This window comes from Myripristis murdjan, chromosome 23 (genome assembly GCF_902150065.1).
Source record: "Myripristis murdjan chromosome 23, fMyrMur1.1, whole genome shotgun sequence".
Lineage (NCBI taxonomy): Eukaryota > Metazoa > Chordata > Actinopteri > Holocentriformes > Holocentridae > Myripristis > Myripristis murdjan.
Genome location: NC_044002.1, coordinates 4,890,725 through 5,034,903, shown reverse-complemented (window position 1 = coordinate 5,034,903; position 144,179 = coordinate 4,890,725). Strand labels below are relative to the sequence as shown.

General features: G+C 42.1%; 5 protein-coding genes across 19 annotated transcripts in view; 3 read left to right on the top strand and 2 right to left on the bottom strand.

Annotated features, from left to right (window-relative positions):
• The window catches only part of celf2 (cugbp, Elav-like family member 2), a 188,734-nt gene extending 171,559 nt beyond the window's left edge, over positions 1–17,175 (top strand). For 4 of the 11 annotated variants that reach the window (XM_030045558.1, XM_030045559.1, XM_030045554.1 and 1 more), the window contains 5 exons: positions 4,630–4,758; positions 7,626–7,805; positions 8,702–8,845; positions 10,158–10,330; positions 12,471–17,175. In XM_030045558.1, the coding sequence (XP_029901418.1) occupies positions 4,630–4,758; positions 7,626–7,805; positions 8,702–8,845; positions 10,158–10,285 (581 nt within the window). In that variant the 3' untranslated portion in view covers positions 10,286–10,330; positions 12,471–17,175. Of the gene's footprint in view, positions 1–1,704; positions 1,840–4,629; positions 4,759–7,625; positions 7,806–8,701; positions 8,846–10,157; positions 10,331–12,470 lie in introns of all 11 variants that reach the window. The other 7 variants (XM_030045560.1, XM_030045555.1, XM_030045564.1 and 4 more) reach the window with 4 other exon arrangements.
• Positions 17,176–27,924: 10,749 nt separating this feature from the next.
• usp6nl (USP6 N-terminal like) lies at positions 27,925–99,509 on the top strand. 2 transcript variants are annotated; one of them, XM_030045528.1, is made up of 15 exons: positions 27,925–28,112; positions 35,838–35,944; positions 71,138–71,211; positions 75,483–75,562; positions 78,519–78,558; positions 79,471–79,551; positions 84,768–84,875; positions 86,047–86,156; positions 87,488–87,536; positions 88,942–89,062; positions 90,667–90,761; positions 91,594–91,659; positions 92,485–92,584; positions 92,683–92,835; positions 96,520–99,509. In XM_030045528.1, exons 2-15 carry the CDS (start codon positions 35,941–35,943, stop codon positions 98,142–98,144), a joined length of 2,706 nt encoding a protein of 901 aa, XP_029901388.1. In that variant the 5' UTR covers positions 27,925–28,112; positions 35,838–35,940; the 3' UTR covers positions 98,145–99,509. The 2 variants fall into 2 exon arrangements, with proteins under 2 accessions (XP_029901388.1, XP_029901387.1); XM_030045527.1 differs by lacking the exons at positions 27,925–28,112; positions 35,838–35,944 and adding an exon at positions 62,875–63,075.
• A 1,867-nt stretch (positions 99,510–101,376) lies between these two features.
• On the bottom strand, positions 101,377–107,494 carry echdc3 (enoyl CoA hydratase domain containing 3). Its single transcript, XM_030045529.1, has 6 exons — positions 107,307–107,494; positions 106,311–106,432; positions 106,097–106,194; positions 105,386–105,586; positions 103,274–103,452; positions 101,377–102,522 (listed from the first exon to the last, which is right to left on the bottom strand). Exons 1-6 carry the CDS (start codon positions 107,438–107,440, stop codon positions 102,369–102,371), a joined length of 888 nt encoding a protein of 295 aa, XP_029901389.1. The 5' UTR covers positions 107,441–107,494; the 3' UTR covers positions 101,377–102,368.
• Positions 107,495–108,557: 1,063 nt separating this feature from the next.
• On the top strand, positions 108,558–116,952 carry proser2 (proline and serine rich 2). Its single transcript, XM_030045551.1, has 4 exons — positions 108,558–108,758; positions 109,935–110,151; positions 112,334–112,655; positions 113,607–116,952. Exons 2-4 carry the CDS (start codon positions 110,038–110,040, stop codon positions 115,091–115,093), a joined length of 1,923 nt encoding a protein of 640 aa, XP_029901411.1. The 5' UTR covers positions 108,558–108,758; positions 109,935–110,037; the 3' UTR covers positions 115,094–116,952.
• On the bottom strand, positions 112,030–143,091 carry upf2 (UPF2 regulator of nonsense mediated mRNA decay). Of its 4 annotated transcripts, XR_003927835.1 has the most exons (23): positions 142,946–143,091; positions 141,061–141,435; positions 139,343–140,122; positions 139,077–139,237; positions 138,536–138,727; positions 138,295–138,444; positions 137,579–137,682; positions 137,340–137,425; positions 136,249–136,357; positions 135,728–135,841; positions 135,467–135,583; positions 134,959–135,144; positions 134,030–134,233; positions 131,907–132,182; positions 131,006–131,189; positions 129,162–129,319; positions 128,325–128,429; positions 128,051–128,149; positions 125,721–125,894; positions 123,605–123,746; positions 123,211–123,331; positions 119,847–120,726; positions 112,030–112,055 (listed from the first exon to the last, which is right to left on the bottom strand). XR_003927835.1 is itself a non-coding variant. In XM_030045548.1 (22 exons), exons 2-22 carry the CDS (start codon positions 141,432–141,434, stop codon positions 120,717–120,719), a joined length of 3,846 nt encoding a protein of 1,281 aa, XP_029901408.1. In that variant the 5' UTR covers position 141,435; positions 142,946–143,091; the 3' UTR covers positions 119,317–120,716. The 4 variants fall into 4 exon arrangements, 3 of the variants coding, with proteins under 3 accessions (XP_029901408.1, XP_029901410.1, XP_029901409.1); XM_030045548.1 differs by lacking the exon at positions 112,030–112,055 and having other exon boundaries at positions 119,317–120,726; XM_030045550.1 differs by lacking the exon at positions 112,030–112,055 and having other exon boundaries at positions 119,317–120,723.
• Positions 143,092–144,179: the final 1,088 nt, after the last annotated feature.

The following is a 144,179-nucleotide window of genomic DNA, read 5'->3' as shown; positions in this document are numbered from 1 at the left end:
TTAGGTTGTGGACTCAAAGCATTCACCATGGTGTAAACAAGATGGACTCCTCTTTATGGTGTCTTGTTTGTGCGACGTTGTGCGTCCCTTTCTGTGTGTGTGCGTGTGTGTGTGCGTGTGTGTGTGTGTGTGTGTGTGTGTATTCTCATGGTACTGTATATACATTCAGATTGTATATACGACACATACCCCGCATTGACAAAGTGTTCACCCTCTCTTAACCTTAGCTTCCTAATATTTGAACATGTTCATAAGTCAAATATAGGCTCTCTTTGCCTAGACGTGCTCATTACACAAAACAAGTTCTGCTCTGATGAATGATTCTGTCTGCTGTATGAGGGATTATGCCGACGCCTCATAAAGTGCACACTCACACACATGCACACACACACACAAAAACACACCCACACATGGAGTGAGGTGAAAGGTTGAGTTGTATTCACAGAAGGTGTTTTATAGTCCTTGCTGAACCATCATTTAGATGTTGGCATGCAGTCATTAATAATGCCTAAGTACAGACCTGTATGCTAATGCAACCAATCAAATTGCCTATAGAGAAATAAAAGAGCGAGCTCAGGCTGTCTTACAGGTGTCCTGTAGTTATTCCACAGGAGGGCTGCTGAATGGCATCAGGCAGTTCTCAACCAAGTGCCATTGTGACCCAACAGTTTATATTGCTATATAGCTAATTAGCTTACCCAAATAGCTAGAGGCTAGTATGGCTAGTTTGAAACTTGAACATTCATCTAAGCTATGTACTATTTATGCTAAGATCCTGTTTACCTCTGGTTTTAGCATTTCGGGTGATCGGGTCACAAGTGGACTGTGCTAAACACAAATGTATACAAACGCAAAGACACATCATCATCCGGTCACCCAAACTATTTGGTCATAGATGATGTGGGACAAATTTGATCACATATCATTTGTAGAGTAAACATTAAAGCATCCTCAACAAGGCTGTAGTGAATGAAGCGACATAGGCAGTGACAGAATCTGGACATACGCCACTTTCAAGATGATGAAGACAGGTGTGAACAGTGATGTGTCTGAACTGTCCACTTGTGCAAAACCAAGTGTAAATAAGGTCTAACACACATCTACCCTGGATAAGTTAGTATGTTTAGACCTACATTTTTCAGGCAGTAGCAAGAGCTCTGGGTTTCCTAATATTAGCTCATTCCTCTCTTACCTCTTGCTTCCTTCACTGGGCTTCAATCTGGCATCACTTACTCCGAGAAGAAAATTAACTAAGTTTAACTCAACCAGTGATTTTATTTCTTCCCCCAAAGCAGCACTGCCTCCGAGAAATGCCTGTACAACTAAATTCCAATCCAACACTTGAGCAGCTGATTTTGCAGATTAGTTCTCCATCTCCTTTGAAGATGTGCAAATCAGTGAAATCAGCTGCTGTAGTGTTTGGTTGTAATGAAACCTGCGGACTCTTGAGTTATAATGGCACATGGTCAAGAACCACTGGTGTAAAGACAGAGCACCAAACACTACAAGGCTTATTTCCTGGCATTATTTCAGATGTAGATTACATTCACACCCACTCCATTGCTGATTCTGTTCACCTTTGGAAACTGGACAGCGAATCCGTGCTGTCCGCCCGCACAGTGTCCCAGTCCGACCAGTCGACCCAGCCACGTTCCAGCCTCGCTCCCCAGGTTTGACACCACCCTCTCTGGCTCCTCTCTCCAGGTATGAGTGCTCTGCAGTTGCAGAACCTGGCCACTTTAGCAGCGGCGGCGGCGGCGGCCCAAAACTCAGCCAGCCCCTCCACCGCAAACCCCTTGTCCTCCAGCGCCGCCTCCCTGGGAGCGCTGGCCAGCCCAGGTAACGCCGCAACGACTCAGGTTGGGGAGGGGGGAGGGTCCAACGCCGGGGGCCAGCGCCTGCCTACCCGTCCTCCGCTCTCCACAACCACCGTTATCGTCACCATAACCAGTGTTGTCGTCCTCGAAACCGGCATCGCCACCATCACTGAAATCCCCATTATCATCATCATCATCATGTACGAAACATCTTCACCGTCATCTTCATTGTTCTTATCTTCGTCCGTGTTGTTGACCTTCTTTCTGGCACATTTCCGTGGTGTGTGTGTCCACCGTCTCCGCTTGCTACCCCTCGGCGTCCCATTCGGGTGTGTCAGCCCTGCACCTCTTCATTGTAATGGAGGAAAACAAGTGTTGTTGCGCCACCTTCCTACGTCATCCTGTCTCTGAGCACCTCACTTCCTCACCATGTGACCCGACATGTCACCATTTTATACACACTTTTTATGTATGTGTTTTTGTGTGTGCGTGCATTAGCATGTATGTGTGTAAGTGTTTGCTGTCAGGCAACCAGATTTGTCTGGTTTTTATTTAAAGTGATCTGGCTCTTTGTTTGCGCCTCACCTCACCAGCCCCATAGAGGCCAGGAACCTTAGAGCAGCAGCCTTGTTTCCAGGTGGAGGGTGTTTGTTTGCACCGTTGTGTGTGTGTGTGTTGGTGTTTTGTCTGTGCAACGTGGCTGAGAGCTAGAAGACTGGCAGCATCAGCCAGGATGATGTCTGAACTCAGCGTAGGTTAAATAATGCCACCTTCAGATTCTCTCCTCCCTTTATTCTCGCAACGCTCTACCCCCCCACGCCTCACCCCCCCTTCCCCACCCCCCTCTTGTGTTCCTTCTCGTTGCCCTCGTCTTTTCCTGCTGCCCTCCTTTTGACAAGCTCCCTGTTTCTGCTCCGTCATTCTCCCCTTTCATGTCGTCTCGGCCTCGCTCCAGCAGCCGTGGTTTTGCTGTCTCTTTTGGAGCACACTCCCAACAGAGCATGAATATGAAAAGCTTTTCCTCCCGTAACGCTGACGCCGCTCCCATCCCACTTTTTGCTTCCACCAAGCTGCTTTGCACCGGCGTGAATGCCCGCTCTTGTCTCTTCTCGCTTCCTTTTCTCGCTCACTTTCTCCCCGCTCTCACCCTCTCTCACTCCCTCTCTCTTTCTGACTCTGAATGTCAGTCCAACCTTGAATAGTACACGCTCAGGTAGAGCTACTCAATGCTCAGTGTGAATGAGTGGCACTATATTGCATGTGTCAATGAAACTGACAACGTCATGCCAGTTTGATAAATATAGACAGTTCTGCATGGAGACAGGCCAGCTTTTTTGTTTTGCACCGAGTGCCGACATAATGCTCCCTTTATCACACCATTTCTTAATGTATTCAGTAGCAATCCTGCTTTGTTGGCATCGCTTTGATGAGATCAAGGGTAAAAGGAAATCATTTTGTTTAAAAATGGAACACGAATGCAAGCTTCACACCATACTGCACGTGATCTCACCCACCACTGACATAGCAGTTCATGCATTGCACACATTTCACATTGGAATCCTCTGGTATGTGCTCAGATGTATGTGTGTGTGAGTATGTGTCCACTTTGTGTCATATTCACTTTTTGTCAGTTTTTTTTTGTGTTTTGGTGTCAGTGCCAACACTGTATCCTGATTTTTAGACTGGTTGTGCATGATTAGAGGTAGCTGAACTAGAAGATGTACAGACTGTTTCACCATTTCAGACATTTCCAAAATGTTAATTGCATTTAAACGATCAGCACTAGGTCTTTCCTGCTTGCGCTCTTGCCCTCCTGCATATTTGTCTGCTTTGTTAGGTGGTCCTTTTTTTAATGCCACTCCAAAATCACCTTGGATGCAGCCATCTTCCAATTGACCTTCTTGTGTGAATGTGTGCCGCTCAAACCAACCATGCAGTACTCCTCTTTTTATCTGTGGCTGTGTTTTCGTCTGCACATAATTTCCATACATGAGATTTTTGTATGTAGAAGTATGGTTCCACAATGTGTGAAACTCATTAAAGGTGCTATTTGTATCATTTTGCACATCAATATGTCATTGTCAAATTAATTGTGATACATTGGTATAATTACCGTAAGCAAATGACACCATGATGAAGATGATTAGTAGCCATTCCACACCAGTAGTTTTGACAGTGGTAGCGTTTCTCAAAACTAAGACCACATTTCCCATAAACCCCTGTCACAAACTCTGCCACAAAGCAGATGCTGCAACTTGTCTCTCATCTCCCGGGGCCTCTTTACTTGAGAGGGTAAACATGACAGAAGTATTTTTTTTTTTTCATCAGCTCTTCTGTCTTTCCACTGTCTACCAAAACCCTGAGAGCTTTAGCTCAATGGAAGAACAGCGCCCTCTTCCTGTTTAGTGCAGTATAGCAATCATATCTTGCTTAGTGGCACACAATGTTAAATGCAGTGGAGAAGCTGCCAATCTTCATGACAATGGTCTCTATACGGTTACTATACGAATGTATTAAAATTGCTCAGGTGGTTTATTAATGAAGTGCTGCACATAGTTTATCACCTTTAAACACAAGGCTAGATCTCGGAGGAGGTTTGGTCCATACGTATGTAATTAAGACAAAACACCTCTTTTGCCTCCAGCATTGCAATGGCTGTCTTGACTTAGTCCTTGTTTAACATGTTCGCTTCCTTGTCTCCTACTCTCCCTCTCCACCTCTGTCCCTCTTCCTCCTTTTCCTTTCTTTTCACTGTCTTCGATCTACTGTGGTCCCAACCCCTCCCCTCCCTCCTGGCCCTTTCTTTCCCCAGCAGCGGGCACCACAGCCAGCTCCAACGCCGGTGCCATGAACTCTCTGACCTCTCTCGGCACCCTGCAGGGCCTGGCCGGCGCAACCGTGGGCCTGAACAACATAAATGCACTAGCAGGTAGCGTCAACAGTGAGTATTCACCCTGCCATCAGCCGCTCCACCCACCTCAACCTCCACCCATCCACACCATACAGCAGCATCACCTCTAGAGGCTGTGATCAGATGCAGAGAGATGGCACTGCTGCAGCGTAGCTACCCTCACCAAGGTAATCCTTAGGGTTCGGCCGATATGGGTTGGAGAACAATTGAAGCTCATGCTCATTGCTGAAATTTAGTGTCTTAAAATTTGAGATAGATAAATTACCGATTCAGTGTTTCCTCTAGATATTTTGTCCAAGGTTATTATAGTTTTGTATTTTTCATTTGTTTTTATTTTTATTTCATTTGACCTTTTGTTTTCAATTACAGTTTAGTTAATTAGTTTTAAAGCAGCTTTGCTAGTTTAGTTTTGTTTTCTTGAAAATGCAAAAAAAAAAATTGTTTATTTTAGTTAGTTATGAGCATTAACAGCTTTGTTTAGTCTCTGCGAGGTGGAAAAGCCGATGGTGTGACACTGAAACTGAGATTTGCCTGTATCCTGTCTAGTAATATTTAATACAGGACTAATATCAGCTCAATATATCAGAAAAACTGTACATCGGTCTAACTCTTGTAATCATGGCTATGCGGAGTAAAATTTTGATCGATCCTATGTGACAGGACTTTATCACTTTTGCCTACTTTATTTAGATACGACCAGCATAGCATAATTTGGCCATCTATTTTTTAGCAGATGTGTGTTGGTATTCTGGTCTGGTCAAGACAAGACACACAGACCTTAAACCTGCATCAAGCTCCGCCCCTGCTGTCATCTCTCTGTGCTTTTACCTGACAATAAAATCTCTAGCTTGTCCCCACACACTCTCTATGATGGCTGCCTCATCCATTGATCCTGCCATTGACCCATTCCTCCATCTGCTTCCTGGTTGTGTCCTGGGTTAGGCTTGCTGTAAGAGTGCTGGCGTGCCGTCCTGGCTGAGTCGGCGTGCTGCTGTCACCTCACCTGGTTGTCTCTTTGTGGGACCATGTTGTATTTGTACCATGTTGTGTTTTGTCATGTTATTATTGTGTTTTTTTGTGATTTGTACTTGGGTTATGTGATATAGATACAGACACCGATGCTGCCAATAGGCGGTATTTTGTGCCGATGTTCAATATCTTTAAATCTAACCATTTTGATGTAGAGCAAGATAATAACAATCGGTGAGTGTGGTGTTAATCAGTTGTAAAGCGAATTTGTAATCGAATAAACTACCTCATCTATCATATTAGAGGTGGACTGGAACATCCCTGGCTTTTAATGAAAGACCAGTATTGGCAAGCTAATGTAATGTTTTTGTCATGAGGTGCATTTTTTGACAGCCCATGGAAGACCACTGTGTTTTGCGGTGATTTCCCATCCACAACAGTTACACACGTTCCAAACCACATGTGTATTGTATAAACCACTGCGCACATGTGTTGCTCCACCAGTGACTGCCAAGCTATCTGGTCTGTGTCCTGCCTTTGACCTCCAGGGAAACGGGACTGGGATCTTAATCAGTGTTGTTATGACAGCAGAGATCCTGTTCTACCGGCCTTTTCCACCACATTATTCTCCTCTGACCTTTACCGCTCCTCCGTTAGAGTAGCTGTATCCGCTGTGTAAATCATACACACATATACTTACGCGCACGCAGCCACAGGAACACAGGGCACACACGCATGCACATCGTTCAGTGGGTCTTCTCGCATCGCATTTTGTCCCAGCTAACCCTTTTTCTCCTCGCCATTTCTCCCCTCCTCCTCCGTCCTCCCCACCCACCACCCTCATTTAAACACATCTAGGCCTTAATTGAATTGCAAAGGTCACCAGTGCAATTATTCCTGAATAAATGAGTGACCTATAATCCAGAGCTCTGTGGTGATAATTTATTTCGCTGTGTCTGACGGCGAGGCGACAGGACGCCGAGCCAATGTCAGACCCCCTCAGACAAGTTGCCCTCCGCCGTGCTATTAAGACATTACACTCAACTAATGAGTGTTACCGCGTCCACTCACTTTTTAAACCTGATCACCCCCCGCCCCACGCCACCCCAAATCTAGATGCTTCTGGCTTAAAAAGCAAGGCTGAATGAACTTCACGACTGACACAGCTCCCCTGATGCGCTGGTGAGATAATTCCTCCTGTGCGAAGCCGAATTGGCCGAGATGAAGCAGACGGCTGTTGAGTGACGCTGCTGAGAGCGTTGAAATGATGGGTTGGGCCGTGGAGAGCACTCATCGCTACAGAAAGTGCTGATTTTAAACTCTGCAAAGTACTTTAAAAGGCTTTGCTAGTGTGTCATAAAGCGGGGAGGGGCGCGGCCACAGTGATCATTGTAGAGTCTGATTCCTCCTTGTTGTTTTTCTGATGTTTCTCTCATGCATAGCCATAGCCAGTGTCTCAGGCTGCCTCGGTGTGTATGCAGTGTGCGTTTGTGTGGGCGTGCATGCATCACTGCGCGCATTTTTTTTTTTTTTGCGTGCAGTTGTGCACAGTTATGGCTGTCATCGGCTATGTTCATATTTTATGGTGTTTATACTAATATTCTGTGTGTCCTGTGCTGTGATGTTGTGGTGTGTTGTGTGCCTACAGCTGTACACAGAAAGTGTACACTGTCTGACATATGTGTGTAACTTACAGTACCGTCTGTGTGAGCGTCAGTGTGTGTGTGCATGTGTGTGTAACGTCTGGTACAAGTGCTGTATGTGTGTATGTTTCTGTGTGTGTGTGTATGTGTGTCTGTGTGTGTTTGTGAGCGTGACTGTGTGTATGTGTGGTTAAAAACACAACCTTCAGTGGGAGCGCTAATGAGTAAGTGCACTCTTCTTTCTTTATTGTTGGGTTTTATGTAAAGTTGCTCAAATGCTCTCAGGTATGGCGGCCCTTAATGGAGGCCTGGGCGGCGCGGGGCTTACCAACGGGACGGCGGGCACCATGGACGCGCTGACACAGGCTTACTCAGGGATCCAGCAGTATGCCGCCGCGGCGCTGCCCACCCTCTACAGCCAGTCCCTGCTGCAGCAGCAAGGGGCCGCCGGCAGCCAGAAAGAGGGTCAGTAGTCTGGGGATGTTTGGAGATCAGTGCTTTTAATAGGGTTTGCTGTGGATTAAATAGGTTTCTGAAGGCTGATGCCAGTATATTTTGGGTCAAGTTGTGGATAGTGTTAAATGTTTTTCACCATGTTTTCAGGGCAGAAAATTTCAGAACAGTATAAGCATTGAGTTTTTCCATGAGAATTTTGTTCTTGTTGGGTGCAGCACTGCAGCAGCCTCTCACATTTAGGCTAGGCTAATGATAATCATCATTACTTGGGTGGAGTCTGATTAAAGTGCTGCATCAGAGTCAGTTCAGGTTAAGGGTTTTCTAAGGACAGCACACTGTGCTATTACCTGCAGTATAATGCTTCCTCTGATACACTGTTGCTAAAGCTACGTGATTCGTGTCTTTAACTACGTGTGTGCATAATGGCTGCTTTGCATATCCTACATCCATTTGTAGTATTGGTTGTGCACTTCCTCAAAAATTAACACGATGCTCCAAATGGATGCAGAATACATGAGGCAGCAAATATATAGCTGGAGTTACGCAAAGTATGCAGCCATGAATGTGCAGAATTCTGTTCAAAATGCAGCCAGTTGTCTACATGAACATGAATGCATGGTATATCTCTGACTTAGAGGTGCACAATGAAAAATTGCCAAGGGTCAACTGCAATGAGGACCCTGTAGATTCAACTGACAAAACTGTGGAATAAGCACCTCAGTTGGTCCGATGATGAGAACCGTTAAGACTTCTCCATCAGCTTACTTATTATTCCATCATGTTTTCCACATTAAGATGAGTGTAAAAGACCCTCACTTTAATAAACCCTCAGCAATTTTTTGCATAGTGCACCCTTAAATGAGCACCCCGCTCATTCTGCACCCACACTGCATCTCTTTTCCCAGGTCCTGAAGGTGCCAACCTGTTCATCTACCACCTGCCCCAGGAGTTTGGAGACCAGGACATACTGCAGATGTTCATGCCTTTCGGAAACGTGGTCTCTGCCAAAGTCTTCATCGACAAACAGACAAACCTAAGCAAGTGTTTCGGTATGGCAACAGTAATGGCCTCTACTGTTTGCATGCTCTCAAAAATGGACACACAATTACTGGCAAATACACTGTTTGTCACCTGTCCTTTCTGTGACCTCTTTCCACCTGGCATTAACATGCATCCCAGGTGATCAGATTGTAACTGGATATATAATGAATGCCTCAAATACAGATGGATATGAACCAAAGATACATTCATGATCAGAGATGCATTAGACCACATTAACAACAACATATAAATGCAGTATGGCTCCAGTTCACATCGAGCAACTGTACAAACAGATTAGCACATGGATTAGCACATGTTGGAATAGTTAGATTTCTTATGTTTAATGACCCCATTTGTCATACTACTATTTATATTATTCACTAGCAATATTCAGCATTTTGTTATTAATGAGTCATTCATCTTTAGACATTAGTATAAATACCATAAATAAATACAATCATCACTGAGAAGATTGGCGGCTTCTACTGGCCTCTAAATTACTGAATGCCTTATTTGGCGGGGAATTTTATGCACAGCTTTATTGCATAAAAGAGGAAGAGGGCCCTGTTTTTCCAGAGCAAACAGAGCTAAAGCTCTCTGAATTTTGAACAATAGCAGATAAGGGGACATAGAGCTAGTTTGCAGGTTTATGGCGAATGTGGTCTTTACTTGAGAAACATGACCACTAACAAACACTGGCATGAGATACAGGATACAAATATTTTATGTCATGGTCTCATTTGTTTGTGTTAACTTTACCCACCACACACAATCAGTTTAACAAAGTTATGATATATGTTGATGTGTAAAAATCCCACATATAGCATCTTTAATGCCATACAGATAGCCCGTGTAAAGGACTATACCAGTGATTTTGAATTTACTACAGTTTACCCACATTTTACATGGCAACAAACCATTTTTCAAATCATGATTAACTTTTAATTTGATTTGATTAACGGGGACTATTTTCCGGCAGAGTATAAATTTTACTCCAGCCAGTTTAAAAAATAACCAACAAAACACAACAGTGCTGCTACTTTTAGGAAAACTAATGTGGACGATGGCATACTGGTGTGAAGACAGTTTGAAGTCTGGAATGAATGGAAACCAGTGGCTGGATAAAAGATAGGAAAAATAATATTGGAGTTTGAAAACTGCTTGCTTTGGGAAATGATAAGCAACAGTTATTGCACTAAACATGCAGAATCACTTGTATGGTCCTTTCGTTCCAAATGGAAAGAGGACCAGGATGCCACAGTAACCTCTCATCCCTTCATCCCCTTGTCTCTGCCCCCACCACGCCCCCTGACCCCGCAGGCTTCGTCAGCTACGACAATCCAGTGTCGGCACAGGCAGCCATCCAGGCCATGAACGGCTTCCAGATCGGCATGAAGCGGCTGAAGGTGCAGCTGAAGCGCTCCAAGAACGACAGCAAACCGTACTGATCTTAGCACTAGGGTCTATCTGCTCCCCATGTTAGCACTGCTAGGGTAAGTCCCCCAAAAAAACCGAGCCACGACCTCTTAACACAGGGACTGAGGGGGGTGGGGGGGTTGAAGGGAGGGAAGGGAGGGCTGTGGGAGGGAGGGGGAGACGACCTACAACCACCCTGAGGGAGACACACACACGCCTTGTTTTTGTTTTTGTTGTTTTTTTTTCTTCTTTTTTCAAGCTTTTTATGTTAGCTTTTAATTATTATTATTTATTACAATTTATGATTTATTTTTTTGACACACATGAACGCTTCCATTAACCGCCATTACTTTGTGCAATTTTTTTAAACGATGGAAGGAAGTAGCTATCTTAGGTAGCTTTTTTAAAAACGTTTTTAGTTGTGTAAAAGTTATTTAATTCTTTTTTTTTTTTCTACGGAATTATTTATACACTTTTTGAGGACTAGTTACAGTCGTCAGTCAGATCCGAGGTAAAGACAAGGAGCCATGATGAATTTTTCTTTTTATTATTATTATTATGATTATGATTTTTTTTTTTCTTTTTTGGTTTTTCCTCTCTCTCTTGAACCTGAGGCCTGGCGACGCAGTCTGTTAAGGGTTCATTTTCTGACACGCACATCAATATGCACATTTGACCTTTGACCTCCGCGGTGTTGGTTGCGGGCCGCCGCTGCTTCTCCGACCCCTCTATGCCTGCTGGCAACCCGGGAGCAAAGGCTGCAAAACATAGTGGCCTCTTACAATAGTCACCGGCAACATCAGCCTGCCGTACAGTTACACTCCACCAGAAGAGAAAAAACACACACTACACACACACAGACACAAACACACATACACACACACTCCAGCTACGTCTTATTATTTATGTGAGAAAAAAAAAAGTTTTTTATTTCTCAAAAGAAGAAAAAATAATTAGTTAATACTTTTCTGGGTCAGATCACATTGGTCTTTGTTGAAAGGGATATTACAGTATGTAGATCATTTTCAAAATAACATCCAGAATTTGATGAAGGCTATAATAACAATAAAAAAAAGAGTTTATGGGTAAAGGGGGTAACTGAAAATACTTGATGTTTGTTGAAAGATTTAAAAAAAAAATAATAATTCAAAGTACAGAAAGCCACAGGCCTGTAAATTTTATTTGTAAAAAAAGCAGTTCTATTTTTATACAACATTTTTACTGCCTCAGATTTAAAAAAAAAAAATAAAAAAAGGATTTTATTTATTGCCTATCGTTAAGTTATTGGACTCCTAAAGTATACAGCATCATTAAAGTAGACCCTTGTGGAGAAGTCTCGTGGAATTGGGTTCTCCGGTGTTTTTCATGTTATTTAGTGCAGAAACCACATTCACAACACACTCCGCTGTCATCCAACCCCCCCCCCCCCCTCCAGCCACATACACACACACACACACACACACACACACACACGCACACACACACACCTCCCCCCAGTTCACTTTCATTTATTCATCCATTCATCCGCTCCTGTGTGCTGTACGTCTGCACATCCGTCCCTCTCTCCATCCATCCATCTCTCTCTCTTTACCGCTCTCTCCCTCTCTCCATCCATAGTGGGACTTCTTCACCTGTCAAATTTCTACCTTTCCTCGCGTTTTTTGTTTTGAATGTTTTGTTTTGTTTTTTTGTTTGTTCGTATTCCCCCCACCCCTCCAAAAAAAAAAGATTAAAAAAAAAAGAAACAAACCCACCCCCCACGAAAACTATGAATAGTTTCTCCCAAATGACCACATCCATCTGGGATCTGATGGATATAGCTTTGGGTGCTTCTGTTTTACGTGTGTGTGTGTGTATGTATGTATGTGTGTGTGTTTGAGAGAGAGAGAGCGAGAGGGTGAGAGAGAGTGTTTGTATTTGTACTGTGTGTGTGTGTGTGTGCGCGCTGTTGCCTGTTAATGTAGATCTACAGTACAACATCATATTATCATTTTATATTACAAAAAAAATGAAAGCTAAAAAAAAAAAAAATTTGCCAGTTAAGCCAGTGAGTGCTGTTGCTGTTCTGATGGTTTGCATTGTTGTTGTTTGCTGTTGCTGTTGTTGTTTGTTTGTTGTTGTTTGTTGTTTCTCCTGATTTAAAATGCTGTAGTGGTGTGGTGCTCTGGCTCTCTGTGTGTAACTCTCTCCTCTCCCCTGTTTTCTTTCCCCCTATAGAACAACCCATCTCCATGCCTGTTAGTTCATCGTATGCCTAGCATGTCTCCGTGGCGTCCAAAAAAAAAAAAAACTTTCTAAAACACACACACACACAACAACAACAAAAAAAAAAACACCACACAAAAAAGTGTCATCGTCCCCCCCGTCATTGTTTTCTGATGTCTTTTTCCGAGCTCACCTGATCATAACCTGGTTCTCCTCCTCCTCCTCCTCCTCCTCCTCCTCCGCCTACTGACCTTTTGAACTTTGAACTTTAGCTTGACTTTTTTTGGACTTTTATTTTGTACATTTTGTTTTTTTTGTTTTTGTTGTTTTAATTTGTCTTTGCATGTGACCTCATTTTGGATCTGTTTTTTTTTTTTCCCGGGAGGGTTCAAGATGGGAGGGGAGGGAGGGCGGCGGGGGGGGGTTATGAGAGAATGAATCAATGTGAACAAGGTAAAGCTGCATTCATATGAAAAAAAAAGACTGAGAATTTTTATGGAAAAAAATATATATGTTCTTTTTGGAAGAAAAAAAAAAAAACTACCACCACCACCTGTGGCAAAGTGATTTCCATTCAATTTGTTTTGTTGCATTGTTTTTTTTTTTTTTCCTTGTTTCTTCTTCTTTACATTTTGGATTTGCTTTGTGTTTTCTTTTCTTCTTCATTTAAAGTAAACTTGAAAGTTCACCACAGGGATTGGCGTGCCGTCTTGCTTCTGGCGCCGCTTGAACCGTGTGAGGTGCCAGAAGCAGTCCACGCCAGTCCCTATGAAAAATAAGACTACTTCCAAACAGTTTTGAATAAAAACTGTCTGATCAATATTAGACTCTCTCAGAGCTCTCTAATGGTTTTTACATTTTTCAGGCAGTGTAAAGTTTTTTGATAAGGCCATTTTAAGTGGCTCTGTTTCTCATTAAAAGTCTATATATAGAACCACTTTTTTCTAGAGTAGTTTAAAGGTAACAAAAATAAAAAAAGACATTTGCCCTGTTTGGGGGGGAGAAATGCTACCTACTTGTGTCACCTTTTGCTGAACTGACTCACAGATAGACAATCCGTGGTTTAAATGCACATGATGAAATGACCTATATTTTCTACTGTTTAAATGTATAGAGGAAAAAAGAAAAAAAACTACGATACCTGTAACCCGCGTTAACGTCGGTGCTTCTCGTGAGTTTAGTTGTGGTTTCATCACAAGTCTAACGGTCTTAAATGTCTCATGTTTTTAAAGAGAAGACTAAAAAATCAGTTTACTTGAACAATAGACAAAGCCTTTCATATTACTATAATAGTTCCTTTGTTTTTGTTTTTGTTTTCCTTCTTCTTCTTTTCTTTCTTTTTTTAAGGAGTCCCTATTTGCTAAATTTCTTGTTGGTTAATTAGCTATATAAAATTCCTAAAAATATATATAAATATAAATATATCTATATATATAATATGTCAGCTTGTGAAGCATCAATGTCATTATTATTTTATTTCTCTCGTGGGAAACAATATTTAGATGTGTTTTGTTGTTCAGCAAAATGTCTTATAAAGAAAAAAAGACAAGATCAGTGGAGTTTAGTGCCAAATTCTGAAGGTACTTCCTGCCTAGCGCGTCAGTGTATTTCTTGTGAAATTATTTGATAACATGGGTATTTTATTATAAGTGTTTTGTATGGATCCCTCATATTTAAAATATAGATTTAAAAAAGAGTTTGTTAACTTGCTATTCTGTGGTCTTGTTGCCTGAAAATGTCATGTTTGCTTTTTTCTTTGTAAAGATGTAAAAAGTGCCCATGTGTCATATATATATCTATATACACGCACACACGGACACACACACACACACACACTCTCGTGCAGACCTCACAGTTTACTTTGTTGTTGTGTATGAGAGCCCCTGAGTGTGAAAGCCTCTACAGCAATTGTTCCTACCCGCAAGTGTGCACGCACACACACACATGCACACACACACACACACACACACACACGCACACACACACAAATCGCGCACTGATATTTTTAGCCATTGTACAGCCGTTTTCTCATCAAAGCCTTACCACAAATCTTTGCACTCCCGTTCTCTCTCTATCAGTCGCTCTCACACACACACAAACACACACCACACACACGCACGCGCACACATCAGGCTGCACTATGTATTGTTTTGATTGTTTTTGCCAGCGCGCTCACACACTATCCCCACTTTAATATTGAGTTGAGAGTCATACACAAAGCCTTATTTTCCCAAATCTTCTCAGCCCCTTTGTTGGGTTCAAAACATTTTGATTCATAGTCATTGTCTCAGACGGTAAGGATCATTATTTGTTGCGTTTGTGTATCATCTCAGATGAGTGCGCTTGCCTTTATGATGTAAGCACAGGGCAAGACATTCAACAACCAGGCCTCGATCTTTTGAGGAAAAGCACACACCGCCATGAAATAGTCAGAAGAAAGAGGCTGGACGGTCCAGAGCAACTTTTAGCCGTCTGATTTCGCTGCGCTTGCCTCTTCTGTCGCCCATTTCTCAGCGTATCCTTTGATGTTTTTCAGCGGTAACACTCATAACGTAGTAGTGTAATGGGCCAAAATCACGTTGAGATGCCAAAGTGTGTCGTTGACATTCTCATAGTCAGCCCGTTTACATGGCACAATGTTGTCAAGTCTATTAAACTGCCCCCGGCTACCCCTCCTTGAAAGCCTAGTTTACGGTCTGCAAAAAAAAAAAAAAAAAAAAAACATAAAAAGAAAAAAAAAAGAAGAAAAGGCAGCATTATTTTCTACAGAACCTCACCAGTCGCCTTAACCAGGGAGTACCAGTATTACAGGACTAGAAGATGTCGTCAGTCAGTGGTGTGTGCCAAGTCTAAGTTTATACTGTTAATCTTCCACGTGTCAAACTCTGGGTCCACCATTTCGGAGCAGAGAGGCCGAAATGGCCGCCGTCCTCGCAGCGGCAGAGGAGAAGAAGGAGCGAGACGCCCCGTGAAAGATGGCGCTCTCCAGCCGGCTCCTGTCTCCCAGGCCGGCCCGGCCGGGAGGGTTATTAGAAGCAGGGCTGTGTGGAGAGACGCCTTATTGGAATAGCAACAGGGGAAATAAAAACGCTATTGGTTGGAGAGAAGGGGTCACGTCTCCAGTCCACACAAGCAAAACAACAGCCAAGCCTGAAGGCAGTACAGCCTTCATTATCCTTTTTTCAAAGACCAAATCCAATACCAAACTTTTATCTGATCGCATGGAGGAGGCAAGCAGACTTTTACCTGAATGCAGTACAAGCATGTGTAGTGCCATAAACATAGCCATAACTACCTGTATGATCGCTGGTCAGGATGTCCCAGTCCAGTCAGTGTTATTAGACCTTTTTGTGTTTTTCTTGGTACGGTCACCAGTGTGTGCAGGTCGTCCGCCGCCACATCGTAACCACCGCAGTGTTAAAGCCTGAGGCTCGTCAGGAACTACGATTGCACAGAATGCACATTTCACCTCACCGTCACACACCCGTTTTTTTGTTTTCTTTTGTTTCGTTTTTTCCGTCGCAGATTCTAGCAGTGTATTTTGAAAGTCTTCACTTTACATCACGGCTGTTTCCTAACTGTTCCCAAAAAAAAAAAAAAAAAGTTGTACAATTGCCAAATCTCACCGGGTCGCACACAAGCCGGACGTTTTCGCGGCGCTGCACAGTCTAGTGTGAAGCATCTGTCTGTTTCCATGTCGAAGCACAAGAGGGTCGTAGAAACAGGAGTTTCTGTTGAGCGGCTCACCTCAGGGGCTGTCATCGCCGATGCTCGTTGTAATCTTTCTATCTATGTCACTGTTCACTTCTCTGTTCTCCTTCTTTCTTAATTATCTTAAGTGCTATTTATCGAACAATGAAATTTGAAAGGAAAAAAAACAACTTGTCGTTTCTTTGCATTATGGCTTATGTCAAGTTTTTTGAGGAAAAAAAATGTTTTGTGTGTTTTCTCTCTCTTTCCGTGCCGTAAAAAAGAGCTTGTCGTCTGTAGAAATAATTGACTTTTCTTTCTTTTTTTTCCCTTTTTTTTCCTTTTTTTTTTTTGTTTTGTTTCTTTGGATTCTTCAAGGATTTCAGTAGTTTCAAAGTTATTGTCTTGAGAGAAGCCAAAGTCAATGCATTTCAGTGGATCCTGTAAGCGTGATGTATGTTTGTTTGACAACACTTCGAAATCTGTCGTTGGATGGGATTTAAAAAGTACAAAAAATGCAGGCTTTCCTATTTCTACAACTGATTGTACTTATGCATTTTGTACCAGTGGAATTTTTTATACTGGAGATTAAAGGATACAACAAAAAAAAAATCTTAGAAAAAAAGCTGTCTGGCCTGGTGGTGTGGCCTGACCCTGACTGGTCCCCGAGTATGATTTCTAGCTGGCATCAAGGAAGTTGGCTTTTGATATAAGATTTTCTAGAAGATCTTTGGCTTTATTTCTTTAACTTCTTTTTCCTCACTTGAGTGTTGTTCTTTCTTTCGGCCTTTCTTTCCTTTCTTTCTTGATTTTCCCAAAACAGAGGGTAGGTGAGTGTCAGATCTTTCTTTTTGCTTTATAAATAGTTCTAGCAAGTTTGTCTATACAACAGCGGTAAGTTTCATTTGACTTCTGTATTGTGCCGTCTACACGATAAGACAATTATAGAAAAAGAAGGAATAGAAATATTTAGTCACCTTCAGTGGATTAATGTATTAGTTTAATAAAGAGATCAACTAATTAGAAATTTTTTGCTTTTAGCTGTTTAGATTTTTCCGGTTTCTCTGTCCTTCTCTGTGAACTAACTGTGTAGCTGAAGCAGTCAGAATTATTTTTGTAAACGTATGTTCTTGTGTGATGCAGTTTTTTGCTTCTGTCTCCTATATTAAACCATTTTTCCTAATACTTGTCTCTCTCTGTGTTGTTATGTTCCAGTGCCTGTCTGATGTTGTACTGTTTCACAACCCCTCCCCTTCTCTCTCTCTCTCTCTCTCTCTCTCTCCCTCTTCCTCTCTCTCCCTCTCTCGCTCTCCCTCTCTCTTTCATAGTCTCTCTCTCATTCTCTCTCTCTTGCTTTCCTCATGTTCGTTTTTGTTTTACCACATAGTAAAGTTGACTCCATCCCCAGTGACAACTCACTACGCTGTCCTCACTAAACATAGTAAATATACATCGAGGTGTGTGTATGTATATTACTGTGTAGCCCAAGCCGCCGCGTGACAGTCGAGAAATAAAACTCATCACCAGCTCCAAATGGCCAGACGGGATCCTGGGAGCCCTCGTGACTCCACTCTGAATCTCCCCGAACCAAAACAAAGAGAATATGAGCACATTAGCCGGGTTTCCATCCGACGGTTTTGTATGCAAATTGTGACGCATCGACTCTGAAAAGCTGAATGGAAAACAGCAACGATTACTACGACATTCATTTTCAGGGTATTAAAGACATTTTTTACGCTCGCTCGAGGCGGAAAAGATCTTTGGATAATAAGGAATGAGCAGTATGGATGCATTTGTTGACTCCATTGCAATGTAGGGCTGTTTGGCTATGAAATATCTGTCAAACATGAGCTCCTAGAAATATCATACGGGATACAGTACAGGATGTGTGGCCTCTGCAAAAGGTGCCATTGTTTTTTAGGTGCTTTTAGATATCACAAAATGCACATATGTCTTTGTGTTTTTGACTGAAAATAAAACTTGGCTCTAAAACTTGCTCTCAGACTTAGGCAGCCTATTTAATCACTGCAATCCAGCTGGTGCAAATAATTCGGTCTTCAGAGAGCGGAGATGGCTGGACTTGACCGAGGTGTGTAGAGCAAGGCATTGTGGTTATTTGAGTGTTCATGATTCTGTGACCCTAAAACTTAGAAGTAGGACGAAAATCTTGCAAACCAATAAAATAATATTTTTAGTGCAGTTCCAAAATGAAACGTGTTGTGAGGTTACGGAGCCATTCATTCAGCTCATTCCAAATTTCTTCAGCAGTTGGATGGAAACACAGCTATGGTGCTAAGGCTTTATGTTGTGATTGGCTGGTTTCAACAGAGGGCGGACCCTGATTAGGGAACGGCCGCTATTGGCCGGTGGGAGTGTTCCCTCATCAGGGGTTGGCCCGTCCCGTCCTGCGCTGTCCGCTGTCCTGGGCGAGGCCTGTCCACTGTATGTCCACTCTGTGTCCAATCCACTCCCGTACTGTCTCACCGTCACTACTGCATCCCCAGTGCAGAGAGAGAGGAAAGAGAAGTCAAAGTTCAAAGTCTCCACCTTCCATTCACAGATATCAAGTTGGGTTTTTCCAGACAGATCCTGTATACTGAGACTGAAACTGCTGAGAGATTCTATTGTTGTGCCAATATCCAATATCTTTAATCTAAAACAGAACATTTCATTTTCTTGCCATGAAATTCCTCAGTTAGCTGACATAGACTCTAGAAAACTGTGGTTCTTGGGCTCATTTAGATTCAACCAGTGAGATGATTTCTGCCTCTGAGAAATGTTTGTGGAACTAAAACTGCAGCCTTTAAGTACCATACCAGTGATTTGACATGTTTCATGTGATATCTGGAAAAGGTTCAAACTTCATGTTTCTGCTCTTTTTCCCAAGCAAGCAGTCATATTTTAGAACTCTAATATCATTTTCCCTCCTTTTATCCAGCCTTTGGTTTCCATTCATTCCACTATGATAAGAAAATGAACTTTCAGAGACTTCAGACTTTCTTCACATCAGTATTTCATCACTGTGATACAGTCGTCCACATTAGTTTTCCTAAAAGCAGCAGCACTGCTGTGTTTTGATGGTTTTTGAAGAAAATAGTCCCCAGGCAAATGTTTGCTTTACAGCCAATTATCAGCTCTGTGGTTTATGAATGGTGACGATATTGTTAGCCACAGAGGCAGAACATTATAAGGTGGCTGCTTCAACCAAACATTCAAATTTGAAAATCCAGGAATTTTGGTTATGGTGTTAAACATTTTCCTACCCCTGTAGGAAAATGTAGGGACTTGGTAGTGAATGGGCCAAAAATTCAAAATCACTGGTATGGTCCTTTATTATTACAATTTTTTTTATATATATAGGGAAGAATTTCATCAAATGGATTGTGATGACAACACTTACTGGCCAATATGTGATTTTTCATAAAATGGCAATATTGTTCTGATGAATTGGCAAACTGATGGCCTGACATTAACAGCATGTCCAGTTGCTTCAGTTTAAACCAGCTCTAATGAGCTATTTTGTCACAGAAAGGTTAGGGGCACATTGCTGTAACTTGCAATGCTCTGCAATTTCAAGCCATTTATTATTAACTTCAAACTACAAATACACACCGTCCATGTGACTGCACATTATGTGCTTTCTGGCACATTAAGGTGTGTTTTTTTCTCTTTCATCACTGCACCAGTCCACCAAGTCTATTATTAAATATTGATTGTGGGGTTAAGGCAGGGCATACAATAAACTGCCTTCAGTCTGTAGATCATACCTGTGGATGGATATTAGTACAGTGTTATTGTCAACATGTGGACAGTAAGTCAAGGAAACGGCTGCAGTGCAGGATTTTTCAACCAGAGAGTTTGTTTTGTTTTATTTTTGTTTTATTTATTTATTTCAGTTTTTAATCTCTTGGATTTGGTTGCTTCCCGCTAGTAAAAGCTGAAAGCGGCCAGGAAGTGAGGCGTCATAAGGCGGTGGAGTTTATAGGCTAGAAGCTGTTGTATTTTGGCAAAATTTGAAACAAACACAGACACACACATCTTCAGTATTAGGGGATGTTTTGAAGCAGACTCGTCTGTGTGAGAGGACCCAGACAGGTAGGTGTGTCATCATGGCTTCTGAGGAAGATGATCAACAAGGGCGCTTCAAAGTCCAAGGTGAGTTCACACGGTGAGACACAAAACCCTAAACAAGACACAAGGATTTAGCCAATGTGGCCAATTTTTGTATTTAAATCTGACGCCCTAATATTCAAAATACTTTTTCAGTATTTCCATGCCCAGAGAAAGACAAGAATTTTTCTCCCCGAACTCTACTCTTATTACGGTTGGAAAGCCTCTGAAACAGCATTTAGACAGAGACGCTAAAACTCCACTGAAACTCCAACTATTCAAATTGTTTTACGTGGATTAGCAGCCGGTGATCCACCTCTTCGACGGCAGCGCAAACTGCCTGTGAAGGAGGAATTAAATCACAAGAGGATGTGAAAAGAATGTAAAACCTCATAGCTGGGTTCACACAGAAACTTTTGTATATAAATTATGCATAAATTGGCTCAATATTTCGATCTAACCTTTAAGGGCACCGTGGAAGATTTTGTTCTGTTTCTTGGAGTTGAAAAGCCTCAAAGAGCCAACATAAAGCCAAACGACTGCATACAATGAATAACAAATGAATATATCCCACAATCAATACTGGAGTCTTTATGGTGAGTAGACAGCGGTGATATTGGATCAATAGATCAACACAAAAACACTGTTTGCGGATGGAAATCGAGGAGTCACAGTCAATGAAAGAACAATGTTGATGCTATTACCGTGCTGCAGCGTGGCGGCAGCGAGCAGGGCAGCGTCTGCTTTGCCGGGGCTTGGATGCACGGAAAATAAAGCAGATTAATATATTAAAGGAGAGATCAGCGGGCTATTTGCACTACCCTGTGAATTATGTGGAGATACAACAACACAAAGGCGCCTAAATCACCAAACCACAGAGCTAGTCTATTATTCACACCTTCAGAAGAGGCAGAAACAAGATACGCCAGAGGGGGAGAGCGCACACACACACACACACACACACACACACAGAGAGAGAGAGAGATGCACCAATCTTCAAGCCGTCAGATTCCCGATGGAAACAGGGAAGCTTCCTTCCTGAGACTAACTAGACGCCGCGCTCCTCGCTCGCCGAAACCACAGAGAAACCGAGGTGTGTGTGTGTGGGGGAGAGGTGGGAGGTTGTTGGAGATGGAGAACAGGAAATTGGTCAGATCAAAGGGAGAGGAAGAGAGGGAGAAAATAGTTTGATGGGGCTAATGAAGATTAATTGCCAAGAGAGGCAGATGCTCCCCAGCTCCCCCAGCCTCTCCCCAGCGCCAAACAGGAAGCCGCTCATCTCCATTCAAAAGGCCAGGACGGGATTTCCTCACCGAGGGGGTCAAGAACTAAATGGGCCTTAAAGGTGCAATAAGTATGCTTTTTATTTTCCCGTGGAAAGAAATAACCATAATGCACCCGTGGCAGTGGGTAGGAGGGCTGAGGAATAGCACTGACTCAATCACTTCACCAGATCTCTGGCTTTCAGAGCTCACTTTGCAAACCCTCTGCCTACTGGACCCAAACGCTAAACAACATATAATTATTATTATTCCAGTATTAAGCATGATGATACATTTCTTCCTCATGAGATCTGCTGCTAGTGTCACAACTCCCACTGTTTCCGGTTGGGTTTGATAAGCGTCATATACAGCGTAATGCCCCTTTAAAGGTGCACTGTGCAAAACTGCAGAGGGTCAGTTGAAGTGAGGACCCTTTAGACTCAGCAGACAAATTCCATGCCTATTTCATGGTTTTGCTCAGCTGAGTCTCAAAGGTCCTCACTTCAGTTGAACTTGCACAGTGCACCTTTCAACAGTGTGCCGTAGTATCCTATCATTTTTTTCATTCAGAATGCACAAACTTAACTAATAATGGAGTTTTTGTTTAATTTTAAAATGAAACTTAGAAATCTCATGGGCGAATTGGATGTTGTGGCTGCAAAATAATAATGAAAGTAGGATATAAATGAGAATGGTAAGAGAACCAAAAAAGGGGGTAACCTCTCCTGGACACAGCAGCGGTTTGGCAAAGCTTTGCTCAAACCCCAGAACTTTATTTTAAATCCTAGTGGAGATGCCAGTGTTTCCAAAGATACTAAATATGATAGTAAATTAGAGGGAAATGTGCATAAAATGATGCTCAAGACATGCTGCAGCCATAAAACAACGGCATCATGGCGCTGAATAATTCACTCGGTGTGATGTAGCCTCAGTGAAGCGTTTCAAACGGCAGATACAAAACATGTTTGTGACATTGTCGCATAATTTTGAAAAGAAAAAAAAATCTCTTTTCTCAACCATTTCAACATTAGGATGTGCTCAAATTGAAATTTATGAATGAAAAATAGAAAAAAGGCATGGGCTGCAGCATGAGGTGAGCACTAGACCCCGCTTACCTGCCGTCTTGTTTTTAAATTGAGAAAAGTAAGTTCATCGTAAGTAAGTAAAGTAAGTTCATTTCTCCCAACATAGAAGTTGGGAGAAAACATTCAAACAAATACAGAAAAAAATGAAGAAAAAAAATCCTTATGAGTGAATTTTATTATTTCAACAAGGTGATCCGCTTCCTCAGACAAATTTCACAAGAAGGCTGCAGCCACATACAAATTGCCGCGACCACTAAATGTTCCTTGTTTGTCTAGTTGAGCAAATATTTCCATGCTACAAAATATTTACATGTTGCTCTCACCAAATTAGAGTTTCGAATTGAGTTGAAGTACCACCTCATTACTTTTACCTAAGTATATCATTTGCATGTTTATGTTTTATATATGGCCGCTTGCACCACCATGAACATCTAAATTCAACTTTGAATTAGGAAGAAACTTTTTTTTTCACAAGGAAAACTCCCCTTTGAATTCACAATGCCACAGAGGGGAGAGAAAAGAAGACGCCTGAGAATGAAATTCTAAATAAAGACTCTCTTTGGTATGCAGGTAATTAAATTATAGTGTTGATCAAAGGAAGGCCTGGAGAGAGTTTTTTTTTCCTCTTCTTCACATTTTCCCACCATTTCTTATGCATTCCTTTGAAGAACTGCAGTGACTCATGCTCCTTTGTTAGACAAATTATTCATTGAATTGTTATGCTTATGCAATGCTGGAGCTTGCTGGCAGTCGATGAGAAAAAGCAAAATGATTTACAACATATACTGTACTTTATGTCTCGGCGTATGGGTTTCCATGGAGATTTAGATGATACAATGCTGCCATCTTGTGCCTATAGAGGGAAATAAAGCCTGATGCAATGCCTCCTGAGGCTGATGTATGGCTCATTAAAGCCAAGCACTTCCTGTACAGCCACTCGTATCAAAGTGACGCTCTGCTGATGCTGTGTTTGAACAGGGTGTCACCCATCAGAGGGTAATGCCTCTTTGTGCATGTGTGTGTGTGTGTGTGTGTGTGTGTGTGTTTGGGGTGGGGCGGCTGAGTTGACATCTGGTGTTGAATTGGAGATATAAAGCAACATCTGCCCCGGCTTTATCAAACTAATAACATCGTAATCGCATATGCAACACGTGTCCTTTCGCCCATCTATATCCTCGGAGGGCTTCTCCTCACAGTTTCGTCGGAGCAAAATGGCACGTAAGAAAAAAAGTGCACATTGTGTTTGTCTAAGTGTCACCGCGGTGTGTACTTCTGTTGAGCACTGTAGGTGGAACTGATTTAGAATTTGTCGCACACAGCTCCGCCGCAATCACCAGCCTAATAGACCATGAAATCAACAGTCGCAGCAGGGCGGAGGCAGAAATGTGTCCCTCTCATTGCCCCTGGAACAGCGTCACATGACACATTAGGATAACAAATAGGCCATAACGCCTGGCACTAACAAGGTAAGTGGTACAGGTCTGCACCACTGTCACATACAGGCCTATAAAACATATTACATCGCTGTCAACTGATTAGTCCCTCACTGTGATGCCTCTCCGCTGCCACTGAGCTATTCCAAGAACACGCTCACAACCAGAACCGGCTGTTCTCTGTAGTAAAGGCTTATTGATTTCTCAGGCCACGGCTCCATTGAAATTGGTTGTTTGTTTGAGTTCCGCAGTTTGCTCCTCCTCGGATTCATTTTCTCGTTCAGCGGGGCCGTGTGTCCTTGACAACTGACTGACATGCTCAACAAATGAACACAACAAGCAGCAAATGAATAAATCAATCGTTCACTTGGCTGGATGTGTGCTGAACTGTGGATCGACTCTTACCTTGTCGGCGGGGGGAGTGGAGGGCGATCCTGTGCCCTGCATTACCACAGGAAGCCACCGGACGAGGAGGGAGAGGAGAGTCCCCACCCCTCAGCTCAGTCTGAACTTCTTTTAAGTAGCAGGGGTAGACTTTATCACCTTTTACACCAGGATAATTCTTAATGAGTCACTTAGGAGGGGGTTAGGAAGGGAAGGAAAAGCATAAATTAAACGGTATTCTGAAAATAACACCACTGTATCACTGTGTGTGCAAATGTGCAAAGCAGATGGGAATATTTTCTAGTTACTACCCTGTTATGGATGGATAATGGATGTAGTGGAGTGTCAGCCTCCCTTAACTTACTAAATGTTATTTGACTGTTAGCCTCCTGCCACTGAGGTGGACTTCCCCCCAGCTAACAGCTGTAAAAAAATACCTGCCAGCACACAAGGTATTAAACCAGTAATTTGAAAAGATGTTCTTGGTTTTCTGATAAGCAGAGCTTGGTTTGTTGGATAAAAAGCATGCATGATGCAGTATTAAATTTGGGTTGAGTTACACTTAACTGTCATGTACAGGTACGTTTGATATAGCAACGCTTTCAGAAAAAGACAAGATTCCTAGTTGTAATTAGGAGTTGGATGTTAGTGTGAACATTATTAATTGGTGGGAAGTTGGTACTTGTGTACCATATGGCATGAGTAAAATAATATCACATATTTCAAAATAAATGAAGTGCCCCTTTAAATTCATTATATACATCATAGCATGGAATTAATGTGGTATATTAACACCCAAAAGTATAAATTAGCAGTTTTCTGAAAACATAATTGTTTTTTTTTTTTTATCCATGTTGGTGGTTGTTTGCATTATGAAGCTCAGTAACCAGAGGTTCAAGCTCACCTTGTGATTTGCCGCTGCATCTCTGCATGTTGCATGTGAGGGAGTCCCAGTCAGTAGTCTGCAGTCAATAATGTGGCCTAGCAGGGAGTCCACCACCTCCTCTCTATAAACAGTATGTTCTCTAAAGTAAATACTGCAGCCACGCTGCACCCAGCCCTCATTACACACTGCCAGTGTGTGTTTAAGGCTCCTCGTGGGCCCTCCTGCCTGCAGTAACACAGGTGAAACACACCGCTCAGCTGCAGCACATCCCACACGGTGTGCAGCACCTGGACTCCAACTGGGCTGCGAGGCATGTGCAGGTTTAACAAAGGCAGATTTAGACTTCCTAAGGCCTCTCTAAACAAAAATGTTTGTGTATATCTCATTGTATTACTCCTGTTCTGCACTATACTGAGAGTGTCACTTTTACTTTGGGCCCTAAGCACTTTTTTCCTGCAAATTTCTGTTTAGACCAGTTTTTTTTTTTTTTTTTTTTTCTCATGGACTTAGATGTGGAGGTTTTTCTGGTAGGGTGCAGGCGTTCCTCTTGTTTTCCTTTAATCTGAGAGTAGACATGCATGTGAGTCAAGCTTAAAGTGATCAGCTGGCAGTACAGTCATGTATTACAATACACAAAAATATAAATCCAACACTTATATCCAGTCCCATTAACATTTTTTGAATAAAACTGCACAATTCATCAGATTTGCATCAGTAAATTTGTCTTGCCTTTTTAGCTATGCTGTACTAAATGTCATTGAATATAAAGAATTAGTCATTATATTTGCATCAAAATGAAACTAAAAATAAACTTGGCATTACATGGTGAAAAACTGAAATCCCTAAGACATTTTAATACTATTTAAGACTTTTGATTTAGATGATTTAAGACTTTAAGTTATCTGAGCCCCGTTGACTAATTCTCTTATCCTGTTAATCTGTCCCACTTCACTGATTTGTTTTCATCTCCTCAACTTCGCAGTGTGTCTGAAAAGTCTGAAAGCATATAAATTAGTAACACCATATATTGGTTGCTGTGCTTGTTTTCCACACACACTGCACAGCAGAATGGTCTGACGTGGGTTTGTGGTCTGTTGTGGAGGTTGTGGGATCAAATCCTATTTTGATCAGCAGTTTTGATACCCGGTAAACCTTTTTGGATGCTGTTCCATCCCATCCTGTTGTGGTTGTGGAGCGGCACAGTGGTGTTTGTACTTCCTACACACACTGTCTGCCTACAGAGGTCAGCACCAACTTTTACAATCAGACTTTCAACATCACAGGTCGGTCTAAACTCAAAGATTAAGTGTAGTTGGTAATCGGTGTGTATGGTGTCATGTAGGAGATGAACTCAAGAAAACTGTGTGTGTGGTGTAATCCGTGTGTAATCCGTCATATCGGGTCTGATGCATTATGGTGTTATGTGTGTAAACAACAGTGATAATGGGTCCGTCTGTGGAGAGCTGACCGTGAAATGGACATGAAAGAGGAGTTGCCATGCATAAATCCTTGACACATTCCCAACAAAGCCTGTTTTTGTTGATGAAAACATGTCACTGAAGTTTCATTTTCCATCAGTGCAGAAATCCCTCAAATAGCTAACGGGCAGTCAAGCTTCAACATGTCTGCGAGGATATAAGTATCAGTGTTATCTGTAAATTAGCCTTCAGTATATGACATATATTTACAGGAAGGTAATGGGTGGTAAAACCACATAAAATACACTGTAGGCTGACAGAAATGTTTATGATATTAAATTAAGAGTATGCCTAGGCATAATGTTCAGTAGACTCAAACTGATGTAAGTTAATATGAAGACAGGGTTGTTTGATATTGGTTGGTGCTACTTAATTAACCCTTTTATTTATGATAGTCTTATAGATCTGTCAGGCTACAGCATGATTATCCCTTTGTACTTTTGTAAATTATTCTGTCTTTATGTGAGAATAAATACATGCATCTAAACCCACCTAACTTAGTTTTAACTCTTTTTTAATTTGAGGAATATAATATGTGTGCATATACACTCTCAGTGGCCACTTTATCAGCTCCACCTGTACAATCTAATACAATCCAGTCTAGCTGTTGAGCTATAAAATGTATTGTTGTGATGCCTGTAATGCTCAGGTTTTCTTTTTGTCACAGTAATAGAGGTGTTCATTCATTCATTTCTGTGTTTGGCATTGATCTCATAGTTAGTGCTGCTCTATTCTGCAAAACAAAAAATAAGAAACACCTCTCAATATAATGTAAACTACAATATAATGTAAACTATATATATATATATATATATATATATATATATGTGTGTGTGTGTGTGTGTGTGTGTGTGTGTGTGTGTGTGTGTGTGTGTGTGTGTGTGTTTTCTTTTAATAAAATTGATTTTTGTCTGTCTTACCTTGTTTGACCTGTGACAAGGATCTTTAAATGCGATTCTGAGAGTATAAAAGATTTTTTTTTTTTTTTTTTTTAACGTTATTAGTGGTTGTTTGAGTTATAATGATACTCCCCGCCACCTCAGTGACTAATAAACCGGTAGAACTGCCCCGGCTGACGAGCGGGCCTTTATTTGGGAGGAATGTCGCAACCTGGTGTGAGCTGCAGCATCCAGCCGGTGAGCTCAGATCAGCCCGGCGGGCGGCGCATTGCTACCTGGCTGGGATCCTGCAGGCTTTTCCAGCCGGAGTTTGAGAAGTGCTCTGGACTTCCTGGTACGGGACCATGGACATTTTCTGCTCCACTTTGGCCGGGCAAAACCCCGCAGCGATGTGATAGAGGCGGACGCGTCGAGTTGAGAGAGCAAGGTGAGTGTTAGTGAGTTTGCTGTCCGGCCGGCCCGCCGTGTTTTCAACATTAAACTTGTCGAGCTGCTGATATGCATCTGTCACAGGGGAGACGGTAGCGCTACTGCGGGCTGAATGACGCTGGGAACTGTGGCTTTTCAAAGTGAAGTGGAACACGGTGCCGGGGCTGTGTGGACTTTGCTACGGCTGTGAGTTAAAATGTTGGCCTTGTTTTGCGTTTGCCAACGAGGGAAACGAGGTTTTATTATTGTAAACTTTGTGCTTATTTGTATTCACCGAGGCCTACCTAGCCAAACCCACCAGCGTTAAGCTAGCCAAACTGCAACAATAGCACTTCCGGTTTCAGTGTATAAAATGAAAGCCTTTTGATAAACTCTAAGATTACGTTAAAGTGAAGATTCTCCACTAAATAAAAATGTTCTCCCCTATATAATGGACTTTTCACCTGTTTGCAAAGTGGCCATATAAAATAGAACAAATAGCACAACATAGCCTAATGGGTATTAATAAATTAAACATGGGGAAACGGAACTATAAACAGAAGTAAAGGATAAATTAAGGAAAATCTTTGCTTAAATCCAGTCTATTGAAATTAGTCCAAATGAGAGATGCCACTGATGTAGTCAAGTGGAGATTAATGGGCTCTTCCTAGCATACCATTATACAATATGTCACGATGGACAGATGCTTACAGAACTACCAGACAGCCTAGAAGGATGTCTAGTAATTATTAGCATGATGTACACTATCTCAAATAAGTCTATTTTATTCTAACTAAGAGATGAATTCTTCTTAAATGCCATTGACGGCGTTGTTCAATGTCAATCTTTTGTTTTGAAGGTGAACTCGCTCACCTTCCCGTCTTATTTGGGATAACTTCGGCTAACTTGACTCCGCCGAGCGACCCGATGGCCCCCAGCGGCGGAATCAACGTTGACGGAGCACCAATCAGTGTCTCCCATTGGCTGTCGGCTCCAGCTTTGAGGCCCCTGATTGGCCGTGACGCCCTGTCACTCAACTTGAACGCGCTCGGAGCTCGTTACATTGCTAATGGAAATGAATTAAGGCGCTGTGTGGTGTGAAACCGCAAAAAGGTGCAAACTGTGGATGTGAGTGAGGAATAAGGGATGGGTGCGCCCCGGTGCTTGTGTTTGACAGGTGTGGGTGCTGTGTGTGAGCTCCTGTGTCGCTGAGCGGCTGCACCGCACAGGGGATATAGAGTTACCTTTGCAGCAGTGAGTGTCCAAGCTGCGTCCAGCACACACAAGCCAGGAAAAAAACGGAAGTCAGGTGAACTCGCCTTCAGAACAAAATGTGAAACGTGTCAGTCTGGTATAAACAAAGCCTAATTCAGTATCTGGGTCAACACAACAATTCAGATATCATATCAAAATACTTAGAAGGGTTAGACAAAGCACTGAGTTTGCATTAATAGACAATAAATTTATTCCTAAACCACGGTTTACCAGTGCATGATATTTTCTGGTGGAAAAAATGAGGAAAGTTAAGACTTGAAAATACAGTTTCATACCTTCAACTACAAGTCCTCCAACCTTAGAAAGATGCTAACAATGTGATATAACTGAGCCCTAACCCACAGCATTGGCTATTGTAATGCAATGAGGGGTTTATTTTGAAATTTGTGGCAGGAAATCGTGATTTTAATTGTAATGTGCTTGACAGTGGTGTGTGTTTCAATCCCTCCTATCCCGCTTCAGGATAATGCGGCTTAAGGCATTCAAGGGGCTTTGCAGTTGGAAAACACAAGGCGTTTGTATCATGAGTGCCAATGTTGTCTAAAGGTAGTTGAAAGGCTCAAAATGTGTCAGAAGTTGACAGAAAACTATAATTGGAATTAAAAAGTGGCTGGCAGTTAGTGGGGAGGGAAATTGGGTAGCCATTAGGCAAACAACCACCTACACAGATTTAAAAAAAACAACTATATTTTATAGGATCAGTGTTTTTTCACCTTAAAATTCACACTCCAAATAAAAAGCTGAGTTTGGTGCCCTCCTCTAGCACCATGGTGGTCATGTTTCACCTCAGCTCACAGTGGAATGAGCAGCATGTCGGGATGTGTCAGGGTCAGACTATTTGCCTTATCAGCTTTTATTTGGAGCCATTGTGTCACTGCTGTGTTGCCAAGTTGCTTTTCTGGGATCGGCCCTCCCGTTTCAGCTCTGATGCGCTGTACAAATAGTAGGTCAGCCAACATCCCTGGAACAGACAGCGTCCTGTCACAATACTACCCCAACTACAACTACTAACAGTAATAATTAAAGTAATACTGAGCAACATCCCTGGAGCTGGGAGGGCTTCAGTGTCTAGCTGAAGGACACTTCAGGAGGATGGAGGCCTGCAGTCCCAGTAGCTGAAGGTCAGCTAGGGGTCTCCTCACTTGCCACCCTGGTGCTTTTACGCTATTTTCAACATTTGACCTTTTCCAGAACAATCTCATGTCAGCTTATTCATAGGTGGTACGCTGTGGCATTTTATAGAGAGCTGTTCAGTATGAGGCTACATGGCTACACGTGCACCTGTAGTGTTTGCACATCTCTAATCAGCAATTCCCTGCTGCCAAAACAAAGGTGAAGTTTTCTTTCCTTTTTTTTCTGAATATAAACCTTCAAGTAAGTTTTTTTTTTTTTTTTGAACCCCCATGCTTATATTTATGCTTTAAAGCTGCTAATAAGCTGCTGTTTTGCACTAGTATCCAATGTCTTTTAAATGTGATCATTTTCATGCCAAGAAAACATTCCCCAAGGTATGAATTTTCAATATTTCACCAGACTTGTATTCTTAGCACAGGGAAAAACAGCGTCAGACCACCGAATACCAGAACTCTCCACTAATTAAAGCATATTCACATGTATTAATGTGGAAGTTTGTTCAAATGTCTCATCAGATCTGATTTAATAAAATGCCAGTATGCCAGTCTAAGTACAATGCCTGACGGCCATAAGACAGAGAACCTTTAAAGACTGATCCAGAAAAGTGTGCCAGTGCTGGGTCGGAGGCTGCTGTGGATCTGTAGCATCCTGACAGGGAGGAAATGGAAAAGCCCCGCAGTAGTCGGGGTCAACAACCACAAATTAGTTCATCTTTTTTCTTCCATTCCCTCTCTATATCTCTTACGCCGTCCAAAAAGCCTCTCCAGAAACAAAGGGAGTGAGTCGATGTGTGTGTTTTCTTGTTGAAAGAGCAGTTTATTTGCCAAGATGCCCAGAGTCTCAGAGTAGAGGTGGCTTCTTTCAAAAGCAGGTTTTGGCTTACTGAAAGACTGTAGCGTAGCAACAGAGGCTTTATTATGTCTCTCTCCTTCTCACTGTGTCTCTCTCACACACATACAGAGTCCATAATATGAGGGTACTGAGCCTGACTGGATTCAGCTGCATACTTCTCCACCCTGTTGCTTTACGCAGCACCATTGTTTTTGCCCTTTCATACGTGACCTTAACTGTATTGCATTTTTCTCTACACACAGGCATACATGAGATATTTGCAGCTCCTTAAATAGTCTGACAAACTCTGAAATAAGTATAAAAAAGCATTAAAATGTCTTAAATCCGGTTACTAAAGCTGGTCTGTTTTTCCCCAGGTTATGACAGGCTTCTCTGTCCCCTGTTAGATAAATACAGAACTGGTTTAGTACCACACTGTGAATCCTGTCTGCTTTACAAAATACAGTTGGCCTTCATGCCCATTTATAATTTAAAAGCTTTCACTCGCTGTATTCAGTCATGGACTGGCTGGTTTTGTCGGCTGTGTTTCTTTTACTTTGGCTCTTAAATGGGTCTTCAAAGCATTTGCAGGTCTAAATAGGATTTAAAAAGTCTTCCATTTGGCTTTCTGAAACCTGCAGGTCCCCAGTACACGCAGGTCAGCTACAATCTGATAATGATTTCAGTAGAGCGCAGAAGTATTTGATTCACTTCGCAGACCACGCAGCCCACCCACATACCAGATGTAGTCCACTTACACACACACACACACACACACACACACACACACACACACACACACACACACACACACACAGAGGATTTTTGCATTCCCTCACTGCTGTCCAGGCATTGGCACAGAGCTGCTGGTGCCAGTCTCTATTGGCTGCTAATGCCCGCTGGCTCAGTCGACTGCTCTCTCTTTTAATGCCTGGCTTCAGAGCACACAGCACACCAGCTGCTGAGCCGCCCTTTGCTCTGCTCTGTGTGTGTGTGTGCGTGCGCGCGCGTGTGTGCATGTGTGCAAAACGAGAGAGCTACAGTGATCCTACATCCAGCGCAGCTCACACTCCTGTCCAACATACACACCAGTTTTTGACCAGCGTGGGTATTTTGAAGGCCAGTCCGACACAGATCTTCTTGGACCGCCACTGGCCTACATTTTATTCAAGCCTTTAATTTTGACTGTTCTCATGGAAAAGTCCGTGCACAGTCAGCACACTCTGTGGCACTTTGTCGAGGCGTATTTACTATGACCCTACAGTGTTAACACCATGAGAATATTTGCACATCCCTCACAGTAGTTGCCTAATGATTTTATGACACCAAAATAAAGCAGAATGTATGGCAGCCACGAGAGCTCAACACAGCACAGCACCACAAGGAAAATGCACATCGACAAAACACAGCCAATTAAGAAAGCATCTTTCAGTCAAATTCAGACAACACACCACCATACAGAAACGTGCAGTTTTTAGAAAACTTGCTGCAGTTTCACCAAACAACAACAGAAATGTTTTGCTTGATGCTGAATTGATTTATTTGCATGTGTTTTCTTGAGCAGCAGTGTGTTGCGCTCTCAGGGCCACTGTAACAATGTGTTTTTCATGAATGTATTTCTTTTAGGGCTTGACTGATGAGGTTTGTTTGAAGGTCGATACTAATATTTTTTAGAAGGAAGCAGTTGGGGGCTGATATTTGTGTGGTTAATGTTGGAAAAAAAAAAGAAAAAAATTGTTTCCAGTAAATTCAACAGGGCACCTGTCGCTTCTCCATACATTAGGACAGTGTCTGACAATCGACTCAACCCTGTATTTCAAACTTGCCTTTGTGTGACCCCAGACGTGGCTCGGCTCCTCTCTGGCAGTAAGACTGGCTGGCTGCGTGGTGTGCAGCCCTCTCAGTTTCAGTGTTGATTGGCTGGTGTCCCAGCTCAGGGCAGAGGTGGACATATGGCGGATCTAATCCCAGGTCACAGCCTTGAAGCTAAGACTCTACGCCCACACCCTACAGACGGGAGGTCTGCCCCTCCATCAAGCTGCCTCATGTCCACCATCTCTCTGAACTGGATAGAGGAGGAGTATGGCTGAGTTTTACATTTGTTACACAAAATCTTAGAGGTTAAAGCTGTGCTCGGTGAGATTTTTAGGTAAAATACATTTGTATGGGCTGCAGCAGAGAACAGTGAATTTAAACTGTGTATTTATGAAATCCTAGTGGCAGGTATGGTCAGTGGTAGGGAATTTTCTGTCCACAGGAAGTGATTGATCCAAATTATGGGGTGAAATCCAAAACACATTTTCCAAGTTAAGAAGTCCTTTTAAACTTTCAAAAATTCAATCAGTTAACCTCTTTTCTGCAGTTTGTTGTGTGACTACTGTTTGGCCTCGTGCAGCTTTAATCCGTGCAGTTTAAAACCCCCATGCACCTGTCAGTTTTATTAGAGGAAAGCAGAGGGTGGCTGTGTGAATTTTGTACACTTTGAAGGACATCACAACCTAGAAATCATGCAATTTAATGCTACTAAATTGTGCATGCCTACAACCTAAATTATTTCTTGTTATTGGCTGGCGGTGGTGGAGATATGGAGAAAAAAAAATCTCCTCACTCCAGGTCAGATCATCTTTCGTGAGTCTCTGCTGTTGAGGAGACTGCTGTGTGTTTTGCTCTTCCGATTTATTTGCTCACTTCTTGAGCATAAAGCTTTCCAACCAGTGCTCATATCAATAGCGTATTTTAATTTTGGCAAATAGAGTTACAGTGTTTAAGGCTATTTAGACGGGTGGATTTTTACATGACAGTCCTGCTTGGTGCAGCTTTGAAGCGTGCACCCTGCAGTCACTGTTGCTGCAGCTGTGTTTTCTGCTTTATTTGTTACCAAATTATCTAAATGTACATCTGAATTCAGTGATGATGACAATAATGACAGTAATGCTCAGACACCAGTATCCGCTGTCTTTTTGTTTGCACTCCTTGTTCAGTGAGAGTGAATCCCCTCACACTTTGCTGCTTCAGTGCTTGTTTGTCATCCCCTCGACTGGTTAAGCATTCTGCTGACCTGTGCTGGTTTCTGCTCTCCAGCGCAGTCCTGGAGGATATTGGATCCTCCAGCATCTGCAGTTGTTGTGCGCATGGCAACATGGGAGCACTTAATTTCTACACCACCTGCATCATTTCCCCCTTTGCCTCCTTTTCCGCCCCTCCTTTCCCTGCAAGCATCTGCAGAGTGATCAAATTACCCATTATTACCGCATACTACCCCAGCACCATCATCAGATTACTGTTATTTAGTACAGTGTCCGGGCCTCTATGGATAGACTGATGCACATGTGCACACACACGAGCACACACAATCAAGCCCGGTCACCCACTCTGCACCCTGCCATTTCAAGCCCAATGAAGACATTAATGACCGTGCCCCCATCTGTAATCAGCGCTGTGTAAGTGTGTGTGAGGGTGGCTGACTTTAAGCAGGGCTTCCTGTAGCGTGTTAGATGCGGTCAGTGAAGCAGCATAAGGGTGATTTGATCCTGTTTCTATCCATCTCCCTGATGCTTCAATGCATCTGTGGGCCCTGGTAGAAAATATATCAAGGCTGTTACTCTAACACAGGTCCTCCTAACCTTTTTCAAGCTGGACCCAAATGTAGAGGTACTGTTTGTCCAACCAATTATTTTGTGATGTAAAATAAAGTTAAGCTACTAAAGCATTTATATTCATAATTACAGTGAATTCTACATTTGCTCTATACTGGATTTGTGAAACATTGGCTTGCATTCAGTATGAGCAAATCAATAAAAATGTGTTATTATTTATTACCTTTCCAGGCAAAGAACAGGCTACAAAACGATAATCAAGATATTAATCATTCTACTTTCTGTGTGAAGCATGTTGTTTTTGGAGAGTGATCCTTATCATTTTTACTAACCACATCGGATGCTATGGTATTAAAAATTTCCCCATGTTGTCAGATAAGGCTGCAGATATTCACCAGTCGTCATTGCTTACACAGGGCACCATTGTCCGTGGTGCATTAGGGGCTCAATGAATATGGAAATTGTACCTTCATTGCATGATTTAACAATTTTCATCCTTTAAGACTGAGAGAAGTATGCATTGATGGGGCTCAGAGCACAGACAACCCTCCTGTCTCTACACTGGGACCCACCACAGTTTGAAAATCACTGTCATAAAAAACCCTACCTCTCCATCTGAAATTCCTCTCTGTTTCACAAACATATAATTCTATCCATCAAAACATCACTGTTTCAAACAAATGTCCTCAGATGATTCATAACTTGAATAGTAAACCATAATGTGCTTTGCGTGCATGCCAGCAATCATCAATCAATTTCAGAGTAGAGAGCAGTTATCTGTCTTTTCAACCAGCAGATATTTCATTTTGGAGTGATACTCTTCCTGCAGAATCCATCATGGCTTCTTGTTTGAAGTATTTTTGTAGATGCAGAAGTGACCCTGTGCTTTCATCTGGTTTCCCTCTCAGGTCATGAGTGCCTCTAGGAAAGACCCAGTGGAGAATAACCTCACCTGTCCAAAGCCCCGCCCTACCTGGGCCTCGCCCTGCCCCCCACCCCTGGCCTCCCACTATGAGTAAGTACCTGAGCAGATGCACACACACTGTTCATGCATATTCTCTAATCTTCACTGATTCAGGGAAAGTTGACTGAGCTGCATGTGTGTTTCAGCAGCACCTGTCTTCTCATTCTCAGAGTTGTGCACCTTGACACCTGGGAACTTCCCATTACAACTACTTCTTTAGCTTTAGCCACTGAGCAGCCTCACCCCAGCAGTTGTAGGGCTCCCCGCCTTGCTTAAGGGCACCTTGGTGACAGTTGTTTAAAGAGGACTATATAGTTTCAAACCAGTGAACTACCGGTCACAAACCCGCTCCTCTAACTTTACAGGAAACTGACAGCATGAACCAACAAACTGCCTTCCTTTTGCAAATGAACACTGTGACTGGTATTAAATATGCATTAGGCTGCTTTGCACCCTGCTGGTCCCAAATGGCAGAGTGGCTTAACAGTTTTTGAAAATTTGAAGGACTTCATTACCCCAAAGTCATTTAAGGTAGTGCCAGTGAACGTGTTCTGAGTTCAGCTGCTGTTGGTGTCTCCAGCTTTCTCTGCAAGTCATCACCATGATCAGGCCTTTTAGCAGGCTGGGCATAATGCATAATGGGAGTGGCGATGACAAATACTCCCTGTTAGGTCCTCTTGAGTTTCCTTGATCAAAGCTTCCTAGAAGGAGACTCCAAAGCAGCTTCATTTCCTTCCTACTGTAGTGGGACGGCTAGCAAGATGGCAACGTCAAAATCAGTGTCTGGGTTACAAGGGAAAGGAGCAGGTAGTGAAGGACAGTTTGAGACATTTTAAGGGTAACAGGACACCTTTTTTCCCAATGATTGTGAATTCATTATTTATTGAATTCATTTTCGTTATTGCTATCATTGGGGAAAGGCTGTAGAGAATGAGTGTAGGTCTGTTAGGTGATGATATTGCCATCCTAGGGGGAAAACATATCGCTAACGAGATGCACAATTTGTATTTCAATCAAGTTTTGATTTAAGGTTTGATGGTATATTAGTTTGGGAAAAAAAGGTTCAAACTACAGCATCTCAGTAGTGCAGGTTTTAGTGGAGCAATGGGAACAAGCCCAGTCTGCCTTATTTTGCCCTCACAGCCCCCCATTTTGCCTCACCCCACTGTGGAAGGAACATATGGCGCTGGGGAGAGAGTGCTGCAACCCTCACCACAGCATTCACTCATCAATCACACCGCAAAGCATGATGGGAAGGCGAATCTAGCGGGATGTGCACTCCATCAGCTCTGTGCGTGTGTGTGTGTGTGTGTGTGTGAGAGAGAGAGTGTATGTGCCACTATCTCTTCTGTATGCCTGTGCAGCTGTAATGGCATGGCCTCACATACCAGCTCCGGCAAGTCTGCAGTATATTGCGATGATGTGTGTTGTGTCTATGCATGTGTGCAACGTCAGCCACTAGAGAGGATTTCCAACACGGGGTGTGTCCCATGTCATGAAATACAAAGTATCAAAAGGCAAGAAACGTGCTCCCACTCTCTTCAGGTTTATTTGTTCTGCGATATCTGTCCTTATCCACGTTTTGCAGCTATAATTTCTCAGGCATTTCTTGTTTTCTTAGCCATTTAGCTCACTTTATAGCAAGATAAAGACTGAATGCACCGAACCAAAGGGGAGTCAGCATTTCCTCCTGACAGCGATGTTAACTCATTCTGTACAGTCATTTCTCTGTGCGGAGCTGTGAGGCTGTAGATGTGTATAGCGGGGGCTGGGACTGGGTTACCGGGGTAACCCAGTGCATGTGAGATGTTTACTGGAAGCCAATTGGATTAAGCAGATGCTGCTGAAGGGGTTTGCTGAGAGATTTAACCCGATTACTGCCTTTTCCTTTGCACCCTGTACCACCCGTACACAAACAGGTGTGTGTGTGTGTTTCTGTGTGTGTCTGTGTGTGGGGTTAGGTGGTTGATCTGATTGATTGTGAGTGATGAAAAAGGATGAAATTGTGATTGACGACCTGAGTGGTGTAACAGCAGGCAAAGCCCTCCAGTGGCTCGGTGGTTTATACCCCAACCACCACACGCCCTCTCACCAGCACCACTTACCAGGGCTTGGAAGAGAGAGAGTGTGTTTGTGTGTGTGTGTGTGTGTGTGTTTGTGAGTGTGAGAGATAGAGAGAGAGGGAGAAAGCTGTACTACATGTTCTGAACATTTTAATCCTGTCACCATGTGTCCCTGTTGTGTTGTGGTAACAGCATCACCCAAAGGCCTCAGTGCTTTGATACTAATAATAGTAATGATGATGATAACAATAATGTACAATAATGTAGGGCAAGTATAGGTGGTAATAACAATAGCAATAACAACAGTTGTAGTTGTAATAATGATGATGATGATGAGAATAATGATAATAGCATTAACTTTAACATTAATTGTCAGCATTTTATTTGTGAATTTATTTTAATTTATGAGAAATTTGATTTGTGTTGCATTTTTTAAAACTTGTGTATGTGCAAGTTGATAAAAATAGGCCTTAAGTAGACATTGGTAAAAGATGATACCGCCTCTGCCCTGTGACACCTCCAAACAAATGGAATGGCCCCAAAATAGACAGCTGGAGAATTCACCTGAGATGAACAAACTTGGTGGCGTTATTGTTGTCGTAATGTGACCTGAATGTGCTTTGTAAGCAGCCGGCGCTCTGGGAGAAGGCTTTTATGTGTTTCATTATTTATCTCAACCTTTGATAGACTCATTCTCTCGCCTGGAGACGGTTGACGATGTTGATATCCTGAGCTAATTATCTTAATTACCCCCCAACACACACGCACACACACACGTGCACGCACTCAGCACACACATTCATGCTGGCCCGGGGCTGGGCGGGGGGCTGGGTGGGGTTAGCTCCCCTTAACGAGTCTCTTAACGAGGATGGATGACTCATTCCAGATAGTCTTTTTACTGGAAAAAGAGGCAAGGGGATGGAGCGGGAGGGAAAAAGAGGAGATTGAAGGCTTGTCTTCACATTACCATGAATTAACTTTATTTGCTCCATTCTAATTTAATCCAGCCTCTCTGCGAGGTTCTCTATCCCAGTGGCTGTCAAAGTGAGGCCCAGGGACCCACAGGGGCCCTTGAGGGCATTCCAAAAGGATTACAACTGACCAGAAGAGTGAATCAAATTTTGGATCTCTACTTCTATTTTGGGTTCCACAGCATGAAAATGGCTGTCTAATCAAAATGTACCCAGCAGCGTTCCTCCTTTTTAATGGCAAATATTATTATCTGTGAACGGTTGAAGGTGTTTGTACAAATAGCAGTGCTTATTAAACCTGGTAATAATACGTTGCTGCTGTCTTCCCCTGTGACCCAGCACTGTGATGTGTAAACCAGACAGAAATGTCACAGATAGTGTACACAGCAGGGTGATAACAATGAGAAGAGGGGAGATGGATGACCGATAAGGAGGAGACGTTCAAGCGGTGTAACACTTTAGTGGTGTTGTATAAATAGCTGTATAAATGTTAAAGGAGGATAATAGCGCCACAAAGCAGAGGCAGGCCCAGACTTTGAGTCTCGTTTCACACCAGTAATTAAGTGTTTCACCTATAGGAAAAAAAACATGGGGCAGACATGTCATTAAAGGAACCTCCCCTATTAATGCAAATGTTGCAGTTCATTTCCTCCTGGTACTGCCATTGCTTAAGGGAAAGGTGGGGCGACTATGACTTCCATGCAGCTGCCATCATGTAATGTTATTTATCTTTTTTTTTTTTTTTTTTAATCACACACTTCATTTAACCTGATTTAATTTGATGTTACTTGTGTCCTCACTTTTGCATCATTTATACGTCTATAAAGTATGAATTGACATCACAAAGATTTAGGCCAGCCCTAAAAACGTTGGTAGCCTTTATTCTATAAATAATAAGGTGAGATAACTAAAGTTGTAGCCGTCAGTACACCCCTGAGAGCCCACTGTTTCTTTCTCTCTGATGCTGCCTTAAAGTGTCACAGTTTCTTTTCAGCTATACCTAAGTGGTTGAGATGTAATGTTAATGGAAGCGTCATCAACAGTTTGTGGAAAATGTAATGTATTTTAGTAGCATGTGTTACTGTTTGGGACTTTATGGAAATAATCATTACCATTCTGTGTTTCTGTTTTCACTTTTTGCTTACCTTTTTAGTTATCAAAAAAAATATCCTGCTACTTGTGATAAAAATTCAAAAAACATCAATTCCACTTCAGATGTGTATTTTCTCCTCTGCATTGCCAACACATTCTAAAATAAACCTGCCACCCCAAAACTAGCTTTGTCACAGGATCCACTTTGTTGCTTCTCTCCAGAGGCACTTAAATGTGCAACAGGTTGCCTTCACGACCTCTGCGCTCACAAGAAGGAGCTTATGACGAGCAGCAGTGTGCAAGCATGGGTATTTGACTTAAATCCTTTCACCTGCCTGTCCCCCATTTCCACACACACACACACACACACACACTCACCTCTTGCCATCCCTGTCAGAGGATGACTGATGTCACTTGGTAGCGTGCTGAGCACACAGTGGCTGGGAGTGGTGCTGGATAATTACCTTCTCTCCAAAGCCTCATCTGGCCTCCATCTGCTGGGCACTGACCAGGCGGGCAGCGGGCTGCATTAGCCTGGCCACACTGCACACACCACAGCTTCCACTTACTGTCCAGTAGCCTTACAACATCTGCTAATTTTTTAACCTTATTGTATTGAGGGGAGCTGAGCAACACCAGTTACACACATTTACTCAGTGAGCTGCCACTGTCTTCTGCTGCTCTCCTGCCACTGAACAGCTTCAGTGAAGAACTCGGTGTCTAAGTGCCTTGATACTGCAGCAGCAGTTGTTATGAGAAGGGGGAGCGTTCCGTATTCCCCAACATTTTCCTAGCTGATCAGCCGATCCAAACTGGTAAGTTTCCAGTTAAAACCTGAAGACAACCACCATCCCATTATGATGTTCAACACATAAGATAGATGACAGCTTATGCAGCCTGTCTGCCTGCAGTGTGTGTCATTAATCACCCGACACATGGCAGCTCCAGACGGCTCCTTCCCCCTCCAACAAAAGACTTTTTTTGCTGCCTTCAAGCTCCGAAGTCAGTTTCAAAGTTGTAAATTCAACAAAGTGAACATTTCTAACGCCATGCACATTTATGTCCCCCAAAACATCACATCTCAGCACTTTTAGTGTCATAGAAAAGTAGCATTTTCTCAATCCTGTTTACTGCTTTTTGCATCGCTCATCCCATAATTCTTTATGCCCACAATCCTCAAAGAGGGCTATTGCACACATCTTTGGTTCTGAAGTGATGATGACATGTCTTGGTGTGAACACATGCTCTTACTTCACACAGGCACCAGGTAGTTATAACGTATCTGTTTACCACAGAGAGAATGCAGGGCACCAACTGACTCCAGCCTAATTACGACTAAGACTGGTATTTGCTCTTAAAGCACCTGAGGGAAGAAAATGTTTTTGGTTTTGTTCTACTGGTTGAACAAGTGCCTGCCACACTTCCCCTACTTCAAGGTCTTGTCACCTTGTGCATGCTGTGAATTTGAACTTGAACTTAAAATAGAATAGCTCACAGGATTAAGATCAGGCCAGGTTTTATAGCAGGTGACATGCCGTTTTCATTAATGCTACTGCTACTACACCCAATGTCCCGCAGAAAGGAAATGAGACCGGGCTTGTCGCAGAGGGGGGTAAGCGACTCACCGTCTCTACTGTTACATTAGTTCAGGAGACATTATAAACACTGTAGCCTGTTTTCACTGCAGTGCCAAAAGGGTTATTACTGCTTTGATGTGTGGTCCCAAAATGCTACTTAAAGTGTAATTGTTACTACTTCCTTCTCTTTTGCTCTCACAGTTAAGGTTGTTTCAGTGGCTGCTTTATTGGCATGACATAGCGATGTCAAATTTCATAGCAGAAGCTGACAAAGAAATAACATGGAAGTATAACAATCAAAGAAGAAGTGGTTAGCTGTTTACAGTGGTATTCTTCATTCAGTATCACTTCCCACTTCCATTGAACCTGCACCATAGGTGTATACCGGTGACTTCAAATGGAACCGAGCAGCAACTGGTTGAAAATCTTAAGGACCCAGAAATCCTGAAAGGTGGCATAAACAGAAAACTGCGCGCAGCACACGCTTTATACCAAAAGTTGGGATATGACTTCTGAGATTTGATTTGGCACTTCCTGTATCTAAAGAAGTCCCTGTACTCCATCAGGCACCATCATTTCATTTTGGTAAATAGTGCAGCATCTCAGTTAGTGCAGATGAGACTCTCTTCTCTTTTGCAGGGCCACTTTGTGATTTAGCCTGATGGAGTGGGTGTACTTGTACATTAAAATCCTGCCTAGTGGAGCTGTAATAAGTGAGAGCAAACACATTTTGCAAAATCGTGCACGGCCAAATTAATATGAAATGTTTTGAGTCGTGGCAAGATTGTTGTACTTGGAAAGCAAGTTTTCAGTGCTCCAAGAAGTGAGATTGTGTCTCAGCCTCCGCTCCTTTATCTCTGTCTGACTTCCCCTCTTCTCTGTTTTCAGGGAATACTACTGTCTTCCTTCCTCTCTGTTGACCCTCTGCTCTCTCTCTTTCTCTTGCTCTCTCGCTCTCTCTTTCTCTCTCCACCATGCTCCCTCACACCTTTTCATTTCATTTCTTGCCAGAGTGTGTTCCCATGTCAATGGAGGGTTTGTAGCTCTCTCTCTCTCTGTGTGTGCGTGTGTGTGTATGATGTGATGCCAGTTGTGGGTTGGAATGCAGTTCTTCCACCTGCCCCCCTTCTATTCGCTGTCCTTTCCTGCAGTGGTGAATGATACTGGGTCTTCATATTTGTGGTGACAAGTCAGCTATGCGCATTTTCGTGTGTGTGTGTGTGTGTGTGTGTGTGTGTGTGTGTGTGTGTGGAGGGGGGTTACAGGAAGGAAGCCTTGCTGGAATATGATTACATCTCTCAGTAAACAGGGCGGCAGGAGGAAATGGATCTACAGACCCTCTCCTCAGGGCATCAGCCTGTACACACACACACACTGCAGCCGCCAGAGAGAAGATACACACAAAGATTTAGTGTGCAATATCATGTCTGTGAGACACACACACCTGAACTCGTTCTCACTGTCACACACCATGCATCATTTTTCCGTGTATGCCAGCCAGTCACTGTCATTCACCTCTGATACCATGCAGTTTGATTGATCACATATTTAAGATACTGTAGATCAATTTAGGAAGCTCTTGTTGTCCAGAGGCAGCCTGAATCAGTCGACTCTCATTCTCTCACTAACTGTATACAGATGTAAAAGTACCAATGGTGATATCACCACCACCAGTTTGTGTACAGTGTTTTAACATTCAGATTCAAAAGCAAAGATTTAAATAGAACAAAAGCTGCTCTATACTCAGTGTAGTATTCAGTGTGCAAATGTGTGAAGACGGAGTATTGAATATTATGTGGACCAGAGGTAATCACAGGTAATTAAAATGTTTTTGTATTGCAAAACAAGCACTGAAGCTTGCATAGCAATCTTTTCAGCCAATTTTGATAAATACTGTCATAGTACCACCCGCTGGGATGTTTTTGAGCAAGATAATTGCACAAGGTAAATTTGATACCCGCTCACGTTTATCGCAGATAGACACACACACACACGCACACAAAAGTTATGATGCTGCCCCATCATGAGCCTTTCATGGCCTCCCTGTATTTAGTTGCCATGGTGAGCCGAGCTGAGCTGCTGTATCTGGCTGTATCCCTCCCCTCCATTCTGTAAGTTCAGCTCATCAATACTTAATGTTTGGACTCCAGACAGATGGGATCGTGTTCTGTGCAGAGAGCAGCGATTAAGGATTAGAAGGGAACTTGTGGGTCATTGTATTTGGAGATGTGGGGCGACTTCACCCAGATTTCATCGTGACTTATTTGAAATTGCTTCCATCTCCATCAATGGACGAGCTCCCTTAACTTTGCCAGCCTTGTCACATTCAGCTAAAGAAAAAGCAGTGTGTTGATACAGATTAAATGTACACATACTGTGGGGTGCAAGTATGCGTTGCTGTTTTACTGAGGGGATTTTCAGGGTAAAGTCCAGTCAGGCATAATAATATGAAACCAGTTGGGAGCGACTATTGCTGTAGAGTGAGCACACAAACCTGCTAATAAACTGCATGATGTCATTGCAGTCTGATTTCAGATCGAGTGTTAATGACTAACAGCATATCTTATCAGCCCTCGAGAAACCATATTTGCGGCGCCAGATTCCACATGCTGCCGTGACCAATCAGCATTCAGCTCCCCAGTGACCATGGAGAAATCATACAAAGACCATCCAAACCCCTATGGTTGGTGACAAACAGCCCACCAGCCATCAACCAGTGATAAATGACACACACCCTATTGACCACTGTCAAGCAGGATACACCCGATCGACCGTGTGATGTATGAATGGCTGTGTGTGTGTGTGTGTGTGTGTGTGTGTGTGTGTGTGTGTGTGTGTGTGTGTGTGTGTGTGTGTGTGTGTGTGTGTGTGTGTGTGTGTGTGTGTGTGTGTGTGTGTGTGTGTGTGTGTGTGTGTGTGTGTGTGTGTGTGTGTGTGTGTGTGTGCAGGGAAGCCATGCTCGCATGGAGTATTGTGGGTAATATTTGTCATCTCCCACGCATGTGCTGCACAGTCGTAGATCTTCTACTGTCTGCCCACCCACCAACCTCTGCACCCCCCCCTTCTTCTGCTGCTGCTTTACCAGCTGTTGATTTTACTGTCGCCTTGTAAACAAGACCCAAGACACACACCCACACGCACTTTCACACACACCTAATTTCTGTTGAGGCTATTTCTCTCTCGCACTCTCTGAATCTCTCACCTCAGTGGTAAACATTCGGGCTTTGTGCTCTCTCAATTCCTGGAAGATCAGCTCATGCAGCCTTGGGCAGGGTTATCATGGTGGGACGCCTTGGTCTCACATTTAGCATTACACCAATATATTGGTTCACTGATATATCGCTGTCGACATTGACTATTTTTATTTATTTATTTATTTATTTATTCTTTATTTCATTCATTTATAAAAGAAAATAACAGTTTAATATAAATACAAACATTCCCAGATCTTGAATGAAAGGGAGCAAAAAGAAAAATAATAATAATTTTTAATAATTTTTTGTTAAGGCTGCGTTCATAAGCGTGAGCACCAGTTTGGTTTCAGTTTGTGTCTAATGATTTAAATCACAGGCCTTGCTTGGCGTAGTACTGTCATGGTACTGTGGTCATTTGGTTCGTACTGAATAAATTGGCAACTATAGGTCTTTGCTATGGTGATAAATCAGTAGGGCTGTAAAGTGTGTCACATTTGCTTGAAAACCGTGCAGATATGTTGTGCTGTGGTTGTAGCCTGAAAGCAGAAAAGATTAAAAGATATGTGAACCTTTGAACCTGTGCGCCCTGGTGTGTTACACAAACGCTCAGGCAACTGTCAGAAAATCAGCTGAAATCAGAGAGCAGTGACAATGTTAACATAACACTAGCAAATAGGAGAGGCACTGTGCTTCTCCTTCTCCTCTTCAACCATCCTGGTTTGTTAATTTTGACCGTTCTACCTTGTTCACGTTCTGTGGACTAAATGCTGTTTCCAAGGCTGCACAAAGTAGTTGTAACGGCCTACAAAAAGCCAAACTGTCCAAACTCTGGTCACCTGGCTGGGACCCAACCTTGCACCAGATGAGAGGGTAGCTGCAGGCCCAAATCTGAGTGGGGTATTAAACTGAACGCTGTGAAAGGGATGTTTAAAAGAGGTTAGAGGAAATGAGGCAAGCAAACAAGGAAAGGTGCCACTGGAAAGTTTTGGAGCACGCCATGTAAATAGCTGTGAAGGACACTGGAACTCTGGCTGAAGTTTGATTGGTGCAAAACCCTGCACACTTTGAGCAGGAAATGACACAGGGGGCAAACAGGAAGCGCGAGGGAGAGCGGCGGTGTTGTTCCAGTGTGTTTTCTTTCCCCTCCATTCCCATTCCCTCCCTCTCTGCGGCACGACGCCAGGCCAAGAGAGGCAGGGGAGAGGAAAGGGAGAGAGGAGGTCAAGCTGAGGATGGGAGCCAGGGAAACCCCCCTAGTGGCTCCATCCACAGAAACGAATCTGTTTTGAACAGTCCTCACCCTCCAAGAAATGCTGACTCAAAACTATGTGCTGCATTTCCCCCCTAAGAAAGGAGTGTTGAAGTGCGACTTGTACAGTGGGGTTTGACTAAGGAGTTTGAAGGCTGATACTGATATTTTTGGATTGAAGCTGTCAGGAGCTGATATTTTGTGCGCCAGAATTTTACTCTCATCAGAGTGGAGGAGCCTCTGAAACAGCATTTTTTTGTGACACTAAAACTCTACATTGAAACTAATTCCTTTAAGAGGGTTAGCAGCTCCTGAGAGCTGTGTAAGGCAGGCTTCACTGCAAGGTTTACAGACTGACACCTTGAAGAATAACAAAGTATTTGAAAGTGGATATCACTGACTTGTTAGTATTGGCCTCCAAAAATTAGGGCTACACATCAAACCTGTCAGAGACTGATTCAGTCAAGCCAGCCAAAGTGACAAATAGCAATGTGTGGTCTCAGACAGAGCAAGAGAAACCCACAAACACAGTGCCACCAATAGTGTTTCTATATCTATAGTATATCTACACTATATTACCAAAAGTATTCGCTCACCTGCCTTTACTCATACTATGAACTGAAGTGCCATCCCATTCCTAACCCATAGAGTTCAATATGATGTCGGTCCACCTTTTGCAGCTATTACAGCTTCAACTCTTCTGGGAAGACTGTCCACAAGGTTGAGGAGAGTGTTTATAGGAATTTTTGACCATTCTTCCAAAAGCGCATTGGTGAGGTCACACACTGATGTTGGTCGAGAAGGCCTGGCTCTCAGTCTCCGCTCTAATTCATCCCAAAGGTGTTCTATCAGGTTCAGGTCAGGACTCTGTGCAGGCCAGTCAAGTTCATCCACACCAGACTCTGTCATCCATGTCTTTATGGACCTTGCTTTGTGCACTGGTGCACAGTCATGTTGGAAGAGGAAGGGGCCCGCTCCAAACTGTTCCCACAAGGTTGGGAGCATGGAATTGTCCAAAATGTTTTGGTATCCTGAAGCATTCAAAGTTCCTTTCACTGGAACTAAGGGGCCAAGCCCAGCTCCTGAAAAACAACCCCACACCATAATTCCTCCTCCACCAAATTTCACAGTCGGCACAATCCAGTCTGAAATGTACCGTTCTCCTGGCAACCTCCAAACCCAGACTCGTCCATCAGATTGCCAGATGGAAAAGCGTGATTCATCACTCCAGAGAACGCGTCTCCACTGCTCTAGAGGCCAGTGGCGGCGTGCTTTACACCATTGCATCCGACGCTTTGCATTGCACTTGGTGATGTGTGGCTTGGCTGCAGCTGCTCGGCCATGGAAACCCATTCCATGAAGCTCTCTGCGTACTGTACTTGGGCTAATCTGAAGGTCACATGAAGTTTGTAGCTCTGTAGCAATTGACTGTGCAGAAAGTCGGCGACCTCTTTGCACTATGCGCTTCAGCATCCGCTGACCCCTCTCCGTCACTTTACGTGGCCTACCACTTCGTGGCTGAGTTGCTGTTGTTCCCAAACACTTCAATTTTGTTATAATAGAGCTGACAGTTGACTGTGGAATATTTAGGAGCGAGGAAATTTCACGACTGGATTTGTTGCACAGGTGGCATCCTATGACAGTTCCACGCTGGAATTCACTGAGCTCCTGAGAGCGGCCCATTCTTTCACAAATGTCTTGTTTCACAGTCTGCATGCCTGAGTGCTTGATTTTATACACCTGTGGCCAGGCCAAGTGATTAGGACACCTGATTCTGATCATTTGAATGGGTGAGCGAATACTTTTGGTAATATAGTGTATATCTATAGTCATGCAGTTGTATGCTGCTGCTGAATGTATGCCCCACAGACCACAACGCTGAGGGGGGAAAAAAAGCATGAACAATGAAAGGTATTTTGGCCTAATAATAATTTAATCATTTGTATTTTCCTTTGTTTAAGAAATAAAGTGGTACAAGTTCTTCATTTAACCAGAAATACCTGTGCCCTGTCTCATTATTCCATCAAAGCCACATTCCAGATTGGCTGGCAATTGTCTTAATGATTTTTTTTTTTTTTAGATCTTTTAATACTCAAAAATATGTTTGTACAACTCTGTTGCACCCGATCGTGTCTGATTATGATTACTGTGATTAATATTAATTTGGTCTGTTAACATTGAAACATATTCCACCATGGAGAAAAATAAAAACCACATTGCAGAGTCATCACATTGAACACCCTAATCTGAATCGACTGGGGAAATGTTCTGGTACAGCCCTACCAAAGACCAATATTAGTTAACCCAAAGTGCAAGTGTGTGGTGCACGGTAAACATGTCTCATTGTAATTCAGCAGCAGGTCTGTATGAAGGCCTTTGTGCACTGAGGTGCAGCAGGCAGTATTAATTACTGTGCCGAGCAATCAGCACCCAACCTAATTCAATCAGCCCTCCAACAGAACGCTGCCATTAGGACAACAGATGAGCGTGTGTTCGGACTGGTGTTATGTCTGTGTGATTTGTTTGTGTACGAGTCCGTCTGCCAGCCGGCGCTGAACTGAAGCGAACCTCTCACAGAGACAGAGTGGAGAGAGGAGAACATTATGGTGAGGAGTGATTTGCGAAATCAGGGATGCCACTTTGTAGAGCGAAGTTCAGACAGTGGGCTAGAAAGATGGGAATGCGGTTGTTGCTGCCGGGAAATACAGAGAAAACAAAGAGGAGGTGGCGTCATGTTTCAGAAAATTGAAGTTCTCACTGTCTTGGTGGCAGGCAGCAATCAAAGACCCTCATTCATTCATGTTGGGATAACGAGATGGTTCTTGGCTAATTTTGAGCAACGGTGACAGTGACGCATTGAAAGCATGTGTTTTCCAAGTTAGACTGTTTCCTCATGCTTTTTATCTCGCTTTCGCATTCTTATTCCCTTTCATGCTCAGGCAGTGTTTCACTTGTTAGTCCAAGCTGCCTGTCACCAACTGGCTTCTGTTTCACTGTCTCGGTTTTACCAGTTTTGTCTGTTTGCACCTTTCTGTAAATTTAGTGCAGTTTTCTAGAATGAGGATGACATATTGACCCAATATGTCAGTCTTTTACTGAAACCCATCAGGGTTTCACAGGAAATCCCAATGGGGTTCACTCTTGGGAGCACTGAATCAGGGAATGACTTACTTGTTGTTTTTTGTATTTCTGGGGGAGTGAAGTTTAAATCAAAAACCCATATTGGCCCAACCATCCCTATTAAGATTCATCCCTGCTCTCTAGTAGTCTGTGTTTTGTTGTTTCAACCTGTGTGGAGTGTTTTTTCTGTCCAGCATCTAAGATCGAACACCCAGATGCTTCATTGACAGCATGGTGGGCTGCCCGGCTCTGTGAAGAAGGCGGCCGATAGACCAAGCTCTTATCTGGGCTGTAGATTGAAGAGGCGATGCATCAGCAGCCCAGCCAGGCTGTCTATTCCAACTCAAGTGGGTGTTAAGATGTAGTCTTGGAGGGCCTATTGATCTGGTGTTTACGTTGGTAGCCCGGTATGACCGCACCTATGGGTGCTGTCTGGAGGAGAGTGAGGGCTCTGTCGATATCTGACTGCTTTCTACCTCCCCCCGTCAACTTGGCAGCATTGACAGCAGGTCAATCCATATCTCGGCAGGCTCCCCTCGCTCGCTCTGCGTCCCTCGCACTTTCAATCTCCCTGTCTCTGGCATGGCTTTACTCACTCATTCCCTTACAAGTATGATTGCTTTGATAATCTCTCTCCATCGCATCTGAAGAATTTGCTAAGATTGCATATTGATCCCTAAGAAAGCTCTTGTGAAACAGCATGGTTGGTACATCAGTTGGTGGCATGCCAAGTGCTCCGAGTTACAGCAAATTATAAGTGATCATATGAAATGGATACAGCATGCAGTTGTATGCACTGTAATAAATTGCTTCTGAGGATACCCATCAGTGTACTTTCTGTGTGTGTGTGTGTGTGTGTGTGTGTGTGTGTGTGTGTGTCCGAGTATGTATTCTTGTATTTCTTCCCGTTATGAGGCCTGAATGTCTCTTCAAGGATAGATAAATGAGGAAAATCCTTTGTGTCCTTTGTACGATTGTTTCTGAGTGCTTTTGTCTCCTTCAGATGGCACCAATGCAAAAAAAACAACTCCAAAATTCAATGTTTATGAATGAGTCTTGTCTACCGCACAACTTTCTGTTCTTACTCTTATCCTCCATTGTTGTTGCTGTGTAGCCTCAAGTGGCCTTAACTAGCCCCAATTTCAAGCAAACGGAAGTATTTAGGCATACACACACAGGGTCGTGGACTAATATTGTACAATATAGAATATTTCATTTTGTTATTTTGAAGAAAAAAAAGTGAAATGTTCTAACTTGAAGATTAGGTTTAGGTTAGGGGTCGGCATGCAATTCTGAGGATTAAGCTTAGAGTGGCGAGTGCAGTTCCTGAAAGGTCGGTACTCAGCAGTAATATGGTACCAGAAATGTGTGTGTAAAAGAACGTATGTGTGTTAGAGGCCACACACTCGCCCTATGTACTGGGGTCATAGCCTAGCAACAGTGGGTCTGAGGCATAGCAACAGAGCAGCAGAGTGAATCCAGCAATGCAGTAATTGGACCCTCTGTCTCAGAGCCTGAGGGCTGAAAACGGACCAGCTAACACATACAAATACACTTAATCTCAGTCCAACTAGGATACATATGCATAGTAGCAGCACAAAGCACAGTTTGCATTGGGTGATGAGATGTGTGAGTGTGTGTGTGTGTAAGAGAATGACAGGGAGAGAGAGGCCATGTTGTTCATTAGAAACAAGATAAAAGATGTGTGTATTTGTAGAGAGAAAAAGCATGTGGTGCACTTGAGCAGAGATGTGGTGTGTGTGTGTGTGTGTGTGTGCGTGTGTGTGTGTGTGTGAGGGAGAGAGAGAGAGAGAGAGAGAGAACCATGCTCTATAGATTCCATTAGTATAAAGAATGAACCTGGCTGCTAGTTTTGCTTCCCCATTACCGCTTGAGCACTCCGTCCTTGAGTAGATGTCGTGTGTGTGTGTGTGTGTGTGTGTGTGAGAGAGAGAGAGAGATTGCTTGCATACGTGTGTGATCACATTTGGTTTACAATATCTTCCTATTCAATGTGGCATCAAGCATTAATGGCAGTGTGTGTGTTCATGTACCTTGAAAGTGTCCTGGCTCAAGGTCAGTCCCAGTTCAGTTCATCTTCTGAATGGTTCAGATAGAGAGGAGAATATCACTCACAACCCAAGATGCTGGGAATTCTGTTTGCATTTGAAACCGGAGAGAAGGTTTTGATTAGTTTTTGATTGGATTTTTGATTGATGCCGCCAATAGCCAATTGTTGGCAGCTGATATTTTGCTTAAAACAACATTTATACCTTTAGACACTTAAATTCCACTGAAACCCCAAAAATGCTATTCACATACATGCACACTTTTGTTGAATCTGATCAAAATGTTATATAAAGAATCAAGTCAGATTAAGGGATTCCCATAGAAAACCAGTTTAGTATTATTCAATTCTACAATAAAATGTATTCTGCATCATATCAGTTCTTTCAAATATGGGCAACATTCCCTGGCCGACATCCAATTTTTAATGAAAGGCCAACATTGGCCCATTGAAATGCCAAACTAAAATATTGGTTTAGCTGTAATAGATGCAGAGCCATAATGAGCTGAGGGGTACATGACCAACTGGATGAATAAATGGATTGATTATGGCAAGATAATGCAGTTAGGAAGGGGAAGAGGGAGGAGATATAATGACTGATTAGGGATGAGGCAAAGGAGGGCCACAGAGTCAACGAGAGAGAGAGAGAGGCAAAAGAGAGAGAGAAGCTGACTGCAAAAGAGAGAGAAAGGCCCGATGTCAAGAAGTTACCCTACAAAAAAATGTTATTTGCAGTCTTTACATCTGCCAAGAAACTCAAAATTGGATTACTGCAAATGTCTGTATGAAGACAATTTGGATGTATTTTCTGCAGAAACAGATAACTTGGAATGTTGCCTACCAGCTGAAGAAATCCAAAATCACTTCTTGTATTGTATGGAAGTCTCCAAAAAAGTGCAATATTTGGGGTTTTATTGTATTTACAAGATAAATAATTTCATGTCTTTTTGTAATGCCCTCATGCAATATTTGACCATACAGCTTGTTGCTTTGTATCCCAGTGGCTCCTTATTGTTGCTCTGGAATTGTATTTTGTTTTTCTTAAAAAAAAAAAAAAAAAAAAAAAATCTTAGCATAATAACAGAGAGGCAGAGGGAATCCAGACAGCAAGAGGGACTGCTTGAAAATGTGGGAGGACATACATAACCTCAGTGTGACAGCTGTATTGATGCTACTAGCTACAAGTCATCACTGGGACATATCCCCACACACCTCGTGCCTTGCATTTGTCTATTCTGCTCATGTTCCAGGCTTCACAGTGAATATACACAAGACATTTGAAAAGGGTTGGAGGGGTGAGAGAGAGACAGAGGCACAATGAGAAAGGGAGGGAGCAAGAATGGGAGGGAAGGAGGGGATGCTGTGGGTGAATGAGTAGAGGCGCTCATTAATTTGAATTTAGAGGATGTGGAGAAAGGAGAGCGAGCGAACCACCCAGCGTTTATGCGATTTGGAGGAGGAGAGGGAGATGGGAGACAGAGAGAGGGAGTCAGGGAAAGAGATAAGAGAGTTTAGAGAGTGTGTTGATCTGTGTAAAGCGAGATGCATCTCTGTGCAGCTGTGCATTTATTGATCCACAACGGCCAGGTGGATTGCCTGCAACAACCTGCCACCACAGCCACACAGGAGGAAAGACAGCAAAGTAGAAGAGAACAGGAGGGGCAATGGAGAGATCTGTCAAATGAAGAGTGTGTGAGAGCACACAACACACACATCACACACTCAGTTTGCGGAGAGTCCGCGCTGACAGCCAGAGTCCTCTACTTTTAGCGGCTGCCAGCAGGTGAGTTGAGACTATAGCCTCTTTCGTCTGGACCAGAGTCGCTGTTCGCAGCAGGTCAAGCATTTACCAGACCGTGTGCGTACACACGTGCGTTTCCTGCCGTGTATCTGCGCTCGCTCCATCAGGGAGACTCGTGCCACCAGCTGTTTGATGCAGCAAAGAGTATGTGAAGACTGCTGAGCGGAGGAGAGGGTGTGAGCATGTGTGTGGATCTTGAGATGTGACAGCTGCTGGGAAGACACACCGAAGGAGAAATATAAAGAAGGCAAGTAAAAATAAAAGAAAGAGGGACTTTACCAGAGTGCAGCACCGTTTCGCGAACTCTAGGGAATCCTGGAGAGGCAACGTGCTCTGTGTCACACCACCGAGGAACGAGCAGCGGGACTGAGGGCAGAAACAGGTCTTTGTCTCCTCTAGGATGGTGATAGCAAGATTCCCAGGAGCTCGACCTGTGGATTAGGGGATGAGTTCAGAGGAGGATCCAGGATGGGATGAGGTTGCAGAGGGTAAGAGGGCAAGAGTGGGCTGCCCCTGCCCTGCGGGACCTACCGTCACCCCTGCCGCCTCCCTGTGAGCATGCAGGTCCTACAGATCGTCAAGGAGCTGGTGTCTCCATCCAGACGCAGGGCAGCAACCAGATTTGGAGGTGTGTGTGCCCATGTAATGATCCAAAATGTGATTTTATAGCTCCGCAAAGTATAGCCACTGACTGTGTGTCAGCAGTAGATCTAGAAATGTTTCGCATGAGGTAGAAAAGGGATGGTGTATATACTTTTACATATAAATATAACTCTCTTATAGGAAGGAATTCAGTGCAGGAATGAATTTTCATGATGACCCTTTTCAGTATTTTTTTTAACTATAATCAGAAATTCAGCCATGACCAGTGCCCTGTCCAGATATTTGTAGTAGTTCAATTTTGTATTTTTTCCATGTCTATTAGGCACTATATATTTTTGGGGATTCTTCAGTGGTAGTGCTGAAAATGTTCTTTCACCATTGTTAAGTAGCAACAGACTTCTTTCACAGCAGCCAACCAGGCGTGATTATAGCAGGTAAACACAGGTGTTACACGTGACATTAGTTAAGGTTCTGTTCCATTTCAGTGTACCAGAGCTTCCCAGTGAGTGCACCAAAGCAGCACCTTGGCTCTGTTCGACCTGAATGGAACAGAAGCTTAATTAATGTCATTAGAAACACCTGCGTTTGCCTGCTATTCAGGACAAAATGGCTGCTGTGAAAGCAGGTGATCTCACTTATTAGTTCCTCCTCTGTGGTTCAAGTGCGCAAATCAGTGAAATCACCTGCTGCCAGTTTTAGTTGGAATGAAAGCTCTCTTGAACCGCCGAAGCACATAAAATAGTTCCTCATTCTCATGGTTTAAGGAAATAAAATTTGACTTTGACCCTTGATTGCTTCCGTGATGGTGGTGGCGTGGCAGACTGCTGAGCAGATAAGTTGAAACATGTTTGACGAGAAACCAATCAGTCCGCTGTAGCTGCTGGTCTTCGTTTCAGCCTCAAAAACTTTTACATATGTCCTTTTTTGAAGAGGAGTCGCATCCATTTTGAAACTGTCCTCAGGCTTCCACACACCCTACTGATGCCACTACGTTAACTGGTTGACTTGAACTTTGACATCAGAGTTTTAATCACTTGGACTCGTGTTTGTAATAGGGTCAGACTGATATATGGGGGGGGGGCATACAAGCCTTTTGTTAAAAATATACTGGCCAGTCAGTCACCAAGACTAAAGTTCATGGGGAAACACTGAATCCTGGTATGTATCTGGCATAAATGGTCAACTTTAAAGACATTGAATCGTGACAAAATACCAGGAATCATTAGTTATTGGTATGAAACACCTGTATCTGTTCGGGTCCTTTTTCTGCTTTGGTGCACATTACAGTGTAGATTGAATGTGTTGTACTGAAAGTCATTGTGGATAAGGTTACATTTCTTTCTGTGCCCATATGGTATTACTCTGAAAAGGAGGAACATTCCCTTGGTACCACTACTGTAATAGCTCTGTTGCTATGGGAGGGGTGTGTGTGTGTGTGTGTGTGTGTGTGTGTGTGTGTGTGTGTGTGTGTCCTGTAACTGCATTTCTCTGGTGAGTGATGAATAATGAAGCATAGTGCCTGGGGTAATGGAACACTCCGTGACCCCTGACCCCCCCCCTCGTCCTGTCGCCTGATTGGATCAGCTTGTACGGGATAGCCTCGATCCATGTCTAGTTTATCCAAACAAATGCTGCTTTTATTGTTGCTGCCACCAGTTTATCTAAGTAATTTCCATTGCCTGAGGAATAAAACCACAGCTTGCTAACTTCTAACTACAGTGCACTTGATCTAGAAAATTCTCATACATATTTAGCGGGATGATTTGTGTACATTTAATGAGGAGAAATTTTGGCATGTATATTGGTGCTTTCCTGCATATCCATCCTAAAATCAGCTGAAATTGAGATATTATTGATAATTTATTCTCACAACACCATTCCTCAAGTGAATGTGCGGATGTTCTGCCATTTTCATTAGAAGATTCAGTTTGTGGGCATGGCCTTGGTGATGGCGTAATCAAACCATACAAAAGAGGAAAACTCTTGAAGCAATGACGTATGACGATGTCATCAGTGACCTTGCAATAGAAGCCGGTATGAAAAAGTGGACTACACTTGCTCTAAAAGCAAAGCTGTTTACACTTTTAAAAGCTTTTGTCAGGGAAAGGTTGGCTCTTGTGTCTTGTTGGTGGGATCAGTAAAAGCTTTGTCCATGAGCTATCTCTACTAGCACATAGGTAAAGATAGACCTGTTCTTATGGTCGTGGTTCCCATCACAGCACTTACACAGCCAGCAGCCAGTGGAAAGACACTGCCACTCAGGATCAGCTGAAACATTTTGGCTGGGCTTGAAGCATGGCTGCTAAATGAAAGCTAGAAGGAGACGCTACATTTCTGAGCAGACAGGACCAGCCTGTGAGGCATCGCATCTTAATGCTACAACTAAGTTTTTTAAGGCGGTGGACGAGTGAGGTCATATTTACCTCAAAACTTGGTTAAATTCAATTCATGAGACAAGCTTAATTTTATTGCTCAGTATCAACTTAGCCATTTGAATTGACATGTAGGGTACTCTGTGAACTAGCTAACTGGATTTAGGAAAGTAGCATAGACTGCAGTTTGTTTTCTAATAAGAATCATTAAGAGTACATTAGCAGTGTTGCACATTCTCGCCACAGAGCCGCCATAAGTTATGCTTTGGGTTTGCAGTAGAAATTATAAAGCTGTCACGCTGTCTTACATTTGTTTTTCTTGATCCCATCCCATTGTTCTGATTGGTCAGAGAACAAAACTAGATATGACTGACAATTGAAAATAAACAAGCCAATGCAGAGGAATGATGTGCTATGTGCTACTTTAGATGGCTGAAAATCTTCTTGGCAATAGTCTTGTTTGTTTTTGGTAATTGCACTAATGTCTCAAAATGAATGTGGCAATGCTAAATTGATGATAAAATGCCACATGTGGCATCTTTTAATGTAACCAATCCACACTCAGTCTAGCTCCAGATGCAACTACTCATCTTGCTGTCAAACAACATAATCTTGTGTTTTAATAGAAAACACAGACAGTGTCTCATGTTCCTGATCACATCCATGCTGTCTCTCTGTCTGTGTGAACAGCTGACCTGTATTAGACTTGATAACAAGTGTGTGAAAGTGATTGCCAGCTAGGTGAGTGTGTGTCATCAGTGCTAAAGGCGTAAACACTGAAAAAGAGAGCTTTGAGCTTCTTTATGGACCGCTTGATCCCACTCATGGAGAGAACATCGCGTCAAGGGATGATTCGTGCTTTCCATTTGGCTGCCATTTTAATCTCTGCTCATCAGCCCTGCAGAGGAATTCACTTTTGCTCCTCTCAGCTCAGATCAATGCAGACAGATTTAGAGATGGCCTCCAACAGATATAGGACAAACACACACACACTCATAAACATACACACACGCTGCCAAGTAGTGCAGACTTCAAGGCGTTGTGCTGAGGTGTGATGACTGGGCAAGGTGCTAGCAGATGTTAGTGTGTCTGGTGATGAGGGATGAGGGTGGAGTTCTGCGGCTCAGAGAGTAATGTGACGGGGCTCGAGGGCGATGACATTTAAGTCTCAATCTTTCAGTCAATTCACACTCTTTTAGCTCGGCAAAACGGACTGCTCGGACTCCTGCTGCACAGGAAGCAGCAGGCTGTGTGTGTCTGTGTGTGCATGATTTATGGCCTGTTAATACTCCATTATTTTGTGACTGAGGTTGCTGGTTTGAATCCTCAGACTAGCTGGGAAAATGAATGAATGAATGAATGAATGAAATGTGCTCTTGAGCAAGGCACTGAACCCTCATCTGTTCCAGGGAGGGGTTGCACCAGCTGGGAGTAACTCTTTTACTATAGGTTTGTGTGTAAAATCATGCTTAAGTTCTTCATAAGACATAGTTTTAAATAAATTAACTGGGTTGCACCATTCAAACGGAAAGGACCATACCATTGATTTTATATGTTCAGTGTAATATCTACAAAATGTGCCAAATTTACAAACTTTGATGACTTGAAATTGGGCGGAGTTAAATTGCCCCTCCACTGGAAAATAGTCTATGGGGAAACATGCTTTCCACAGCCAGTTTTCAGTTTGTGGTTTTTGAATGGTGACAACTTTGTTAGCCACAGGAGCAGAACATTATAAGAGCAGAACATTATATGTTGGGCATTTCAACCAAAAAATCATGTATAAAAATGGGGAGATTTGATTACATGTTGTGAAATCTTTGGTGCAACCACATGATTGTCAGAATGGTTTGTTGCAATGTAAAATGTGGGTAAATTGTAGTAAACAGGCCAAACATTTAAAATCATTTGTATGACAGGTGTAAATATTCAGTTCAAGGTCACAACTAATTTCTGTGGCTCAGACCATTTTGATTTTTGTGTTCATTTAGTAAACACTTCAGAAACAACTAGCTTTCAAAAAGCTGTTGCAACTGACCCTAGTGCTGCAGCTCAGTGGCCACCAGTAGAAGACTGTGGTCACACTGGTCATACTGTGTAATATATGAAGCATGACTAACTCAGCTTTCCCTGGTTGAAAAAAAAAAAATTGAGTTGTCTGGTTCCCATTACATAAAACCTCACGTGTCCACGTGCCCCGGCCGAGCCGTCATGTCAAAGCCTACGCCTGGCATGCGGTGGCGGGCCTGGCACGGCTCTGCCTGGCATTATGTGGCCTGGCATAGCTCTGCCTGTAGTGGGGCAAAGAGCAGGGCAGTTTGGATTTATAACTAGTGTAATGTAAGCCTCTGCTGCTCTGCCAAACCGCAGTCTTCTCCTGGTCAGCAGCACCACTGGCAGCTTACTATCTCTCCCTCTGCATTATTCAGCAGCTCTCTCTCTCTCGCTCTCTCTCACTTAACACAGTGGCAGCTAGAGGAACGAGCCCTGCTCAGTTATTCAAATGATGTGCCAGCAGCTTCAAACAAGGAGATTTGTTTTTATGTTTTGCACACTAAGTTGTGAACCATCTGTGTGATTGTGCCTTTTTTGTGCCTTTGCTTGTGTGAGTGTGTGAGGATTGGGTGGGCGTGTGTGAGATTGTGTGTGTATGTGTGTGTGTGTATGGGTGTGTGCGCACCCACAGCTTCAAGGGAAAACCGCGTGGTGGTTAATTAAGGAGGGACGGGCGGACAGTCCAGACACAGCGGGCGTTGGGCTGAGGCTGCCTGCTGACACCCAGACTGTAACAGCCAGGCTAATTGCCAGTCTGACCTCCCAAAGGGCAAAAACTACACTTTCCATTCCTGGCCTCAAGCTTCATGGCAGAATCTACTCGAATTTCATGTCAAAATATCCTACAGTGGCCCCAGGTGCATTCGGGGGTATTCCTCTATTTTATGTGCGAGCTGCCTGCACACAATGGTTTTATTAGATTCTATATCAGATGACCAACAGCAAACATCCGGATACATCTCGCCATTATTGGCTTTATTACTGTTGGCACTATAGGGGCCAGTCATGTTTGCTAAGCACATCCATCCAAGCAGCTCATCCAGTGAAATGCACAAGCTTGTTCATGCACGTTTCATAACCATACATGAGATGGTTTTGCGCTTTGCTGCAATAATTGAGTGAAAATGTATAGAAGTCCAGAGTATATAAATGGACACCAGAGACTTGGAATAAAGCATGATGATTGATCTGGAGATGTACTACCTCCAACCAAATGAGACCCCTCTATTATTTGAAAGTTGGTCCCGGACCCATGCAAAACCAAGAAAAGCCGGACCTGTACCTGATCTGGACCATCTGTGATTTGTAAAGCTCGTCCCGATTCCATGCAGAACCGAGGAATGTTGACCCCAAACCTGGTCAGGAGACACAGAGCAGATCAGCACCAATTTCACAGCAACACACAACAGTAAACACACGCAGCACTTCCATCATGATCAGTGCTCTCTGATCACATCCAGGTCTTCTGGGATCCACTCAGGTGTTACACATAATGTTAAACAGACCCAGGACCCATGGAACTAGAATGGAATCCGACCTGGACCTAATTGACCATAGAAAAACTTGGATCCAAACCTGTATGTGTCCCAGGTTGGGTTTCCGGTCCTATGATTTGGGTGGACCTATGAAGACCCTTTCTACACATACAATTCAAGTGATAACACAGAACTTTTGCTATTTTGGGGCATGAAACCTACTGAATATGATTTATAAAATATCAGCTGTCAGCAGCTTCAGTCTAAAAATACTGACACTGACCTCCAAAAATCCATATAGCTCCTCACCATGCTTACCCTGTGCTCTGTTTCAGCTCTCAGGTCTGTTCTGTAGTCAGTGCTGTTAATGAGTACAGTTGTTTGTCTGTGACATGTCCCAGCTTGTTAATGACACACTGGTGACGATCGCGATGCTGGCACCAGCAGTCATGGACCGTGGTGAGAGCAGCAACCCTAAACCGTGCCAAGTACTGTCACAGGTTGTTAGAACGATCCGCTGCATCTGATGAAATATGTTGTCAAGAATGAATGTACCATCGTAGTTTCAGTGGGTTAACAGGGGGATCTTAAAACTCTGGGAGTGAAAGGTCTGTTGTTGGTTCCCATAGTGTAATGGCAATAAAAGTGTACAAAGTGTATTCCAGTCAGAGATGACGTCAAACTTCTAACCAGTGAGGAAGTCAGACTGGTTACCTGTGAGGAACAGTGCCTGTGCCTGGCTTTTTGTGAAAGTTACTCTGTCAGAGCTGCTTCCTCCTCTATCTTCTCACTGTCTGCCAGTGATCATTTCTGACCTGGGATGACTTTTGCATCTATTTAGATAGCCACTGATCTCTCATTAAGCTTATATTTATCAGGCCTGCACACTGAGGAACTGAACTTGAACTTGGCACTCAATCACCTTAGACACTATAGGTTTTGCATGCAGACATAGGCAATGAAAATTGATGAGCACTGCACAGCTGTTAATAGGATGATAGACCTCAATCTACCAAATACTTATTCCATTCCTTAAACAAGCCATTTAATCCTCTGTTGAGTCCTACCATTTTATTTCCCTTTAAACAGTTGGAAAACTAATGGAGAACTTGTGAAACTTGTGAAGTGAGATAATTCCACTTGTTCTCATTCCAGTTTGACATGTCCCATCAAGTGACAGGGTCCTGAAGGCAGTTCACTCTGGTTCTATTAAGATAATGAGCTAGAGTGTTAATTTGTGTTTAAAAAAAAAAAAAAAAAGTGTTATTTGTTCAGTTTGTCACCCATTTAGGAAAATAAATCAAGAATATGCAAGAACAAATCACTTAATGTGGACATTTGCAGTGAATCTACATGCTGAAGCAGATTTGTAATGGCTTCACACATTTTTCCCCACATAGCACATTGTCTACACTTGTACACATGCACTTAAAACACATTAAAAACTGCTCTTTTGCAATTTCACATGCTCTTTTTGAACATTTGATTCAGAGAACAGTTGTGCCTCCGATACACATGGACAGCGAGCTGTGGATTTAGCAGTTTTTGCTTGTTTCATTCACAGCAGTGTTGAGGACGACAGTATTTTCACCACTCGTTGGTAGTTTTTATTTTGCCTGTGGGTGCCAGGATGCCCACACACTTTGTCAGTCGCCTGCTTACATCTCAGCCACAGTACAATTAGTGGAGTTAAGTTGCACAGCAGCTACAAAAAAGGGAGTGTGTGACTCAGGGAGAGCAAATTTTGAAGTGAATGACTGCATTTGAGAAGCACTTGCAATATTACAGCTGCCAAAATACTCCTCATAGTTATGAAGGCGTGTACTGTTAATTACCAGGTATTTAGTTAGTAGGTAACCAATTGAACTTAATGGAAATTAAGTTGGATTCTAAGTACCAAATAAATTCCCAGTATTTAGAAATTTACTTGGAGAGGAGATGGTAATAAAATGTTGTATTATTGTGCAAAACATGTTTTTTGTAGCTTATTTTCCAGTAATAACTGATAATTAATAGCCTTTAAACCATATGGTGTTAAATGTTTATATATAGTCTTATTACTGTCATCTTGGGGTCCAGTGGAGAGCTTTAGTGGACTTCCGGTACTCCTTAGTCTCCTGACAGTCTTCCTAGAAAATGGAAAGTGTGCCTCAAAGCAGTAACCCCCTCCTCCCACCCCACCGTGACCCTGTGGCTTCAGAAGTGATAACCGCACTTCAGTCCCATCCACCAGCTCTCTCTCCCAAACAGATATTTCCTGTACCGATGGAAGGAGGAGATTAGAGGCGAGATGACAAGAGAAAAGAGAATTTCTTTTCCTTTCTTTTCCCTTTGCGTGTTGCGCGAGGAAAAGTTTTACCCCCTCCCCGCCATCATCAGATATGCCACATCAGTAAGACCCTTCATGGTACACCACATCCATTTTATAATGAAGTTTTAATGGAAACTGTTTATCAAGAAGCTGCCATCGTCTGGCCCTCCCCACGTTCAATTTCCCTCGCCTCCCTCTCCTCCCCCGTATCCATTTTACCTCATTCCCTCCTTGCCACTGGTTGGACTTCCATCAGAGATTTAAAAAAAGATTGAAATTTCTCAATATTGCAAAAAAGAGTTTTTACTTTTTGTTTGTAGAGTGGGATTTTTTTTTTTTTTTTTTTTTTTTTTTTTTTTGGTTTGGTTTGTTTTGTTAGCTACGAAAATTCTGCAATAAACAGAGATTGAAATACATTTGTCAAATAAATAATGACAGGCTTGAAATTGCGTCCACCACAACTTCATAGAAATGTCACTCCCATGCATAATTATTGTGGTTTCCTGAAAATTTGTTGGTACTTTAGATAATTACCAAGTGCAATTTTTTGTTTTCATGTTTGGGTGAAAGCGTGACACAAGCTGACACAAAAGAACTGAAACAGCTTTCCACATTTTAATCAATTGTTGAAAGACTTTCTGTTTCTCTTGTGCACATTTTTTTTTCCGAGTTCAGTCTCTTGTTTTTATTTTCTCCAGCGCAGCTGATGGAAGCATACCTAATTAGCATTTCATTTTCTGCAGGATTTCCAGAGCTGGGTGGAAACATTGCAGGATGGAAACAGCTATTCACTCTGTCCTCTAGTTTCTCTCTCTTTCTCTCTGAGGTTTTGAATAGGGCCTCTTGTTGTGATGTTGTGTTTGGGTGGGGAATGTGAGTGGGACAGACTTGCTCCTGAAGTCAGAATTTTCCTCTCTCTCTCTCTCTCTCTCTCTCTCTCTCTCTCTCTCTCTCTCTCTCTCTCTCCCTCTCTCTGTATTGTACCTACAATAACAAACAGTGGCATTGTTCCTGCTGAGGCTCTCGAACTCCACATCTCTGATCTCACTTCTCTTTTTCTTGGCTTTTTCTTTTTCTTTTTCTTTTTTGTAGCTCGTATCGAGCACTGAGCAGCGTACAGTAGTGGGATGGGGTAGTTCAGGTTGTCACTTTGTATGGTAGACTGGGTCATCACCAATGCGGACAAAGGCTCTGGCTCGCTTGGAGGATCCACTTGACGGCTTGAAGAGAGGTAAAAGATGACAAGATGATGTAACCATGGCCACCTGTTCTCTTTTGAAGGGAGAGCATTAGCTGTTTTTATTAAATTTCAGATTTTGGTCAGTGTCATCCTCTGCTGACATGAGTATGATGCAGTCTGGTTGATTGCCTTGTTTTCCAGCGTGTATGTTCTTTCTTTGTTGTTGTCATTAGTTGGGTCTCTCTGGAGAGCTCTAAATGCTGTTTCACAGGCTTTTCCACCTCCAAAATATCAGCTATCCAAAAATATTGATATCCGTTTCTGCCTTCAAAAAAACCCAGGTCAGTGAAATCCTAGTTCTTTGCATGACAGTTAACTAGTTTTTAATAGTTTCTTTCTTCATAATATGTATGAAGGGAAAATGGATGTAGCCAGTAAAATGTCTGCAAGTGTCCAAGACTACAACATGGGGGAAACATTTTGAATACTTTTATTTAGTTCCTGTTTAAGACACCAGGAAGTACTAGCAATGGTGGCACGTAGACTGACGCTGAGATTTTTGTTTATGATATTGTCAACTTTCAACAGAAAAAAAGATCATTCTCTGATGATGCTGCACTAATAAATGCAGGTTTGATGCTACACGAGAGCCATCTGGTTATGGTAGAGAACTGGCAGCTTGTTTAGTTTGTCTCTAAACCATGGGATGACTTAAGTTTTTTGACTCTACGGCCATCACTACGGGTCACTCTGAGGTGGAGGTCATGTGATCAGGTTCAGGTTAGAGCATGTTTTAAATGCAGACTGGCAGACAGATGATTGTTTTGGAGACGTGGTAATGGCACATAATGGTATACTGCATTGTGTCTGCAGTTACCTCATCACTTGTTGTTTGTGACATCATTTGCTATTTGTTTGCAGAGTTGTATCGGTCAGATCCTATTTAAAAGTGTTACATGTAGTGTTCGTCATCAATAAACCATTGCCACATTCATTTTGAGGCATTAGTATAATTATTGTAAACAAACAAAACCAAGATCAGCGGGCTCTGCCAGCCTACACACCACTATACAGTACGTTGCACCAAGTGGCACCATGACAGGAGCCCGTGGGGTTTATGGGAAATTTGTTCCTAAAGACCCCATGAAATTGACTTCTACTTTCTTAATTTGATGTATTTCCTGTTGAAAAAGGATGTTTGGGCTCATTCACAAGTGTATACCAACAGGATATCAGTTTGGAAGAGAAACACAATTGTATTTGAAGGGATAGGCGGATGAGAGAGGATGTAAAAAGATATGTGAAGGTTTTACTGGTTAAATTTTAATTTACGTGCACTAGTGCTGGATGGTGTCACTATTTAAGACAATCAAGTTTTTCAGGAAGTAGAACTCATGAGGTTATTTCATGGGAACTAGAATATCGAGAAGCTTGAGAACTAACAACATCACTAGCAATTGTCTTGGATGGACAGTTTGACAGTGCTATACTGATGGTCATAAATGCAACGTATAGTACATTTAAAGGGACAGTTCACCCATCTTGAAAAATGTGATATTCCAGCCTCCAGCCAGTATCCAGCAGTCAGTAACAATGAGAGGAAGATAGCACCACTGCTGTGAGGTGAAATACTATCACATTTTTCAAAAGGGTGAACTGTGCCCTTATAAAGCTCTTTAAAATTCATTTTATTCATTTCAAGCAGAATGTCGACCTTGGACATCATGTTGAGTTTCAGACATTAACTTCGCACCAGACAGCTTCGCCTTGCTTTTCAGACAGCAGTTTAACAGAATCAAAAGGAGAGACCATTTTTGATGTGTCTTTCTCTGGGCATTTATTGAGTATCAAGGCACTAACAGGAGATTGAGGTGCAGTGGTGTAAATTGGGGTCAGGTGTGGCCTTGAACACAGGCAGCAGCTGAGGAAACGCAACACATGGACTAAGTGAAACATGAGGGCAAAAATAAAGGACAGGAAAATAGTTCTCCAACCTCTTTATGATTATTATTATTAATCCTCTTCTTCTGCAGATGGCAAGTATAAGAGATTATAAGAGAATGAGAGATATACATAAAAAGGTTGAGGGAGCGCAAACAACTGTACGAAGCAAAGACTCCTTATCATTAAGAACAAAGAGGGCTCATTACAGCAGCCTAAAGGAAGCTCAAGAGAGAGGAGGAAACGAGAAGGCTGTGATTATGCCTGTCATGTTGTTTATTGTCAGTCTTCGACTTTAACAGCAATGATAATGAGGAACAAAGACAAATCCACCCCAGGACCCTTCTTGTCACGTAGCGTCACAGGCCTGCACCATAATAGTAGCCAGCTGAACTAGATTTTGTTGTGAAATGTCTTGTCTGGAGCCTTCTAGTCTCATGCAGCCAGACATTTCCTCCAGACGTTTCCAGTTTTTTTAACGCAGTGCCAGCTCAGTAGACAAGTCTGCCTGATGCTGTTGTCAAGTGGGAATAAAGGTGAAAAAGCAAAAGAAAGAGTGCTGTATTTTCTCAGCTCATCACAGTACAGCGCAGCACTCAAAATGAGGCATTTGCAGATCATCATTATTGTGTACATTTGCCGGCACGTAGGCGTACATCAGCCAGTCCCTTATTGCTTTATGCACAGACAATGTGTGCACAGATACTTAGGGCAGTTGGCTGAGATTCAAGGACCCATGTGTCCTTGTGGTAACGCAGTAAGGAAAAAAAACGAAGTTAAGAAATTTTTACCATTCCCTATGAAACGTCCACTGAGAATAAATGTTGTTTTTTGATGTCATGATGGAGAGGAACACAACATTTCTTCAAAGGCTTGTTCTATATGGCTTTTTGAAGGCAGATATCAATCTTTATATTTTGGATTAAAGCTGCCATACACAACATTTTGTGATGATATCTAGAATTCCCAGATTCACAACGATTCCAAGTTTCTCTCAGAATTTTATTTCAAGCAAAATGTAAAAGCCTCTAAAACACTTGTAGACAAGAAAGTGACACTAAAACTCGTACTTATGAAATTCTCTGCGGTGGGTTAGCAGCTCTGAAGGGCAGAGTGAGGTTGGCTTCTTTACAGATTTTACAGGCTGACACCCCTGATGCTGTTGAGTAAACACCACACTGGAACAATTTCTCTTGTCAACCATCTGCTATAGGAAAAAATACTCAGTAGCTGTATTCAGAGTTGAACCGCCATTGTATTGGAGGTGGACAACATTGACTGGCCAATATGGTCAATATGAACTCATTCTTATATTATTATACTCTTTTGTATTAATTAATCTTGTTTTAGTATGTTTTTCTACCATTGTTACCATAGGCCAAGGAAAAAATTATGAACTTAGATGTAGCAGTAGGCATGGCTTCTGACTAAAAGGCGAAACTTTTGATTACATTCATGTTGCACCATCAAACTTTGTCAGTCAGTCCGACATAAAAGGGACAAACCCCTCATTATTGGTCCAATCAGACAACATAAGGACACCTGGAGAGGTTAGTTCCTGATGAGACATTACTGCCCTGCCATTTCTTCAAACATTAGTGTGCCCATGTTTCAGTAATCAGTGAAAATGCTTTGAACAGGCATATCTCCTGTCTTGTTTCAGGTACAGTCATGAAAATGTGCGGTCTCCTGATGTGAAACAAACTAGTGGGGCATGGAACAAATCATTTACTTTTGGTGGGGGGAAAAAATGCCTTGTGGAATTGGCATGTTTTGACAGTTGTGAAGCGTTGGCGGTGGTGTGCTCTGTACTCAGTGCCATCTAGTTCCATTAACACTGCCTGGAATGTGAAATAGCTGCTTTGCACTTTGCTGTTAAGGAGTGAGATGGATAGAGAGAGGGGCAGCATGACTGGTGGTAATGCTCTATTTGCCAGATTAAAAAAAAACATACCATACCACATATGAGCATTCCAGTTGAAGATGGCCTTCATTCCAGCTATTAGGTTGTGAATGCTCCCTAGGAATTTGGGGTTTGGCAACCCCAATCTTTCCCAACTTCATCAATTCTGAAGTTGCCAATAAATCAAGAGAGAACCTTTACCGTGATATTTTAATGGCTTCAAACAACTTAAACTGCATGAACTCTTTCAAGACTTCAGTTTTCGCTGTGAAGCTAAAGCTCATGACATGATGGCAGCATAAATGGCAAGGGTATAGGGCGAAGCAGGGGACAGGGCACTATCCAGTCAGCCATGCCGGTGACCGTCAAGGACATTTTAATCACAACGGGAGAGGGATGTTAGTCAGGGCCCACACAGCCCTCACTGCTGGAGACTGACCTGAAGGGAGTAAGAGGAGGACTCGCAGCTCATAGAGCAGAGGGTGAAAGGGCAGCTAGACTGAGGAGGTCTAGCCAAGCAGCATGAAGAGGGAAAGCGGCTATCTCTTAAAGAGCAAATCCACTCAGTATCACACAAGGCGGGAAATTGTTGCAGCAATACTGTATTAGGGTCAAAACTTTCAAGCCTGTTGCACCTTGTGCCACATCTGAATCAGTAATTCCACAACAGGTATTTTGCCTTTGATAGCTAATGCAAAATGCCTGAGTTCACCTGCTTTCAGGTCACTGTGTCTTTTAAGGTGAGAGGTTCTTATACAAGAATACACCCTTCTGTCACTATCCCCACATACATCGTAGACAGTTCTGCAATCAACTCAAATCTACCAATTATCCGTCTATTGCCCCCTCTATTTTATTTGCGGAACCAGAGAATGAAAATATTTCACGACCCCTGTCTTAGGATGTAAACTCTGTGGGGGGGAATATCTTGGACTCTTAAAGGCAAAAGGAATCTTCTACAATTGACTATAAAACCCGGAGACCCCCCCCCACCACCACCACCACCACTTGCCAAATGTCTAAAGAGAAACCCTCCCAACCAGAAACACAAACACACACACACACAAACTAGAATCAGTCATGGATACCAATGTGATTCGTGATGCATGAAAGAGGTCTAATTGCATTTAGTTTAAGCCAGGCCACTGTGGAATACTAATATGGCTGTAGGGGTGGCAGAATTAAGGCTAAGCTTTAGTACAAAAAAAAAAAAAAGGCCGAATCCCATTTCCTCTGCAATTCCGTTCCATCTCACCATGGGAACCACGGGCCCCCTGAGATGGAATTCCCAGCAGTGAAGGCTTACTGTATTTGTTTATTTGCCCCAGACAGTGTGCTATGTTGTGTGTGTGTGTGGACTCCCCTGGCCTCTGCTCCCACTGTGTGTGCTCTTGGCAGCCCGTGGCGACATGCCTTTCACAGTCACACACTGTCCCACCATCCTGTCATAAAAATGCCAGCCAGCACAATAAGGGGCACGTTTGTTCGGGGCATATTGGAATTCCGGTTAGCCGTCCCCCCTCCCCGCCACTGTCGAACCCCAGAGACCCACAGAGGAAGATGGAGAATGCCTTGAGTTGAATACTTCCTGCTGAAGAAGCACTGATGAGCTGAGGGGAAAAAGGAATTATGAAAATTACATAACTGCTGGGGTTCTGCCAATATGGCTTTTTGAAGGCTGATTTATTGGATTATAGCTGCCAATATCCAACATTTTGTGCCATTATTCAATATCTTTAACTGCATTGTAGAACTTCAAATAGATAGATGGATAGATAGATAGATACCTATGTGAACAAAGATGGCAAGTAAAGACATTTTTTTTGTTTGAGCAGATAAATTTAAATTTATTTCATTTTCAAACATTCAGTTTTACAGTTTCAGACTAACTCCAGGAAACAGATAACAACTGGCCCTGATTGGCTTTTTTTTTCTTTCTTTCTTTCTTTTTTTTTTTTTAAACCAAAGAATTACTGGTGTTTTTTTTTCCCTAATTAGGCCAGTGTGCAGCATTTGGACCGGAAAGCTCAGCAGGTTCACCTCATTTGAACTGGAGGAGAGGTGTTTTTGGCCAATCAGGGTCCAGTATTACGAGTCTTACAATTCATTCATTAACTAAACTACATTTATTCCGAAAATCATCATAAATAACATTATCATTTCCCCTTGTAGTATATTTGGAAACAAAATCATGAAAAGAGAATAATCTTGGACATGTGAAGGAGCACTGTGTAAAATTGCAGAAGTGATGACCCTCAACTGTCAAAAAATGTGGAATAATGCCCAATACTCATACTGAATGTTTTTCCTTTAATTGAGTCTAACAGGTCCTAACCTTAGTCAACCCTCAGTTTGCATAGTGCACCTTTAAATTCAATTGTTTATAAAAAAAAGAAAAAAAAGAAATCATAAATAAATATATAATCAAGCAAACTATATGATATTCACTGTATCAGAGGTGGATGTCACTGACTGGACCAAATCTATAGAGTACTTTTTCATTTTTAGGCCAATATCAATAAACCAATATGTGTCCAACCCTTTAATTATCTCAAGACGTAACCCTTCTTCTCCATGAGGACTTCCTGAGTGCCCCCTCACCATGCGCACCAGTAAACACCAATAAATACCAGTGACATGCTTACGGGGCTACTTAAGTATGTGCTTGTGTGTGTGTGTGGTTTTTGAATACTATCACTTTAATTAAATGAATACTCACTCAGATGAAAAAGCGAAAGATGTAATATTTTGGATCTTGCCTGTCTGATCTTACTGCTGCTCTGAAATATGCAACGGGAATATCTCATCCTTCTGGGCTCTTTATTATCAGGCTGCTGCCATGAAATATCCTGGTTAGCAAACTGCCTGCTGGTCGCTTTAAGTGCTGTTAGCGAGTCCACGTATAAATCACTACATGCCTCCATTGTTATGTGCCTCACATTGTGCTCAAACATAAACACACAACATGACCCCACTTAATAGTGTTGTGTGCCAGATTTGTTAACACGCTTCTCAGGTTGGGGGCCTCCCATGGGTGGTTGATTCAGGAAGTGGTTGTCTGCACAGTCCCATCCAATAGTAAACTTAGGAATGGAACCTATAGTAGGAAACTGATTTACTGGCGTGAGGTATACATGGAGAAGGGAGAAGTGTGTGTGTTGTGAGTGAGTGTGTGAGCAAAATCTGGTCGTCGAGCAGCAGTCACACACACATTTACATTCACACAATACAGTGCGTGGGCTCGGCAAACACAGCGAGCCTGTCTCTCCCACAGTGACGTCTCTTCTGTCACAATGGCCTTCATTTTGAAGTGGCTCCTCTCATCAGCTCGCACCCACATAGACACACACACACTCACTCACTCTGTCCCTCTCACACACACATAGATCATTCTCCCAGGCTGAGGTCAGGCTGACACACTGGCCATGACGCGGTGATGTCTTCCTGCTGCCCTCGCCTCCCACTCGCTGAGCAGTTTGAAGAGTGTGTGTTGTCCAGGTCGGCTCTTGACCCGCCACAGTAGGGGAGAGTGCTTTAGCAACGTAGAGCATGAAAAAAAGTCATGTATGTGCAGAGTTTAGAACAAAGCAGCAAAGGTTGATTTACTCAGAAAACCTTGGTAATTTAAAGGTATACACCACATTGAGTGAGATTTTTCTATTGGTTAAAAGTTAGTTAGCTACCTGTGCATTTTAGTGCACTCTAACTCAGTATAGCTGATGTAGCATGGTTTATTTATGGAACTATTTCAGGTGAGCAACTACATATTCATCCAGTGCGTAATGATGTTTAGCTCTAAATAGTTTCCCGTCACCCACAGAACAGGGAAAGTCCTCATGAGTTCAAAACAACATGCCAGTCTTATCATATCATATTTCATTTAAATCTTCTCACTCACAAAGTAATCATAAAACAAGCTTATTTAACTTAATCATTGCGGTGTCATTTGCTGTTCATTTTATTCTTTGTTTTTCTCTCTGCCTGTGCATTTCTGAATTGTTTTTCGTTTTAATATCACGTGACTTCTACTGTCACCTGAGTTTCCCTCTTGGAGATAACCAAGATTGACTTGACTTAACTTGTCTGGACTTCATTTGTCTTAACTTGTGCTAAAGCCCAGAACGGTCCTTACCGGCACAGCGGCTCTGAACGCTGTTTGCTTGCAGCTCATCAAGTGTGGCGACAGCCGTTAAAAGTTTGAATTGTGACTTGTCGAGATTAATTTGTCTTCCCTTCTCTCCCTCTCCCTCTCCTCTGTTGGCTCTGCAGCGTCTGATACTGAGCACGATGCGGCAGAGAAACTTGAACAGGAACGGGCCGAGATAGTCGCCAAATATGACAAGGTACGTTAAGAAGTCCCTCCAGCGGAGTGGAAGCACAGTTCATTATGAATCTGGTTTAATTGCAGTTTATTATTACTGTTTTTTTTTGGCTCCTTCAGAGCCAAATTCCAGCCACTTAATGCACAATGAGACATTTCACTCCCCAATACACTGACAGACTTCATTATAATGTGGCACCAGTGCACAAAATCTGCTTGGTAAATTGAATTTATTCATAAATTAACAGGGACTGTGACTGTCATTTAAGAGCCGCCGCTACTGCTGCTTTATTCTCAGTGATCACTGTGACATCCAGTGACATGAACGTGTTAATTAAGGGTTAGGTATTTAACAGCGGATGATCCAGGCCTGTGTGCAAGCTCAGTGCACACTGAGTGTACTAACTGTGGTAGAGAGACAAAAATCTCCTCAAGCTCTGGTTTTGAGAGAAGGTAGTGGCATAAAGTGACATAAAGCAAAAACGGTTAGATATTAAGGGGTATTCATAAACTCACTGGCAGAGTTAGTGTGACACCCCTGAAGGGTGTCACACTAACAGGGCTGGGCTGATGTGATTGGCTGAGACCCAGTGTGTCAATTCACTAAACCCTAAGCAGTGGAAAATTCCCTTCATTTAATATAATTTTCCAACAAAACTTCCAAACCCACTTATATTGATTAAACTGGAGCATTAAAATAGAGCAATGACTGGGAAGATATTATTATTTGGTCAGTGTAATAAATCATTTGATAACACAGCTTTGAGGAAACATTACTCCAGAATGCTTTGTTATATCAGATATGACTTCGAAATAGATTTCTACCAATTTAGGCTTGACTGTCACTCCCCATTATAATAATAAAAACAGTAAATCAAATCTGGGCTGATTTGTGATACAGCAATGTATAGTGAATCCCATTCTTTCCTAACATCCAATGAGTGCCCACCCTGATACCGTCATAGTGAAGTGTTTTCTCGTTGACTTGGTTAAATACACTGCAAATTATCTAAAGCAGGCGGTGGTGCCTCAAAGACAAAAATGGCAAGACTGGCCTGCTAATTCACATTTAAGAACAGGAAAACATTCAACCGTGACAGTTTCAAGCTTTAACATCACATCAGTTTTACAAATAATCCCCTAAGTCTGTGCTTTATTGGGCATTGTCTAATAAATAAAAGAAAATAAAAGTTATGTTGTGATAAATTTACTTTAAGTCTTAAAGTCTTTATGCTTCAGATAAGATTTTTTTCCTTAACCCTCTCCTTGTATGCAAATGACTTCAGATGACATCATACATTTCTGTCCTTTGATTTATTAGGACATTAGGGAGCTATTCATACCACCGGCGTGACGTTAAAGGCTGAAACTGTCACAGTTTGTCATCTATGAATTTACATAGACGATACATGCATACAGATAGCATTTTATGGTAAATGGTCTGTGTGTGATATGTTCCATTGTTAGCTACTGTGTTCCTCATGGAGAGAGGTTACTGCTGTGCATTCTGGGGGAATGTGGTGGCTTTCACAGAACATTTCCTGACCAACACCTCTATCTCCAAGCCCTGCGGTATCAGGCGGACCAGCCCACCACGCTTGGTTTGTAAATTAGCCATTTTAATTTAGTCCAGCGGGCCGCATAATCAAGCTGCCTCATTAAGAGTGAAGAGACCATGGAGGATTGGAGAGCGAGTGAGGGGATGATGGAGGGATATGTGTGTGTGTTTGTGTGTGTGTTTTAATGTGTATGTGCGTAATTGTGCAAGGTTGTTTGACCGCACTCACAAGAGGAATCCATTTTGGGCACTCGGTGAAGCAGACTGAGGCACAATCAGAGTCAAATCAGCGCCATTGTCACTTTTGGAGATGGGAGGAGTGTAATCGAGTCAGTTGTAGCACACCTTTATCTACAGACTTGATGCTCTTTATCTCATCAATCAGAGTTTGTTGTAGATATCAGACATCATGTCGTCTTGTTCTGCAGAATGTAAAAACACAGTTTTCCTCCAACATATCCACCAGTGTTCGGCTCTTATCTGTTTTGTGTAACAACACACCGATATTTTTAGAATAAAGCAGCTGATAGCTGACCTTTTCTACCAAAATTCAGTAGCTTTAAATGTGGGCATTTTCATGTCGTGACTCTTCCCCAAACAGCACTTCAGGAGGCTTCTAATTCTATGGTCTGCTTGTGAAGCATTAATTTGTACTGCAGAAACAATGCCTGCTGCATAAACAGAATGTATAGAAATACCATAGACTGGCCTACATGAATAAGCCCACATCACTTTAACCATGCAGCTGCACAGTAGATCATAGAGTGCTGTTGACACGTAATCATAGGATGCTTGACAAAGTGAACCACCACTCAGGCTCATGCTTTCATTTTAGACATTGATTTTAAGCAGGGAGAGAAATGACTTGAGAGTGTGTGTGTGTGTGTGTGTGTGTGTGTGCGGGTGCGTGCGTGCGTGTGTGTGTGTGTGTGTGTGTGTGTGTGTGTGTGTGTGTGTGTGTGTGTGTGTGAGAGAGACTGTACAGCCACCAGATGACATGGGTTTTAGACACGGTCTGTGTTTGTCTTTAACTTTGCCACTGTGTGTCTGAGAGCGCGGACACACACGCAGCCTGAGGTCGGAGAAATCACCGAGATGTGTGTGTTTGATTTATATGTATTTATTTAACTGGCGTGTCTGTGCTGAGGGAGCTGTGGGTGCGTTGGGTGAGGACAGAGAGAGGCCGAGGGAGGAGATGGATTTAGAAATGCATCGCCTCAACATCTGGTCTGCAGGCTGACCTGCGGAACCACAGCCAGGCCCTCCGTCTCCCCTCTCTTTCTTTCTGAAGTCTATTTTTAAGACTTTTGGATAGCACACAGTGGACAGTGGCAGGGAGGGGTGGAGGTGCACCTCTGTGCTGGTGTTTGTAGTGTCAGGACTGGAATCAGTCCAGTCCGTCATTCCAAGTATTCAGATCAGCAGATAAAGCTGTACAGCGTCGATGCTTAGTAGCATTGCTTCGTTGCAATATGAAGCTTTGCTGGCTGGAAATAAAAATGTCTCCTGATGTGCAAACTGTGAGATTGTGAGATTCTTGTTTTCATGACATTCATAGCTACAGTGGGCTGACCTGTTGTTTAGAGGAGGCTATATGGGAGCAATATCATTCTGTTTTATTAGGGATCACCTACCATATTTTTGTTCCCTTACAAACTTAATCTGAACAAGATGTTTTTTTTGTTTATATGTTAACTTGTTCTGAATAAGCTTTTCTTATCTATTAATCTATTCCTGAATAAGCGCTATTACAGAGGGGAAAAGACAGTATTTTGTATTTAATCAGGTTTTGTTGTACAGTGGTCACTGTATAATTTGACTAAATGAATACTTAAACACTAGTGAGGCACTAGTTCTGAAACTGTTGCATAATCACCTGGCAGGCTGATGACTGCATGTGGATTGTGCAGCACATGCATCAGTGCATGTATTGGTGCTGGTGAACCTGCAGAGTCAGATGTGAAACTCAACAAATGAGCGTAAGCCGTTTTGAAATGCGCCTGAGAGCACGATGCCACTGGGACCGTGCCTTTCTTCCACTTCCTCACACTCACCCTTTCTCAACTTTTCATGGCCTTCTCCACCTTTTCTTATGCACGTTATCTGCCATTGCACTCTTTCCCCTTTGATATTCTCTCCCCGTCCTCCTCTGCATAATCCTTCCTTCCACACTCTAACCTCTGGGTTTTCCATTTCATTAGCCCATGATGGCAAATTAACCAGAACTAGTTTTTGTAGGCCTAGAGTCAGACGGTGACGCAGGTGGGCGTCTGGTTCTTCATTTCACACCTGTTAATCGCAACACACACAAAGACACACACACACACACACACACACACACACATGCATTGTTCTTTCCGATATATTCATGTACATGCTCTCTCTCTCACTCTCTCTCTCCCTCTCTCACACACATACACACACCTACACACCCTCTCAGGGGCGCCACAGTCACGGCTCCGTTGTAATCTACCAAGCCAATCAAAACATGATTCTCAGCCCCTGAAGAGCGTGGGCGGTGTATAATTGGAAGCTCCATCAGAATCCACTGTTCATTCTCTCATAATCATCATTTAGCATCTGAAGCATTTGTACCGGGAAAGTTTGTTTGTGGTGTCACTGTGCTTTGTTTGATGTGTCTGCTCTCCATAGCAGGGCTGTTTACAATGCATACACTGTATATTTATCAGCTCCATTGTTATTCACAGTGTCGCCCATTTACTTCTCAATTCCAGGGAAAAGAGGCCACCGTGGAGCCCTGGGAGGACACTAACTTCCACCTGTACAAAGTCATCGACCGCTTTGGCTTCCTCCAGTAAGAACACACACACACACACCCACTCACTCACTCACTCACACACCAAACATCACAGCCCATCATTTCTGATAACTAACTTAATAACCTTCAAAGTGCAGTTTGAACAGTAGTGCCACTTTGAAAGAGAAAAAAAAGAAAATGAAAGGCTATAAAAGATGAGTGGTTCTGAAAGTGTGTGTGTGTGTGTGTGTGTGTGTGTGTGTGTGTGTGTGTGTGTGGCTTTGGCAGCTCCAGTAGGGAGGCTGTGAGGCTCTTAAACAGCTGTGTGCTACAGCGTTATATATAGGCTGGCATATGTAGGCAGGAAACTGCTTGGTTAGCCACAATCATAGGGCATCAGTGTTTGGGCTACAGCGCAGGGACCCGGCCATACAGAAACATACTGTAGAGAGAGAGAGAGAGAGACAGGGAGATGATGGAAGAGAGAAACTGACAGGACTCAAATGACCCATGGGTTATATGATCGTTTGAGACAAGTAGGAACAGAAGTGTCCCTGGGTTAGGGTCATCGACTTGCCACAAGATGAAAATAAGGCCACAGACGAGGCTTTGGGCTGGAGATAGACTGGGGTGAGAGGTAGGCCAAGAGGAGCTAAGACCTCCTCAGACCGTCTTGGCTTTAGAGGCTGCGTGGACTGAAAGGGCTTTGGACAGAGGGAGACTAAAGCCTTGATTTACTTAGAGACCAGAGGGAAATAAGCAGCTGTGTTTGCATCCATCTGTCACATGGGTTTTAAAGCTGCACCAGGCAGGAGTTTTATGGAAAAGCACCCCGGTATTAACAGTCAGTCTCCCAAAGTGGGGCTGCAGCAAAGGAGAGTATCCCTTCCCTCTAATTGAGACCCCATTCGTTTACCCAAATTTGTTTCAGATGTCAGATGTGGTCACAGGCAAGAAATCTACCCCACCCATAGGTAATGACAAAAGTCCCAAGTAGCAACAAGCAAACGTTACGTCCAGAGAGAGATGGACTCAGTTATGATGGTTGAATCTGCTGCAAATACATTTTTTCACCATCTCCACCCCTACAAGCCACCAGGAAGAAGAGCTCCAGGTTAGAGTAGTTTACTGGCATCCCACTTTACTGATGTCACGTTTTATCTGTGAGGCCCTCAATCTCTGTTACAGGACGTAAGAACGCTCCCATTATAGAAACAATAAACTCCATCATTACATGATTTCTGAGTAATGAAGTCCAGTTGTCTCTCACTACCACTTTGGGCTGCCAAAGTGTGAAACTGGCCAGTGCAGCTTGAAAGTTCAAATCTGGGCTTTCCCTGATTTCTCTATTCTGTTTCCCAGCAGTCACAGTTTCTTTGGCGAGTCCCCTCTATTCAACACAATGTCAATGGATCTTTAAGTTAAATACCAACAGGAGTTTAGAATGCCAACAACCATAAATTATAATTCAACAGCATATTGACATATGTAATATATAACATGCAAGCCTAGTTGACACTATCACTGGAAGCCCACTGTGTTATTATGAAACCCACCAGATTTCTGGGCAAGATTCACCCACAAGTTTAAGTTTAAGGTTATGTTTGGGTGAGGGCTTAGAATGGGCTACAGACCAATTTACACACATGTTGAAATGTAATTATGGCTTATTGATATTCTACTGAACCTTTGTTGGTATTTACTGTAAATATCAAAAAATGCATTAGGTGTGTTAAATGCATACATTGGCTTATAGCAGCCACTGATGCAATAACTGCATGGTAATGTAATATTCATCCAAAATGCAATGAAATGTCCCACTAATGTGTCAAAAATGTCATAAAGCCTGTCAGTGGGATAGGCTTCTAGATAATGGTAGAACATCTCAAGACTAGTACTGCATAATGCTGCACTAATAATCAAAGTTACACACCTTGTCATATAACAATTGCAATTAATGTGGTAGCGTACTGCATCTTCAGCTAAATGATTAATATTTCAGTCTAAAGAGTCCTATTCTATTATCTGATCATTTGCAGGGTTTTTTTGTTTTGTTTTTGTTTTGTTTTTTTTTTTACTTTTGTAAGGGTGACATTTTATGGCATTTTAACCACATATTGCATTAATTTCCATTTTTGTGGCCTTCCTGGTCAGGTTGCAGGTCATAGGTCACACAGGGACGAGTCTCAAACCAAGTTTCCGGCCTCTCTTGACTCTTGAGATTTCAGACATGATCTGTTGACTGGAATGGAGGAGCTTACTCTTATCATCTTGAACACAGGGCATGATGTTATGTCTTAAAGCCAGTGACAATGTTTTCATAAATACAGGATTTTTAGCTGACCTCATTCAAATCTATACATTCAGATGTTTCACTTTGTTTGTTTTACTCTTGATTTATGTAAGATCAAACTGTTTTCCAAGGCAAAACATGCTGGGTTGATGGAGCGCTGCCAGTCGTATTCATTGTAGTTGCCACCGATGAATTTGTTTCCTAGGATAACCTCTGCTAAGCAATTTCCTCAGGGACTTTGAAACCCTGATAAGCCGAACCAAAATGGAAGATTTCTAATCTGTTATTTCCTGTTTGTGTGACTGCTGACATGTTTCATGCTCCCTTCCTTTTGATAGCTGTCAGGGAAAAGCTAGACAAGCTCTGACCCGGCCGTCATGAATTTGGTTCATCAGTTGACATTTTTTTCTGGAAAGAATTTGAGTTCAACGGTGTGTTGGGAATTCCCGCTGGTTCAAAAAGCAAAGGCTGTGAATTGAATAAGTGTGAGAGACGGGTTATTGAGTCGCGTTTTCCACCTGCCATGCTTATGTTACAGGCAGGGTTGACTAAACTCTGATTAATCCACTGCAAGTGTTGACAGTAAGCTAAACTAAAAATAAAATGGCGGTGCAGAGATAAGTCAGACACTCTAAGTGCTCAAGCATTTTATCTCCTCACCCTTCCCCTTTTCTTCTGTATCCCTTTGCATTCTTCTCTCCTCCACTCTCCTTTCATCAGTGAAAATGAGCTGCCGTCCTATGACTCAGTGGAGGAGAAGGTAAGTGATATCACTGTGTGTGTTTCTCAGACTCCTACACTCACCCCAGTGTCCTTTGTGGTTGAAAAGTGAACCAAAAGGGCTGATTCAAATAAATAACCATTAATGACTCTCTAGAAATAGAACTGTAGTTGGTGAGAATGTGCTCTTTTTCCCAAACATCTTACGTTTTAGTATGATACCACAAGTCATCGTCTGCAGTGTTGAAAGAGTGGAAAAAGTTGGATCCAACGTGTTTCAGCACCAGTAAAACAAAACAAAAAATCTCGCAAAGGCTCATTATACCTAAAAGTTTAAAAATAGTGCCCACAGCTTTTCAAAGGTTTTAGCTGTCATCACTGTATTTGGATAGTTTCCCCTTATTTTTGCTTTTGACTAAGAATAGAGTCTTTTTATCCTGTTCCTTTCCAGCTGTACTAGCCTAATATCTCAGAGAGGTTTCTGACTCTCTTGTTGACTGTTGTATATTTTTTTACAATCTGTGATGTCAAAATGAATCTGTGGTTATTGAGATATCAAATGCATTCACATCCCATGGGAAAGAGGAGCTGCACTCCTGAAACTGCTGTTCACCTCATCTTTCGGGGGGGAAGCTGCTGTTCTGATCACACCTCTTAAAATTCTTTGGCAGGGCCAGAGATTTTGTTTGCGGATGACCTTTGTGCTTATTGCTGTAAAACACAAACTCGAATGCATCACTCATTATGTGAATGTGTCAAAGTGTGAACAAGTTGAAAAAGAGCAATCAAAGTCTGCAGAAAGCCTCCATCTTGGCTGCTTCAAACAAATGTGTCGTTCCTTTGAACTGTCAAAAGGCTCTGACAGTAATTCCCATTGGAGGTGAATGCAGCAGAGGAAAATCTGACAGGGAGGAAGTACAGCATTAATGTGTCACTTCCCTTGTCCACTCAGCAAAAACACACAGAGGTGGAGAGGACCACCAAATGGCTGAAGATGCTGAAGAGTTGGGACAAATACAAGAACAGTGAGAAGGTGATTTCTTCCTCAGTAGATACATCTCACCCTTCCCACCTCCTCTTCCATCTTCAGGTGTCTGTCTATCCATTAGTCTAACACCACATTTCTTATTTCTCACCGCATTCACATTTCTCTCATCCCACTATATTCATACATCAGGTCAGTATGAGTCATTAAAATGGGTGTTGTCTTTGACCTCAGCTATGGTGTTACATTTTTTAGTCCTAAAACCTGGAAGCAAGTTAACTTTTTTGTGCCATGGGTTCCGTAGCCAGATTTCCTATGCATTTTTCCTCTTTCCTGAGGAAAATAAGGTCAACATTAGCCTAATGATCAAAATTTACTTCTGCACTTAAGTGTCACTGCAGGCAGTGGCGTGGTGTTCCACTAGGTGTTGCTACAGCCCCATGTGGCTCTGTGTATTTTGGCCGTGTGCACGCTCCGTACAGTGTAGTAGACTCTAGACATTCATCAACACCAAAACCAATAAATCCATGCAGGTAAAGTCGCAGGTACAATTATATTTTCTATAGTGCCCACAGCCGTCCAGTGTTGATGATTTATTAGAGGCACCATGATGACCATGATGACAAAGTATTTTAACCCAAACCATGACCTTCTCCAAACCTTAACCAAGTAGTTTTCATGTCTAAACCTAGCCAAACTGTTACCTCACAAAACACGCTTTTAGACCACCTTGAAATGGGGGGACTCAACAACATCCATATCTGAAGCAACATCATGGCTACAGTTTTGTCTTCTATCAGAATCAGCTTTACTGGGCAAGCATGAGAACACATACAAGGCATCTGACTCTTTTTTTGTTTCTTTCAATGAACCTATACTATTGAAGGCAGGTGTTGGATGAGTTAAGTCACTTTCTTCATAAAACAGCAACCCAAATCACATCACGGTCACTGTAGTAGGAGGCAGTTAGCCCTACATGGATTTTTGGCTTGTGAAATACAGTCTAGCAAGGAACCACTGTTTAGTCTGGACAGACATGGATGTAAACCGGAACTTGACTGGTTGACAGAGGCATACAACAGCCAGGCAGAATTTCTTTCTTCCTATATTGAAGCAACAGTAAAAACATTTGAGATGGAAATAACTTTAAGAATGATTTACGGATCTCAAATGTGTGCATTCTACCCATAGGTTCTAAAGACTATAAATCCACCTGTCAGCTTATTTGAAATGTGTGCTTATAAAAATTCTGGCCCTTGGACAGACGTAGTTGATGACTGACCCCAGCTGTACGACACTCCTTCTGTTGGTGGCAGATGTAAAGGAGTGTCAACGTTCGCTCTGCTTCCCACAAGGACAAGTAGAAGGAGTTATGCATCAGTTATAGCTGTCCTCATTAGCGCCGGATTTTTTTTTCTTCCACATCCAGGTTGTGATAGCTGTGTGGTTTTGCCTGGAGCTCTTCTCCATGTCCTTCATCTGTATGGTTGGTTGCAGGGGGGATTTAGCAATAGAGGGGCTTTGAAATGCGCTCGATGCTGGCAGAAAGAGTAAGCTTCATTCTTCTTCCTTGCCTCTCCGCCAGTTGAAAAAAATTATTTGTGGCAAGTAACAACCAAGGACGCCGAACAGCGATTACGTGTCCCTCCCCCTCCTCTCTTCTCCCACTTCTCTCTCTTTGCTCCAAGGATATTTTTTTCCTCTTTGTCAGTCAGTGCCATGCTTTTTGCTCAGCAAGTAAACAGGTCACGGTTGATACGTCTCCGTTTTGTTTCCTCACTTGCCGGCTGCTAAGAACATTTAGCCCGGAGTGGAGAACACAAGGGAGCCGAGCCGTTGCAAAGCAGCTATCAGCTTTTTTTTTTTTTCTTCACTCATGCCACACATGATTGAATTGCTTGAGGTTTTAGTGTTTTGCATAATAGCAATAATAATATACCATCAAATAACTTGCAGAGCTGTGACCCAATCTTGTTGGGGTCATTGCATCTTTGAGGCAGACCATGGCCCCTGCGAGCAAGACTAAATCAATACAATCCAGATTCCGAAATGGCGTGGACGGTGCTTAGTGTGTGGGTGGATGTGGGTGGATGTGGGAGAGGGTGGGGGGTGTCACCCGCCGCTGATTCAGGGTCCACACGGAGCTCGGCGGTGAAGTGACAGTCAATCGATGGCACAGATGGAGCTCTGCAGGGCACGGCGAGGAGCGCAGACCTCTTCAGCCGGAGAGGAATTAGATTAACACACACACACACACACACCGTTTTACACCAGCACAGATGCCGCACACTCACACTCACTCCTACATGCTAGTGTGCACAGGAACTGTCTTACGCTCACTTCATACACAAGCATACACCCAGACACAAAGATAATCAGTAGATTTGCGCAGACGCACTTAATTGTAACCGTGTACACACTCAAGAAGTAAACACACACACACATACACGGCAGGATGATTAGTCTAACAGATGCTCTCATTGACTAGCTCATCAGAGCCTAATTACAAGGCTGTTGCTCTAGAAACTATGAGTCCCAAGTGTGGCACTAGGAGGTTGGCTTTGGATACTCCACAGACACACACAGACAGGCGTTATTAATTATGAGATGACATGCATACACACCAACTTCCAGCAGGGAGGTTAGTAACCAAAGCACAAACACACCTACCACATGCATCATGCGCATCACACATTTTTGCATGTGGGCAGAATTGATTCATGACTCTTCATTATTGCCGCGCTCCCCTTCACACATCTCTTTATAGATCGTCTGTCTCCCTACCTCTTGCTCTCTCTCCTCCTCCTCCTTCTGCCTCTCTTCTGTGTATCCTCCATGTGATACATAATTTAGAAGCAATAAGATATTTCCCTATTGAAGGTTAAACTTAATATGTGTGTATGTTGAGAATTGCTGAAGCCATGTGCTATATACCTTTCAGTTGTAAAGATAAGGAATAGGAGGACTTTGCTCTTCATTCACATCCCCTTTCAGCCACCCATAGTATAGAGCCACACACACACACACACACACACACACACACACACACACACACACACACACACACACACACACACACACAACTACAACACTTCCCGTATCTACTCTATATAACCATTCCGGCTGGTTGGTTTTTAATAGCTGTAGAAGGAGAATTCACTGCTCCGATTAGCTTTGCTGTTCCAGCAGTTTGGGTTTTAAGACTTAATCTTTCTCACCCTGAGTCCAACAGATTTTTCCATCTCTTTGTGGACACTGAATTACTTTCGACTGTTCTGCATGCATAGCAATCTCTCTCACTCTCTCTCTCCCCCTCTCTCTCTGTCTCTCTACCCCTCTTGACCCACAATCTCTATTGGAGCCTGTCCAGCCAGATGGTCATGGCTCACCTTCTAAAGCCCTTTCCATTTGCCTGAAGAGTGCACCGAGCACATTCATGCATGCACAGTTTTATTCGTCATATGAAACTTTCTACTTGGAGACTCTGTGGGCAACTTGATGTGTTGTTCTATTATGTACACAAAGCTACAGGCTCTGACTGTATACATATACACATATGTATGTGTATGTACAGACGGGTTACAGATCAAAGGAAAACTAACATAAAGTGTCTTAGTAAAGTGTTGGGCCGGCATGAGGCACCAGAACAGCTTCAGTGCTCCTTGGCTTAGATTCTCCATGTGTCTGGAGCTCTGGAGTGAAGCTCCGTTCTTCCATAAGATCCTGTACATAGAGAGGGATATCCTAGCAGGGTTGCACTGCATAAAGACATAGACAAATGCACATTCGAGAGTTGAGTGGAGCTTCATCTACCTTTCATCTACCTGACCTTTCATAACATGACTTTGCTGTAATGAGTTAAAGTAGCTAGTTAGCCAATGTTGATCACGTAACTACAATCAAAAATATTGTTCAGTTACTGAAGTTCAATTATTCTCAACCTTTTTGGTACCAAGGACCCCCAAATTGGTACACATCAGGCTGCAGACCCATCTTTGATAAGATTTAGTTATTCCATTACTGTGTATGGCAGGTTAACAGTGAAGAGTGTGAAGCCTATGAACAGAATAGTCAGTCTTACACATTCTCTTATTGGACTTCCTTCCAGTCAGTGAACTAATAGTGAAATTAAATATTCCCTGGACTCCAGGTTGAGAACCACTGCTGTTGATCATACCATTGATCCGAAATGATCAGTGCAACCATTCTCCAAGCATTGTTGGAGATGTCGCTTTCTTTAGCGTTTAGAGTAAAAGCTGTAGGGAAGTGGGAAGCATTGTATGGCTGAAATCTGCTCCTGGTCCATTTTGCTCTTGCCAGGTGGAACTATTGTTCCTCACATTGGTAGGGAAATGAGGAAATCTGATCTGGCTGTTTACAGTTGAAGCAGCTGGGCACCCTCACATTGAAGTTTCCCAGGCCGCTCAGCTCTGTAGGAAATGAGGGGACCTCTGTCGACTCAACATGTTGGCAGCAATGCAGAAGCACGATTACAAGCATTTTTACTTTTATTGATTCTTCCATTCTTGCCTCTCTCTTACCTGTATTAATTTGGATCTGTTTTGTATTTTATAAATCAAAAAGCTTTCATTTAACAATCTCCACCTTCATCTGTCTGGCAGACTATAGCAGTGGTTCTCAAATTGGAATTCCCAGTGAAATAAGGAATGCTTTTTATCATTTACAATAAAATTTAATTTACCAGTAATCCACCCAGTTGGAGAATGTGTAAGAACGTTTCTTCTAATCACAGGTTTAACTATCCCCACTGTTTCTACCCTATATACATTTAAAAATGACCTAGTCTATCTTCTATGAGAGCATCTGAAATGGCGTTTAGACCATCATGGGACACTAAAACTCTCCACTGAAGCACAGACTTGTAAAATTTGTAGAGGTTTGGGAGCTCACCATACCCATTCAACAGACAGAATGGGTGGTGACTTTTAAAAGAATTAATTAACAAAAACATAATGGACCAAATAAATGAATGTGCAAGGACAATAAAATTTGATTGCAAGTTTTTCTGTAGTTGTGGCCAGAGAGAAGCCTTCATCACACTGGCAATGGACAACACTGATTAGCCAGTATTTTAATTTAAGGCCATTAGTGAGCTGATACATCAGCAGGCCAGTCCAACAGTGTAACGCTGTTGAAGGCCCTCTGGCCCGGAGCAGTGGTAGAGCACCTAGCCGAGGTGGAGAAAGCTGTCGTCTTTGAAGGCCTGGCTAACAATGGCCTCCTGCTGTATGTGTTCCTTCCAGCTGGTGAGGAGGATCTATAAGGGAATTCCCCTGCAGCTCAGAGGGGAGGTGTGGTGTTTGCTCCTCGACATTCCCAAAATAAAGGAGGAGAAGAAAGACTTCTATGAGGTACGGAAACACAAACTGGGATCTCACTGCTGAAAACACTCTCTCTCTGCCTCCAGTTCAGAGTCCTGGACCCCCTGGCCAATTCATAAAATCTATGCAACACACAGGCATACACTGCAGCACAAGCCCTCATAAAATTCATGAGCAAGTGAGCAAGCACCCTGGCTTTATTTGATTTTACAAACTTTACTGAGGACAAGCGGTATTTATGAACGTGTGTGTGTGTGTGTGTGTGTGTGTGTGTGTGTGTGTGTGTGTGTGTGTGTGTGTGTGTGTGTCATGTACACTGTAAAATGCTTATTTTATCAGAGACACATTCTGGGTCTTATTAGAGGGCTGTGCAAGCTATATCAAGGTATTCCTGCCTTCAGTTGCTGTCACAGACATACTCACAGGGGAAAATAAAAATTGTCAAAAAAAAGTTTGACACAAGTTATATGGGTTTTATGGGTTTATTGACAGAACAACATTACAGTGTGGCTCAAATACTGCAATAGAATCACTTAACAAATGCCAGAGGCAGGATCACCGGTGACTCTCTCAGTTAATAAACCAATAAAACCCATGTCAAGTTTCTTTTTTTGACCATTCTTATTTTCACCCGTGTCAATTTTCTTTTTTGGAAGAGTATATTTGAGCACACATGCAGTAAATGAGCAAAAAAGCAGGGAACATGAACTGGGAACGTGGGGGATTTCAGTTGTTTGCATTGCTGGAAGGTGACATTTAGGAGCCATGTCTTGAAGGACATGAATGACAGAGCATGGAAGCTCTGTCAACAATTAATGGCAAAAAAATATTTTACTGCTATATATAACTGTTTGGCAATCTGTGTGAATATGTGTTGAATGTTTGCTGGGTTTCTAGTGTAATGAAAATCCCAGAAAAGTCATGAATGTGAAAATGTGTTTTCCAGGCCTGTAAATGTTTTGAAAAAGTATGAAATGTCCCTAAAATATGGGTTGAAACCCTGTATTTAGATTTTCATTTACTTGACACACATTTTAGTTGTTAGATTATATTGTTACTTCCAGCCAATCATGAAATCAGGAATGCACAATTTGCATTTTCCAAACAGGCTGTGTGCAATTCAGGTCATTCCTCTTTGAACCTCCTCTCTCTGTCATTGACCTACACTTCCTTATTCCTTCTGTTTTCCTGTCGTCTTCAGAAACTGAAGGTCAGAGCGAGAGGACTTTCCCCTGACATCCGGCAGATTGACCTGGATGTGAACCGAACCTACCGGGACCACATCATGTTCATGCATCGCTATGATGTCAAGTGAGTGCAAATGCACTTCTCTGCAGCCTCGCAGTCAGTGGCCCTTATGTAAAAAAAAAAAAAAAAAAAAAAAAAAAAAACTCAAGGGTAACAGCACTGTGGTGCACAAAATCTACGGCTCTGTGATTCGGACTTACTCAGAAATTCAGTGTGAATACCACATTACAGCTGCCTTATTGTCAGCGATAAGCCAGTGACAGCTGATGAAAATTAACATGTTAATTAAGCGTTTCACATTAAACAACCAGCCTGATTATCCAGGCCTGTGTGTAAGTTCAGTGGAGCGCAGACTGGATCTGCCAGAGCAGCAGAGAAATCAAAAACTAATTGCAAGTTCAGCATGTTCACAGAATTTATTTAGCATAGTGATGACACAAAACATATGCAGTATTTAAACATTTTCTCCATTTTGCTCTCTATAGCTGATTGTTGTAATACAAGAGTGATTCATCCTACAGCCTGATGGTTTTACATTTGGTGTTCTAAACACGTGGTGTCTGGCAGCACTTTCCCAGGAAGAATTTACAGAAAGTGATGCAGTTAGTGTTTCTGATCTGTTTGGAATAAATAGAGGAACTGGGTCAGTAGTAGGAGCAGTGCTAGCCACAACGGCTGAGCAGACAAAAAAAAAAAAAGTGTCACTTATAGAAACTCAGCTTCCATCCAGTGAAAATCCAAGGAGAGAGAGGTCACAGTGCTGGACATTGATTGACAGGTGATCTCTGGGAAGTTAAGGGCAGAAACAGCGCAGCGATGAACACTTGGCAACAAAGATGGAGGGAAAACAGGATCCTGCAGATTACCACTTAACGCTTATTTTCACATTCAGGTTTAGTCTAGAAGTATATTGTCTTAAGAGCAGGTGGTATTTTGTGCTTTTTCTCCCTGTTGGTTTTAGGACTTTTCCTATTAACTCAATAGAACTGACATCCCAAAGCTACTTCCCACTGACATTTCCCTACATAGAAGTGGAAGAGCTCACGTCCCTCTTTTTGTATGTTTTCACTCCTTGTATTACCATTCTGATATTCTTTTTCACACTGTTGGTTTGAAATGAAGCAGCACAGTTGTTCCTTCCCGCAGGAAAAAGCATATTACACATCACATTTAGTCTTTTTTCAATTGATTTTTCCACACAAAAGCATTTTCTCTTCCGATTAATTCGCACCTCAGAGGCTGTCGTACAACTTCCTGTGACATGCGTGGGTAATTTTACTGCGAGTTTAAAATGCTCAAGCCTCACAGAACAAAAGGGTGAATGAAGAGTCTGTCTATACACTGTGGAGTGTTTGCAGGGTTTTGTATTGAGTGGTTTGTGTTTGTGTTCTCAGGCAGCAGGCTCTGTTCCACGTCCTCACAGCCTACTCCATGTACAATACGGTGAGTCACACACACTCTCACTTAGTCTGCAGGAATGTATTATTTAACTATGTAACATACTTTACCAGATAAGCTCCACTGATGTAAGAACCTTACTTGCACTGATATAACCTGGGGCACTCTGTAATTTGCTGGTAATTGCAGAGATCATGTGTGATTTTAATCCTATAAGAATGTGCTGTGTTGTAATTTGTAAAGTAAAAAAATTACCTTTTTTTAATACTTCTGCACCAGTGACAGCCGTGGCCAGAGGCATCATGTTTTCAGGTTGTCCATCCCTTTCTACGTCCATCCCATTCGCATGAGCATGATACCTCAGGAACGCCTTGAGGGATTGTCAAATTTGGCATAAATGCCCACTTAGATTCAAGGATCAACTGGTTAGAATTAAGTGGTCAAAGGTCAAGGTCACAGTGACCTTACAAAACACGTTTTTAACTCAAAATCGTACACAAATTATGACAAAGTTTTACACAAATGTCTAATAGGATAAAATGAAGAAGTGATGACATTTGATAGGTCAAAGGTCACGGTGACATTATAAATGTACTGCAAAAACACTTTTCTGGCCATTATTCAACACCGTAACTCAGAAGGGGAGGTTGTGACCATATTTCTCATTTGGTCAGATACTGAGTCCGTGACACTAATCTTGTGTGCCCACCATGAAACTGGTGACTGGAGAGATCTTCTTGTATAGACGTGTGTGAAGCACCCATGTTTATTGTAGCTTCGTTGCAGCAACAGCCAAATCTGAAGCATTGTCTACTGTCAAGGCCACAACTTTGTGTTCTATCAGAATCAGCTTTATTGGCCAAGCATGTGAACACATACAAGGAATTTGGCTGTTTTTTTTTTTATTGTGAGTCTGGACAAACATGGATGTAAACTATAACTTGACCGGTTGGTCGAGGCATGCAGCTGTCAGGTGGTATTTCTAATTTTTTTTTTTTTTCTGCTCCCTCATTGTGAAAAGAGGAGGCAGTAGTGGAATCTGTATAGGAAGGTTTTAGATAAATTTTGGATGTAAACTCCACTTTTTGCTGGAAATGATGAACCGTATTCAAATCTTCAGAGTACACATTTGTTTGAGAGACATTCTTGATTTCAGACATTTCTTTATTATCCATTGTGAATGTGCCGCACAATGTGCAGAGATTAGCGTATTAATTACAAGGGTTACATGTAGTAACAGTTGCATGTGAGTGAGGCTCCTTTCTAGGGTGACTTGGCAAAGAAAGCAGCATCAAGACCAAGAGAGAAGTTGCAGACAAAAGTTGTCAGAGGTCTAATGTGTAGGCCAAGAGCAGTGATGGACACCAGCTGTCATGGGAATTGACCCTCTGACCATTTGACCACCGCGCTGCTCCACCCCATTAATCTGTATTATACCATGTGTCTGCAGGAGGTGGGCTACTGCCAGGGAATGAGTCAGATCACAGCGCTGCTGCTCATCTACATGAATGAAGAGGATGCCTTCTGGGCCTTGGTCAAACTACTGTCTGGGCAGAAGCATGCCATGCATGGTAACACATACTCATACTGTATGAGCAAAACAGAAAAACAAAAAGAAAAACCTCAAAATTTGATGTTTGGTTATGTGTGCATAGTTGTCAGCTCTGTGGACCATAATTACCACAAAGGCTCTCAGCGTGTCCAAGGACAGGGAAGTGGCTGGCAGACACACAGTCTTCTGACTGTCATTATCAAACCTAACATTTGTTATGTTTAAGTAACATTTACTTTGCTTCATTGTTATGTTTTTTCAAAACATTTTTATTTGGACTATTATTTAAATCATGACCCTGACAGATTATACTGTCTCATACTGGCATTTTTGCATTCAAACAACCGTGTGGGACTTACAGTCATGTGTGAGAACCTTTGCCAGACATTTTCCACTGTGGCTAAGAAGCTTTGAATATACAGTAGGATAAAAATATAAGAAGTCATGACACACAAACACAAGCACACACACACACACGCTGTACACCAAGTCAGAGCACACACATCCTCTCGTTAAACGCATGCTCAATCCCACCAGGCATTATCCATGTGGAAGAACACAAGACAAACTAGCGGGCAGGCGTGTTACAGCTATGTTTCTGAGCTCATAAACCTTTGAGCGACAGACTCCATCACTCCATAAATGGCCAAGATCACTACACCCAGGAATATGTCCTATAGACTGTAAACACACACAGACATAGACTATACAGGCACATTTCAAGGGATTATCATTTCAGAGGCCTAAAAGCCAGGAGGACATACAGCCATGTAAGGAAAAGACATATAGTATATAGAGGCTTATGTTGGTGCCATATAAGAAATTATAAATGGCTGGCCAATTGTAAATCAACAATCATGTATCATTTCTACTGAAAAAATGTGTTAGATACTCCTCTTCCTTGGATAATTTGTTTTAGTTTATCTGCAAGTCATCTTGTTCCACTTATTTATGGGCTCTCCAGTTTAAACAATAAGAAAAGACAAGAAGAAGAAATAATTAAGTTAAGGAGAATAAAAAGATAATATCTGCAGGTTTTATGCCAATGAGGGGGACATCATGCACTTATTTTGGTATTGTCAAGTTGTTGCATCCTTTTGGCAGCGGGTGGCAGATTTGTTTTCTGAACAAGTAATCCTTGTCCCTTTATCCCCTCTCAATACTATTTTTGATTTCATGATGAGCAAAATATCTTATCAGACACTGCATATATTCGATATATTCATTACATTTCTAAAACATTATTATTTACAGGAAAATTAAATGAATATGAAAGGTAGAGCAAAAAGCTCAGGTTTAAATGAATGGGAGATACTGACAATATCAAAGTTGGGATACTGAGTTATCATTATTCATAATTTAACATTATTTGGCTTTTTCTTTTATTCCCTGATATAGGATGAAGTGTTTCATTTGAAGATGTGCAGAAGTGATTTGAATTATATTATATATGGTGCTTGTCATGCAAGTACATTATGTCTGTGTGTGTATATATGTGTTGTAAATTGTAAAATTATGTTTTTGTTTTGTGTAAGTAGAATATATGTATTTTGTCGTTGCATCTATTTAAAAAAAAAAAAAAAAAAAAAAAAAAACAGTAATCTTTCCTATCTTCACCTCTAGGCTTTTTTGTCCCTGGTTTTCCAAAGCTGATGCGCTTCCAGGAGCACCATGATCGTATCCTCAAGAAGATGATGCCTAAACTGAAACAGCACCTGGTGAGTGGAGCCACACTCACATGCAGACTGACAGTGCAGAATATGTGCCACATTATGTGATAGGTTGTCACAGTATAAAAGATAATGTTCATCCAAAGAAATGTAAAGAAAACATGCTAATGTTAGAAATTGCTCTATAACGTACATGATTTTATTTTCAAGCACTATTACATAATAAGAGGTATGTCATGGTTTCAACTATTAATGTCATAATGATATTGAGTAATAATGGAAATTGCATTATTATATCATAGTAATTATTTCAATTATTTGTCAATATCATTATTGTTATAAAAGTGGTATTAATGATTCACCCCTTATGATGTCATTCTCGCTGACTGATGTAATAATATGCTATAGCATTATCTGAAACAGATAATACAGTGTATTACATTTTACATGATGGTTTTTTTACATTAATATATTATCAGGCAGTTAATACAAGGGCTGAGCTATTTATTGATATAATTGTGACAAGTGTTGGCTTTTCCTGGTTTCAGAGGCTGCATTACAGTAAAGGGTGCAACAGTAATATGTAAACATATTAGACTGTTTTTGCTGTTCATTAGTAATGATCATTTATTAAAAATGTTGTGTGAAAATAGAAAGCACCAGTAGTCATCGCAGTATTGAGATCGAGGTATTCAGTCAGTCATATCATGATGTTTGATTTGTCCACATCATCTAGCTCTAGTTACTAGATTATCAGGAGCTGCAGTGCACAACTTCAAACCGGCATATACATAAACATAACAAACCACTTCTCACGCCCACTCTCCACCTCCTGTACTCTATACACTTAGCAGCTTCTCTTGGCTTTGTACCTCAACAGGACAACCAGGAGGTGTTTACCAGTCTCTACACCATGAAGTGGTTCTTCCAATGCTTCCTGGACAGAGTGAGTATCCTCTTTGCATGCTGCAAATTCAACACACTCAAACATTGTGTTAGTTTGAAATATGAATAATCATCACAATCTCCAATCTATCCCAAATTTAGGCAATTTTCACTCTCAAAAATTATAAGCTGTCAGCGTTTCCCCCATGACATTTATCCTTATACATGTAGAAGACCCTTTTAAACAGCATTTAGATCATAAGAGTTACTGTTCCTTTTTTCAGAAAAAAATGAAGGTAGTAGATGTTTATTTTTTACCTTGACATGTTTCGACTGGCGTCTGCAGTCTTCCTCAGAAGCGTCTCCTGACGGCTGTGGCATATCATTTATCAGCCGTTTTTCCTAGGCGTGGTCTACCTGCCTAGCAACTTGCCTACCTGCCTTGGAAAAACAGCTGATAAACGATACGCCACAGCCGTCAGGAGACGCTTCTGAGGAAGACTGCAGACGCCAGTCGAAACATGTCAAGGTAAAAAATAAACATTTACTACCTTAATTTTTGTCTGAAAAGAGGAACAGTAACTTTCATCTTAAAAAGTAGACATAATGAACCCTTTCGAACTTGCATTTAGATCATCATTTAACATTAAAACGCGATATTAAAATGAAGACTTAGACGATTTATAAAACAAAATGAAGAATAAAGAAGAAGAATAAAAAAGAAAATGTTGGTTGGTTGTTGTCACAGATTGTAAAAACAGTTTCTCTGGTCAACAATCATCTAACGAGATACTGACCTAACCCTACAACAAGAACCAGGTTAGGGAGAGCTTCTTCACTCATAATCTCTCTTATTGTCATTGTCTTACTCTCTTCTTGTGTCCAGACACCCTTCACCCTCACCCTAAGAATCTGGGACATCTATATCTTGGAGGGCGAGAGAGTGCTGACCGCCATGTCCTACACTGTCCTCAAACTGCACAAGAGTAAGACCGTTCACTCCACTCAAACATCGCAAGCCGGCTACAGCGGCTACTATTCTTCTCAAAAGGAGAAAAATCTGATGTGTGTGTGTGGTTTGCAGAGCACCTGATGAAGCTGTCCATGGAGGAGCTGGTAGAGTTTCTTCAGGTGACTTTGTCCAAAAACTTCTTCTTTGAGGATGACTTTGTGATTGAGCAGCTACAGAACTCCATGACAGAGCTCAGGAGGGCAAAGCTGGAGCTGCCCGCACCAGGTACTGCCATACCATGATTCACACACACACACACACACACACACACACACACACACACACACTCACTACAGTAACAACATCCAATGGGGCATTCTTGACTGTGATGATGGACACAATGGTGATGTGGTGCAACAGCAACATTTCGACCTTGTTCCTGCACATCACAAGGTGTTTTAATTTGTGTAGTAATAATGCTTGTCATCATGATAGCATTATTTATATTGTCCTGGGTTTCAGTCAAGATTTTTAGTATAAATCTGGAGAAATTGTTTTAGCATGAAAAAGGTCCAAATTTAAAATATTCAATATCGTGTCAATATCAGCTTTCAGTAACCCCCTGATAAGTCAGACTGTACAAAGGTATCCATAATTACAATAACAAACAATCACTCAGGTATGATGGTCGTGTTATGTAATAGTTATCAATGCATGTGTACTGTCTTAAACGTTTTCTTCAGTGTCATGGATGTACAAAAGAATAAAAACCAGGAGAAAACTGGAACCACCTCGAATTAGCTCCCTGGTTGCCACAGGAGTTGCATTATGCAAATAATTGGCACGGTTGCAAAACGTTTCAGTCAGTCTGCCCATCAGTCAACCAATCAGATCGCTTGTCTGAGACTATCTTTTGTATGAATTGTCACTGAACATAGCATGCATTAACAGACACTATCACACTGAGAAAAAAGAGAACACACACAGTTATCTAAATGTATTAACACACACATGCATTATCACTTAGGACCATCAGGACCTGGCTCAGTCTCTTGCTGCCATTTAGTCAATAGCTGTAGAAGTAGCCGTATGTTTCTAATCTTGCTCTGTCTCTCTTGATTAATCTGCTTTCTCTCCCTCTTCTTTCGAATGATGTTAGCCTACAAAAGTGTGGCCGTGAGTGGGGGCCACATTCCCTCCTACAACAGTAACCGGTGGGCTATCCTGACTGGTCTTCCCTCTCCATGTCTCTCCATCTGTCCCTCAGTTCGTCCGTCAGTCCGTTTTGTCTGTCGCCTGTCTGTCCAACAGCACTGGGGTTTCTCCTCCACAAACTAGCCCTCCAGCTGTTCTCCCTGATAACAGCTTTAACAAGCTCGGCTGCATTGCTTCAGTGCTTATTTGAAGTCCTGCGATGGCTGGGTCCCCCTCTTTTCTTTGTATCTCGTCATATTTTCCTTTGCTGCCATGCTCTGATGCCACAACGGTCAAAAGAAATGAGAAAATCATCACCACCTCTGTCCCTGGAAATGTTTTTCAGGTGATTTAAAGCACCCTCTGGTGGCCGTCTTGGAGGTGCTCAGCAACAGTGAACAGCTGATTGCATTTCTAAATTCAGTTTGGCACTCTCAACAGAACTGAAAAGAGTTGAATATCTATGCTGTTTTTTAACTGCACTTACACAACCATCATATATCAAATCAGTAGGCCTACTCACTGAATGACTTTTAAACACATCCAATTTGCTTTCTAGCTAATGTATCTAGTAGAAGCTAGTGGTAGTGGTTGGTTGTTGTATGTTTATATTAAAAGTGGCATTGTAATAAGCAAGAAAAACAAACTGCATGTCTGGCTTGATTGAGCTGAATTTTCTCAAGCCACAACTTGCAATAGTTGCTAGTTGAAGCTATCTTTGAACCAGAGGCTAGGGATAAAAACAAGGCACTTTTCACCACAAGTTATCTAAATCTATCTCATGAGTCTGCCATTTATAACCATGCTGAATGGATCACCTCAGCAGTCTTTTTCAGGTTTCTCTTTTTGTTGTCTAGCTGTTATATTTAGCTGTTACTTGTATACAGACGGTTCTCTACCAGACCTCCATGACGGCCTCAGTGTAATTGCCGCAATATTTGAAACAGTATTGCAAAACATAAATACCTGAAAATGTAATACTGTGCAGTATATCTGAAGAATGTTCTCAAAGAGGACCACACCAGAACTTTCCTGTCTTCTGGATCCCACACAGGCATAACAGTAGCAGTCTCATCCATTTGCCTGACTGGATAATGAGGCAGTCTTTCCAACAGTGGAAGCTTTTGTTAAACTGGCTCCAAGAGAGCCATCTTTAAACCCATCTGCTACAGTCAAGTCGGATGCCAGTTTATGAGCTGGTGTGCAAGGGGGATTTTTTTGGATCTGCAATTTTTTTAATCTGAATTGGCTGAACTGTCATTCATCAACAATGGCTCTATGGTTCTGGAGCGAGTTGCGTTCTTAAGAGACGGCATCCTCTCCCTCGCCAACCCCATTGTCATGACAACCTAACTCACTGTCCACACCCCATGGGTAAATCTCTAAATCTAAAGTGGCTTCCTCTCCTGTGTCGATACTGAATGGACTAAATAGGTTAAAGCAATGAGGAGTCAAAGCACAACAACAAAAATTAGGTTTAGATCAATATGGGTTTTTGAAGGCTGACAGTAGAAAAAATATTTTTGGAATGAAGCTAAGCTAGGCTAAATGAAATAATACAATATATTCTGTTTGGTGGATTAGCAGCTCCATAAAGGACCATCTTTAAAATCTTTGAAATCTTTATACCCCCACACATGATTTGCAAAATAGTTTGTTGCAATGTGAAATGTTGGTAAATTGTACTAAATAGACAAACCACACAAAATCACTGGTATTGTCCACGGAGTGAAACTGGTTTCATTGAAGGTTTCACTTATTCCCCTACACCACACTGGAATGATGTCTCTAGCAGTCAGGACTCTGTCAGGCTAACCCTAACAAAAATTTAAAATAAGTTTTTACATGAATATTTATATCCATATCCAGTACTGACAAATACTGATGTGGGAATGGTGGATAAGGAAGGTTAGGCAGCTTAGGTGCTTCTTCACATTGCTTTAACCCATTTGGACAGAGAACAGGAGAAAAAGTTACCTGGGAAAAATGTCATGGATAGACATTTTTTGTGTATTTAGTGCCAATTTGTTGACTTCCTGGGTCACTCCCACAGCACTTCCTCCTCCTCCAGCTGCTGTCTCCTGGCCTAACACTGGTGGTTATAGATCACACTTTTCCCTTGCAGTCCCCAACACATCCAGAGTCACCATTACTGTCTCTACACAATGTATATTTTCTTGTCAACTGTACTTTTATTTCTATTTTATACAAAGTAGTAAATTAAAGTAACACAGAATAATGTCATAGTTTATACCATAAAGTGATTGTAATATTTATTGTAGGTGCAAGCATAGCAGTTTAAATGAGGAAATATTTCTGTGGTTTTATGATGCTTGTACTTAAAAATCTAAGTACATTTAACAAGGTTCATTAATCAAGAACTATTTCCGTATGACCTTTCTAGTCCGGGTCTACTGCCGCGGCTAAGTACAGTTTAATGGAATGGAGTGAAACTCATAATTTCACAGGCTACTCAATTGAGTGTCAGTTCCTAATTGAGCGCCTCTGGCGAGCTGGGAATTAATATCAAACACTATTTCAGATGTATTTTTTCTGTCCTTTGTTCTTTGCCTGTGGAAATGTGATTAAGTGTTGTCATGAATGTAATTCTCCTTTATTTTTACCTCCCTATGGCAGTGGTGTTGCATGAATCCATGTACCCGTTGTGAATTTTCATCTGATGTGAATCAACACCACACAGTGTGTTCAGCCATTACTGTTCAGTATGTTTTCACGGTGGTATTCTAACCAGTCTCCTCTGTTTTGACTGGGCAGGTAAAGAGGAAGAGTTTCCCAAGAAGCCTCTAGGGCAGCTTCCTCCTGAGCTGGCAGCACCGGTGGCAAATCACGTGGCTAATGGTCAGAGCCATGCTGAGCCAGCCGAGCCTCCCAGGGACCCCAGTCCTCTGCCAGACCGCCAGCGGGACAGCCGGCCCCCCAGCCGGGCACGTCGGGACTCCTTGGACAAGCTGATCCGCCAGCACAAGGCTGACAGGAGGGAGTCTCGCAGCAGGGGATCAGGTGAGATTCCCACCGAGCAGCGAAGGCATCCCACCCCCTTGGCTTCCACCATCACCACTCCTGAGAGGGGGGTGACGCCGCCTCCAGCCCCAACCCCAACCCCTACCCCAGCACCACAGCACATCCTAGCAGCGGAGGGTGGGAGGTCTCAGAGCCACGCCTCTGCCAACAACTCCAACGCGGCCTTCAGCTCTCGCAGGGAGATCACTCCCCGCTGGGTCAAGCCCTCTGAGACCAAACTGGAGGCAGCCAAAGCGGCGGCCATCGCAGCAGCAGCCCGAGACACCCAGCTGAGCAGAGGAGTGTCCCCGGCCCCCTCCAGCCCAGATGACCCCATGCTGGCCCACCGCCGGCCCCGCTCCAGGGGCTTTGTCCCCGGTTCCAACCGCGGCTCCAATGCCTCTCAGTATGACAATGTGCCAGGACTGCCTGAGCAGGACTTTGAGGTCATGGAGCTGGAGAGACCTCCGTCCAGAATGAGGACCCTTCGTAGCGAAACCTCCTTCAGTACGTCGTCCCTCCACCAGAACAGCCCTAGCCGCACACCCAGCCACACTGGGAGTGTCATCGCCATCACAACAGGGTCCAGGATGGCCAAACACCCTCTTCCCCCACCACTTTCCCTCAACAGTCCAACAGGGGTCCAGGCAGGCTACCCCAACACGCAGTCCCAGTACCACACCCCTCCCCAGCAATACTCCCCCAACAGGCCAACCATGGTGCCCCTCTTCCATCCCTCCTACAGCGTAAACATGGAAAACAGGGGAGAGGACAGACTCTATGCTCCACCTTCCCGAATTCCCCCCTCCAGCCTGGTGTATGGTGGGGACCGGGCGTATGCCACCACTCAGCGCCAGCCCAACAACCTCTCCCCAGAGAAGGCTCTTATGAACAACTCCTATGCCACCTACCGGAAGCAGCCGCCTAGCTCCGCCCATGACCTGCAAAACGCAAGGCCTCCTCTTGAGCGCCCCCTGCAGCTGGAAAGCCCAGGCAACTCCACCCCCGTCTACCTGCGCCAGCCCACTCGGCTCAACTCCACCACACAAATCTACACTCAAGCAGACTTCAGGTTCGAGGGGCACCGGAGAGGTGAGCTGAACACACACTACCAGCCAGAGGGGCTGGAGCGGGCGGAGGACGAGCTTCCCCCTCGGTCGCCCGGAGGGATGCCCCGCTCACCCAGCTTCCAGAGGGCCCAAATGTCTCCCGTCCAGGAGTTCACCTTCCCCCCAAGCCCTGACGACCTGCTTCACTACAGGACACAGTTCCAGGAGCAGCAGCCCGTAATAAGGCAGCAGCTTCCCCAGCTATTCGGAGGACCACACTACAGGCACGCACAGGAGGCGTTTGCCATGCAGGAGTCCATGTTGCTGTGACTGGATGAGGGAATGAGAGAGAGAGACAGAAAAAAGATGGAGGGACACTGAAAAAAAAAACAAAAGTGTAGTCACTGACACTGTGGCAAAGACAAGCAGTAGTCCTAGCATTGTTAGGAACCTTGTTTTGTTCTGTCGCCTTGTGCTTTATGTGTGAAGTACTGACCTTCTGACCGTCATGCTGCATCGTAAAGCTGCAGGACACACCAGCCTCTGACATTTTTATTGATCATGTTAAAAAACAAAAAAACTGACTGAAGATTTTATTTTATTTTTGGATGTAAATCATTAATGAGAGGTGACAGTATATATATCTTTTAGAGTTTGAAATGTACAGTAATTTTTTTTGTTAATATACTGAGTTGTTAAACTTATCAGTAGTAGGGGAACGTTCTCCTAAAGAGCAAAACTCAGATTTATCTTCTTTTTCCATCTTTATTTTTTTATATGTTAGCTCCAGATATTTACATTAGAGGCTGATTTACTCTATATGCTTGTTAATATGTTATTTTTCAAAGAGAAGAAATAATATTATGTCAAAAGATTAGAGAATTAGAGGCAGTGATGACTGGGTCACTGGAAGTCATGATTTCCATTTCGATTTTGAAGCTCCCCCATTGTATTAAGACCAGGGTCATTTTTTACTTTTATTTTCATTTTTCAAGGAGATAATTTTGTTATTGCTTTGTTTCAGCAATAACTGTTATTCCTGTTGTGCAATGCATTTCTTATTCCCTCATGAAGTACAGTGCATTGTGTATTTACATGGATTTGAGGCCAGTGTAGTTTTTAGTGAAATTCCTACTCAAGGAATACTGTGCTATTTCGCAAGGGCTCCTGAGATCCCATTTTTGTTTGTGTGTTTTTGATGTGATGGTTTAAAATCCTCTGATTTATTATGTAACCATAGGTAACACAGGTTTGATAGATGCTGTACTGTATTTTCCAAATCTTCAGCACATGCAGCAAGAGATGGTTGTGAGCTAGTATATGCAGCAAGTTTGCTTTAGTTATGTCTTATTATTCTCAACACTGTCATATCAACTACTGTTCAGCTACTGGCACTTAACACTGGCATAGGCAGTCATCCCACACACACACACACACACACACACACACACACACACATATACACATACACACACACTACATAGTCACCCCTGTGTAAGTCACACATTTCAATACTTAATCGAGTATCATATTTGTTTCAAACATTTGTTTTGAAAAAGTTGTCATTCTCAAACAGTACTGACATACTGTTTATTACATTCCCCTAAGTTATCTTTTTTTTTTTTTTTTTTTTGAACAACTAACCGCAGACGACTCTGATACTTTGCTTAATAAAACAGATGGGGTGAAAATGAATCTTTGGATCTGTTATTTATGGGTGCAAATGGGAGGTCATGTCATAAAGTCGCTAGGTGTTGTAGTAGGAAATCCTGAGCATGCACATTCCTACAAGACTTATATTTTTCCACCCTTTTTGCTCTTTTTCCTTTTGCATGCCTTACCCACTCTTAAGGATATTGTGCCCCTCAGTGGAGAAGCTGGGTATGACATTAGCTGAGGAGAAAATCGATTTTATTTTGTCAACTTACTACAGCATTGAAGTGGTACTTTGAGTGTTTCCTAATGAGTGAACATTCATGCAGAATACAGGGTGTTTAAGTGACATTTCTATGACTTCCTATAAAAGATTATTTTCCAGGTAACAAACAGAAACAAACATTTGGTGTTAACAAGATAAATATCACACTGTTGGCTGGAAACCATTATTAATCCTGAGATTGGATCAGTAAATAAGTGAGTGTTCTTCCTCAGAGACGAATGGATGTCAGACGAATATCTGACATCCAAAATTGATAACACAGGAAAGGTCAAAGTGCATTTTTCCCTAAGATTGGAGTCCTGTTTCCAAATGAAAATAGAATGGCAGGATTTACATAGACCCAAAAATATGATATCCATTTGTGTGCCAAGTGTGATCAGCAGATTTAGATACGTATTTTTCTGATTGGTCCTCGAGGGATTACATTTGAAAGGGTCTCAGATTTGATCTGTTGTGTGACTTGCTGACAGTTCCCTTTATTTTCTCAATGGGGAAACTAAGGTGTCACATGATGAAAGCTACACTCAGTGGTGGGGGGAAAATACTGGCAGGTTCAACTTGGCAGTTCTACTTATACATAAATAAGCTGGTGAAGGAATCAGACGCACAGCTTGATAGGATCAGTCGACATTTGAGGTGCTCAGCATCCATTCAATCCTGACTCCCATGCTGTTATTGTATATCTTTGGAGTATGTGTATTAGTAAGGTGATGGAGGCATCAGAGGCATGTCTTGTCAAGAGCTTCGTGGGATGAGCAATAACTGGAGAACAACAAAATCCTGCTTGTGATGCCTGCCTGCCTACAGCCTGCATGGTAATGGATGTTTGCTGACAGTAGTGTGAAGACTTACCATGGATTTGTCATCCTATTTATGTAAGAGGAGCTTAAAGAGATGCTTGTGATGCACCAGGACGATGCTTTGAACCCCTGCCCACCACTGTGCCATGTTATTTTTGTCCGTAGTGGGAAAGTTGTATAAATAAGCGGATAAATTGGAGAAAAGGCTCAGAAAAGCTCACTTGGATAAATACTTGGTTGAACCATCAACACCTGAGATTCTCAGGATTAATCCCTAATCTGAGACAACTGTTATTACTGAAGCCATCCTGTTATTAAATGTCAACTCTGCTTACAAAGCAGTGCCATAGAAATATATAATTACAGACTGGCTAGTATCAACTACTACCTACACACTCACGCTCATATAGCGTCCCACAAAGCCAAACAGCAATGACTGAGTTTTTCCAACTGAACCTGGAAACATTTTGTTCCCAAATTTATCTCCTGTCCCAGCAAAAGTATTGTTCCTGCAGAGATCAGTATCATTTGATAGCATTTGTGGTTGGAATTTTTGTTGATATGAAATCTAAAACCCAGGCATGACCTTTGACTACAAAAAGCAGTCCAGTACACACATTTATTCCTTTGACCTATGTAGCTTTGAATGGGATTGGCAGTGATCCACTGATCATAATTTCCCCCTGCTTTTCCCTAGTAAGGCTTACAAAAATACATATGATTCATATGTTTTGACAGCAGTGAAAGCTTGGCTATGCTCCCAAAAAATGGCCATTTTTCTTTTTGAATAAATCCAGCCATATAAGAAAATAAAAACATGCTGTACCCTTGATACAAAGCATTTACTTTATTAGATTTTTATTCTGAAAAGTCACAGAAATGAAGTGTGATATGATCAGCTGGCTCTTACTCCTGCTGTATGTGAGCCTCTGAAGTCTCTTTTTGCACCTTCACTCTTCAGATCTGCACGACGACACCATCACATGGCAACGTGGCAAAACTGCAGCCTGATGCAACACTGCTGTGGTGACACGGTGCACTGAGACATCACAGGCTTCTTCCCATCACCTCAAAGATTTTGTCAATCCCTCATTAGCTATCAATAACATTACTCTGTATTTATCAAGGCCTCCCTGTACAGCAGGTATCACATAAAGAGTATCACATGAAAAAAAAAAAAAAAACAGCTCTTTTCACATTTTTCATTGCACTTGAATCAAGTTATTCATGTACAACAGGAACTGCTAAAACTGCCCTGTTAACTGCAGAGTGCCGCTGAGAATACCTCAGAGAATCACAAAGCATACCATAATGAACAACTAAGTACCACAAAGTGCCCCATAATTCATGGTATCATAATTGTAGTGTTTTGTGATACTTTGTTGTATGTTTTGTGGTAGCTTGTGATAATTGTGGTACTTCTGACTGGTTGTTTTGTGCCAGTTGTAGGTCCTCCATTGAAATATACCTTACATTAGACAGATATAGTGAGAGCAGTGTACTTAAGTTGTAGAACATTTGTGACTGTTAATGACCATCTCAAGTTTCCTGTGTCCTAATGTACTTCCTTCTCATCTCCTCACCATGGTCTTGTAAGAGGCAAGGCTACTTGTCTGAGAATTCAAAGCTTCTGTCTCTTGGGATCTGGTGAGTCTCATTTCTGCATCAGTTGCTCAGCCTCATCATTTCAGCTGGAATGCCTCTGAAATTCCACACCATCAACCAAACGCCAGGTTCAGAGTGTAACTATCAGGATAATCACTAGAGCGCTATGGAGTAAAAGCCACTTCATCCAGTGCAGCGTCCATCCGCCCGTCAGTCGTGGGCCGTCTCCGCTGTGTGGCTCCACACCGGCTTGCGTTTCTCGATGAAGGCTCGGATCCCCTCCTGGCCGTCTCTCAGAGCCAGGTTGTCCACCATCACCTTGGAGGCGGTGGCGTAGGCTGCATCTCGACCTTGTGCCATTTGTCTTCGTGGTTGGGGTGAGCACGTTGAGGGGTAAACATAACAACGTCACGGTGTGAATGGTTATGCCGCTGAATTAAAGGGTTCTCAAAAGATTTTATGTGTGGATCCCCATTTAAAAATTACTTCACAGTCTCCTGTTTAATAAGATTTGACCGCAGGGATCAATATGGAAAGGTTTTAGCTGTTGATTTAGTATAATTGGAGAAATGTCTGTGGTGTACATGGGGAAATATTGGTAGTGTGAATTATATCCATGATTGGAAATTTGACTTTTTCAGTCTGTTAGCAGGCTTATGGTTATGAAGTAAAGGTGCTATGTTTAGTATTTTTAATGTTAATAACATCATTTGCTAATAACATACCTCGGCATAATTACCATAAATAAATGAGACCATAATCAAGATGATTCATAGCCCCTGTTGTTGTGGTATTATTAGTGCTATTGACACTCAAAATTAAGACCTTTCTCATGGAACTCTTGTTGCTTCCTGTTTTCAGTCAGACTTTCATGTTGTTTTTCTTGCTTGTTAAAAGAAATACACTAATTTTGCAAAAAAAAAAAAAAATCTGTGTTTTAGTGTGATTTGTTGCTGCTAAAATATCACATTGCACTTTTACACTGCAGTAAAATTGAACTTATTCTAGTTTTGCTGGGGACTGGTGGACCCCGTCAAAGAGCCACCAGATCCTCCTCGTATTTACAGCTTCTATAAAAAGGAACATTGGCTCTTTAAAGAACAAAAGACCCTCACCTTTGGAAGGTGGCTTTGCCGAGGGCTACAACAGGTCGGCTGGCCTGGCACACCCGCTGGGCTATGGCTAACGTCTCCTCCTCCAGCCGCTCCTCTGGCACCACCTTACTGACCAGACCATGCAGCAAAGCATCATGGGCTGAGATGGGCGCTCCTGTGAACAGCATTTCCATGGCAACCTGGAAAATAAATGCAGAGAGGCACAACAATGAGGTTAAATAAAGCTTATAATGTCCCATGTGGTGCAACTGGGTCAACAGCAAATATCAAGAGAATACACCAAAGAAAAACAGAATATAAAAAATACAGAAAATAGGACAACTGCCGATTCTAATATTTGAAGTGGAAACGCATGGAGTATGAAAATGAGTCACAGTAGAATATAATGGGACAAAGTAGAAATTGGTGAAAATATGTACAATATGAACATAAAAACTACAAAATGAAATATGGAAAAAAACACTAACACCAATAGTAAATGGAATGTAATACTGGAATATCCCAGGTATTCTCTCCAGGTTTCCCATAGGCAGCATAAGAGATTACAAAGGTTATTATAAATAGGATATTATGTTATCATGTTGGCAACTCATGCATTTTGTAGTTGATGTGAGCTCAATTTCCCATTGTTTCCTGGGTAAAGTTGTTCAGTCAAAAGATGGCAATATCTCTTGGCAACTTGACAGGGATCATAGGGTTATTGTTCAATATCAATGACTGTTTCACCAGATTTCCAGCTTTCTAAAGTCACATTATGGCCATACCATTTTTTGGAACATAAACACTCAATAGGGCTTCGAGCTGTGTCAGACAACTACTCCCTACTGTTTGCAAATTCATGTCAATTTTTAAGTCATAGATTACTTAATGCACTTCAATCACACAAGCAAGATATGCACAGATACTGGAGGCTCTAAGGAAATCATGAGAAACAACATCATGAAGTGGGTCAGACCCAGCATCTTTCAGTGTAATTGTAGGCAGATGGGCCTGAATTCAGTTTATTGGTGGATACAAGGATGTTTGAGAGCAAACTGTTAAAAGGTGTGTAAAAACAGCCCATCCCAAATGAGACCTCAACTTGGATGCAAGACATATCAAGGATCCTTTGCACTACAGTTAGACAGAAATATCAGTTTGCTGATATACTCCTGATCAAAATTTTAAGACCAGTTGAAAAATTGCAAGAATTTACATTTTGCACTGTTGGATCTTAAGAAGGTTCTAAGTAGAGCTTCAAAATGCAAAAAGAAGAAATGGGAGTGAGACAAAAAAAAAATTGAGTAAGCAATTTATTGCAAACAACCATTAAACTGAAATAGGCTGTTAATCAGCTGATCAAAAGTTTAAACAGCTCTTTTGACATGAAGCAGGTGAACACGGGTGTTACTGATGACATTAATTCAAATTCTGTTCCAATCAGGTTGAACAGAACCAGGCTCCTGCAGCTGTGCACACTGCCTCACAGGAAACTCTCTGCTGCACTACCACAGAGCACAACCTCATTAATGTCATTAGTAACACCTGTGTTTTCCTGCTATGTCATGTCAGAGTAGTTGCTGATTTAGGTTTATGGCTTTTGTTATTTTTTCTACAGTTTTTATTGCATAATTTATCTGCTATATACGCACCTATATTCTATTTTCGTTTTCCCTGCTTAATCAAAAAGCCTAATAAGTCCTTTTACTGCCAACTATCTACCTACTGCTACCTTTTCAAGTCCAAATGGGTGCTGTGAAAAGGCTGTATTTTGCATAGCGCACCTTTAAAGAACAGTTTTAACGGGTCACTCTGCCATTAAGAGCTGCTAACCCACATAAAATCATTTCATGTGTTTGCTTTTCAGGTTAGTCTTTTCCACCCTGACCAGAATAAAACTCAAAGGGAAACACTGAACCATGAATCATATATAAACACTGAACATGATTCCCTCAACACTATATCATATTGGATTTTTTAATGGTACAGCTTTAATCCAAAAATATCAGTATTGTATCAGTTCTCAAGACCCCAAAACATTACGTAAACATAGTAAACAACAGTGAAAGTGTCCAAGAGCTCGTGTCCCTCTGCTCAAACCCTCATTGTTGCTACACTGGCTCTCATGTTTACCTTCCTGGGCACAGCTCTTCCTATGGCCACTGCTGGTGTGGAGCAGAACAGGCCTACGTTGACACCGGGGGTGGCGAAGGTGGACTTTTCCGTCACCACGGCGATGTCACAGCTAGCAACCAGCTGGCAACCTGCTGCCGTGGCAATGCCATTCACCATAGCGATCACAGGTACAGGTATGTCCTGTATAAGAGTCATTACCTGGAACACAAGAACCAGTGGTTTAATGCATGTGTGTATTATTATCATGTGTTACTGTTTTTTTAGGCTCATATTTTTTACTGAAGCATGTAGAAAACTGATAATGTATTAACTGCTTGGCAATGTACTAATGGTCAAGAAGCAATGCATTTTCAATCTAAAGGTGGAAAATGTAAAAACCTGCGTGTGTAACACATTTTAATTGTGATCTCATGATATGGGGTGTAATATATTTAACTGATGTAATAATTATATTGACTAATAGTGTAATAATTTGAAGGAAATAAAGGACTGTACTAACTGCAGAAATTGCATTAAAATATCTTACACCTCTTATGATATAATCATTATAAATGCATCAGAGTAACATGCTGAATTACTCAAGGGCTTCTCATAGACAACCAGTGTAAAACTGAACAATTCTTTAATAAATAATCCTGACTCAAAAAAAAAAAAACTGCATCATATCAGACAGATGTGGGTGTGTGTGCGCGTGTGTATGAGACTAACCTCTGCACAAGTATGAAACACTTGTGTGTGATATTCCCTGCCCTGTGCTGACGTCAGCTCCTTCAGGTCATGACCAGAGGAAAACACTGGACCCTTCGCTGACACACACACATACGCAACACACACATACATACATACACAACACAGATCGTTAGAACACTATCTCTCTGTTTCGCTCTCACACACCCTCTGACATACACACGTTAATATCTACCTGAGATGATAATAACTCTGAGATTTTCACTGTCAATATCAGTCAGGATGTTTTCTCTGAGTGACTCCAACATGGCCAAGGACAGGGCATTTCTCTTTTTGGGATTGTTCAATATAATTCTCCTGCAAAACAAAAAGTGGTGTCAACAAAGTGATGCTTGGTAGTTGGACATTTATTGCTGTACTGGGTTATAGGTTTGTGAGCACTTCACTGCAAGTTTGTTTAAAATTTTCCACAAAGTGTTCCTAAAGTGATCACTATAATGAAAACCCAAAGCGCACTGTACACATAACACAGCTTTAAGGCCCATAACTATAACGGTATTATAATATTGTGGGAGATTTTAAAAATACCATTAAGTAGGATAAGGGTCGCTGTACTGTAAACTCACTTTTGAATACCACACATTAAGACAAAAATGCAGGAGTATTTTGGAAATATTAGACTGTTTTTTTTTTTTCTTCAGGTTAGCATCAAAGGCTCTTAAGCGATATAATTAACAAACTAAACTGAAAAACACAGTCTTACGTAATCTGCTAACCCCAATGCGTGCCCTAGGTCGCGTGGACTGAACGGTACACCACACGTAATTCAAAACTTTTGATATTTAACGTTTCCTTGTTCATTTGCATATATTGACACCTGGCAGAATGAAACTTAAGACGTTTAACAAATAGTTAGCGGACGTTAATACACCAAGCAACGCTTATGGCGATTAAGTTTGAACTTTTAGTATTGGTTTGCCTGTTCTTTGACGAAAACAGATTGTGCTGGACGGTGCAGAGCGGCGGGAACCAGTTCTCAAGGTGATTTTACTGCAGTAACATGGTGCCTGGTGGACCGAGCTGTACGCCGAATTTAACAGAGGAAATATATCGAGACGAAAATCCTTAAATAAGGACGACTGCGTGAATGAATAGCAGATTGGTTTACCGAGTTTGTCGTTTAAGTCTCGTTAAACCTCCCCAAAACGACACACTTTAACATAAACTCGACCTTATTCTGTTGTTTTCCTGTTTCACGGTCAGCGGCTCCGTCTGAGTCTGGGTGTACAGCCGTGTCCCGGGCAGCAGAGTTAACCTGCTGAGATGAACTACATCCACAGCTCTGCTCAGTAAACTACGAGCCATGTTTCCACTCCTGTCACTGTTTTCCTCTGTCAAACAAGAGCACCCTCTGCCCTGATTTCCGGCTGCCACATACGTCATCACGTAGCGCTGCGTGTAAACACAGCAAAAGCAAGCAAAAGCGTGTGTAACAGCTTCAGCTCCTTTTCCACATATTTTATGATAAAGGCGTTGGCTTAGAAGATCAGGGTGGTTCATGTCCCAGTTGTATTTAACGCGAGTTGTAGTATCCTGACTGAAGATTAATAAATACTGTATTATTGTTACCTATCTCCATCCAGACACACTACTTTTGCCTTGATTGACCCCATATAGTGTTACTCTTTGTATCCACTAGGTGGTGATGTCTACCTTAACTGTATTTGCACACCGTCTGGGGTACTGAATGTACCCTACACAATGTCAAAATAATAACAGTAATAATTAATCAGTAAGTCATCATAATAATATCTTCCCAATTTCATAAATATTTACAGTTTAATTCTTACTGGGAAAAAATCCTGTAGGCTTAAGCACTAGTTTAAAGCCATCCCCATCCTCTCCTTCTTGTGATCTGGGTAGCCTAACGAAAAGTTAAGTGAAATTAAATAATAAAATTACACTGCAATTTGGACACTTTGGGCATGAGAAAAGAAACACTAACTGATTTTCTCCTTTTTATCCTTATCAATGCATTTTTTAAAAAATACATTTTTTAGGTCAGGACTGCACAGGATGCAGAGGACATGACCCTAAAAAATAAAGTTAATCTATACTAAGTGCTAATGCACCCATTTGAAGAAAGAAAAATCTGTTACAATTGGAGAAAACGTTAATTATTGTTTGTTTTTTCATTACAAACCATACTCACATAGCTTACAGCGGTTTGATACCTTTGTTATGATGTATACTATGAATTTATCTCCTTTGTTTATGTTGGATCACAGGGGCATGGAAGCGGGGGGGCAGAGTTTAGACGGATTTGCCTCCACAACATCAGTATTCTCACACCTGAATTTATCCAAGCCGCTCCCACCTATTACTCCTCCCCGCGTCGCCACTGACGGGCTTGGGTGGAGTTTGTCTGGAGCACAAACCAGAGCGCACGGTGCCACTTTGGCCCCATTACGCACACGGAGCTCACCAAGTCAGCACGGAGAGAGCGCAACACCACGGTTACTTTTACAACCAGCTCAAACAATAAATATATGATTTATTCGTATGCAGGAGAGTAGACAGACCATTTTCCCTCTTGCAAGTTAATGATTTTTTTTTTTTTTTTTTTTTTAAACATAATTGATCTGTCGCCGTGGCAGTGATGCTGTTACTGCGGAGATGTTGGGTAAGTCATCTGTGCTGCTGGGTTTAAAAAAAAAAAAAAAAAAGAAAGAAAGAAAGAAAGAAAGAAAAAGAAAGAAAAAGAAAAAAACTCGTACTCTCTTTTTACTTAAGTTCATAAAGTTTCCCTAATTGATCTGCTATATCATTTATATTATATTCCTGTTTATTATCCATTATTATCCATTTATTGTGTTTTAACGTGTCTTGGCATTTTGCTGGTGTTTTCACCTCCTATTTTATCTCTTTGATACTCCTATAGAGTCTTATAGTGCATCTCAGCTGCTAAGTAGAGTTTATATGAGTTTACACTGACCTCATTGTGGTTTATGGTATTTTTTTTATCTTATATTCCTGTGATATTTCTTCATCTGCCTTCAGTACTCAAAAGTGAGTTTACAGTGACTCTCTGTGTTTACAGTGAGTGTTTTATGGTGTCCTTATCTCCTATGGTGGCACTGTTCTATAGGATAGTATTTCAGCGTGATATTTTCTATAGTAATCCTATCAAAGTTATCATGGACTGTGGTGACCACGCCTACTCTTTTTTCAGCCATAAATATGGTGTTTGTTTGTTTTTTAACATAACACTTATTTGCATTTGGTTCCAGACCACCACACTAGAGAATTATGCTTAGTCCTTATCAGAACTACTTTAGAAAGGAATGTGGGCCAAATCACCCACTTGACAAACAAGCACTGCCTTTGAGCTGTGGGGCTTATTTTGCAGGTCTGCCAGGTCCAGGATAACTGGTCCATCAGCTTTTTACTTCTGTTGTGATGCTGAGCTGTAACTCTCAGATTTACAGAGACAAAGACTGAAGCAGATGCCTCCACTGCTAGAATGAAAACCAAATCAACAATGAGGAGTCCCAGGCCAAACAGATGCACTCAGCCATTGCTTGTGGTTGTGAAGGCAACAGCTTCCTGTAGTTGGTTTTGACCTTGAAGCACCTGCTCTTAAAGGATCAGCTGAGTGTCGGTTGGAATAGACCGTTTATATATTTGCATAGCAAATAGGAGGTTAACTGGTTTTATATGTGCTGAGTTGACCCTACTAAGTGTTGAGTGGACACCAAAACCTCTCTGCAACATCACGGTGACATTTTAGGTGACAGCACCTGTCTCTTTACATTCTGACTGACCATGATTGTTGTCTCTCCCCTTCTGTCTTTGCCAGGCTCTGGCTGAAAAGAAGAGGATTAGATGATTCTTCGGAGTGAAACCAGGAATATTTCTGGTTTTCTCCTTAAGCCACTTGGGAAAACTGGGCCTTCCATGAGATGTCCAAAGGCCAGCTGACCACTGACCCGGTTACCATGAGCATCCATCTGCAGGCCAATCCTCAGCTCCACTTCGGAGTCAATGGAGGGGCCAGCCAAAACTCCAGGTCAAGCGTGAGTATTAGGAAGCCATTGTGGTTAATCAGTAATTACCTTTGAGTCAGTATTAAGTTGTCTTGTACCTTTACTACATTTTCTGCACCCATAGATCCATCCATCCACTTGACATTTATTGAGCCAAGCCTTAAGCCAGTAATAACATGACCAGACCATACATTAATGTAAACTGCATGGATTTAAGTGTGTGGAAAATCATTTTCACTGGGGATTCATCTGCCAGTAGTGAAGATTTTTTTTTTTAGCCTGAAGGAATAATGATATCTCTAAAGGATAGTCTGGTTCCAGCTTAATGGCTTGTCTATTAGGACAAATGGGCAAAGGCAGGAGTCCCAGTCCAGTCTTTTATTTTGGAATAGTTTAAACTGATTTATTTGACAACATAAGAAAAGGGATAATGAATTATATTAATCTAGACATCATAATTCCTCATTTCAATAAGTAATATTCCAACAAAGGTCATTTAACTTCAAACACAATTACTGTGTATATCTAAGAGTGAAGAAATAACTGTAGCACTACTGAAACATAATCAGTACAGGAAATAAATTATAAACTACCAAAGCTGCTATAAATGCATTTTAAAGCAAAGGAACCTTAGATATCATATACACAGATCAAACTATTAGAGGGATGAGGCATCCACATGAGGCCCGCCAGCCTCTTTGTTCTTAAAAAGGGTTTACCATGGGTGAGCTGGCTTCCCATATTGATTCTGAGGCTCCGCCCATCCAGGAAGCAGTGAGGCAGGTAGAGGAAGGTTAGAGTGAGAGGGAATTTTCCACATGTTGCACCTAAGGAAAAACTCAGCCAAGTTGAGCAGTAAACACTCCACGTATGTTTATTTCATTTGAATGCATTTACTTCCAGCTGTCAGTTGTTGGTTTTACCACACGCAAGTTAAGAGTTGATGCTTATTGTGCAGACTGTAATTCACCCTTGACTGAGGAGTGAGTTGTGTTTATACAACAAAAGTAGTCCTGGCAAACAGAGAAATTACTGTTGCTTAACAACTTAATCCCCTTTGCATGCCTTGGGGATGACATCCATTTATCAACACACAACACAGCTGAACCGGTTAAGCTGCAGTTTTCTGGGTCTTGACTGCATTACTACAATAGCCATCTTTCATTGTTGCTGAAACCAGCATATCAGTGTTATCTCATATTGGTTTCAGGTGGGTGTTGCCACAGGTGTCTTTGTGCCTATGTGTAAAGCAAAACGAGGCTCACGTTAACCTTGTTAAGCCACCAGTTGCCCCTGTTTGCAAATTTTATGTCAGCAACAGACAACTGCGTGCCGTCATGGTAACCTTGTCAACCACAAACTGGAGGTCATACCCTTAGAATAGCACAAATAAGCACCTTCCATTTGGTTAGTGGCAATGTAATTGCAGTAATACACAGTATATGATCAAAACAGTGTATTGTCGTGTCACTATGTGTGAGTAATATATTTTCTACTTACCTCTGAGTGCATCACATTTGGTTGTTGGAGCTGTTCCCTAACACCATCTGGTTTGGTTTAAATAGGTGGACTTGACCTTTGTCTGGACTGAAAAAGACCTCAGTTTGCAGAGGAAAAATCAATAGTCACTCAGTAGCTCAGCCATCAAGGCAGTGCTGTCATTGGATACCCCATTGTGCAGTGGACAGGGGCTGCGCTGTGTGAGGCAGGACAGGTAGCCATGTGGGCTACGCAAGAGGCAGAGGTGGAGAGAGCCAAGGAGAGAGAGAGGTGCAGTCACGATTTAGGTCCCTCCCATAGAAGAGAGGGGCGTTTGAGCTAAATATAGGGTGGGAAAGAAGTCTGGGAGGTTGAGATGCAGAAACAAACAGCCCTATGTTCTCTGTACACACACACACACACACACACACACACACACACACACACACACACACCTACTGTATGAGAAAGCCAGCTGAGTGGCTTGAGACAGGGTTTTCAGTGTAATCATGAATAGAAAGACAAATCTTGTTTTGCATCATGAAGGTCTTGAAATTAATAAGCTTAAGACAAGTAGTTAATTTAAATAGTGAAGTGGTGACAAGGATGATGATTATAATGATGCTACTCTTTACAAGAAAGTACAACAAACGGAGATTGATATTAATGTGAAAAGATTTACAGTCCAGGCTCCACAAATAAGCAGTCTCTGGCTTGGTATTACCCCCGACAGGAAGATGAGACTCTGCAGTTCCTGAGTCAGGAGGAGCAGGAGTGTATCCTGTTCTTCGAGGAGACCATTGACTCCCTGGAGGAGAGTTTGGAGGAGGAGGAGAGAAAGCAGGAGCTGGTGAAGCCCCCAGTGAGCAGTAGTCCTATTGAAGAGGTAGATGGACTCCCAACCTTGCCTTCTGCACCAAGTCCAAACCCTGGCCTCATGTCCTCCTTGGTAAACAGACCACCCAGTCCTAAAGACCAGGACATTATAGACCTGGTCCGACCAGGCCCGGACCTGGTTCAGACCAACGAGCCACTCTTCAATCCCACCATGCCAGGTAGTGTACTGCACAGCTTGACCTAATTGTACATTCACAGTTTATTAAGAAAAAAAAAACATGCAATAGGTTGTTTTTTGGGCAAGATCTGATAACTGATGTTAAAATTGCACTAAGCAAGACCTTTTGTAAAAAAAATTCATCATACATACATTAGCCTAAATGTTGAAATGGGACTGCAACTTGTCTGGTTTCCAGACCCCATGAATTGTGCTGTATTTCAGTGGGGTCTGGCCACGTTTCTATCTGAAATGATTTACCCAAAGCCAGTGCTTGTCCCAAAGACCACTGGTCAGCATTAGATAAATCATACTAGGACTTTTCATAGCGTCTTCCATGTTTACTTCTCGAAGTAAGAGAATTTGTCGACCGGCCAATCAGGCATCTCACGCAGATTCCAATCAAATCTACCCATGGGAATGAGAGCAGGTCCAGGCCTGACGGGAACACGAGAACCTGTAGTCTTGAGTCATGAGGAACAGGAGTATATCCTGTTCTGCTGTCCAATATCAGGATAATTCGATACAGGCTAGGCCTAAAGTGGAAACAGCATCCTTCCCCCACGACACCCTGTGATATTATTCTGTTGTCCCAAGATGAAATTCTGTTACCCACACTTCTCCACCTGCAGGAGGCAATCAATTGAATCTTAGGCACAAAATATAGTCTCGTAACCACCCTCTGTCATACAGTCAGTATTTTTGGTATAAACCATCACAGAGTAGCCAGCTTCGTTAACATGCATGTGCAAGTCACTGCCATCACTGCATCACGGCTGTTGTAGTATTGAAGTTCAAATCTTTAAAATGGTCACCTCTCACTGTCATTTGAAGTCCTCAATATGCAAAGTTGCCTAATGCAGTTTTAACAAGATGTTGTTCATAATTCTATCTCAGTCAAAACAAGGGCAGTAGGTATTGAAGCATATTCTTTGACATGTGTCCATCCTAGATTTCCAGAGCATGGTGGTGAGTCCTGACAGCCACTTTGAGATAAAGCCAAGGCGTGATCCAGTGGACAGCTTACCTTTGGAGTATGATGCTCCCCTACCTGTCAGCAGCCATGGACCTCCAGATAGCCAGTTTGCCTACCATCCCCCAGGCTGTATCCCCACTCCAGTCTTGATTGCCCAGAAGATAGCTGAGAACCAAGCAAGTGGACCCGCCAGTGTCCATCCCTCTATTCTTCTCCGCCGTAGGAGCCTAGAGTCTGACAAGCCACCAAGCTACAGCTTTGATCATCCAGCCAAACAGGGCCCTCCTACCTCTGCTAAGCCCACCCGCTTCCCTTCTAACATCAGCGTGATGCTTGGCAACAAGGAGCACCATAACCAGTCGCTAGCTAATGTGAACATCCAGGAGAGGCGGGCACAGATGCTGGCTAACTTATCAGGGACGTCGCATCCTCTGGAGCAGGTAAACTGCGAGCAGGTCTTAGAACAAAAGACTCGAAACATTCCCACTCGCAGTATTTCCTTCAGGGATCCTACACCAGACAAATCCAGGAAGGAGGCGCTGTCTAAGTTGGGCCTGACCAGGAACCGTGCTATGTCTGGGGGTGTGTCTCTCCTTATTACACCTAAGAGCACCACCCCACCTCCTCACACAGATACAGAACCCAGCATCAAACCTCCTTTGGCCAATATTCCCAATCCAACCCAGAGCCAAACTCATGCTGACAGGAAACCAGAGAATGTGCTGACAGACTCCCTCAGCAGCGCTGGAGATAAAACCCTTCGGGCAAGCCCCTCGCCACCGGCAACAGTCACACAAAGCAGCTACTATCCACCTCCCTTTGAAAGCAAGCCACAACTCTCTCCTCCTCCTGAGGTTACCTCTTTGGACTTTAATAGCTATGGAGGGAAAACCATTGTGGTGAACCCTTCTGCTTCCTCCAGGAAAGAACCTGTGGTTTCTTCAGGCAGCCTTGATAGCAAAACACTCCCACCCACACTGGCTAACCCCAGTGAATTCAACAGCTATGGAGGAAAGACAAAAGTCATGGCTGGTGTCTCTCCACTCATGTCCAGGAACGACCTCCCAGACATCCTCAGCTCTCACATTGACAAGTGCAGAACGATGCCATCCCCTGCCAAATCAGAAATGCTACCCTACGAGCTCAACAGTTATGGAGGGAAAACCCGAACCATAACTCCCTCCACCAGCGCGACTCTCCCTTCCTCAGCCAGCCCAGCAAGGACTTCCAAAGCTCCAGCCCCAGCCCTGGCCCCCAAACCTATCCGCCGCCACCACAGCTCTCACAGCCCACAGAAAGTAGTGGCACGGCACCAGTCTCCTGAACCAAGACGGAGGTCCACTTCCAAACAGGCAGCGTTTCGTCCCCAGGGCATCACCGTGCAATTTTCTGGACGGGGAGCCACAGACGAGTCACGCCGGGAAGCACTGAGGAAACTGGGGCTTCTGAAAGACACTTTCTAAATCTTTGATATCTACTTCATTGCTCAGTCTTGACCTGCAGAGCCTGAATCTCAGTTCCAGAAGTTTCTGTGTGTATGCATTTGTGTTTAAGGCGTGGTCGGAAAGAGACCTACATTTACTGTGGAATGGAGCTGGATCTTACAATAGACCTGTACAGCCAGTTCTCAGTTCCTGGTTCCTGGTCAACAGAAAGCTCCAACAAACAAGTCATGGTACAGTTGCTATACACACACAGTTTTGCTGATGAACTGTTGAGAAAGAAACATGAACAATTGCTTTAGAGTGCCTCTAATTACCTAGAAATTATAGGTCTCTAATGGATGGTACAAGCATCTATTTGAGGAGAAGAATCTTCTGGATGTTTTCAACATCATTGAGAACAAATTTTTTAAGGCTCCCCACGGTTCTCTCAAAAGGCAAACGGAAACCATATTTATTTAGGTAACTGTATTATCATGACATATTCTTTTAAGCAGCTTTCAGAAAAGTGAAATTAGCTGACATAAACAGGCTGTGTAATCTGTTATGCCCCTGTTACATGGGAACTTGTGACCTCTTGTTTTCACTGGTTTGTTTACTGACTTGGGCATTGTTGGTTTGGAGGGCATTGTAGTCAGTGGTGTGTGTATATATATATGTGTGTGTGTGTGAGAGTGTGTGTGTGTGTTTCTGTCACAGTAGTTCAGCGCTTACGAGCAAGAACAAAGCTGAAAGCACTTTTATTAGAGCAATTTATTATTCTGAAGTGATCATAACTCTATTGTAATCAAGAGATTCTAAAGAAGCCTACTTTTGGGTACAACAACTGGAAAGAACAGTAAAGGACACGAAATTAGACCACTGTCATCAGGAATGATGCAAAAACTGAAGAGAGGAATTAGAGATGAAAACTAGTGGTGATTTGTGTATTAAGTGATATCTCATATTAGTTTTGTTCCTATTTCCGATGTAGAGGAAATGCATGACTGTTGTACCAATGATTCCACTGAGTCCTCTGTCCTAGAGTTTAGTGAAAAGAGCCTGGGTTTCTTGGAAGAAGCAATATGGTAAGCTGTGCTAACTACAGAGTTGGCTGGAGGGTATTTATACTCCACGGACAAGCCTCCCACACCAAACCACAGACTGTGGAATGAGGTGTGGGTAGGACTTTTTACTACACTGAGGGAGTATGTGAAACAAGAAAAAAAAAAAATACCGTGGGGGAATGGGCGAGCACATGGCATTGTACAAAACACAAACACTCAAACCACAGAATCTAGAAATACATGCCAAGATACTTGTTTTTTCCCCTGTCACACTGTTGTTGATGACTCTGCTGTTCTGACATTTGAAGTGTGTTATTTAACTGTCACTGTAACATATGTGTCTGCCACCCTTGCTGGTATGAAACCTGACGTGTGTGTGTGTGTGTGAGAGAGAGAGAGAGAGAGCGAGAGTGTGTTAGGGAGTGTATCTGTGTGTGTGCATGCCTGTGTGTGTGAGAAACCTGTGTGTCCTTGTTAGACTCCGGCCTCTGTAGGTATTCTACAGTAACTCTTGAAGTATCTTTTGAATCATGCAGTTGTGCATTATGGAAGCGCAGCTGTGCCGATCTTTTTGTGAATTTTGTTTACAGACTCCGGTTTTTTGTAGCTCATCTACAATAATTTTGAAGTATCCAGTGGTGCATACATACATATATACATACTGTATAACCCACACTAATGAAATGTATCAGCAAGTCAAAATGTGTATAATAGTAGTTGGGAGATCAGTGGCCATCCAACAGTTGCTGCTATGGTACAACAGCTTGGTATGCTTTATTCCTAAATTCTGAAACATGTACTCTGCTAAATATATGTTAAGTTTTGGTCAATCATTAAAGAGAATAATACAACTTGTGAAGTTTTTGTTTTGCTTCGTTTTACTCTGGAATGAAAGGAGTGAATGCATGGTGTTTAATGATTAGTGATGTCTAGAGAATAATTCACTTCAGTTGAAACTTAATGCAGGGCACAAAGTTTTTGGGATATTGACCCATTGGCTCACTAAGCCAGTGTTTCTCAACCTGGTGTCCAGGGACCCCCAGGTGTCCTTGAGGATGTTCCAGGGGGCCCTAGAAAAGATAGGAATATTTTAATTTCACTATTATTTCATTGACTGGAAATTAGTCCAATGAGAGAATGTATAAGAATGATTATTACATTCATAGGTTTTCATGAGTTTCTTTGTTAATCTGCAAATCTACATTAAAAACAGTGAAGGAATAACCAAATCTTACCAGATGGAGATCCCTGAGACTACATCTTAACCAAATACAGGTCTGTGGCATGATGTGTATCACTTTTGGAGTCCTTGTCTGAGTGCATTTACTTGCACATCAACAACTGAATTTTAACCCAGTTAAGAAAATAATATTTGTCATGTTTAACACCTTTATCTCATTATCTTTATCAGATAAAAGCATGTAACACATAATCATAGTAAACATAACCTAGTCAACACACCAGGATTTCAGCTCCATTTTTGTGTTTCTTATAACATATGAATGCCTTATATTTCTTTTGGCCTCTCAAACTGTGCATGTAGACATTGTAACTATGTTGTATTTGCAAAGCAAACAGCATGGCACAGGGCTGGGGCGTGAAAAGAGAAATTGTGTGACTTCAAACCATCATGCAGTTAAACTGTTACTTTAAACTGGTTACACCCGGTAATCAAGCTAATGGTGTGCATGTAAATGCTGAGTGCTGCATGCTAAATACTTGAGCAAACGTTTTCCAGAGTTTGAAAACCGACATTTCATACATTTGAAATAGGAAATAGCCTACTGTTGATTTAGTAGGTGATGTAGCCAGGTTTATTTTGGAACTATTTCAGGTGAGCAACCATGAATTCATCCACCACAGTGATATTCAGTTGTAGACTTCCACCAGCCTCCCCTGCTATATCCTGGAGAGTAGACCCTTGTCAAATTATTAGCTCAAAACAATATTATTTTATATAACATTAAAAATATATCATATATTATGTAAATTTGAACAATATCCTCCGTAAAACTGCCAGACCTGGCTATATATCAATTAAGATTAATTACCATTTAGGTATAGATGTATGAAAAGTTCTCATTTTTGCACTTCTAAAATAATTTGAGTGGCCCACTGTCACTTTTGATTTTCATGTCTATGCTTGCTTTACTCAACAAGTTGAAAAACAGGCCAGTCTCTGAAAGCTTGGTGTATTCGCTGAAACAAAACACCCAACTTGGGCTAAGACAGCAAAATAGGCCCTCTGCTTGTCTTCCATCATTTTGGATAAAATCCCGAGGCCTCTGGCAGACACTTTTTCTTGATTGTGCAATGACATTTCATAACTTTTTCATTTTTTCTGACATATTCCAGGTTTCACATTGGATGCCTTGTGTGCTGCTGACCACTCCACACAGACTCATGCTGTCTAGATTGCAGACTATTGCATAAGGCTTCAACAGAGAAGCTTTCTTTCCTGAGGTGTGTGGCTGGAGGCTACTACACTTAACAGTGTGTGTGTGTGTGTGAGGGCATTTTGGCCATCTTTGGGAGTGACCAAAGGAAACTGACATAGTTTTCTTTGCTCTTGAGTGTGTATGAGTATGTCCTGTAGTATGTTTGCAATGTATTGCATACGTTTGAGACGAAGTAGCCAGGCAGGAAGTGAGGAAATGGATTCGCAGTCATGTTTTAGAACTCTGATACTATGTTTCATACCTTTTAACCAGCCGTTGGTTTCCATTCATTCCACTGCAATATGAAAATGAACTTTCACACTTCAAACTTTCTTCACACCCGTATTGCATCACATTAATAAAGCCATCCACATTATTTTTTTCTAAAAGCAGCAGCACTGTTGTGTTGTCACTTGAAATTCAGTGTAGAGAGACAGGGAAAGTAATCCCCAGGCAAATGTTTGCTTTACAAAGCCAATTATCGGTTCTATAAAATAAATAAATGCTGATGACTTTGTTAGCTGCAGAAGCTGAACATTATAAGGTGGATGTTTCAACTAAGAATTTGACTTTGAAAATCTATGGATTTTGATTTTATGTTGTGAAATCTTTAGTACTCCCACATGATTTGAAAATAGTTTGTTGCAATATAAAACGTGGGGACACTGCAGCAAAGGGGCCAAGCCTTTAAAACCACTGGTATGGCCATCTATACATCTCTAACTGAACTGAATGTATAGTGTATGGAGATAGACAAAACTTTTTTCATACGTTTATTGCGATATAATTTCTTGTCTGTCATGAGCCAAAACACAAAGCAGAAGGCATTTTTGCTGGCATAAACGAACAATATAGTTTGGAATTTTATGACATGGACACCAACTATAGAATCTGAGTCACTTTACTACAACAAAGGCAGAGGACAGCTTTAGAGAGCTGGTGCAGAAAAGGCTCATGCAGCAGAATACAGAGTATATCTATCTATAGGTTCAACAGAAAAATAATCCAACAGTGTCTAGTTATTGGCATCACTAAGCATGACTCTCAGGCACACAGATAAGGGTGTTATCAATTTGTCCAAAAAAATATATGCTTTTACCACATTACGGCACACAAATCCAAATCAACACAAGCTGGATGCTGCCAAAACTAACCGTTTGATGCTCTTGTAAGTGAAACACAACATCTAGAGAGCTAAAAGCTGGGTAAAAATAAAGCATATGTACGCATATGTGTGTGTGTGTGTGTGTGTGTGTGTGTGTATGTGTGTGTACATACATTTATACGCACACACACACACACACACACACGCACACGCACACACATATATATATATTTATTTGTGAATCATCAGACGCAAGTCGTTTGACGCTGCCTCTGCCCACATCACGGTCGTCACCGTCCCAAGTTCTTCCAAAAAGAGTTTCACGATGAAACAAAGTCACACACTTCCTGTGTGTACGCACCATGGCGTCTTCCTCTACATGGTCTGTCAGTGGGCGACCCGTCTTCCTCTCAGAGCTGCCTTGACAACAGTGTGCAGTTAAGTTAGACAGAGAAAAATAGACTGAACAGATGCGTTCCCAGTTTGAAGAGTCAAAAGGATCCCTGTGGATGCTGAGTCCCTCCCTCCCCGCTACTCTTTTCATACAAATTCTGTCAAATCACAGCTTTCTAAACTCTGTATCCTAAACATGAGTAAATTGTCGCACTTCCTACTCCTGTGCTACATTGATGGCTGGAGGTGATCCATTCATCCTGTTTGATCCGTCTGTCCGTTAGTTGGCCGGTGTTCATTCAGCTTTGTAGTTCGTTCTCTGGTCCAGACGGGTGGCTTGGTTTTGTTTCGGTGCACACTACTGTGCCGCTACCGTCTCAGGCATCAGACAAAAAAGAAAGGGAGCCGTCTGTGTGACCTTTGACCCCACTCCCTCCTCCGCACCCCCTTGTCAATAAGCATTCTCCTCCTCGTGCTTCAGCCCCCGCGGTGGGTTAAGTGTTTGTATGGGTGGGGGGGTGGTCTGCCCTGGCATCAGTGGGCGTCTGGAGGACTCGTTCCCTGTTCAGACGAGACCGGTTCCCCCTCCGATCTTCTCTCTCTTTCTCTCTCCTGTCTTTCTTTCTCTTACTGGCTCGCTCACTCCCGGGCCCAGACTCCGATCAGCGTCTCCTGGAGGACAGAGCAGGACGTTACTGTAGGAGCTGCTTCCCACGGCAGCCGGGGCCATTTCTACCCCTCCCAAACCAGTGCTGTTCAGTGCTGTGCCGTGGCTCTGCAGGTTCTCATTCCTAGGCGGCCTGGCAGCAGCTGGTTTCACTGATCAGTGCACCTTCAACTACAGAGGGAAGAGCTGAACAATGAAAACAACCTGCTGTGGTGCTGGGCTGGAATAAAAACCCTTCCACGGCACAGGACTGGACACCCCCATGGGCTTATGAAGGGAAGAATGGCCACCCCGCACCACCTGCCTCCCTCAATTAGTGTTGCTCCATACATTTCAATGGTACTAGAAAAGACTAAACATTATTGGATTATTATTGGATTATACAGCTTCGTTTGTTCACTGAATTCTGCAAGCTGAAATTCCATTTCACTGCCACAGTCAGAAGGTATCATGGTCTTCACTGGAATAGCTACACAGCAGTTTGATGGCGTGAACAAATGTCAGTACAAGATGTTTTGGTTGGACATAACACAGGGAGAGACTGATCAAAAGTTTAACAATGTTTTGCACATACTCTTGGACTGTCACAAAATTCATAAAATCTTCTTGAAAACTATATATTTCTTATGTATGACATCAAAAAACAGTTCATCATGGTGAAACCCAGGTGAAGAGTCCTGGTCCAGATTTCTCCTAAACAACTGAAGTCAATGGGTAGCACTTTTTTTTTTTTAGAGTTCCAAAAAGGGCAACAAATGACAGCCAATTGTCATTTTGCTCCCCAACCCAAACCACTGAACCAAGAGTGGAAAGGAGCTACATCTACACTGCTATCTTCACTAGAGCACAACAGTGCACACTAATGTGTACCCAGGATTTGTGGGTACGGGCTCTACTAGACAAGACTTGTTCACTCATAATATGTGAACTCATGACGAACTCTCCTGTGTTTCTGTGTTCACACTGCTGTGTTATGCCTGGGCTCACAGCACACATATTAAAAGAGCTCTCTGTTACCAAGCTGTTATTTACTTTTTTGTTTTTTTAAGGAAATATGGACACACCTGCTTTCGTTTTTCTTTTTTTTCTTTTTTTTTTGGACAAACGTTCTGGTCAGTCACTGCCTAGCTGAGTGATTTTTCAATGCAGCAGCTAACACAACAACTGAATGATTTTTGGAACTTTTTACTTTTTACATCTGCAATTCAAAATAAGGTGCATAAATTAATTCCTTACTGCTGATATTTTGAAAATGGTGTGTCCTTCTTTTTGATGCTTAACTATCGCAAGTTTTTCACAGCAGAATAAGAACACATGACACCTTGGTGCACATGAGCATCAATAGCTTTGCAATCAAAGACTGCAGTGATGGTTAGCACTAAACATTGTAAATATAGGTCTTTTCCACGCAGGATATGATGGTTTGGCTTTGGAAGACTTGGATCATTCTGCAATAGCTGTATGGAGTGACACTATTGTCACTTTTTGCCCTTTTCGACCTCTAAGAAAGTGCTGCCTACCAATAAGTTGCTTTGGTGACGGCTGCAGAGTTGAACCAGTTCCCATCCCTAAACCACTTACCTGTGTCTATTCTCATTCACTGTTTTCTACTCCATCTTTTGGCATCAAGTATTCTCCTGAGAAACTTTCCGAGAATTAAGCAAAATGTGTTAACCAGTCACAATTTCAGGCAGGAGGGTCATTAACTATGATAAAGGAGACAGATTGCATGTCCTAATTTCAATAAATTTGTCCACTGATTAACACATTTAGCTATGGTAGCAACTGCGTTTATAATTCACAATAATACAGCACTTTTTAATTATGAACGTCTGTAGCAACAACCATGAGCTTATGTGGCTGAATGTTTAGGAAACAGGTCATCTACCCATGTAATTCCTCTATAGATCTATATGTCATTCTTCAATGCAGAAGCAAGAAAGAAACCATAAGTTCTTTTGATGAAGAGAAATTCTGAACTTTATATAACCTTTATTTCCAACATTTTTCCACAGCTGTGAAAGACTATAACTTATCGCTCTTGTAAGCTTAGCACCAGGAAAGCAGAACATATTTCCGATAAACAAAGTGCAAAAATGCAGTGGATCTCCTCCACAAAAATTCCTCAATGAGCTTGCTGAACGTTCCCAGCTCCCCTGGTGATTTTATATTACAGGCTTTAGCTGGGCTTGGATGTACGCACTTTTGCTGCTCTGTCAAAAGCGGGTCTGGCTCATCTGGCTGACCCTAGCCTACTGCATCTCATATCTTTCGTTTCTCTCCTGCTTGTCTTGCCTCTCCTGTCTCTCCTGTCTGTCTCGCTTCTCATGCCTTTCATTTGTTGCCTTTTTTCGAAGTCTTCTGTTCAAAGAGATACCAATGAGGAGAGTCAGCACATAATAAGGTCATGAGCTTTTGACCTTGTACTGCAGGTCACAAATGCACAGTGTTGGTTGTGTCTGTGTGCAGGTTTAGGGTGTGAGTCTCACCTTCCTCCAGTCTTGAAGATGAGGTCGGCGTTGGGAGCTCCTTTTGGGTGTTGGTAGCGTGGCCGACGCTCCCGGTTGGTGTTGGCCGGGGCAGGCCGCTGTGCCAGGGACTGCATCATCTCTGTACCACACACACACACACACACACACACACACACATTAATACATGAGTAAAAATTCATCTTTAACCTGAAGACCTGAAGCAGTTTTAGTTCGAACAAACAGGATATTTTCACTTTGTTGGAGAGTTGGTTGGTCTTCAGGGTCTGGCCAATATTGTTAGCCTCCAAAGGGAAATGAAGCCCACCGGCCCTGCTGGAATGGATTACTGCAGCAAATGCAGCCACTAAACCGTGATAACTTCATGAGAAGAGCATTACTAAATTTCTCATACCCTGGTAGTCCTCCTGCTCCTGCCTCTCGTTGATGTCCAGAGTGAGTTTCTTCATTCTCATGCGTTCCTCTTGCTCGGCCTGCTGCTGGTTGAAGTGGTTGGCCGCCAGGTGGGATGACAGGGGCACATTCAAGATCTTATACTGTTGAGCAGACACACAAAGCAGCATTTTTTTTATATACAGTGGAAAAACTGGGATAATATTGGCTTAAAGATGAGCAAGATGTGTGTGTGTGTGTGTGTGTGTGTGTGTGTGTGTGTGTGTGTGTGTGTGTTTTTAAAGCCCATATGGGTTCAAATTATTTTGGAATCAAACTATGAAACCTAAACCTAAATTCAGCACTAACACTAAATATCTTACAATCTGACCATTTCTAGCAAAAACAAAGCAAAAACTAAACCTTCAAGTCTCCACTAAAGCCCTCAGCATTAGTTACAGCAAAAAGGCCAATATCAGTACAGTACATCACCTATTGATAATGGTGGAATAGCAGACATGCATAGAGAATTTAGCAGGTATGTGTATCAGGCAGCATGGAAAGGCGTTCTTGGCTGTCTGACTAAATTCCCTCTCTCAGTTTCAGTCCCATGGGTGAGACTGGGGAGCTCTCACCAACATGCAGCAAGCGTGTGTGCATGTTCGACATAGAGCAAGTCCAGCTGAGGTTCAGATACATCCCACACAAGGTAGTGACACTACCAAACACAAACACACACAGACAGAGGACTCCTTTATTCAGCACCCCAGTACGGCAGAGGCAGAGCTGTACCTCTAACAGGGATATGAGAAAGTAATGTCGCTTATCTATATGGCTTCTCAATTCTATTTACAAAGACTGTCTGTGTCCTCGCTGACCTCTAATACAAAAATTATTTGGCTTATAATTATGTATCTGGCAAGTGTCCTTCAAACAGAGTGAAGTCATGTATACTAATGGGAGTGTGGAGTGCTCTAATAAAACTGGGTGCCCTGGCAGAAAGCTGGACACACCCTACAGTACGAGAACCAGTCTCTGCCCTCAAACCACACATTCCACCACTACAGTTTGCCTAAACACACACACAGCTGAACTCGAGTCAATATTATTCCTGGCCTCGATTGGACTGTGCTGAGTCTGTGAGGGGATTTCATTCAGGAGGAAGGAGGGAGCTGATCGCTCCTCCCCTCGTGGACCCTCACTGTCTGCAGCAGAATCCACTTCAAAATCTTGCTGTTAATGAGACATTGGTGCCCTTACACTACCTCTAGGTCCCTTAGGTCCTCTGATCAGGGGCTGCCTAGGCTAAAGCTAAAGGGCGATCACACGTGTTACTGCAGCCTCTTCACTGTGAACCAGCTGTGATTTTCCACACAGGCAAAACAGGTGAAAACTAGCTTAGTGCTAGGTAGATGCTTGCCATCTAGGGGTTTATAGGCAGGACGTGGTGCTTAGATTGAAATGCCATACACAGCAAAATATGCAACGAGCACACCACTTCATTGACTTTACTTATAGATATGGAAGGTTTATGTGAGATCTGAGATTTAAGTGTATTTTGTGACAGTAATCCAACGCTACTAGACAGCAGGATTTGCTCTAAGGAGTAATTCTTGATGCAGCATGGCTGAAGGACCACATCAAATGCTGGGAGGCAGCTAAGGAGCTAGACTGCCTAGTTGTGCGCTAATTATTACAGTCTACAGACAATATAAATTTAAACTCCACACATATGGCATTGGCAGCACAACTTTGTGGACTTTCACACTGTCGAGGATGAGTAACATATTAATCACAATAACATGACCGCAGCATGGTAAGCGATAAGCACAACTGTTAACGCGGCTTTGCTCTTTTTTTGCATTTCCCTCCTTGACTGTGTTTTTACATGCATGTGCAACAATGGAAGACTTTGTTAAATCAATGTTGCAATATCGCTCTGGAGCTATTCACTGCCAGCCAATTCCCAACTGTGCAGGAAACAATTCCAGAGGCGTGTCACAGTACAATGAAATGTCAATCAAATGTTTGAACAAATCTCTTAGATTTGACATGTGGCATCAGGATCATTAGCAGGAACTTGAAGAATCTTCCACTTAACATGGAAAATGTATGGTATGATCCTTTGAAGATCTTACCTGCTGCTTGTTGCCTTTGCGTGTGAGCATGACAAACTGCATGGTGTCAGAGATGTCAGTGTCTCCCTCCCCAGTGCATGCTGGTCCGGGACACCCCTTCCTCAGCTGGCTCTTCAGCTGCAGGGGAATGGCCACATCCAGCTGGTGTACTTTCACTGCCTCGCCACTACGCTGCTGCAGAAACAAACATGTCAAGTCAAAATCCCTCCATCTACGGCAAGATTTAGGCCAATATCTTGAAATACAGGTTTGAGGATCCTCTGGGTCATTGTGGCAGCAAATATTAACAGAATAGAAGGTGAAAAAATAAAAAATATATAATTTTATATTAACACATATATGTATTTATATTAACACATTTCAGACATTATAACATAATGCCACTGAATCAGCGTCACCCATTTGTAGTATGATGGTGTATGATTCAGTTTATTTAAACACGTACTGTATTTATTGTAGAATGAATAGCCCACCGGTTTTGCTGAGATTACACATAGGTACATATTATTATATTTTATTATTATAATCGTAAACGTTAATGGAAAGTTTTAGTGTTTTGTGGTCTAAATCTTCTTTCAAGAAAGGTTTTTAACTCACATTAATAAAAGAAAAACAAGAAAGCTTGAAATTTTTTGACTTGAAAATGATCAAATCTAAATACTAAATACTATCCCAAACAAAGGATTATCAGCATCTTCAATCAGTGTACTAAATATAAATCTCTGTATGGGAGAACAACAAGCACAAAACCGTGCACGCCCACAGTGCACCTGCAGCAAGGAAGTGTTCAATGAGAAAGGTGGCAACAGCAGACTAATAGCAGGTGCAGTGCAATAAGAAGAGAACGATAAGGTCGTGCAGGCAGAACAATAAAGTAGAGGATATACATGATATATGGGTGCTAGGTCAGGGGTAATAAACAAGATTATTTACCGCTCCAGCAGGATTCAGGCTCAAACTAACAGTTTTATATAGAAAAGTACATGTGACTTCCAGGGCTACACTATTTTAACTGTTCAGTTAAACAACTGCCTTCTTAAAATGTGACATTTCTGGCCCAAACAAGCATTTCCACATCCTGCCATCTAATGTGAAAATAAACAGGGGTGTAAAATGTAAAGGCTGCAAGGATGTAAAATACTGACTAATTTTGCTTTTGAAGGCTCCCCTATTATGCATTTCTGTATTTGCTGAGGCGGATTCTACTGGGTTTTGTGACCTTGATGGAAAAAATAAAACAAATAAACTTTTTTAAGTATCACTTGCCACAGCTTAGCTTCCCAGTAATTCATGGGTTTGCAAAGTGAGGACAAAATAGTACTGGCAACGTCACATTCCTGACAGCATCAGTAACATTTTAAATAAGTAATTATTTTGTAATTAATAAGGAAAGAAAAGGGAACTGGAGTAAATCCAAAATCCCTTAAATGACAACAACACTTGAAAGACATTTGTAGGATGTATGTACACACTTTTATTTGCTAGTCCTCTATTGAGGACAAGCAAATCAAAGTGGCTGCCTGGATAAGGCATCTAAAGAAGGCAATAAGGTTGTAAACTACAAAGGCCTGCAAACCTTTTTGGTACATAGGCAGCTCTGCATGAGTGTGGCACTATAGTGACTGATAGGCAATCAGCTGTTTGTTTGTAGCCATATAAAGTAGCTCTGCGTGAATGTGACGGATGGTTTACTGCTATCAGCTGTTTGTTTACATCAAGACGGCTGCAGCTGAACACGGGGGGTGAAAAAATTAATCTTCTTGGTACACAGCATTACTGTTAGCTAACACTGCATGTATATTCTACTAGAAGAAAGCAACCCCATGGAAATTGAAACAGAATTTTGCATGTTGTGTAGATGATCAGCTATAAAGGATAAATAATGTTATTTTCATCTGCAGGCAAGACAGTGATTAATTAGCAAGGAAGACATAGAAAGCATTATCTGCGATGAGTCTCACAAACTGACTGTTTTGATGACACTGATGTGTAGTTTTTCCTCCATTCTCAACCAGCCCCGCACAAGAGCATTTCATTTTTCCAGAATTCAACAACACCAACTCAAAATGGCTGCCTTGCATGTACAATATTAGCGTGACCGAAAGATTCCAGTTTGCCACATACAGCCCATGGCAGCAGCTCTGCACACCGTGGGAAAAATGTGAACAGTCAACAGTGAATGAAATATATTCACAATACAAGAATATACCCCAAATACAGTGTATATAAATATATGCTATATTCCATATGTAACAAATGAGAGCAAAATGAGAGCATGAGGAAGCCAAACACAAACTGAACGGTCAGACAGGATGAGAGTGTGAGCACACCTGTAGGTTCTCCAGCATCATCTTGTCCAGAGCCTGGATGAAGTCCTCATCCTCGGCACAAGCCACGTGCTTCAGGCCGCCACCACGGATGGTAACCTCCTATGGAAAGGTAGAGGATGAGTGCAACCTATGCATACACACACACTCAATGTGAAGGGTTTCATCCCAAAACACAACACATTTACACAGACCTCATCATTTAACAGCTCCATAATGTATTGTGCCCCATGATGCATAGTGTCACTGTGGGGCCAAACTCTTCATACAATCTTACATTGTTTTCCTCATCAGTCTCATTTTCTTTATTGGAGTCTGTCAGGTAGTCGGTGTTCTCCTCCTCCTCTTCCTCCCTCTCCTCTTCTTCATTCTCAGACCCTTCCTGGAACAAAGAGACATTTTTACTCGTAAGGGTTTCAGCCAAACAGATCTGCGATTCTGAGTTTCATATGATGGAATGTCTGATAACACCAAATAAGGTTAGAGCGATACATGGGATTACCAATTTGCCTGGGCCGATATTGGCCTTTTATTCAAATTTGAATGTCAGGCTGTCAATATTATCCACTTCCCAAATGATGGAGTTTTCTCCCTGACTGCAGCTAGTCCATCTGTCTAATCCTAATTCCACTGTGCCATTTTTCCTGCACACAATTATGCATGAATATGCTTTATTTTTCTGATTTGCAAATCATTCCAGAGTGGTGTGCAAGTGTTTTATTTTACTGAACTGCTTCAGGGGTGTCAGTCTGTCAAACTTGCAATGAAACCTGCCTCACCCTGCCCTCAGGAGCTACTGAGCCACATAAAAGAATTACATTAGAATGGCATTCAATGGGGAGTTTTAGTGTCCTGTGACAACTGATGACTAAATGCGACTAAATCCACCTTGACAAGGACTGAAACGTTGTCATTTTTAGCAAGAAAATATATTCAAATATAGTTCAAGGTGTGTGGCAGATGCATCAGGCATGAATGAAAGCAGTGTGAGGAACATTTCAACACACATAATGATGTGTCAACATGCTAATCTACCAGCACAACCTGTAGCAGAGGGGTGGACAAACAAAACTGGTAGTTTTAGCATTAGCTCATCATAACATTGGACACTCACTTCCTCCTCCTGTTCGTTCATTTCGCTCTCATTGCCTGACTGCTCCTCGGTCTCTGCCCCGCCCTCTTCATCATCATCACCGTCATCATCTTCCTCATCCAGAACCTCCCCTTCACCCATAGCACTGGAACAGCGGCCGTCCTTCTCTGTGACTAGGCCTTCATGAACACACACATTAAGAGACACATGGGATGAGAGGAAAGACAAGAAAACTTATTCCATAACACTATGTTGGCTATAACAATCTAAACAAATAATGGTGAAGTTCTCAACAGGCTTTAGATGCAATAATCAGATTATACCCAGTGATGGTTATGACAGATTATATCATAAACTCCAAGTATGCCCAACCCGGGTGACCAGCTTTACTCAAACAAAAGCTTCAGTTACAAATGAAACTATTATTCATGCCAGGAGGAGGGAGGAAATTACTTCATTAGGAGGCTCCTTCTGCATTAGAAGCCAACCAAGACAATGAGGTCAAGCTCACTTATAAAGTTTAATTATGTGAGCGTGGTGACAGAGGAGAGAAATGAAGCCAGGTAGGCATGCTAAAAGTGGAAGATCAGGTCTTGTGTAACCAGGGGGCTATGGAATGTCTTATCCTGGTTAAAGGATGAAAGCTAAAACAATGGGACCACTGTTTAGCTTGGGGGCCACGATCTCCCTCATCAATCACTCTCACTCTCTCTCCCCCTCTTTCATTCATTCACACACACAAGCATAAAAGGCATGCACACACACACATAAACTCAGTTGCACACCGTGTGGGTGGAGCTGTGGTTTACAAGAGAATTCCCTCTCTACATTCCTGATCAACACCTTGAAACTGTAAAACAATGCCGTGTGCTTGTGCTGCTATCCGGCTGAACTGTACTGAGCATTACACCTGCAGCAGGAATGCTTCCTTCCTCCTCTTCTCTCCCTCTGCCGCATGACTCTAGCTTGCTCCTCCTCTGCCTTACACCACTCAGTCTCACCTGCCTGTCTTTTGCTATGCCTCCCAGTCCTGGAAATTGATGGTACACTTTGCAGCAGCACTAAGGTCTAGCCGTTCATTAAGTGTTACAACACTGCAAGGCAGTAAATCACCTCAGTGGAAAGAAAACTGGTAGCTGGTAGCTCTGTGTTCTGGGATTGAGGCAGATACTGGCCTAAATCCAATCTAATATCAGCCAGTCAGTGCTGTCTATTGACAATGGACAATGTTCTTTGTTGGATTACATAATTATTATTATAATTCTAATTATCATTATTATTATCTGGAACTGATCAAAACCAATATGAATTGATTCTCATTTCTTCCAAATGATATATCACTGTTTCAATATTACTAAACCACGTTCTATTTTTAAGATATTCACAGTAATCTTGAGAAAAAAAATCTGATCTGGTCTTTGAAAAATCAGCTTAAATCTATATACCACTGCAGTGTTCAGTATTTAAGAATTCGTTTTTTTGTTTTGCATATTAGTTAACAATAGATTACAGTGGTCGAAAGCCCTTAATATCTATGATATCAAGTTGCTTCATTTATTTTTTGGTCCCAATCACTGGGCTTGAAAGGCCTGTATCAGTAGGGCCCAGCAGCATAAGCAGGACTGACAGGTGTGAGTATGTGTGTTAAGAATGTGAACTCAGATGAGCTAAACCTGTCTGACAGACAGCAGCTTCCTCCTACACACTGGGGAATGCTGCCCAGCCGGGAAGACAGAGAACGGAGTGACCAGAGATACTGGCTGCCTGCTAAAACTGAGACAGTCACATCCTTTATGCAGGCTGTAATTGCATGCATGGGTAAAGACAATCGACAAACAACAATCGAAGGTGTGTAAGTGGCGTACCTAGTTTGACGAGCACCTCCCTCTCCAGGTCGGTGACCTGTTTGGTGGCCTCATCCAGGGAGCAGCTGAGCCTCATCTTGGGCCTGAGCAGCTCAAGGGTGTCACTGATCATGTAGTCGATGTCGATGGGGAAGGGATGATCCTTGGTCCACACATCCAAGCTCTTCTTCCACCAAATGTAGCGCTATGAGTGAACACAATGTTGTCATGCAAAAACCTCACTACAGAAGACCATGAATTCATGCTGACATAAGCCACTGCCATGCAAGAGGCATGGAGACAGGCAGAGAAATACAGAAAGAGACTGCTGGCAAGAAGACATTATTAGAAATGCAGCTTTGCTTGTTCCAAATCCATTCATGCCTTTAGTAAGCTATCACTTTGCCAGCTTGTACCCTCTCACACACAATTACTACAGCTTTTGTTGGTAACCAATACAAACACAAGTGCTTGTTTACAATGATCAGCCTTAAAGATGGAACCGACTACAGAGTAAAAGTGTTGTGTATGCTTCAAATATTTGTATTATTTGAAAGTGTGCTAAGGCCAGCTATATAATCTAAAGACAACTTATTGGCATCTTTGACTTCTGGGCTAAAGTGAAGTTTGTTTAGATTCTTGTAATGTTGGCAATCAACAATCTAAAGGTTATTCTAGTATTGGACGTAAGATGCTTAGAATGTAAAATACCAGAAGCTTTTTCAAACCGAGTGCTAAGCAGTTTGTAATTAAGTTTTGGAAAAAATAAAATGTGAATTAATTGTTTTTCCACCACACAGGTTAAAGTGAATAAACAGATTTGCGAACAAGAGGGGAAAAAAGTCTTTCAAGAACTCTTTAGTACCAGGCAAGTTGTTAATTCAATATAATATGAATGGAGCTGCAGTGGAACTGAACATGCCTGGAAGTAGATGAGAAAACAGTCCAGCTTCCTTTTGCTAGAGCCTCGGTCAAAATACTGGCCACAGGTATCCAGCAGGGTGCACACCAGACGGATGCGGAAGAGATGCTCTGGGGGGTCTAGAGGGCTGGGGGTGCCGTCCTGGTTCACCCCAAAGGAGATGAAGGAGAAGAGGGTCCGGAATATGACCGCTGACTCCACCATGCGGTAGTTGTAGAGCTCACCCAGGAACTTGGCACTGCTGATACGGCGCTGGTTGAACTTAGGCTGGTTGACCTGAGAATGATGGAAAAGTGGTTGTGTTATAGAATTAGATCAATAGGAAGCCCGTTATGTGAAATTTGCTTACTCTTGATTGAATTCCACACAATATGCATGAGTATCTTTTTCGTTCCTACTGCATTATCACACATCTGCAGCTTGTTTTCTTTGGTCTCACACTTAAAAAGTTTGTCTTGTTGCAGTTTTGTATGTAGTTTTTTTATGTTCACCTTGCCTTGTTTCATTTTGTTACTTTCCAAGCTTGCACAAATGCAGGCTACCAGATATCAACATCCATCTCCTGTTTTTTTGGTTGTTTCCTGCAGTTTATTCAGATTATAGTCTCACTTCTACTGAACCTCCTAATGATATTTTTTTGGAAAAGGACAGAGATCTGCATTTGCAGGCATCTTGATGTGGTTATTTGGTGCAACCCAACTATTATGGTATAGTATAACGGTATAGTCATTTCTGCCAGGCGGCAGCCTGGATGAAATCTTGCGTTTGGTCCTGTGTATATATCTCTGTCTGTCCACAGCTAATCTCGGAAACTAGTGGGTTTATCCGCCTAAAATTTTTTGTATGATTTAAGAACCTCTTGTGCTTGCAGCGATTCAAAATCTTTGAAAAACATGTGTTCTTGCTACTTCCGCTCTCTCTCTTCATTCATTGTTTTGCTCCTCAACTACTAGTGCATTGTCTCTTCAGTACTTGAGCGAGCAACTTCTCATATATTACTGGATATATCTCATTCAACTACTTCCATTTTTTCCACGGTAAAGCCCTAGCTATATACAGTGCATTACTGGCTATAAGAGGGATCTTCAGTTTGCACGAGCATTTCACTCATACATGGCTCAAATAAGATGCTACGGGGCTAAGTGATCCCTAAATGATAATGGAACTATTATTCAAAATTGCTAACAGGTTGTTTTGGTGAGAGCGAGAGCAAGTGAGAGATACAGCTGAGAGATCAAGCGGGAAAGACTGAAGCCTCTATTGCTGATTATAACGACCAACGCAAGCAGCGCTCTGACAGCTTCCTGAATTTGTTTTGCCTCTCTGTGTGTTTTGTCTCTACAGGGTTGCTGAGTGCCGCTCCCTCACTTCATTCACTGTCTAGCTTGGTCATTTCTATCCTATTGTATTCAGATTGTCCAACTGCGGAGTGCGAACACGGCACAATATTGGCACATAGTGTACCCTACAGTCTGGAAAAGAGGAGATACGCCTGGCAAAGATCTGCACTCTACTGAGTGCACTCCTCTAGTTCTAGAAACTGTCAAACTTCAAAGATACTAAATGCTACTTTTCAGAAGTTTCAACCCAAAACCTGCATCAGGCTTCAAAAAGTTGTTCGAATCCTGAGTGATGAGGGAAATGTTGGGGTATAGGTGGAGGGTAACCCGTTTATTTTAAAAGATGTACAGCATGCACATGTGGTCATCACGTGTGCGCATCAGCGTTACATCATGTTATGCTGTTGTCAGAGCCAGTAGGGCAACTTCATCTTTTTGAAATCTCAGTGTGTTATGCAAAGCCATGTAACTTCATCTACGTTAGACTCATAGTGTTCTCACATGGCATACAACACGTAAGTGCAGCTCTTCATAACAGTGACAGTGTCAACATGTTACTTCATCTTCATACTTATGTCAGAAATGTCAATCAGGGTTAGCACGTAGTGTTTTGCCTTTGTGTCTTCGACCTGACAACACCTTCCTTAACACTGGTGGAAAAAAATGTTGTGTTTATTTTTTTTTTTTTTAACATCAAAAACTGGTACCGCAGTATCAGTGGATCATGTTATCAGTTGAGACTGCCAGTATAGATATCAACATTTCCCCCCTTCCCCTCTTCACCTCCATGCCCAGGCGGATGTCCTCCAGGACACCATCCACCACATGGATACCCACGTCCTCCTGGTAGGCCACCAGGCCGGCCAGCAGGTTTGCCACACAGTGGATGCTGTTATACTTGACATTCCAGATGTTGACCATGCAGCAGATCAGGTAGCTCTTAATCTCAGGGTCCTGCCAGGGCAGCTTTCGCATCTGCCTCAGCACCTGGGGAAGGACGGGAGCTTAGCTGATTCCAGTGTTTCCACATATACCCACCCAGGTAAATAAGTAGATCAAATTGATTTATTAGAAGTTTCATTATTTTGTGTGCTATTAAGCACTATGGTTATATTCAGACTTAATTTTTCTCATCAGTGAAGTTCTTGGACAGTTGGGGCTGTCTCAAGGCATGCTTCGTCTGTGCTGACATGAACTTAGGAGACAAAGTTTGAAACGTAGCTTGTATGTGATATTGGCCTCAAAAAACTAGAACTAGCCAGATGGGAGCATAATTCCAAGCTGATATTTATAGAGAAAGAGACTTTAGTGCCTGAACAGAGATAAGATACTGAGCTTGCTCAATGTCAATATAAATGCAGCCAATACATAGCCTAGTTAGATAAATATACACACACACAGCTGAAAAAGCAACAGGAAGTTCATATTAGTTTTGAGATGACAGAACATGGATCAAAAATATAAAGAACTGGCATACTTTTCATTATTAATTGTAAATGAGTGATGTAATATACTTATACAAGGATAGATAAGGATGAGTTTTTGATCATTTAGGTGACTGAATGACTGAAATCTGCCTCTTGATGGCCACAGCACTGAGGTAAAAAGGAATGTGTGTGCAAGTGTGTTACAAAGAGCACAAGCATTGCCGTTTAACTGCCTGCTGGTTAAGTAACACACTGGAATCACTCTTATCATATCAGGCTATGTACCTTCTCGGTGGTGACCTTGGACAGGTCCTTGTAGAGCAGTTTGCGGATGTACTCCTGCAGCGGGGGTCTCTTCTTCTTCACCGTCTTCTCCATGGGTGGGGGGTTGCAGTAGTAGTAGGCGTTCTCCACCATGGTCACGTAGCGCGCATCCAGATGCTGCGCCTGCTTTTTGCGCATCATTTGCTCCTAGAGAGGAATTGAAAAAATATCAGCTTTTTTCATGAAAACTAGGACTTAAAAGCTCAAAAGAGCAAACACATTTTTTAATTCTGATTCACTCCACATGAGGTCCTTTTAAAAATTTTGGGTAACTTTTTCTGAACATTTATGTTTCAATAAGGCTATTTGCTCTCTCCTCCTCTACCTTTGCTGCAGCCTATCGTGATAGGCTGCAGCAACAACTCAACTTTCTCACTGGAATCAAGTTTTATCGTACTAAAAATTTTGTTTTCCTATGTATATTTGTGTGTGTGTGTGTGTGTGTGTGTGTGTGCGTGTGCGCACATACCAGTAGGACGCTGGTACGCAGGTGGGAGTCGGGGGATCTAAAGAGGAAGCGACCACAGGTCTCCAATAGAGTGCAGGCCATTTCTATGTGGTGATGGGAGAAATCAGACAGCAGCATCTGTTGGACCACACACACACACACACACACACACACACACACACACACACACACACACACATTAAAACATGCTGAGTAAAAGTTCATCTTTATAAACCTGAAGACAAAGCTTTGATACATTACTGAGAGCAATTCTCCACCTACTTTGAGACAGTGAAGCGTGTCTGTTTTAGAGAACATCTTAAACTTGGCCAACTCCCCAATAAATCTGACTGTTTTATTTTTGGTTTCAATGTTGATCTGGTCCTTCTTCCGAATCTATGGAGAAATAACAGTGAAAAAAAAACTGTTAAAATCAGTACAAACTTCTTTTAAGGCAATATTGTGCAACAGTTTTATACAAATAAATGTCCATTTTGCTACTCTCCGTCCCCCTTCAAAAAAAAAAGCGCAGTAGCTATAGTCAGTCCATGAAAGTTTTTACATTTGCTGTTCTAAACACACAGTGATCTCCTAGTTCTTGGCACACAGGCACAGATGAAATTATGCGTTTTAGGTTTCCGATTGGTTTGTAATTAACAGAGGAAAAACTGGGTAGCTAGCCACAAGGAAAAGAGCAGCAGCTACAGAAACTCAAACTTATGACAACTGTGTTATCCCTATAGGTTTTGTCCAGTGACAATAAATCAGCAAATGGCCAAACAGATACGATATATGAAACCCACATGAAACCTGAAGTCTCCCTTTAGCATGGAGCAAAGGTCCTCAGCAACATCTGACATGCAGGGATGAAGGGTCGCAACCAGGCGGGAGTAGAAAGGCAGAAGATCCAATCTGCAAGAAGAAAACACCTTGGTATACCCAGAGGCCTACAGTACAAAGGCTGCACATATTTCTTTGTGTCAGCAAGCTCAACAAACAACTGGATAACTGCTTTCATGAAGTTTTATTTACAAGCAACCACATAAAAGTGGCCTGGTTTTTAACAGGTGGAGAAATAACACTGTAGACCTTTGATTACGCAGGGAAAATGAAAATAGAATAGATACACAAATACGACATAAAAATATGCTATAAAACATTTAGAAAAAACAGTAACGCATTAACACAAACAGTAAACTTTATTAGCAATAGACTTTTTTCACAGCAGCTATTTTGAGTTAACTAATGTAAGGTACCTGACAAATGAAAGAATGCTACAAACATAAAAATAAAGTGGTTCTTCCAGTCAGTAAACACAAAGCTGTGCAAACAGTCCTTCTTAGTATCTGTGAATTCAACAGATTCTAGCCATACAGCTTTGTACTTGTCTTATTGTCCACTTGTCTAATTCCATTTTCCCAGAGGGCTGACTGATATTGTGAAGAGGAGGGCTTTATATACTTTTGATCCAATAACCGCAACACAAAGCCTCTGGAGCAGGTGAGGTGTTCAGCCTAAGCTGTCATGGGGATCTAAAGCCCCAGCTAACAACCTGCTACCTCTGTAAGACCAAAAAGCCAGTGTCAGCTTGCCCACTAATCTCACTTTATAATTCACCCCTCTGATATCCAGTCCTATAAAACATGATGATAGCACCCCCTGGTGGCCTCAGCTGCCATCACATTATGGATATCAACTGACCTGTGAGCACTAGAGTAGGATAAATATGATGTTTTGAAGGTTGATATCAGTATTTTTGGACTGGAGCAAGAGATATCCAATACTAGTTATCTTAGAATATTGAACAGTCGATATCTGATTTTTAGGATAAGGACAATATCCACAAGACATGCAAACAGATATGTGGGTGTAAGTTTAGTGTGCACAGCTTTACCTCTGCCTGGGAACAGTGAACAGTGCACGGACAAGCTTCCTCCTGTTGGACTTGGTGTTCATGTTCATGCAGAAGTCCATGGCAGCCTATAAGAATAAATACCACAAATGTGTCCACAAATTAGAAACAACCATTCAGGAAATGTCACAGATCTTTTTGTCTTAGAAGCAAAGGTGTAAAATGTTTTTTTGCCCATAAGCTGGTCAATATTGTTTGGGCGGGGGATCACTTGTCTTTACCTTGTCTATGAGGTCTCTGTTGACACAGTTGGGGAGCTGCTGGATGAAGGCATCCACTATAAGCTTCAAGTGAGACCCGGTGCTGGCCTCCTCATCTTCTTGTTCTTCACAGACACAAAACAGTTATGAAGGTTTATCCACTCAAAATAAATTACAAACTGAAAAAAGATAGCTGAACGATAATAACATAAAAAGAACACAAGAGACAAGAATCTAAGTCTGCACAGACATCGTGCACTACTAACCATACCTTCTTGGTTCTTTGCTCTTTCCCTGACTTTTAACTAAATCTACTGACCAGCAATCTGAAAGAAACATATACAAATGCAGTGCATGACCTCTAAATCCACATCAATTAACTCTGCAGCTGGAAGCTCTATGTAATTTAAAGAATGCTGATTTAACCTCAATCACTTTCACAATGTTTTGTTGCACTCAAAATACAATTTGTACTCTTCCAAATATTGAACTCTCTTTTTTTTTTTTTTTTTACTAATTATACACATTTTCAAGCAATAATTTCATGCACTGGGTAATCACATGCAATTGCTCCCAAAAATGCACTTTCCTAGTTTGAAGAAACCTGTTGTCTGTATGGCACATATGCTCAAAAGAGTTCTGACATTATTCAGACTATTAAATGAGATATTAAGCAATAAATCTTTATAGGGTCTGGTTTGTAAGGTGGCATATTAAGAGAGTACTTTCATCTTTACCTTGCTCATCCAGCAGTTTCTTGGCCAGCTCTTCATTTTCTGCCTCATCTGGGCCTTCAAGTTCAAGGGGGTCATCAGTAATGTCTAGAGCTTCCAACTCCAGCTCCAGTTCCTCTGTGGTGCTGGCCCCATCCTTAACCTGTCTGGAATCTGAAAGACAGGGAAACACAAGTACGGTCAGAATAAATCTGCATGTGTGTGTGTGTATCCATCACTCCCTGTGTGGATTTACTAAACATACCTTTGCCATCATCTTTGTCTTTGCCCTGGCAGCTCTTCTCATTGTCCTTAAAGAGGATGGCTGGTACGAAGGCCTTCAAGTCCACCATGTTCTCATAAAAGTTGCGAGCATCCTCGTCCTCCCAGATGCCCCCCTCAAGGTCATATTCTCCAGGCTTTCCGGGGGTGAAAATGTCAATGCCAGGGCCGTGCTCTGTGGCCAGAAGACAAAGTGGTGTGTGATATGCAGTATAAGTAACATACTAGCAGGACTAAATCATCACAAATCAAATCTCCACAACAGGCTGAGGGTCAAAGACAAAAAAGGTGATCAAAACTAAAAATTAAACAAGATGTAAGATTTTATATCAGTGTGAAATTGTAGTGATGATCACTAATCACTGACATTCTAATGTCACCTGCTCTCTCCAAGCTGCCTGAGAGCTCAGACCTCAATGGAGTCAGCATTCGAGTTGAGTGAGATGGTCCTAAATTATTCTGCATATATGCATGGAGCATCTTTAATCAAATATAAATAGGACCAGAACAGAATCATCACACACCCTCCTGCACAGTCTTGTCCTGTGGCAGTTCTGGCATGTTTTCATCAAGTAGGTCAGCCAGAGACTGAGTGTTGGCCAGGAGCTTCTGGTAGGAGGTGGCAAACTCTTCATATTGCTTGTGTCTGTCTTCACTCAGCTCTCCTTTGGAATGGAGGATACGCCTGATGAGGAGAAAATGTAAAGAAGTCTTATCTTAGAAACAAAACAGAACAAGGAGAGCAATACTCTGTGGGGAAAAAGTAAGTCCTTGCTGGTCCACTACACACCTGTTCTGCCTCTCAATGTTCTGCAGCTCCCGGTGATCCTTCTTTAGGTGTTTGGTGAGAGAGGTGAAGTACTCTCTTAAAAGGTTTTGGAAAGGCTGCTGTTTCTCTGTGCTGATGATCTCGCTCGGTGGGAAGACCAATTCAAACTTCTCAGAGGCCAGTTTCACCTTGCGGGGCACCAGACCAGCAATGTCATCACCGCAGTGTTTACAGAAGCTGATAACCACAGACACATGAGTGTGTGTCTCCCGGTCCGTCCCAATAATGGTCTTCAGCTGCTCATAGATCAGAGAAAGTCCCTCCTTATCTGTGAAGAGGCCGACGATCGTGAGCTCAGCAATGAAGCGCAGGTCTGTGCGTAGTTTGCTCACATTGGGTGCCTTCTCCTCCTTGCGTGCTTCAAAGTGTTTCTTCCACGCCTGTAACAGCAGTGGGGCGAACTCTGCGTAGCGCTGGTGGAAGAGGGAGCAGAGATGGACAGCACAGCCCACGTCTGAGATCTTCAGCTTGGCCTCCACGACGGAGCTCACAGCCTCGCCGATGTACTTGCTGAGGTTGAGTGAAGCAAAATCATTGGAAAGGGATTCCCGCTGCTGCTCGGTAAGTGTCCGCAGCTTCTTGACGAAGGCAGTGTTCTTTTTAAGGCTGGAGTCAAGGCGGCTGAAGAAGGCCTCTTCAGGCCGACCTTCTTGGGCATTCTGGTTCTTGCTGCGGAGTTCTTTCCTGCAATGGTGGCGCTCCCAGGCCTCCTGGTGCAGCTGATGCCCCTCCTCCTTCTCCCTGGGAAAATAACAACAAACCAACAGTAAGGGATGAGAAAGTTAGGCTAGGTCAACAGAAAAATTGCATGTGCCAATTCAACTCAACATTAAAGAGTCACATAATCGGCACACATTAAATGGCTGTCCACCATAAAAATTTGATGTTTTTTTGGATGCCTGGATTGGATTATTAGAGTTTCCTGGACTTCATGCACCATTAACACATTTCCATGTCAAAATTTTCTAGTATCTGTGTAAGATGTAACAAAATAGATTTTTAATCAATTTCTGCCCTAAAAATTGTAACGCCTTGTTCCTATTGTCTATCAGGGATGGAAGAAAAAAAATCAATTGACTTAAGTATCTGGGTTCTTTAGTTCTCTGTCCTCCAGATACCTGAATGAAAAGCTAGGCACCCACACATCTCCCCTTTGCAGACAGGCCTACCTTATACTAATCCCATGCAGTTTGGGCCACAAACCATGCAGTCCAAATGTGTTCTTGTGGCCTGTTGTAAAATGGTGTATTTGTGCAGACTGGGGCCTAAACAGTCTTGGAGTTGCATAAATTGGGTTCGACTGGAAAGCTGAGACTATGAGCCACATTTTATTCATGTGTGTTGTTTGCTGCCATAGCACCATTTCACTGTAGAGACACCAGTTTTTGAAACTTGACATCACTGCATTAAAAGACCTACTGTGACCTTTGTGATAATCAGAGCTTTATGAAACTTTACAAACACAAACTAGAGGAATCAAAAAACAAATCATAACATCCAATCATAATGCATATTGAATCGGAACCCAGGTATTGTGACAGTATTGAATCAGTGATAAACATATAGTCCAAGTCCTGTTGTCTAGGCTCTGGCTCTGTCTGGCTAAAAGCTACAAAGTTCTGACATGATGAGGGCCACACAGCCCAGCACAGTAAAACAAAACAAAATTCATCACTTACTTCAGCTGAGCCGCCTCCTCCTCACGCTGCCGCTTGGCTTCCTCCTCTTGCAGCTTCCTCTCCTGCTCCTCCTGCTGTCTCTTCTCCTCCTCCTCTTTCTTTCGTTGTTCCTCCTCTGCTTTCTGTTTTTCCTCCTCCTTCTTTTTGCGCTCCTTTTCTTCTTTCTTCCTCTTTTCCTCCTCTAGGCGCTTTCTCTTCTCCTCTGCAGCCTTGCCACTATCTTTTTTACCACTCATTTTGGCCTCATCTTTTGGTTTATCTCGAGAGGATGCCGGTCTGCGCTCACCATCTCTGTCCTTCTCTTTTTCTTTATTGCTGAATGAGCACACTTCTTTCTCATCCATGTTTACTGACCGCTTGCGTTCAGCAGGCATGCTAGAAACAAAAGGGAATAAAAATGATTAAACCTAGAGCAAGAGGATATCACAGCTTGATGAGTTAGGCTAACCCTCCTTTGACCTTAAAATTTACTAACATTTTTTATCATTTGGGGTCAATTTAACCCCAGCAATTTAAACCTCCAGAAAATTATTATTGCAATTTAAACCTCCATAAAATTATTATAGCAATTTAAACCTCCAGAAAATTATAATAAAAAATCGTTACCCAGGTTAATGTGTGAGGTACTTTATGTGGCTTGTTGACTACCTAAATAGCCTTTTAAATAAAACATAACCTCCCCCACTCTACACTCCTTATACATCAAAGTTCTTGTGGAAATCATGTCTTTCCCACCCAAATTTCACATGAACTGTCAGTAGTTGTCACACTGCTACAGGTGTGGTTATGTTAGGTTTGGGCCCTAAAGCAGAGGGAAGTTTTTTTTTGAAGATCATACACTGCATGTTATAGTTCCTGAGTGTCATCCAAAAGAGCTAAAGCAAATTTGTGCAAAATGTTAAGATTTCTTATATGTTTTACACAGATTAAAAAAAAAAAAAAAAAGCCTGGGGTCAAACTGAACCAAGAGAAACACTGATGTGTACAAAATGTGACCAGGACATTAAAATCATACAATCGTGTCAATTTTGTTTGTACCAAGTTGTCCCTATTAAATTAGGAAAAGTCATGAAAATATGAAGCAAAAAAACTAAGTTAATAATGTATTTAGAGATGTGAATGGGGTCAGATTGATCTCAAAGGTAATAGCAGGGTTAAGAACACACTGTAACTTAACAATAACGATGCCATTCTGTGTGAACTGTCCCTGGTGCAGTTTAATATTCGCTAATACCCACCAAGCGGTTATCGTTAGCATCAAGTGGGGAACTTGTTGAAAACATGGTAGCATGGTAGCTAGCGATAGCCGTTTATTACAGTAACAGTGACAGGTAACTTGAAGCTAACCCGCTTTCGAAAATACGGGACTGTTAATGTTAAAGTAAACTAAAACTCAGTCATTCAATCCCCAAACCCCAGACAGAAACATGTCTGACACCCACCCACAGCAGTTAGCTCCTGCCTAGCGAAGACACCGTCCGTTAGCTATGCTGTTATGCTAACTTAGCCACCTGTGCAGCCTGGTCATTGAGATAACGTTTGGCCACTTGGTGTTGTGCACTTGACCAATCAACTATAAATCGTATTATAATTAAAAAGGTGTGTTTGTAATGCCGCGGTGTCGTGGCTGAACATTTTAACACAATTATTTGCAGCCCACAGCGGCTAGCTAGCAGGAGTTAGCGTCACTCAGCTGCCGTTAGCGGAGTTCACGTTAGCGTTAGGCCACTTGAATGGACGCATCGAAACGGATGTAAACAAATGTACTGGCAGCATGAAATGAACAGATAGCACTTGTTTAATAGGTGTAGTGCAAACTTACAACAGGACACGTCATAAATTCATGTTCACACAATCTCCTCCGATTTACAAGAGAAAGATTTACCTTCCATCCGGAGCAAAACAAACATCGGTCTTTAGCGTTCGTTTCCGTGTGAACCAGAGAAGGACCTCCTTGTTTTGGTTCCGCAAATCATGCCTGACTAGAATTGTTTTAAATTTCCAAGTTGTTTTATCGGGAGTTAATATATTGACATTGCTTCTATATAAATATCTACATTAATGGATAAAAACAACGATATAATTTGGAAAATAAAATCTCTACCACTATAGCAGGCAATATCAAAGACAGTTCCGTAAACAACCCCTACCACGTTATCGCGTTAATTTGTTGTGTTTTCTTTTATTAGAGTAAATTAGGGATTTGATCGTTAGTATATGTTTAAATATACATGTTACATACATTAATGTCATTAGAAAAGTGAATGAAAACATACTAAAGTGTAAAAAAATAATGTAAACCTAAATTACAATGAATAACAAACAACAAAATTTAGGGTAAGAAAGAAAAAAACACCTCAGGGTCTGCTAACTACCTGGAGTAAATTTGAAATGGCTAAGTAATGAAATAGTTTTGAATTTTCAACAATAGCTAAATATGTTTAGGTAATTTTTTTTAAAGCCAAATCATCTAATGGATATAATATTTAGCCCAAATAATAATTATGTTCATGATATAAATTTCGTCTATGGAAAACTTGGGACTGTTAAACATGAGTAATATATCAGCATGTCTTTTTTTTTTTTTTTTTTTTTTTTTTTTTTTTGGAGTAAATCAAACCAAAAGGAGGTGCTGTGACAAAGACATGTTCAACAGTTTCCCACAATCACAAAAAGTGCATCTGTTGTTTACAGTTGGAAAAAATGTACAAATATTAAATTATAGGTGTTACATTTGCAGAGTCCAACCTTTTTTTTTTTTTTTTTAAATAAAACATTTATTTAAAGTCATGAACAAGGAAGAATATGACATTGTTCAGAAACAGATGAATCATTAAGTCATTAAAACATAAAGTAGAGCAAAAGAAATACATTGAATATTGAAACTATTGCATACATTAATTGTTTTCATAGCTTTTGCATCATGTGGTGTTGTAGTGATGGCTTTTTGTGTATGTGTTGTTCCATTTCCTTCATACATATAAAGAATTGAGGGTTGTTTTCTTTGTTTGTTTGTTGTAAATTTGCATTTATGACTGTGGAATTTGGTAAAAAATAAAATCAAATGACTGGCAAAATGCATCTACTGTTTGGCTGATAAAACTGTAACAAGCAGAGAA

Bases quoted from the DNA above. Each gene is read 5' to 3' on its own strand.
- usp6nl (XM_030045527.1), top strand. From the start codon at position 63,021: ATGCGGACAAAGGCTCTGGCTCGCTTGGAGGATCCACTTGACGGCTTG. The intron at 75,563-78,518 runs GTAAGAACACAC...TCCTTTCATCAG, and splicing joins GACCGCTTTGGCTTCCTCCA to TGAAAATGAGCTGCCGTCCT. The intron at 92,836-96,519 runs GTACTGCCATAC...TTGACTGGGCAG, and splicing joins GCTGGAGCTGCCCGCACCAG to GTAAAGAGGAAGAGTTTCCC.
- echdc3 (XM_030045529.1), bottom strand. From the start codon at position 107,440: ATGGCTCGTAGTTTACTGAGCAGAGCTGTGGATGTAGTTCATCTCAGC. The intron at 105,587-106,096 runs GTTAGTCTCATA...CTTGTGTTCCAG, and splicing joins TGTTTCATACTTGTGCAGAG to GTAATGACTCTTATACAGGA. The intron at 103,453-105,385 runs GTAAACATGAGA...TTTATTTTCCAG, and splicing joins GAAGAGCTGTGCCCAGGAAG to GTTGCCATGGAAATGCTGTT.
- proser2 (XM_030045551.1), top strand. From the start codon at position 110,038: ATGTCCAAAGGCCAGCTGACCACTGACCCGGTTACCATGAGCATCCAT. The intron at 110,152-112,333 runs GTGAGTATTAGG...TACCCCCGACAG, and splicing joins GCCAAAACTCCAGGTCAAGC to GAAGATGAGACTCTGCAGTT. The intron at 112,656-113,606 runs GTAGTGTACTGC...TGTCCATCCTAG, and splicing joins CTTCAATCCCACCATGCCAG to ATTTCCAGAGCATGGTGGTG.
- upf2 (XM_030045548.1), bottom strand. From the start codon at position 141,434: ATGCCTGCTGAACGCAAGCGGTCAGTAAACATGGATGAGAAAGAAGTG. The intron at 138,445-138,535 runs GTATGTTTAGTA...CCTGTCTTTCAG, and splicing joins AGACAAAGATGATGGCAAAG to ATTCCAGACAGGTTAAGGAT. The intron at 137,426-137,578 runs GTAAAGACAAGT...TTATTCTTATAG, and splicing joins ACAGAGACCTCATAGACAAG to GCTGCCATGGACTTCTGCAT.